At 28.8% G+C, this 107,008-nt stretch overlaps 3 protein-coding genes and 1 long non-coding RNA gene across 6 annotated transcripts; 1 reads left to right on the top strand and 3 right to left on the bottom strand.

The window, feature by feature from the left end:
• Positions 1 to 5,683: 5,683 nt before the first annotated feature.
• On the bottom strand, positions 5,684 to 35,021 carry LOC107442962 (uncharacterized). The gene is made up of 7 exons (XM_016056674.5): positions 34,880 to 35,021; positions 31,424 to 31,548; positions 29,720 to 29,786; positions 26,803 to 27,521; positions 20,962 to 21,078; positions 8,463 to 8,552; positions 5,684 to 5,877 (listed from the first exon to the last, which is right to left on the bottom strand). The coding sequence occupies exons 1-6, from the start codon at positions 34,902 to 34,904 to the stop codon at positions 8,463 to 8,465; spliced, it is 1,143 nt and encodes a 380-aa protein (XP_015912160.3). The 5' UTR covers positions 34,905 to 35,021; the 3' UTR covers positions 5,684 to 5,877.
• A 6,070-nt stretch (positions 35,022 to 41,091) lies between these two features.
• Positions 41,092 to 44,114, bottom strand: LOC147807435 (uncharacterized). The gene is made up of 4 exons (XR_015434485.1): positions 43,856 to 44,114; positions 42,895 to 43,069; positions 42,212 to 42,293; positions 41,092 to 41,377 (listed from the first exon to the last, which is right to left on the bottom strand). It is a non-coding gene; the product is annotated as an uncharacterized LOC147807435 (long non-coding RNA).
• Positions 44,115 to 44,133: 19 nt separating this feature from the next.
• On the top strand, positions 44,134 to 82,833 carry LOC107442960 (aldehyde dehydrogenase, mitochondrial). Its single transcript, XM_016056671.5, has 12 exons — positions 44,134 to 44,613; positions 49,551 to 49,655; positions 54,686 to 54,826; positions 60,701 to 60,780; positions 65,290 to 65,401; positions 65,802 to 66,044; positions 66,811 to 66,913; positions 69,067 to 69,251; positions 72,035 to 72,199; positions 73,318 to 73,475; positions 76,585 to 76,699; positions 82,709 to 82,833. The coding sequence occupies exons 1-12, from the start codon at positions 44,500 to 44,502 to the stop codon at positions 82,739 to 82,741; spliced, it is 1,554 nt and encodes a 517-aa protein (XP_015912157.2). The 5' UTR covers positions 44,134 to 44,499; the 3' UTR covers positions 82,742 to 82,833.
• Positions 82,834 to 88,436: 5,603 nt separating this feature from the next.
• Positions 88,437 to 105,658, bottom strand: LOC107442955 (uncharacterized). Of its 3 annotated transcripts, none has more exons than XM_016056660.5 (2): positions 105,406 to 105,658; positions 88,437 to 94,295 (listed from the first exon to the last, which is right to left on the bottom strand). In XM_016056660.5, exon 2 carries the CDS (start codon positions 94,241 to 94,243, stop codon positions 89,441 to 89,443), a length of 4,803 nt encoding a protein of 1,600 aa, XP_015912146.3. In that variant the 5' UTR covers positions 94,244 to 94,295; positions 105,406 to 105,658; the 3' UTR covers positions 88,437 to 89,440. The 3 variants fall into 3 exon arrangements, with proteins under 3 accessions (XP_015912146.3, XP_015912149.3, XP_087021401.1); XM_016056663.5 differs by having other exon boundaries at positions 104,542 to 105,610; XM_087165275.1 differs by lacking the exon at positions 105,406 to 105,658 and adding an exon at positions 94,436 to 94,611.
• Between the last annotated feature and the right edge of the window lie 1,350 nt (positions 105,659 to 107,008).

The following is a 107,008-nucleotide window of genomic DNA, read 5'->3' as shown; positions in this document are numbered from 1 at the left end:
TTGCCACTTATGATTTCCAAGATCTTTTCAATAGCATTCCCCTTTCTAAACTAAAAGATGTTCTTTTGAATTATTACTATGTTTTGAAAAAATCTTTAATTGCGATTTTGATTATTGGGAAATTCCAATTAATTTTTGTCTTTTCAATAATTATCTTTAAAATGGAAAAGATATTTTTTTTTTCCTAGTTGATGGAATACCGGAAGGACCTAACGTTTCATCTCTCTTAGCTAATTTTTTGTTTGCACTAAAAAAAAAAGAAATTGTACTCTTAATATTAAATTTGTTTTTAGATTTATTGATGATTTAATTATCTTCAATTTTCATGAATATACTCTTTTATTTAATAATATTTACCCCTAGGAATTAACCTCGCTTCGTAATCATAATGATAGCTTTAATTTTTTGGATTTGGGTATTATAAAAGGAGAAAATATCTGCTTTGTTGGTCTATTTTATAAAAGAAATTATTTTTATTTTAAGGCAAATAAATTATTTGGAATTCTAATGTTCTTAAAAATATCTATTTTAATACCATTTTTAATCAAATGTGTAGAATTAAAAGATTATGTAGTAATGTTTAGTTATCCAAAAAACAAATAGACAAAATTTGATAAAAAAAAAACAATGGTTACCCAAATAAAGTAATTAAATTCTATATAAAAACATTAAGTTAATTGTATGTTATTGTGAATAAATTTACTAAAAAACTTCTTCGTTAATTTGTACAATTTTTACCGTGTGCAAATCCATTTCGGGCAAATCCTTGGCTGAAATTATGTGCATAACAGGCAATTCATATTTCCTTCTCTCTCTCTCTTCTGTTTTATTTATTTTTTTCTTAAATAAAAGTTAATTTTCTAAAATTATTAACTGGCAATTTCTTTAAATTATCCGATATAATAACCGATATGCGATTTGTATTTTAATTTCTTCACTAGCAAATGCTAACTATTTCTGAGCATCATATAATGTTACTCAGGTTTTTATGGTCGTAAATATAGATTGCTAGTTTTAAATATGAATATTATATTTTCCCATTTCGTAAATTTAATTTAATTTTCGTAATTAAAGAATTTCTATTTCGACTGCCTGCTGCCAGAAATAATTGATCCTCGTTTTACAAGATCACTTCCTATAAGAAACCCACAGTACATAATTGCAGCTATTAATGAAAAGAATTCAAAAATCGCAGTATAATTTTCGTAATTTTAAATTTATAATTAATAATGCCACCAAATATATATATATATATATATATATATATATATATATATATATATATATATATATATATATATATATATATATATATATATATACATACATATACATGCATATACATACATACATATACATACATTTTAATTTTCCCTTCCCTTTAGCAAGTGCTTCTTATGTCTCAGCATCCAGATTTTTATTTTGTATAGTATTTCCAGATTTTATTAATAATGTTATATTTTCTTCACATTGCTGACAGTGCTAAATGTACATATATATATTATTATTATTATTATTTTCAAATTTAATGTTTGCAACTGTACATCATAGTGTATATTCTTGAAAAGAATTTTTTTTTTCATTATTATTTGTTTTAGTTACTCATATTTTATCTTCAAAATTTCCACATTTATTTAGCACCATGAGTTTGCCCGAAAAAATACTTGTGCTAATTTACAGAATTGCCTAGTATCATGAGTTTTCTCAGTAAAATTTTGCTTTCACAGTGTCAACGATTGTATATTATAATTTTCCTTCTCGCAAATGCTCTATATTTCTCAGCAACACATGTTGTTGCTCAGATTTTTATTTATTTTGTTTTATATACTAATGCTAGATTTAAACATGAATATTATATTTTAACATTTCTTAAAATTTTTATTGCCTGCTCATCATAATGCCTATTTGCTTTATTTATTCTTGCCTGACTTTATATTTTAATTCTATATTTTAGTATTCTTTTCTTTTCTTTTATTTTTTTGTCAGCATTATTTGCAATTATTGAATCAGAATTATTATTCTCTAAAATAAGTAGTTATAGCAATTTGACAGACTTGCTATTAAAAGTCGTTACTTTATATGTATTCAAATAATCATCGCTAAAACTACATTTTGGATAAATCAATTTTTAATTTATGTCACAATTAATTTATTTTAATCCATTAAGACATACCATAAATTTAATAACATACAATGTATTCAGATTAATTTAATCATGAGACAATGGGGATAGGGGAGTATGTAGGTGATATTAGCGAGTTGCATTAAAATTTTTAGAAAAAAAAATATAACACCAATTTTTAGTATTTTATTGCAAAATAGCTTTTATCTTTAAAAACTTTTTTAAAGAAAATTATATTAAAAATCTTTTGTTGAGAAACACGTTTTTATATCTTGCAGGATATTTCGATGGCTATTTAAAATTAACAGAAAAATGTTCACTTTAGGAAAATAAATGTTTACTTCGACTTTTAACTACTACAAAATGCCCATAATTAGCATTGTATTATTTACTTTGCCAATTTTACCTTTAATTAACTTTTTGATATTACATTCCTTTTTTCCATCTGTGATAAAGTAAGAGTTGTGTTCTTGCTTTTAGCCCTCATTTTGTCACCATATGTAAACATAATAAATCTATTGCAATTATACATTTCTTGTGACTCAAGTTATACTGTTTGTAATGCACACATGTAAACTATTTATATTTGCTCTATTTTGTAATTTAAATTTTTTATTTTTTCCTTTTTATGTTTTTATCTTGATTATACGGAAGTAAAAGATCAGGATGGTTATAAATAAAGATTTTTTATGCTTTTAATTAGAGAGTTTTTTTAATTGCATGCTTCGCCCACAAAATTAGAGTTTTTTGTAATATTACAGTCATTTTCTCTATTTTTGATTTATTATTTATTTTTGTGTTTGCGAAGTTCTGACATATGTCTGCAAACTTATCTGCGTTATAAATAAGTTTATATTTCATTACGTAAATAACAACAAAAAAGTAACATATGTTTCAAACATATGTTACAAAACATATGTTTCATACATCAAAAAAGTAGTTCGAGAAAATTTTCTTCACTGAATTTAAACACCCAAAATAACAAAATGACCATTTTTTTTTTTAAATATAGTGTCTCTTAGCTTTTATATGTATCTGTATGAACAGGTGTGTGCTCATAGATACACAATTAAAATGAAAGTAAAGAATTCAAGATGTGATCAAAACAAAATTTTAAAACTTTAGAGAACAAAGTAGAATAACAGAAAAATAAAAATCGAGGGGAAATTTTTTTTTAATTCGTTGATTATCAAACTATACGCTAACAGATGTTTCATCTGAATTCCATCTTTCTGAGGCTGAAGTAATATGGAACATGTGGTGAGAATTCGCTTTAAAAAAGGAGAGTAAATAAATAATACTAAAATACAAAAATAAATAATACTCAAACAGAAATTTTAATAATTCAAATGGAGATTGAAATGTATGAAACAGAAAAGAATATAAAATTATTGAAACGGAAAAAAATAAAAAATTATTTTTGTGTAGAAATATTTATTTTTAAATTTTCTTTTTCCTTTGCACAAACACACACCCATATTCTAATATATGTATGTGTCTTAAACTATTGAAAATGAAAGGAGAAAAATTCTCAGACAAATACAAAACAATGTAATTTGTAATTCAGCAAAATTACAAAGCAATATAAATAAATTAAAAAATTTATTGAGAAATTATTATACTTATTTACAGAAAATAAAATTTTCCCGGATGGTGAATGTAAGTTTGAAAAAGATACATCAAAACAAAAATTTTCTTTGATGCAATTTAAAAAGCGTTTGATTTTTCTTTTATCATATTTTATAATTAATTCTTATTTTTTTATTTTTATAACTTTTTATTATATTAGTATAAGTTTTAATAATTTTTTCAATTCTGTATTATGACTTAATAAATTGCCTACGTTTCAATAAATTATGTATTTTTCAGAATTTTTATAATTATATTTCTTCATATATTTACAACTCAATATAATTAGCAGTTCTAGCTCCGATTATTAAAACTAAGTTACTTTAATTAATTCCATTAATTCCACACGCATTAATAAAAATTTATATTCTTCTTGGTGTTTTAATTTGAAACGAATTAATTGTAAGATATACTAAAAAAAAAAGTAATCCCCATTATCTTGTAAACACCTATTTACATACAAATAAATAGTTAGAATGTCTATTCTGGATATTTCACAACGAAACTAAGAAAGGGTTTAAAAATAAAAGACCGCGTACCCAGAATCACTTTTCGAAACTAATGCTTATATTGTTCAGTTTTGCTAAGGGAAGGATGGGATAGCTTAACTGACCCTCTATCATATATCACTGTCACTGTACCAATTCACTCCTCCCTCAAAGCGACACCCCCAAAGGGTGACTATTACAACTCTGATTTTGCCAATTCCGGTTTCTTATCTGGGTATCGCGTCCTCTTAATTAAAGAGTTTGTTATTTTGAATGCAGACAAAACATTTAAAAAATAATTTCTAAATGATCCCTCAATACAATCACTTTATAAATTCTGTGATTGTTAATTGGTTTAAAATCATATTAAACAGTAAGGAGATCAAAAATTTTGAAATGACATTATCATACAAGATTTGAATTTTGAAAATTTCATTTTCAAAAATAAAAATTTTAATAGTTGGAAAGTTCTAATAGAATTTCAGGATTGTAAATTAAATTCTAGTACTTCCTTTGTATTTAGTCAAAGAACCTAAAATTTCTTAAACAACAAATCAGTTAAATTCCTTTAGTGTAGTTTGTTTACAGCCCCAAGTGAAATAAGTTTCTGAAGATTTAAAAATAGTTGAGTCTTATTTTTAAATAAAATGAGTAGTGCAATACATAATGTTACTGCTTGATATCTTTGAAAAGTAAGATTTTTAAAGGAAGTTTTGTTTATAAAAATAGATTTTGCAATAAAATTACAATTTTATAATGTAATCTAATACACAATTTTAATTTAAAAACTCAAAGGATGGAAGCCTAAAAAAAAAAAAAAAGGAATTCTCTAGAAAAGTATCACATCTGTACTTTCGAAGGAAATAAGATTTTATGGAAAAAATAAAAATGTGTTTTTCTACTAATGCTGTTTTTCTTTGGCCCCAATTTCTCGTCAAAATTGTTTTTTAAGCAATGACTGTTAAATTATATTTCTGATTCGTCATTGCTATCAAAAGGTATTGCATTCCTTTTCTTGCAAAAACTTTTTCAAACATTCCTGTCATGTCATTCCTGACATTTCTGCCTACAATGTAATAATCTGTGTAGATTAAAGTAGTCTACTCTAAATACATACTTTAAAATCAAAATGGTTGTTCATAATAAAAAAAAAAAGTGGTAAATATGTCTATTTCACTTTTTTTAAGCATTGCTATTACGATTTTCATTTTAAATATAGGTATTTGTTAATCTGCTAATTTTACTATATTTCTTCTACTAGAGTTGAATATAGTTTTACAATTTCTAAATAGATCAACTGAATAATAAAAGGCTTTGAAACAATGTCATTATTTCATTTTTCACTTATTAAACAGTTATCATTGTTATAATAAACAGTTTTTTTAAAAATAGTAAATTTTTAAGAACAGCAGCATCTTAAATTCTGAAGAAAAAAAAGAGTAACTTTTTCTTGCTAAATAATTTATTTTATTCTGAATCTAAAAATACATTTGTAAAAGTTTATTTAAAAACTTAAAAATATATAAAAATGCTTTATTAAATGTACATAAAAAATACACATATAAATTTATGTATTTGGGGTAAACAATAAAAATATTCTTCACTTTTCTTCTCAACTCTTCTCAGCAAACAATACTTCTGGAAATCAATATATATTTCAATATACACAATCAATTGTTTAGTACAATAGAGATCTATTAGTAATCAGATAACTATAGCATAGAAAATAATATTGTATTAGAGTTTTTTAAACACATTTAAATATAATGCATCATTTTTTTTCTACTTCATTATTAAAAAAAAATGTTTTTTGTTCCAGTTTTATCAATACTTTTAGGTGTTAGCATACTGGTTAGAATTTGAATTGGTATTTACAAACAATTATTTTTGTCCAAAACCACATTTATGTACAACTACATAAACAGTAGAAAACCGAAATAGTAAAATATTTTGCTTATTGTTGATTCTTAGAAAATATTCTTGTACATGAAATCATTTTGATCTATTTAAATGTGATTTGGTTAAAATTTTTTGCTAAAATGCACATTTTAAGTGCAAAATTAGTTTTTGAGCTGTAAGAATGCAATCAGAATATCAATCATGAATTTTACTAACAAAATATTTTTTCATTTCGTGAAAGGATTACTTTTTAAAGCTTAGTGAAAGATTCAGTTAAGTTATTCAGAATTTTGTGAAGATTCTTCTTCCCCTTTTTTTTCTTCTTAAAATTAAATTTTTTGTGATGCAGTCATATTCTACTTCTAGGTCTTTGTTTCATAATTTGTAAATACCAAATTATGTGTAATTTCTTTTTGAGATTTAAGGAAGGCTACCATCAAATATATTTTGCAGAATGCACCAATTGTTTGTGTGGCAGCATGAAAGAACTTTATATAAGCTAAGACGAAACAATCTGATTTCTAGCCAACAATACTAGAGCACTGTCTCGTATTGTAATAGGTTGCGAAACATTTGTAAAAATGTTCTGGAACCTTTTAAAAACTATAATTTTTGGCACAAGATGGCATTGCATATCCATAGGATTTGAGATACATGTAGATTTGACCTTCTACTTGAAATGAGAGGTACACGATTCTTCACATGCATGTGGTTTATAATTGAATCAATGAATTTGAATACCGGCCATCTCCAACAAAACTAATTTTCAGGAGAGACAAAAAAACTGAATAGTTAAGCACGAGCTAGATATACAGAGAGCTTTTTTTAATTGCAAAAAATATAATATAACAGTGGCAAACGACAAGTATGGCAAATGCCTTGTTTTGTTTCAAAAAGGCTCAAAATTGATCAACATCAACTTTTTTTTCCTTACTTAGAAATGTTAGTTTTTTTTTAAATATTTTTTATTTATTTATTTTCTTAAAGTTAGGGTAGGATTTTTGAAAAAAAAAAGCATACAACGTTTGAAAGAAAGACCAGAATTCAGAGAATCCATGATCCCCAGATACATCTTTATTTTATTTATTTTCCCACAACAAGCAAAGGTACAAGATAAACAATTTGTTCCTTCTCTTCATATCACATTGCGTGGATGTAGTCATTCTAAATGGGCAATTATGCAGTGAGGGAACGGATGGAACCCCTTCAAACAGAGATAACTCTTTGGTAATGACCAGAGGACATAGAAATGTGAAAACCATGGGGTGTCTCAGTTTAGTCAAGACTGATTATTCTGCAGTAAAATGCTTGCAAATCTTCAATTTTATCAGGGGTTCTTAGAAATTCGTTTTTCGAATCTGTTGAATAGATTTCAAATAGAACCCCATTGTAAATTACCTTCCACAACAAAAGATTTTTACCATTTATGGTGGGAGCCTCCTCCACAAAACTGTGAAATAGGAAGAGCCTCTGCCTCACTCGACAACTAATTTGAAGCAATGGCACGATTTAATAATGAATACACCCAACTATATTGAAAAAATAAAAACAGACGTAAGTATGAGTTGTTAGGTGCTCAAGTTCATATAAAAAAAAAATCTGCTCGTTTTAGTCGTTTTTTCAAAATTTAATTCAAAAAATCAAATATTTAAAGTCTATTTCGGAGTTTTATAATCCAGATCAGATTGTTACAGCTTCTGGGCTTTTATAGTTGATTCAACTATTTAAATGAGCAACGTGTACTACAAGAATTTTCTTTGTTGATAGTAAGTAATTATTTCCTAAATATTTTAATAAATGCATTATACTTAATTTATTAGTTCATGTTCTATGCAATCATTATATTTTATAAAAATGGAGTTTATACGCAGGGATGCCATTTGCTCCGCTATCTCCAAAATATTTTATCAAGACTTTCCATAACAACTCGGGCATGAAGTTTTGTAATCTTTCTTCTGTATCTTTTTTTCCCAATTTACTTCAGATTGCAATTTTCTTTCTTCCAAAGGTTAAACTCGGTGATCCCTTCTTGCTTTTTCAAAATCAAGCAGAATAGAACAGATTTTTCTTCCAAAATACAATTTTTTTTCAAAATCAATAAGCTTTTTCAATTAGACACAAGAAACTTTAATTTTCACGAGCAAATATTATTAAAATTATTAGAACAACAGTTGCGATGGGGCTATTAAAACAAAGGAAGAGATACGAGAAAATGAAAGAAGCAAGAATGATGTATTGAGGTCTTAGTGTATTATCATCCTTAAAATAGTCTATCTGCTAACAATTATTTAATTTTAGTTCTTAATATAAATTTAGCAATATACTTAAGTTTTTTGTTGAGCTAGAAGATTCTTTAATCTTCTATTTTCTTCAATTAAGTCCTCAAAAGCTCTCTGTAATTCACTACAGCAAACCTAAAAATAAACAGATAGTTTAAAATTAACTTTTAACATCACATTTTCAGTTAATGATGATCCAGATTGGTTTCACTATTAAAACAAACAGTGAAAGCTAATCTGGATCTAATTACCAGTTTGTACTTTTCCCTTATAGCATATAAATAAAGTGCAATACTAACACAGCTGAAAAACATAAAATAAAAGCATCTTACAGATAATGATGAAACCAAAACATTTTAGTTAGATTTCATAGTCAACAAACAGCTACTGCTAGCATGCCATTTAATATGTGAAAAGTTAGTATATTACAATATGAATTGAAAAAAAAAAATAATAATAATAAATTAATTAATTAATTAAAGACAATAAAAAAAGATAACTACTACAATTAAGGTTGGTAAGTTTTTGACAGTTTTATCTGGTTTTAACCATCATGTTAAAAACAACCCCTTTTGTAAATTGTCCAAAATCATGGTCTAGAATATCATAATCTTTTACAAATATTAAATAATTATAACTAAAAATATGTAAAATTGTAATTAATCCAGTACTTGATTTATATACTTATTGTTAAAAATTCAAAAACAATCTTACATATATATGTAAAAACATATTTAACAATCATCTTGTTCATTATGTGTAAAATTAATTTGAATTTATTATTTTTATAATTCTTCCTGAAACAAGCAATAACAAAACACTAGTTTTGTAAAGATGATTCTTCAGTTTTGAATGAATAAGACTGTAAAGAATATAATTTGTTCAGCCAAATATAAAATTGGTCAAATAGTTTCTGAGTTAAAGTTGTATATTTAAAATTTGATTTCACAAGCACTATTCCATCAATATTGTTGTAGTTTTATATTTTGCCATACATAAAATTACATTCTTTATAGTGATGTAAAGAATTGTATAACCTACTCCATATAATCTTTTGACTAATATTAAATAAAATAATAAATAACTAAAAATTGTTTTTTGCACTGAATAATCTTTGGATAAACGAATTTTATAATTGTGTGCAAAAGCTTTTCAAAACAACACTTAAAAATTTGTTCAGGCATCATGAAATAAGCAATTAATAAAATTAACATTTAAGTTATTAAAGTGTTGACTGCTCTTCTGGCATAACTATTGGGAGCCTATTTCCCAGATTGCGGCTTTGCCCTTCCCACATTTTGTGAGTTAGGAATCATAATTCGTCAAAAAAAAGGGTACAAGGAAAGTACATTTTTGTACATTCAAGGAAAATACATTTTTGTGTCTGATCTCGTAATTTAAAACTGCTCGTCTGCACTAATTAATTAGCATATTTAAAGTGAGTCTTCCCAACCTTTAAGATTGAGTCTTAGTACATGAAAATGCAATCAGATCAAAAGTTATTTAGGGTTGTTCTGTTTTTGTTTTAGTTCACTGTACGTATATAAGCATTAGCAACAAATATGGAGAATCGAAAAGAGTTTAAGATGTTGAAATCATACAAATATTGGCAACCAGCTTAGTTTTACTAAAGCCAAAAAAAAAAAAAAAAAAAACTGCATGAATTGTGGCACAAAAAAATTAATATCAGTATTTAGATTTATAACAATTAACAACTCTTAATCTGTTAAATAAACTGATCAGTTTTAATATATCAAGTAATATTGATCTTAAATTATAAATAGTATAGTATCGTTTGGGGAAAAAAAGCAGTTATTAGTTCATTAAAATTTTGATTACATTTATCGCAGATAATTTAATATTAATCAAAATAGTGTAAATATTGTAAATGGTTTGATTTCTTATTAAAAAAAAACCTTATGACATTAGAGTTCCTAATATCTAACTCTTAGTTAGAGAGTTACGACTACAGCTTCAAAATTGTCTGAAACAGCTGGGTTGCAAAAGAGAAAGATAATGGAATGGTTACCACATTTGGCACCATTTCTCCACAATCTCTTTTTCTTCTTACGAGATTAAACTTTCACAGTAATTTTTATTGATTTTTTTTTTTTTTTAAGAATCATGTGATATTTAGGTCAAAGATATGTTAAAAATGAATAGCATTTTAATTAAAACAGTAAATTCTTGATAACTTTACAAAAATTAAATTGGTATGTTTTTTTTAAATTATTTTTATTCAGGATGGCCACTCAAATCAGATTTCAAATTTCCCTGATTTTTCCAGATAAAAATCTTAAAATTTCCAGGTCTGTATTTTTTTCTCTTTCTTATAAAATGTAGGATGTGTACAAGAAAAGTATCGATATTATAAAATATTTTATTCAAAATGTTACTTTTTTAACATATCTTGAAAAAATAAATTCTTTTGACAATTTGGCAAGATTTTGTTTATTTTTAATTTTATTTTTTAATGTTTGGGTACAACATTCATTTTTAAAAAATTAAGACATGTGGAGAAAATTATATATTTAGCTTGTAGAATATATAGTTTTTATTGATTAAAATTTTTTTAATGTGTTATTTTAAGTAGTTTTTGCTCAAAGTGTACCTATCAAATGGCAAAAACAGAATGACCAATAAAACCGTTGCAAGTGATTATAGATCAATAAATGTTTATAATTACAATGGCTCCCAAAAGTGTTTGTTCACTTATAACTTTTATTGAAATAGGAAATAAAAAGTCATTAATTAAAATGAATATTTCAGAATGGGTATTTGATAATAAGATGTATAATCTATTCTTAGCAAAATTGCATGTAACATTTTAGTTCAATATTTAGTAAATCAAAGAAAAAGTTCATTTTTAAGATATCAATAATCAAATAGTAACAAAAATTTTACCCCATGAAAGACATTCTACACTTAAATGTTTTTGGATTTTAGAATTAGAATTATCGTCAATTGCTTTATTTTTTTTATTTAATTATTTTTCATTAATTTTTTTATTTATTTACATTTGCAATTTAGTAACAAACTTATGATAGCAAAATTATATTTTACCTTTTGCATGCTGATTCCTGTAATATTTTATTTTATCATTTAAAAGCGGCTCGTGGTCGTAATAAAACAATAGACCAGATTTGAAAGTTGATTATTTGTCATCATAAGAGATAAATCAGTAATGAATATTGCTAAATTAGTTTACTGTGTGCTATTGCACTGTAATATGTGATAAAATGCTTAAAAGAAGGACTTCATATCAAAGATTAAAATTATAAAATTTGAGGAAAAACTCATAAACTCACAATTGAGTGTTGTAAAAGTTTCTGTACAATTTAATAAAAAATATTCTGCTCAAGTTTCACCCGACAAAAAAAAAAAGAAAAAAAAAAAAAAAAAAGTTACATTTATTGGCAAACTTTTGAAAGCTATTGTAGATGCGAAAGGAAACTCGACTAAATGTTAATTGAACGAAAATTAGAATATTTACTAATAGGCGGAGAAATTTTTGAAAGTGTACAATGACTTTTGTGGGATAAAGTTTTCTTTACTTTAATAATTTGATGATAGATTTCTTAAAAATAAACTTTTGCTAAGAATCGAATATATTTTTTACTATTAAATATCCATTTTGAAATATTCATTTCAATTAATGGATAGTCTTATTTCATTTTTAAAACACGTATAAGTACGAAAATCAATGTTTGATATTACAACCGCAAAAACGAATCACGACATAGGATTTTAAGCTCGCGCGAATACGAATAGCTATATAGAGTTTTAAAAGCTCGTAAATATAAATCGCTATATTGGAATTTTAAATCTCGTAAATAAGAATCGTAATGTACGATATTTAAATCGCCTGAATAAGAATCGCAACGTTCAACGTTCCTGATTTAAAAATCAGGTAAATACGAGAATCGATGTTTCATAATAAAATCGCGATTTTAAAAATGCATAAATACAAAACGCGATATTGGATTTTTAAATTTCGTAACTAAGAATCATAATATACGATGTTTAAACAGCGTAAATAAGAATCGCATTGCGCAACTTTTAAATCAGGTAAACACGAAAATCGATGATTGATATTAAAATCGTGAGAGACTGGACTTGGGATTTCTAAAAGGCTTGTTTGTATTGTTTTTGTTTAGACATAATAAATAAAAATTTACAAGATTAATTGAATGAGCAAATAAATATTTTCACCGCAAATCCACCTCTATTATTTTATTTATTTATTTATTTTCGCTTGCTTTCACGCCAGACAACAGGGTCACAACGTCTGAATTGCAAAAATACGAACTATCCGGCGGACGAATAAAAATACGGAAAATCTTATTTTCTGTGAAGAGAAAATAGCTAAAATAAGTAAAAATACGGAAAGGGATTTAAAGTATCAGCAGAAAAACCCGTATGACATTTATTCTCTCTGATATTTAATAGACCCTTTAAAAAATCCTTAAAAATATAAGCCAAAAAATTACATAAATAATGACAGCTAGGATGTAGTTTGAATTTTCTGTTTATCTTTGAAAATTGTAAATAAATATGATTATTTTATTTTAACGATTGAATTTTCAAAGAAAAAAAAAAGCGGGATATTTATTTACAAGAACGAAACTTTTAGAGAATCCGAGTTTTTGATAAAAAGGCTGAAATTCGAAAGGCAAAAGCGAAAAAATCTCATTCCTGCATAAAGGTCAACCAGTTTTATCCCAAGGAAATGATTTTTTGAGAAACTTCAGAGGGAGGAATGAGAACTTCAATGCTTTCGCTCCGCGGAAAATTAAATTGCTCATAAAATATTTTAACTTGTTCAAAAAAAATTTCCGCGGAAATTAGCGGGGAAAATCTAAAAAAAAAGCGGAAATCCACGAATCCGCAGAAGAATCTCATCCCTGTAAAGTTAGTTCTTAAAAAAAAAAACTTTTTTTTAAATTAAAATAAGTTATAAACGGTAAAATAAAGTAGAGAAAAATAGTATTAATGCAACAATTGTAACAATTTGTTGAGAAACATTGCTGTTAGTGATTGTAAAAAAATGTGCGATTGGGAAAGAAAAAGAACTGATAAAGAGTACGATATAAAATCTATTATTATTAAATCATAACCAACTAATTTTTGGAGAATTTTATAAAGTTAAAAATACAAAACATTTTGAATCATTTTGTCAAAATAGAAAAAGATTACCACTAAGGCATCGGAAGGGGGGTAATGCCTGCCGCCTCCACGTGGTGCCCCCTGGATACCCCTCACTGGGTAACTAAATGGCAGGCAAACAACATGATGAGCGAAAAGTTAACCTTGGATACGGCATCATCCGTCGCGCCGGTTAACAAGGGATGCGTTCAGGAATTAGGCAGAGGTTCCTGTTCGAAAAGTGTAATACAGTCTCCAGTAGCATATGGTAAGCCCTCGGGTGAGCCCAGTGCTAATACCGCTGCTTTGCAGTCTGCTTCGGATGCTGGTGAGGCGTCCAAAGGTTCAGGCCCTTCCTCTGTAGAAGTCTCTGGTCTCCAGAGGCACTCGGGGGACAGTGTGTCTGGTACCATTGGACTGTCCAAGAGCCGGAAGAAGAAGTTGAGAAAAATGAGGGCCATTGCGGCGAGTGGAGGAGCTAAGAGACCTAGGTCTTCTGATGCAACACCCTCTCCCAATGCGCCAACCCAAACCGGAAAGAAGCCCAGGGAGGATGTTGTTCCTGGGAGGAAAGCTCAATCCAGCGGAGTGGTTCCCCCTAGTGGGGATAGCCGAGCTGGAGAGGGGGATCCAACCGGGGGCCTCCAATCTGGGGTCTCTTTTGCCTGTGCAACTGGGTCTACCAAGATTGCTATAGTCCTGGAGGATTTTCCTCCGGACAAGCTTTCTCTGGAAAACTCAAATAACATCTTGAAGGAAATCTTGGAGCAGACTGACGCCATTCCTGGTGGCGAAAGAATGCCCGAGATCTATAACAACCACCTCCAAAGAGGAGCGCTGGTAATACAGTGTAATGACTTTACTGTTGGGTGGATTAAAGACCACTTTAACAACAAAGCCTTGGGTAACATTAAGCTCAAGGTCATAGGGGCAAACGAGCTTCCCAAGCCCGTGAAGGTTGCCTTTAAAACTAAGGAGCAATTCTCTGACCAGAGCACCTTTTTATGGCGTCTTCAGAGACTAAACCCAGGGTTGAAGTCGATGGGGTGGAGGGTTCTGCAAAGTGCTGTGGGACCTGGCACCTCTAGATGGATCTTTGAGGTGGAGCCTGAAGACGCTGAAGCAATTGCAAGGGCTAACTTTTGCGCACTGACTGGAGTGGATCGTGGAGTTTTTAAAATTATCCACGATCCTAACAGGAAAAAAGCAGTTGAGGCTCCAACAACATCGGACCTCACTGTAGAACCTGATGTCCAAGAGGACATGGAACAGGAGGAGGAACCTTGGCCGGCAACTTCCCCTGATTCCAAGGTAAGTTCAATTGGGGCTCTTGATTTTTCAGAGCTTGGGTTGGACTCTGGGTCAGACGTAACATTACAACCTGACTCACCAGCTTCCATGCTTGGTATTGATGAAGCAATGGAGCTGATAAAGGAAGATCTTTCTTCCAAAAAATAACCAGGATAGGAGCCATTCTGGTTTCATTCATACTGCTAACCAATGGCTACAATCAAGGTTGGTCAAATCAATCTCCATCATAGCATTGCTGCCTCAAGCCTTATGGCCAAAAGGTTGAATGATGGAGAACTTGATATTGCTCTTATACAAGAGCCTTGGACCCGCAAGGGCAAAATAATGGGTCTCAATGTTAAAGGTTTTAATATCTTATATGATACCCATTGCGATCTTCCCAGGACCTGCATAATAGCTAGGTCTAATCTAAATGCCCTTAATCTTGTTAAATTTCTTAACAGGGATTTAGTTGCAGTAAAGCTAAAATTCTATGATAATAAGTCAATCTCTGATTTTGTCATAGTCTCAGCCTATCTCCCCTATGAGGAGAAGGATCCATTAGCTGACATTACTAGGGCCCTAATTGCCCACTGTAGTTCAAGCTGTAGATTCATCTTTGGCTGTGATGCAAATGCTCACCACACAGTGTGGGGTAGCAGTGATTGTAACCAGCGAGGGGATGTACTCATGGAACATATTTTAAATTTTAATTTGTATGTCCTTAATAAAGGCAATGAACCTACCTTTGTTACGTGTAACAGAAGGGAAGTCATTGACCTTACTTTATGTAACTCTAAAACAGTAGATTACGTTAATGATTGGAAGGTATCTGGGGCCGTCACTGCCTCAGATCACCAACTAATTACTTTCTCTATTAAAGGCCTCTCAGGACTGAAGGTCGTAAGGAGGAACCCCAGAACAGCTGATTGGGGTTCCTTTAGAGCAGCTCTGGAGAGGAAGATGGGGAGCTTCTCTGGTAAGTACAATAATGTTAATGATGTGGAGTGGACTGTTGACCAAGTGCAACAGATCATACTCGATTCATATCATATTTCTTGTCAGGTTACGTCTACTAGCTCCCCAAGGAGAGTTCCTTGGTGGTCTTCTGAGCTTAGTAAATTACGTAAGAAATGTAGGAAGTTATTTAACAGAGCAAAGAAATCTGGTGAATGGCAGTCCTACAGAAACGCTCTAACTGCTTATAACAAGGCGATCAGAGCATCTAAACGTCGCTCATGGCAGACTTTCTGCGATGGCATTAATACTAATTCTGCCACCGCAAAGATTGCAAAAATTCTTACTAAAGACTTTAATTGCAGTTTAAATGCTATCCGTCTTGCAAACGGAAGATACAGTGAATCAGGAGAAGAGGCTCTTAGAGAATTACTAGAAGCACACTTCCCTGGATCTCATCCTGTGGAGAATGAAAATCTACATATTACTACCACAACTACTTGTAGTAGGAATGACTGGGAGGCCGCCAAAATGGTGGTCTCCTATGAGAAGGTTGTATGGGCCATAAAGTCTTTTAAGCCCTACAAGTCACCAGGCATGGACAACATCATACCAATGATGCTTATCCAGGGGGTGAATACACTGGCCCCTATTCTATGTAGGATTTTTCGATCCTGCATAGCATTTGGGTATATACCTCTCTCTTGGAGGAATACCAGGGTGATTTTCATACCAAAACCAGGTAAGGAGAATTATTTTGAGGCTAAATCTTTCAGACCAATCAGCCTCACTTCCTGTCTGTTGAAAGCGATAGAAAAACTAATTGACAGACACCTCAGAGACACTGTGCTCATAGAAAGGCCACTGTCCTCCTCACAGCATGCCTATCAACCAGGCAAGTCTACCGACACCGCTCTGTATGAGCTCTCCTACCTGCTTGAGAAATCTATCACAGATAAGGAGATGGCTCTCGCGGTTTTCATTGATATTGAAGGTGCGTTTGATAAAGTCCCTGTTGAGACTATCATCAATGCACTTAGGAACAGAGGCATAAACTCAATAATTACCAGATGGATAGCGAATTTGCTTTCCTCTAGGTATGTTTGTTCCTCTCTATTGGATGCAAGCATGAAAGTGCATGCAACTGCCGGATGCCCCCAGGGAGGGGTTTTGTCCCCTATCCTATGGTGTATGGTAATGGACTCCCTGTTAGTTCGGTTAACTGCTCTTGGCATTCCCTGTATCGGGTACGCTGATGACGGTGTTATTGTTGTCAGAGGCAAACATGGAAAAACTGTCTCTGATATCATGAATAATGCACTCCTAGAAGTAGCTAGGTGGTGTTTTAAATCAGGCTTATCTGTCAATCCATCCAAGATAAGTTATGTAGCCTTTACACGGAAAAGGCAACTTGATCTAGGTAATGTATACTACCTGGACCATAAATTGGAACTCACAGAGAAAGTCAAGTTTCTCGGAGTTTATTTTGACTCCAAACTAAATTGGGGTCTTCAACTTGAATACTGCACCAACAGGGCCAGAAAAATTTTCTGGTCTTGTAGAAATGCTATTGGTAGAACATGGGGATTGTCCCCCAAAATAGTCTACTGGATATACTCAATGATTATTAGTCCTATCATCACTTATGGCGCAATCGTCTGGTGGTCAAGGACTAGATTGAGCTCTGCAAGGTCTAATCTTAACAGACTACAAAGAATGGTCTGTGTAGCCCTGTCAGGCTGTCTCAGGACCACTCCTACAGCTGCTCTAGAGAGCTTACTTGGGCTTCTTCCATTGAACTTACGCATTGAAGTTGAAGCTCAGACAGGCGTAAAGCGTCTTATGTACCTTGGCCTATGGAAAGAGAATTCCAAACACTTATCATGGGGACATCTTGTTTCACAAGTGAAGGATTTATCCTCTTTTATTATGCCTAGTGATTTTATGTCACTAAGATATGCTTTTCACAAGCCCTTCAAGATCCATTTTCCTACTAGAGATGAATGGTTCAATTCTCCTCGGTGGCTTAAAGGCAAATGCCTGATATGGTACACTGATGGGTCAAAGATTGATGCCAAATCAGGAGCAGGAATTTACTGCTCCAATGATGGTACCAAACTTCACTTTCCCCTGGGAAATTATGCCACCGTTTTTCAGGCTGAAGTCTATGCCATTATCTTGTGCTGCAAGTTATGCATAGACAAAGGATATCAAAATACGACTATCCGCATCTGTTCTGACAGTCAGGCTGCTCTCCTATCACTGTCAAGGTGTAAATTCACCTCTTTGTTAGTGTGGGAATGCTTCTCGGTCCTCTGTGACCTGTCCACTCATAACAAGGTATCCCTGCATTGGGTACCAGGTCATATGGGTATCGGTGGAAATGAGCTAGCTGATGAAGCAGCACGGGCTGGCTCTAATGCAATTTTCTGGGGCCCTGAACCTGCGCTGGGAATTTCTCCCTCCTCATTTAGGGCAACCATATTCAAGCTCTACGGCAAGATCGCCCATGAGCAGTGGCGCGCTGCTGACGGTCAAAGACAAGCTAAGGAGCTGAATCGAGACTGTCCTAGTGTACGTCAAAAGGAGCTCTTAAAGCTTAACAGAAACAGTATAAGGAAGATCATTGGTCTTCTTACTGGCCACTGTATCCTCAGAAGACACCTAAACATTATGGGAATAGAATCAAATTCTCTTTGTCGGGGATGTCATCTAGAAGAAGAGACATCACGACACATACTCTGTGATTGTGAGGTCTATTCTGCTCAAAGATTTGAGCATTTAGGACAGCATATTGTCAATGCCTGGGAACTGCAAGATGTTCCTGTAAGGTGCTTGCTGAATTTTATTTCAGCCATAGGGCTTTCATGCTAATCATGATTTTAGGGTCTGGGTACAATAGACCTCTGGTCGATGTGCCCTGCTCGTCAGAGCTGCCCAACCTTTAAGTCTAAGTCTAAGTCTAAGGCATCGGAACAAACTTAAACTATAAATGGATTCAGCCCACGGACAGAAATTAAAAATAGAAGCAAATATCCTAACCCTTTCTTCCACCTCCACCACAATCTTTGCCTTTCCTAAATTCCAGCCCCACAGAGGTCTCCATCTCTACATTCGTTTAGTAATGATGGGAGAATTTTATGTGGCATTCTAGTTTAACAGGGTTATAATGGAGCAAATTTTGATGCAAGGAAAGTATCGTTAAGTTGATGATATTTCAACTGTTTGGTCCAAAAAAAGTGGTCACAATGAATAAAAATATTTTAGTCTAAAAAAAGTGGATATATTAATGAAATAATTTAAATTAAGAAAATTAGTAAATAATTTAAATTAGTGAAATTGAAAAAATATCGAAGAAAAAATTTCCAGCTTTTCTTTAAAATTCCCTGACTCTTACAGGTTTTTATCCAAATTTCAGTTATATTAAAACTAAATTATTAATATACAGAAAAGAAAATCATTGTGCGCATATATATATATATATATATATATATATATAGTGAAACCTCCTGTTATGGACACTCCTGTAAAACGGACGCCTCTCAATACGGACATATTTTTAATTCCCCGGGAATCTTCTACGAATAAACCATTACGTACATTCTCCGCAAAGCGGACACTCCCGTAACCGGACGCGGGCAGTCATTTCGATCCTGAAACGTTGTTTTTTATCTCTACAAACCGGACACTACTTTTTCTAAATAAATTGCAAGCTAAAAAAATGCAACTTTTCACCATTTTTAAAGCATGTAAATAAAACTTTTTGCCTTATCCATAACTAAAAATATTGTTAAGCTATTTCACCACCAAGAAATCAATCTTTCTCCTGTCACCTTGCCTTATCTTTGTAAAGAAAGGAGAGAAAATGGTACTGCACTCCTGAAATAATTTTGACATCAGCATCTTTTCATCTGGACCACACAGGTTATGAGACCCCTCAAGTTGAAATGACTTCTCTCAATGCTTCTTCCCCATTGAAAATTTCTTTAATTTTCTTATCAATTTGAAGACTGTATTTAACACAACTGGGGTGAAAAAAAGAGAACATAAGTATAATCTTTGGGGTGTTTATATAAATGTAACATTTATTCAGACACTTGATAGCTGATCAACTGTGAATAATCATCTCCATAGGTCCTCATGACTTACAGGTATGCATTACTTTTTTTTTCTGTGAATCATGGGAGGTTTATTTTCCAAGAAGGTATTAACCATGTTCCCTATCAAATGATAAGTAGGTGTAAGGGGATGTGAACCTAATAATTGAAACTGACAGAGGACAGTACGCTCCTATTTGGTATCATATGTCTAACTTGAGCATCTGTGCTAATAGGAAAATTATATTTATTTATCTGTAGCTACATCCAGAATTATGTATTTATATCAAACTTCTTTATATATTCTTTTTTATCTTTCTTATTGTTTAAATAAATATTCTTGTAGATATTTACAGTATCCTTGTAGATATTATTTAATTATTTCTACATCTTTGAAAATATTCTAAAAACAATTTACGGTGCCCTTCCCGTAAACGGACAAATTTTTTGGTCCCATGAACGTCCGCTTAAAGGACGTTTCACTGTATATATATATATATATATATGCTTTAACATAAATATGCTTTAACATAAATAACTTTGGTTCAAATCATCCAATCCTGGTTGTGTGTTGTTGAATTACAGTGTTTTTAGAAGGGTGGCCCACCCTCCTTGCTCTTTTTGTAAAAATGTTGTTCCTTCTTTATTCACATAAAAAACGCTTTTATATAATTTTTTTTTATTTTAAGAAAAGAGATTGCAGTTGCAGAAACCAGGAATTTAAGATTACAAAAACTACTAAAATTATTTTTAGACTAAGTTAATATAAAAATTTCATACATTTATTTGAATTTTTTTTTATTTCTCTATAAAACGGCACTAATCTAGCTAAATATAATTAGCAAGCTTTATACTTTAAAACTGAATATATCCTTGTTTTTGAAAAATCAACCTGCATTTTTAGGAAAATCTCTGGAATTATATGGATATTCTTTTAAATGGTGTTTTCAAGAATTGTCACAATATTCATCAAAGAACATTAATGCTTTAAATATTGAAAGTATAATTAACGGAGATTACAAAATATCGGTATACGAATTTAGAAAACAACTTACATTGTGATCCATATGCCTAAGTAATTGCAATTGATGAAGATATAACATTTGGCGAATTCCATCAAATTCAAAGCTCACTGCATCCTTTACTAACTTTTCAATGATATTTGCTTGAATCTGGAGAGAAAAAAATTCAAAATATTATGCAATTAAAATACGCCAATAAATAAGAGGCTAAAACAAATAATTAAGTAGATAATATATGTAATATTCAGAAAATTAACCTTAAATAAAGCAAATTATAAGGACACAAATCATTTTCTTAGACATTTACTCAAAGAAAATGAATCATCACTTAAAAGGTTTTGGAAGTTTTTAACGAATTCTACCTAAATTGCTGCATTAAACCTGAAAATTTTGCATCAAACGTAACCAAACTCATGGCATGAAGCAAATTTGTAAAATTTTATTTTATTTCATTTATTATTATAATTTTTTTTAAGACAAAGTTTAAAGAAAAAAATCTTTAAAATTTTTTTTTTCTTTTAATTTGATGTCTTAAACATTCCACTATTTCATATTGTTCTTTTTCAAAGTTGTAAATTTGGTTATTGCGAATGCATGCATACCTATACATTATATAGATATATTGTTAAATTATGCATAAAAAATTAGATTTAAAATTTATGTTTGCTCATTACAGTTAAAAGCACAAAATATTATAGAAAATATAAATATTTTTTTTCTGTCCCTGAGAGCTCATCTTTTCCACTATTCGAGTTTTAACAATTGGAATGAAATGTCAGAAATCACTGATATGTAATTTTGCTTTCATGTTATCTTTTTTAAATGAGTTAACAGAAAAAACAAAAGCACAATTAAAATATTTGATCAGCGTAATTTCTCAATATAACAAGCATTCATTAAACAATGTACGATCACATTGCAAGCTTACAAATTGCAGTCCTTTGGTTTGCCACCATTTAAATCAACTTGGACTAAAATAAAATTATTAACAGTGACCCACTGGACCATACATTCATTTGGCTTTACTCTTTTTATTTTGGTGTTCCAATGTTTACATAAGATACTAAATACAAATTTTTTATTTTATCATTATTTATTTTTGATGAAGAAAAAGCCTGAAAAAAATTCTTCAATGAATTTCAAAGGCAAAGAGTTTATACCCTCTAAGATTCATTAAGAATATTCTCATACCTGCCAACACTGGAAAAATAAAATAACAGAGATTTTACCAGCAACGTTTTTTAGGCTACGCGTAAAGCTTTGATACATCATGCACAGGGTTGGCAAGTTTTTGACGCATGACGGTTTTTACCATCATGTCAAAAACCCATAGTTTTGGTAAAACTGTATTTTTACTTGAGTTTAACTGCTTATAATTTAAAATTAATTTATTTTTGGACAATAAAATTAGAAAAAAAGCTGTTAAAAGATATTTAAGAACAGATTCTTGCATTTTCCCAATATGATTATATCAAAACATACTATTTGAAATAAAATATTAGGATACTAAACAAAATTTTCAACATTTCCAAGCATCATTTTGTTTGGCATATTACATTACTGAAGAATGTCAAGATTGATTACTTTCATTCATAAAATCTTGCTTTGAGAAACACATGTACACATAAAAAGAAAGCCTCATAAAATAAACTTTTCTTATAAATTTTGCTTTTTCAATATTTTACACAGAAATGAGACATGAAAAAGCCTGGGAAATAATTTTAGAGTTTCCTTGCAACATTGCAATAGCCTTTTGTTATAATTATTCTCAATGACCTCGAATACTCATTATTCTCAAATTTTGGACTCATCCATACTAAACTCAGAAATCGAATGGGCAATGAAAAATGCGCAAAATTAGTCACTTGCTATCGTATGGTTCGGCACAGTGACCCCGACTACTGAACGCGTAATTTTGTTTGTAATTAAGTGTTGTTTAATGTGCTTTTTCAACTGAATAAAAGTTTTTAACTTGACAAAATAGCAGTAATTCTTGACTTAGAGTTTGCTAGTAGTAACAACTTTTGAAAGTTTTGTTCAGCTTATTTCTAATATTTAAGAAATGCCAAATTTTAAATTCTTTTTAGTTTTTGAATTTATTAATAGTTCCAAACTTTTTGTTTGTTTGTTTATTTCTAACAATTAAGAAGTGCAAAATTTTGAATCCTTTGCAAATCAAGCTATAATGGTAAAAGTAAGTATCACTATTTTCAATAAGTATATAACAATATTTCCATATGAATGTATATCCTTCTATAAGAATACATGTATATAGCTGAAAAATCAATAGCAATCATTTACGACATCCATTTATAAAGGCAATTATGTGAAAATAATATATTGTCCGCTATAGGCCATAAATTAAAGAAAACAGTAGGTTTTTGACGGTTTTTACCACTGTCATGTCAAAAACCAGTTTTCGACGGCAAAAACCCAACCCTGATCATGCATAATCATGTAAGTCGAAAAGAGAAATTCAAATTTGGAAATAATATAAGCACTTACATTTAGCAAAGTAAAAAATAGGTATATGAATCTTAATCTAAAGGAGATTTTTTAAAACCATTATTTATAATTACTTAAACTATTAACACTCAACAAGCTGCAGTACTAGCAATAGCACCATCTGTTGAGAAATAAGAGAAGTATTTTTTGCCATCAGTGGATATTTTATCGCCAATTTTTAAAATTTCTTCAACAAATACGGAGAAATGGGAGAATATACAGCTGAACAGAAGATAGTCGTGAAATGCAGGTGTCTTTGGTAAAAAAAAAAAAACTTGGTAGGTATGTATTTTATTCAAAATTTTACAAAATATAAATTTTTGTCGATGGAACGTAACATCGGTCAGTTGAATTTTATCCTAATATTAGATTGCTAGAGCAAAAGTCAAAGCAAGCCAAAACTTACTTACATTTGTAGACTCATGAACAGTATTATTTTAAAATTGTACTTACAGTTGTTACGTTATGCTCAGAAACTTTTTCTTTTTGATAACTGATTACGAATAAACCCCTTTACTTTGTAAGCTCCCAAGTTTCCAAAAATTGAATTTACAAAGTGACATTTCATTCAGCCAAATTTTTGCCCAAGTAAGAGATCACAAATAAAGTGCAAAGCGGATATCCACGATGTGTGCATTATTATTCAAGGTTCCCACTCTTTTAACAAAACAATTAAGCACTTTTTTTGAAAAAATTAAGGACTTTAAAAATAGTATGATTGTTTATCATCGAATATACGTATACTGCCAGTGACAGTGCCAATTATTTACTTTTCTTTAAAAAAAATCAATAAATAAAAACATTTTAATTATAATGGCACTGATATAGTTGCAGGGGTAATTGTGAGCCCAAGTCAAAATTCCGGAAAAAGTTCTTGAGTTTTTTTAAAAAAAAAAAAAAACAGTTTAAATTGAATAATTAGAAAAAAAATTTAAACAAGGTTTTTCTTTCCTTTTTCTCAATATTTCTTAGTTTACTTAAAATATATTCAAAATTTCACATATACCTTACCATTTACACATACCTATGATGACCTGGAGAAGTAATTAAAATTTACAAATATGTCTTTCTTTCTTGTGTTTATGATTATAACAACTATTTGCGGATAAAAAATGAATACTAATCATGAATAGAAGCTTATAAAGTATCTCTCTGGCTCTCCTTTACAAACAAATAAAATAAACTGGGTTTTTAAGTTCCATTTCTATTATTCGCCAAAAAAAATTACTACGCATTTCATTCCGCACTATTAGCATATATATAAGAAAACTCTTCAGCACTCAAACGGTTAAGAAATAAGAATAATAGCGTAACAATCAATTTTCATCAAAAACCCAATAAGCCCCAGGTTTTTGATGAGAAACCTAGATTGGCTGGGATTTTTCAAACCCAGTTTTTAACAGATCTGTTTAATTTTTAGTACAATCATGAATTTTAAGGAATGTTACTGTTTTCTATAAATGTACAGTTACTTACAACACTTTGAAAAATTATACAAATTTATTTAATTCTTCAAGATTTTAGGAAATAGTGATTGTTATGGATTTTAGTTCAAAAATATTTTCTGATACTTCTTTTCTTAGCATTTTACTTAATTTCTATCAGGGTGCGTAGCCAAATTTTTCAACAAAGAATAAGCACTTTTCAAGCACTCAAAAAATATTTTTAAGCACTTTGAAAAATAACATAATTAGGCAGGGTTGGCAAGTTTTTGACAATTGATGGTTTTATTCACAATGACAAAAACGATAGAGTGTCACAAACGATGAAATTAACAAGAGAAATGAAATTTTCTATCGCTAATAGAGAGAAATTCTTTTTTTACAATGTTCAATTGTTCCCCGTAATCAGCAAAAAATTCAAGAGATTTTTCGATTCTATTACAGAGGGCGGAAAATGAAGTCTGAAATTGAGAATCTCTTGCAAAATGCAGCAGGGTTACACATGAGAGACGAAAATCCTTACCACTGAATCCAGCTCAGTATACGCAAGTGCGGACCTGCAAGTATTTCATCAAACATGTAAAACAAATAGTGTTTTCATACACTACAGACCGACGGTACGCCGAAATAGATTGGGGTTGAATTAATTGTGAAAACGTTTTCTTTTTTGCATAATTTGTGGCGAAAATCAACATGGTAAAGAAAAATATCACATTTCGGAAAAGGGAAAATTAAGCACTTTTTTAAAACATCCAATGAAAAAAGCACCTTTAAGGGCTTTTAAAAAACGAAAATCAGAAATAAGTACCTTTAAGCACTTTTTAAAAACGCTACACACCCTGTCTATAAGCATAATTGACTTTCTTAAATTATGTCGATTTTGAAGTGTGGGTCTTCTATTTAGGTACCTTAAAGCTAACTCCCCCCCCCCAAAAAGCACTACCTGTTCCATGTGCAGTATCCCCCTTGTCCACACTATTCTTCTAGAATGCGTCACTCTCCTCATAGAGTATCATTCTAGGCAAAAGGCACAATATATTAATGAAAGAACCAATATATTAATGAAAGGACATCCTAATCTATGCAAGGTCAATTTCTAAGTGATAAGAGAACGACATTTTTAAAAAAATTGAACTGCAAAATTTTTCTTATCAAATATAGTAATGCTGAAAAATTAAGGACTTTTAAAAACCTTGTACCAAAATTAAGTACTTTTAAGGGTATTCAGTTTTTATAGACTTTTAAGGACCGTAGGGACTCTGTTCTTCAACCACAACAAGTTAGTACGCTGAAGCTTACCAGAAGAGTTTACTATTTCATAGGTGGGGAAAGTTAAGGTATGTAAAATACAAGCATATTTCTTTTGACAATAATTTGAACAACCATACAATTTTGATTAGCTGGTTCACAGAGACTTCACCGACGACAGATTATTCGTAGTTTCAAAAAATATTTTCCCCAGCTGTAAGAAGGATAATGTATTTATATTTTAAAGATTTAGAATTAAAAGAATTTTGTCCATTACTAAATGCAAGTAATCTAAACAAATATATAAGAGATCGTACAGCCGAATATTTAAGTTCTAATAAATTTTTTTCAAAGATCTTTTTGATTAAAAAAATTCTACTTTAGTTAGGACTGAAAAAAAAAAAAAGATTTACAGCAACCTCAAATAGTCGGAGTCTTTGGATTTACTATGATAAAAAGCTCTTCAAATAACTTCCGATTTTTAAAAAAAATTTTCTCTATAATATGCCAAATAAGGCATCTATATTCAATTTCTCCTTTTGGTTAGATTTTTTTTACCTTCCTTCCCTGAATCGGTGGATTAAACATGATCGATGCGTTTACTTTGTAATTTGTGATCGAGATCTATATTACTTTTCAAGAAGCATAGAAATCAAAAATGAGGAATTGTATATGCTACCTGTTCAGGTTTCAAAACTGAGCTAGAAGACTCAGCATTACCGTTCTCAGACTTTTGATTATTCTCTTTATCAAGATTCATTTCATTCGGTTTTTCAATTTGCATATACTTCTTAATAGTATCCTTTTCAAGTTTCTTGCTTTTCTTTAACATTGCATTACTCCTTGAGAGCACTTTACATGGTTCATCTGATAAGCCAAGATAATTGAGGTCAGATATTGAGCCACTATGAACATTAAAAGTTGGGTTTTTTTCAGGTTGCTCCTCGACAAGACTGACTAAAGAATCTTTGTTTAGTGTTATCTTACTGGAAAGCAATTCTTTACATGAATTAGTAGGAGCCAAACATGATGCAGAGTTTTTGTTTTTTTTAATCTTCATGGGAGGTAATTCTTTGTTTTGCTTATTCTTGCTGGGAGGTAATTCGTTATTTGAATAGTCAGAAACAGTCACAGATGATGCAGAGTTTTGCTTGATCTTGTTGGAAGTGAGCACTTCATTTGAATCCATTTCAGACCTGACTGTTTCAGAATCCTTTTTTCTTGTTTTTGATACTGTTCCATGGTGAGTTGATCTGCTTTCCTGAATTGCTCCTAATTTTTTCTCACTCTTATAAGAACTTCTACTTCTTGTGGTAACATTAGAAAGTCTAGACAAATCCTTTGACGAAGAAACTTTCTTATTTCCTTTGCGAGTATTGACAGTCGGTTGAAGAATATCTGAAAAGATAAAATACATTATATATAGCAGCATTAATATATTTTCAATAAGAAATCATGTAAAAAATAAGTACTTCTGTTTGACTTAAAAACAAAACTCTATATGAAATCTTATAACTTAGAAATTCTTATTTTTAACTTGTTGTGCGTACATTATTTTGGATAAATAAATAAGAGTGATAAAATAAATTATAAAAATAATATGAGAATTTTTTTCTTCTTTTTAGAGATTAACTGAATTTCAAGTTTCAATTTGCTATTGGGTCAGTTACATGTTTTTTCATTTCTCATTTGACTTTTCATTATCATAAAAAATCTTTAAACATTTTTGGCTGAAGAAACTATTGATATGGATAATAAAAGCAGGCTTCAAAGTGGACGAACATAATTTTTCAAACAAATTAGGACATTTTTTGGACTATTTTTAAAAAGGCAAACAGCTAACTAAAAAGTATAATTTGATCTACATCAGAGTGATAAAAGCAAATTTTACCACAAAAAAATAACAAAATATGAATATTATTTTTAATTTCAGAATTACTTTGATTAGAACAGAAAGTTTTAAAGGTTTTCAGTATAATTTTATCAGCACTGAAAAATTCATAATTTCAAATCAATACATAAAATCTGCCGTGCAATTGAAAAAACAATTTAAGTGCTACACAATACATTTTGAGAAAAGTAGCTTGACAACTGTTCTCTTTCTATTGCTAAAATAGAAAGAGAATCAGATTAGAGATCCAGTTACCAATCAGATTACCAATAAAACAACATTTATTTATGATATATACTTTTTTTACAATTTGTAGCTTATACAAAAATGCCTAAAATATATAAAAATCTCAATTTTGAAATTTCTGTCTCTTATGTTGACTTGTCTATAGCACAGTAGTACTGAGAATTAGTTAATGTTTCCTCTAACCAATATAAAATTAAAATTTGCAATTGAGTTCAAGATTTCCTTAATCAAATAATTTTAAAGTATAGTTTTAAAAATGTCAAAGCAGAAACACAATGAATATGCACCATAACATTTTTGCACAAAAGTAATTTTAGCGGGCAACCCCTCCATTCATCATTTAAAAATTCTGCTATGTATTTTTGAAAGGAATCGATAATTTTTAAAAGGACACCAAGAAGACAATTGCAAATCTACTAAATTATCTTACAAGATTTTTTACTGCATAAGTAAGCATATCCACACCGAAATCCTCATTATAAAAATTTGATAATACAAAATTGTTAATAGTTTCTTTTTCATAGAATTCCCAAAGAGGTTAAAGCAATGAATCCTGTGGGTAATGATAAATATCTGAACCATGTTTAAAATCAGTAGACCAGAGATAGATTTGATATTATAAGAAAAATAGTATTTTCTGAACTCTCAAAAATTAGGGAGATTAAAACTAAAGTTAAAAATCAGCATAAATAAGGACAAAAAAATTTTTTATCAGGGAAATTAACACAACTACAAACTATGTAATAGTGAGGTTATATAGCTTTAGAATTTAAAATATAGTTTCTAATTAAGCTAAGACCTCAGAAATACTTTAAAGTATTATCTGGCATTTGAACAGGTTTTGATGTTCCTGCCTTCTTTAATAGCTATTTCGAAGATTATACACTTTATACAACCTCTTTAATTAGCAGTCTATCATGTGATGAAGTTAAACTATACGTGAAAAATCACAGCAACAGTGATTTGATTTGTTCATTTACGTCGCACTAGAGCTGCACAATGGGCTATTGGGCTGGGAAACATCCCTGAGGATGATCCGAAGACATGCCATCACAATTTTGATCCTCCGCAGAGGGGATGGCACCCCCGCTTCGGTAGCCCGACGACCTGCACGCGAAGTCGAGCACTTTACAGTAGAACAGTGATTAACGAGGCCCAATACCGCACACCCTCGGTCCCTATGCAGACTGATCCAAGTGGTCACCCACCCGCAGTCAGTGATGCTTGACTTCGGTGATCTGTTGGGAACCGTGTCTTAACGATCAGTTCACTGCGGCACCACAGCAACAGTGAAAACATCTATTTAAAATGTATAATATGGAATAGTTTGAGTGTTAATTCAGGTGTCTAGGTGCAGCTATGAAAAAGCTCTAGATGGATTTCACAGAACATACATAATGAATATAGACTTGAAAGAATTTAGACATTTTCAAAAACTAAATAAAAAAATATTTGAGACCTGACACTTTATTTATGGAGGGCGATTCATCTTTACACAATGGAATGGAAGAGTTCTTTTCTTCCACCTAAAATAAAATAAATATAAAGATTATTAGAGTTGCAGGAAAATAAAAAGAACTCATATCCATTAGCTTAATTCAAGATTAATAATATGTTTCTAAAGCCTGGGGAAAACGTTTTAGGTTATTGACAGCTATTGAAAGTGTTACTTCCTTCCAATATGCAATTAAAAGAATATAGGTTGACGTAAAGACTGAAAAATTACAACTTAGTGAACTTATACAAAATTGTTTTCAAAACCCTAAGAACTCAAATAACCTTTTCAGGAACGTGTAATAAATTTGAATCAATTAAACAGAGGCTTAACTTTTTGTACATTTGATTAAAAAAAATTTTAACTAATAGAAAAAACTAATGGAAAGTTAACAAAAGAGGTCAGAATTATTAAATTTACGCGATGAAAGTGAGGATCACTAATAATAGTGTGAGAAGCAATGAAGATTGAATTAGGGTGTGTAGCCAAACCTTTCAACAAAAAAATTAGTATCTTTTAAGTACTTTTTAAGCAATCAAAAAATATTTTTAAGTACTATATGCATTAACAAAATAATTTTCGAAGACTTTACATGATCATGATAAAATGACTAGTTTCTGTCAAAGAACTTATTTTTTGATTATATTAGCAAGCATAAAAAGTCTAGCATAATTTTTCGATTCGATTTCAGAGGGTGGAAGATGTAGCCTAAAATTGAGAATATCTTATAAAATACAGCAGAAGAGTTGCACATGAAAGTGCAAGAATCTCAACGAGCCCAGCTAAGTAGACGCCATTGCAGACTCGCAAAGGCAAATATTTCATCAAACATGTAAAATGACTGCAGTTTTCCAACGCTACGCACTAATGGTATGCCAAAATGGATTGTGAAAACGTTGAATAGAACAAAGAGAAAACCTCACTTTTGCCATGATACGGGGTGGGGTAAAAATCGACATGCTAAAGAGGAAAAAAACTTGTGCTCAAAAAGGGAATATTAAGTACTTTTTTTTAAAAAAAAACTAATGAAAAAAGCACCTTTAAGGACTTCTAAAAAACGAAAATAAGCACTTTTTAAATACGCTACGCACCATGTTGAATGCATTGACATAAAATGTGTGAATTCACTTCTTATATCAAATGCATAGCAGACAACATAGATAGGAAAAATTAAGTAGATATTACAAAAGAATATAAATTTCAGGTTAATTGTTATACTAAATATTTTACATATAGGGAATTTTATGGGTTTTTATTTTCATCAAAGTACAAAAACCTTATTACAGTAATGACTATAAATGGTCTGCAATATTTTCCATTAATGATTGACATTATTAAATTAATTTGGTTTTGAATAGTAATAGACAAGTAATTTGTTATCGATTCTTAGAAGATTTTTGACTATAGTTATTTTAATTAAGAAATTTAATGCATTTATTTATGTTTCTTTTTAGTTTTCATGAACTACACAGCTTTGGAATTAATTATAACTCGATTTATAAAATAAACGAGAGCGCAATTACATCCTGATTTAAAAATTGATTTAACACGTCATTGAAAACGAGTTTCTTCCACTAGAATTGGAAGGAACCAATTTCTTTCTGGGGTGGTTTTTTTTCCAGTGTGGAAGAAAATTGCCATCCCTGAAAATAGAATCCCTGAAATTACCTCAGAATTCAAATTCTTTCCAATTGCATCATAAGGTTCTTGCCACAGACTTAAATAATCAGAGTCTTTTTCATCATTCAAAGCATCATTAAATGAAGAATTACCTCTAATAGGGGAAAACTCATCTGAAAAATATTTAAATTTAAATTAAAAAGACAAAAAAGAAACACATTTAACAAATACATATGATTATGAGAAAAAAAATTATAAAATGGAATTTTCACAAAAAAATGTTTCTTCTTTTTTTTGCATTTCAAATGCATATAAACAATTATAAAATTAAATATTAATAGAAATAGTTGATGTAGTTAACATAGTAAAAATCTGGAAGCTTAGTCTGAGAGATTAAACAATTTCTTATAATTAACTGTCAAGTAAGTATTGAACCATGGGATAAACAAAAAACTTATAACTAATAAAAGTTCCAAAACTGACTAATTTAGAAAAATGGAAGCATATTTAATTAATACAGCAGTGCACAATCAATTTTGTTCTGTAAGAGCAAGAATATTCCTATAAGTGAAGAATTATTACTAGAAAAATTTGAGAATTACTACTAGTTGAAAAAATCACTAATTTTAATTGTACAGCGTATATTTACAACTAGATAAATACTATTCGTGTTTAAGTATTTCCGTAAATCTAATAATTTTAAAAATCCTGAAATTTAAAAAAATTAACTGCCAATAAATTTTTCTTTTTTATTAATGTGGAAAAATTTCAAAATTTTTAAAAGTATTAACAAAAAAAAATTATTGAAAAATATGTTACTGTACATAAATCTTTCGCGCATGGAAAATGATAATTACATCGCCTGCATAAAATTAAATAATTGTTTTGAACAGTTTTTACAACTTATTTTATTTGATACATCAAAGCAGACGCTATTAATTGATATACCTTTTACGTGTATTTAGTTGGCGTAGCTAGTGGGGGCAAAAGAGGACATGCTTCCTCAGGTGCAGTCTTAGAGATGTGGCAAATTTATGAAAAATAAATAAAAATGAATTCCACAATAAAAAAAATTTTCACTTGAAATACCCCTCAGTTTTCTTCCAATAACTACTTCCATTTTTTCCCCATTTGCCTTAAAATTAAATAGGATATACATTATTATTGTAGTTTGCTTTGCATGTACATTTATTATTTTTAAAATAAATTTTTGCAAATAGGTGAAACAATGAGAAACTATAAAGCCACACGATTCAAACAAAAATAATAAACATCTAAGTGTAAAAGAAACAATATTAATAACATTTACTGTTCAATTTTAAAATAAATCGAATGAACATTTTTAGGTGGATTTAAAGATCTGAAATCTTATCCAATGTGAAATTTAGTTAATGAATTTAGTTTTACAAAATCTAAACTTATTACAGTCCTAAAAAGTCTCTGTAAGCCTCACATATCAATATAAAAATATTATGCATGTCAAGAGAAGTAGGAACGCTGTAAGCCCCAACTACTCCTTTGCTTATACAGTCAGACCTTGATATAAGATCATTCGCATATAAGGTCACCCGCATATAAAGTCACTTTTCCAAAGTTAAAAATTATTGACTTAAATATTTAATTTATGGCCAATTGTTTTAGTTTGTATTACCATTTTTAAAAAGTCATAACATGTACTATTTACGTGCTTAGTTACGAACTTCTAATGAATCGGTTAAAAGGTCACCCTGCTTATAAGGTCACTCATCTGAATGTTTATGACAGCCCTTCATCAAGCATTTGTGCTAACCTAAGTATAGGTATGTGCTTAAACTCAAAAACGGCTTTTGAATACAGACCTGAGTTGCTTTCCTCAAAAAACAAAAATAAATAATTATAGAATATTCTGAAGAAGAAAAAAAGTACTTTAAAATAAATACATACACTTTTTAAGCTCTTCTAAGCAAAATGATTGTTTGAAATGATTTAAATGGAGTTAAGTTGTTTCGCCAAAAATCAAAATGCTTTCCTTAAAAAAATAAAATAAAAAACTTATAAGGACAGCACAGTTAGGCAGATTTTATTAGGTTGCTGTAGGGGTGCACAACCTTTTTGAGTGTAGGGCACTTGCATAGCAGATTGACCAACTAATGCATATTTAGTCATGTTAGTGGCAAATATGATAATTTTTATCTTAAAATTGGTGGTCTGAACAATAAATTAAATATTTTAATCAGTAAACTTAGTAACATATTTCCCAAAAATTAAAGACTTTTAATTATTAAAATTCAACTAATATTTTTCTATTTGCCTTTTCTTTTATCAATATATATATATACGAACAATATATATATATATGCACTCTTTTTTGCGGATATAATCGTGTGGGCTGATGAAAAGATTATATCTTTTATTTTCAGTTTTTTTTTTAAAAATTTCATCCTTTTTTTTAATCAGTTTTTTGTTATTTTTTTCATTATTATTTCCCCCCCCCTTTTGCATATGTCTATTATTTTCCTTTGTTTTATCTTCATTTTGAACTTATATATATATATATATATATATAGCCATTAAACATTAATTTAACAAGAAAAAATTAATTTTTTAGCGTTTATTTCTTAAATATAATCGGGACACAATTATTAAAATGCATTTGAAACAATATTTACATGTGTTTTTTAGTAAAATATGTACTACTTTAAGAAGTATACGCACTTTACCTCACTCTGGGAGAAAGTGAGTATATCAAAACATGTTCTTTTGAATGCATTACTGTAAGAAAACAGTTAAACAAAATAAATAAGTTATGCTTCATATTTAATCTATATGAATGTATATAAAATGCATCAAAATTTTCAGTAGAATAAATTAAATTTTTTGGCTTTCCAGCCTTCTTTAACAAGACTTGATTTTATAGCCACCTGATCCTATCACAACCCAGGGGTCTGCCTATTTCTGAAAGGTACCTATTTCGTGAAAATTTTGACCCAATTTGCAAAAATTAAAAATGAGATAAAAAATCAACACAAAAACATGGATTTATCGTTTCTTACAGGATACAAAAATAAAATTGTAAGAAAAAGTATTTTGTGAAGCTACCGTGTTTCCTAAAGTTGAATTTGTGAAGGTACCGCTAAACAGTAGCAAATTTGGCCTGCACAGACCCCTGTGACAACTATTATATATAACAGATTTTATTCCCAATAACAAATTAATTTTCATAATCAAACAACAGCTACTTCAAAGCCACTATCAATTAATTAAAATTAGGCAGGACTTCAATGCACAAATTCAAAAGTTTCTTTCATTTCTTCTAGAAGAAATCCCGTCCCAAATAAAAAACAGTAAAACTTATTTTCATGATAAATAGTAACATGAAAAAATTTGTAAACAACTTTGAAATAAAAACAAAATCTTCACAACACATGAAAGAAATAATTAGAAATGAATTTTGTCCTCCCTTTCAGAAAACAAAAAGCATATCCAAATACTGAACTTTGAACAATAAACAAGTTATAGAATCACCTGCTCCATAGCTGGCCCGCCACATATTTTACAAATTTTTTAAATTACCCGCTTAGATCAAATCTCAGATCGATAGTTAAAAAAACAAACAGTCATATGGCCCTGTAGTGACGTAGATTTTCGCCTAAGATTAGAAGGAAGTGAAGGTCCTATCTTCCCGGTGGCAACAAAATTCCAAGAACTTATCCTCTTTCAGGTTTACCTTAGTCGAGTGGTTTATCCCATTATTGGCGAATCTTCAGTGAGCGCAAAAATCTGAAATTTTTTGCCCTGTCTATGATTGGACAGATTTATTACTGTCTCTAGGCTTTAGAACATCTTACGTCGAAGTATCTTGCACACGTGACTGTAATTAACGATGTACTATTTCTTAACTTGGAACTTTTAAATAGATTCGCAGTTGCACAAAGATATTATTTAGTCTTACTCAATTAAGTCATTTTATTATGATATTGAACACAATAAGATTATATTACTTCACCATTTATGTCTTTTAAAATCACATTAAAAGGTGAATTTTATTAAACATGATTTTAACATTCATATCGCTTGATTGTTATCGTAAAAAAATTTAAAAATGATGTTAAAATAAATTTAGACTATCATTTAACAAACATTGAAGATGTTTGTTAATTAAGCTTTTAGAAAAACAGTTGTTTATTCATTTATTTCTTTTGAAGGGAAAATATTTATTTTCAGGAAATATTTGCTAGGCAAAAGTATTAATGTTTCATTTTGCTATAAAATTTAACTACGTCAACTTCTCTCAATAGAGTAAAAATCTAAAACACATTATAAATTAATGAAGATTTTTAAAAATAATAAGTGAAAGAAATTAAAAAAACAGCATAATTTTTAAAAGATTTAACTCTGTAAAGCGCTGTAGGCAAGAAAACTTGATTGCGCATAGATTTCCAAAGATTTAAAATCCTTCTCCATCGAGTTTAACAACTAAATTGGATTTAAAATGAAATTCTATCAAATAAAATTTCATTCGGAGGAAGAAAATCTACTGGAAAGAGAAATGTTTGCTTCAACTTGTTAATTTTTAAGGTGCTTTTTATTTCCATAAGTACAATTACAGCTGATTTTTTTCTTCTTCTTTTTCCAAAGAGGAAAAAATCATGTTAATTAAAATCGTTAGCTTTTTAGGAAGAAGTTCTATAATACAAATAATTTAAAATGCTGTCTCCAACTTTGCTAAACCCGGATTTAGCATTAATATTAAGAAAATCTCTGATACAAAAATAAATAAATAAATTCCCAAGATTCGATAGTAACTTTTCCTTCGAAAGTGCATCCCATTTTATTATTTTTATTAAAAAAAAAAAAAAGGTGAAATTGTTAAAAAATACTTTATAATATTGCGAAATTTGGTTTTTTATTTCAAGTTTAAAATTATTCTTTTTTCGAAATCATCCTTATAAATTTTACCATGCTTACTTTAAGAAATGTTTTAAAAGAATTGCCTTATAATATGAAGCTTTTTTCAATCATTTAAAAGTTTCAAATTCTGTAAAAATACCCTCTGTTAAAAATGTTACAAACCACTGGAGTGAAATTTCCGAAATTCGTCATATATCCTAGAAGAATTAATACAACTTTTTACAAAAGTAATATTTTAACCTTAAACTGCTCTTTACTATAATTTTCAAAGACCTACCAAAGAAATTACCAAAAGTTTCTCTAGATAACATTAAAAAAGACATTGTCTATTTCTTACTTAGAGACTGTATTTTGTTTTTAAAAAAATCCAAAAGCTTTTCTTTAGCAATTTGATACCATACTTAACTCACTTACTTTGACGAGGAAATAGACTAATCTTGTATTCCTTCACGAAATAGTAAAAAGTATTACCTCGAAAGTTTGTTATAAGTCAGTAAAACTCAATTCTGGGTTCCCATTTTTTTAGCAGAACAAAAATTAAGAACTCTTTAGGACTTTTTTTGAAAAAAATTAAGTAATTGTTTTAAAAAACTAAGGGCATTAAATATAGTATAATTGTTCATCCTAAAATTTACATATGCCCCCAGTGACAATGCCAATTTTTGCATTTAAAAAATAAATAAATACTAAGAGAGCAATTTCATTATAATTCAAGCACTGATACCATTGTATTGATTACCAGGAAAATTTCGCGAACCCGAGCTCGATTTGTTCGAGTGGGCCTATTTAAAGAAAGAAATTCACATTTTTCCAAGGTGGTGTTTTTTGAAAATTAATTAAACGAGATTAAGCATAATAATTGTCCTTAGAACAATACTTTTTAAAAATTAAAGAAAAATTAACTTGATACATAAATTGGTATATATTCAACTCATTCTAAGAGCATACTAATGTGCCGTTAGTTATAATGGAAAAATGATGTAACCGTCCTTTATAAAACATCCAGGATTCTTAAACCTTGAGAATATTTTTTAATTTATATAAAATAATTGTTGTTGTTAATAAAATTTCCATTACAAGTGCTTAACTTTTAATATGATAACTAATATTGCATTTTTTTCAAATATTTAGACGTATTACAGTGATTTAAATTAAAAATTAAACTACTTCATTAATAAAAAATGATCTATTTTTATGAAGTGAAATTATTATGTAAATTAGGGGTGTGCAACCAGCGGCCTGACAAACCTTAATGTGCGAACAGCTGTAGCAACTTAAACAAAATAAAGAGATCAATTCAAAAAATTTTTTTTTGAAAATAAAAAAAAAATAATAATTCGAAAATTTATAATAGCGCATCTAGGTTTTTGACTCACCCTATCTCTCTTAATGTAGTTTTTCGATTGCTTTTTTCCGGTGGTTAATGCTATGAATTTACGCATAATTTTGAAAATCCCAATATTTTTAATACGACTATATATAATTTCGAATTTTATTTGTCACTTTTGACTATCTTCATGTATGCCGATTTTATGATAAATCCAATGACTTTTCGCTAGTTACTACGCTTTTCTCCGTGATTTAAAAAATCTTGACATTTTTAGTACTACATTTTCACAGCACATGGGTTATGAATCACGCATTAAAATAATGATTTTTTACGTGCTCTAATTGTGACATAAATATAAGAGATGAAACGTTATTTTCTTCTTCCTTTTTTGGCAGTTATTGATGTATTGTGATTTTGATTATCCCGATATTTAAACAAAGATTAGAACTCATGAAATTTGATTCTTTTTTTTTTCTTCTTTTTAGTTAATTTAAAAAGTACTTACGCATTTTAGCGAAATCGATTCCTTTCCAAAGAGAATAATAATAATAAAGAAATAAAACGAGATATATAAATTTATACTAAGCGCGAATCTCTTATGCAAGGGAACATTTCAATACACTTTCACAATTCTATAGTTTCATGAACATGTGCATGTTTAGCAACACATATCCAACATATTCTTTTTCGTGATCACATGATTTAAAAATCACATGTCGTGATTCGTGCGTTTTTAAAATTATTTGGTTTGATTCTTCTCGTAATTAAGTCACCCATCGTGTGTCGTATTCTGGCGTTTAAAATATCATACACTGTGAATCTTCTCGCAATTTAAAAATCTCGCATCTCGATTTGTGTTTATGCATCGAGTGTTTTATTCACGCTGTTTAAATATCACACATAACAATTCATAAAGTGATTTAAAAATCACACATCGCTACTCGTATTCACACGATTCAAAAATTAGAAAAGGAAGAGCACCATGTGGGACAAATTCCAAAAACTGATTAAGTTATTTGCCTTAAGTTTAAAGCAGATCACAAGATCAGATTCTGCAGAAAGATTGTTTTCCAGAATGAATTGGGCTTGTTCTAGAGTTTGTGGAGCAGTCTTTAAAAAAAATTATTAAATTTTCATTTAATATCCCAAAAAAGCTATCAGATGATCAAGTAGATGAAATTATCACAATATTTGAAAATTTGCACATCGCAGGTTAAACCGTAAGAAATTTTGTAAGTCATTTGCTATCTACATGGACCATCTTGTATCATTTATCATCATATGCTGGGAAATCTGTATATCCTTAAATTTTAACAGAAAAAAAAGTTTAATCAAGATGAGTAGCGTAATGTTAATTTTAATTAGCTGTTAATATATATGTGTATTAACTGTAAGTAGTAACATGTTAAAAAAGTATTGGTCATAAAGAGTTGTAAACAAGTATCTTAATAGTTTTTTATTATTAAGGAAAATAATTCCTTCAAAATTAATGCTTATTTTCTTTTCTCTTATAATTTATTTAAAATGTTTTAAAGTTGGAGTACTAATTTGCCTACTAAATGTTGAATCTTATTATTCCCTGCAAGGCAAGGGTTTTGTTTCAATTTTACATCACTTTTAGCCCTGCAAACTTTCTTTAAATTATTCAACTTGCATTTAATTTATCAATTAGTATATTTAATTTTTTTAAAATTTTAGTTGTATGAACATTACAAATTTTTAATGTTAAATGAACTTTATTATGCAATGTGATGAAACAAAAAAATATGAATTTTCTCATTATTTTTTACTTTATCTGAATTTTTTTGATTCTGTTCTTTCCCTAAGTTATCAGCTTTTAATTTTAAGCACTTAAAGATATTCAATTTTATGCAAACATATTACATAATTAACATGTCTTTCTAAATACTTGGCATGCGTCACTTCAATGGTCAATTTGCTGTGAATGTGGCCCTTCACTCAAAAGGGTTGTGCATCCCTATGCAAATTACTGTACAACTTTTTTCACATCTTCCAAAAAATTTTTTTTTTCCGTCTGTTTATAAAATGTTTCATTTATAAGGGTATATAATAAAAGAATTCGTGATGTTACGCATGAGAATTTTCTTAATTATGTCATGCTAAATTAAGTTTCATTCCAAGTAAATACAAGACTCTACTAATATCCAAACACCTTAATTTGTTCTACTTCTTTTTTTACCAACAAGCCCTAATTTTACAATTTTTAAATTCATTGCATTAAATATCTTATGAAACTTTATACAGGATAAAAGCACGATTAAGCTTGAGAGGATTTATAATTTTCAAACTAAGATATTTTATCTATTAGTTTTTAATGCTATAGATTAAATAAATAGTCTAAAACGATTTTTCATGGTCAGAAAACTTTTAAGGTTATTTAATTAAAATATAAATTTATTTTTTCATAATTTTCTTGTCACTCTTTTGTAAAATAATTATCTACTATTGTTATGATTCAGTTCATTAAAAATAGTAAGCGATTTAAATATTTTGAAATTATTACTGAATGGCAAATATGCTACATTACTTATTATAATTAGCTATATATAAAATTATTTCCAGCCAAAACTGTTATTAGGAATTATTATCACATATTATAAGTAACATTTTTTACATTTACAAACATTTATCTTTTACTTACAGCTGGTACAATGGTGCACCCTAAGCAAAAGGATTAACTAATTTTAATGCAACCATTTTTTACCATAAAGGGTGCCATCTTAATCAAAAGAAAGAATTTATAAAAAGAACCAATATATTAATGAAATGACATCTCTGCCTGTCTCGCTAAAATGTTTTACTCTTAATGCATGGTCTCATTCCAGGAGATAAAAGAACGAATTGTTGTTTCGAATATTTTTGTAAGACTAAAAAATTGTTTCTATCAACTATAATGATACTGAAATTTGAGGAATTTTTACTAAAATCTTGTACCATAGTAAAATTTAAGCAGTTTTCAAGGACCAAGGGAACCCTGTAAATAACGTTGAATTAGAGCTTCAATAATTAAAAAGAGATTATAGCATAAAACGTTTTTTTTTATTGGTGTTAATTTAAAATTGAAACAGTTTTTAAAATTCAACAGTTTCGTACACTGGAGATTCGATTGCCATTTGAATAATAATAAAAAATGGAATCAATTTGAAATGAATATGAGCTTCTAACAACTTATTTATGTCAAGAAAAAATATTACAGGGGAAAAGTTAATTGATATTCTAAATACATAATTTATTAGGTAATATAAATAGTTTTTTTTTTCAGTTAGAATTCTGTAAAATGAAGCACAAAGATTTGATGAGATAGAATCTTAACTAAACATTCTCTCTTTAAAAAAACAAAAAACTTTTTGTAAAAATTATACACCTCGCAAAAAAAAAGCGGGTGCTGCTTGCAAGATATATTATTAAAAGGTACATTAACTCTGCAGTGTGAGAACAGAAAATTAGTTAAAAAACGTGCATATAAACATAGTAATTGTTGAGCAAAAACCAAACACAATAGTTTTATTATATACAGCTTAAAGATGACATACAAGTACATTCTAAAAATATTGAGTTGCCCTTCAAAAGGTAACACTGAAGTTTCAAACAAGCTCTTCGTTCAAAAATTAAACAAATTTGAATATACAGCTGATTGAACCAATTTTCATCACCTAGGACAGACAAGATGGTTAATAATGACAGGCTGATCCAGCTTCCACCTCTAGGTTAAGTAAATGCTTGTAAATTTAGCTCTCCTCAGAATAATGAAAAGAACAGACCTGAAATTCAAGTTTTAAAACATGCATGATTGCAACCATTTTCCACATCACCTAAGAGCAGGGCTGTAAACTCTCTATGCTTTTTTAAAGTGAAACTTCAAATTTTTATTTTCATTTTATTCTTACAATAATCTTAAATGAAACTCTTAACACTTTACAAATAAGCAAAGTAAATACAGCTCTGCTCAAGAGGTACAGTTGCACAGATGCGTTGACCCCTTTTATTAGGTTGTTCCAAAAACATATTTAAAAACAAATTATTATACTTAAATACCTAAACATGCTATAATTTAGCTCATTTTCTTTTAATTTCAAATGATTAAATATCTAAAAAAATAATAAATTTAAAACATTGCTTAGGGTTTAACATTTTATATAATCTATTATTATATATAGAAAACCAGGAACAAGTAATAAGTACAGAGTACACTATAATCAATACAACCTAACAGCAATATGGAACAACCTAACAGCATATAGCAAGGCGGGTTCCCCAAGAGGCATATATTCCTTTTGTGTCATGACCATTAAATATTTTTAATCACTTAAATCTTTGAATTTTTTTAATCCTTAACTTGAAGGGAAGAAAGGTTTACATTCTATAAATATCTTATGCCTTAGATTACTTGGTTTTATAAAATTCCTAATCATGAATGGCACACTTGTTCAAATTTATTAAAAAAGGTAAAGAATGTTACGGATTTTATAAAATCCTTAGGCACTTATTGTTGGTTAAAATGGCCATGACACTATACAAAAGAACACCATTTATAAATCTTCTAATACAAGAATTAAAATGCAAAAATATTAATGAACATTTTCTTTATACTATACCCTTCTAGGATTGTTCAACAAAATTTCTTAATCTTTCAAACTGTTATATTGGCTCTACCATCCACAGAGCAATCGACAGAACCTGAAATTAATGTTAAACACTTACAAAATATTTAAAACGATTATGAAAAACTGCTTCTACTACAGCAGTTTCGTGTCTTTATAAATATAGGAGGAAAAAAAAACCCCACAGCATTATAAAAATAATATCTAAAGACAATAGGGAGTTTATTAACAAATTAAAGTATATTATATTCTGAAAACATATAATAAAAGGAATAAAATTATTTTGATTCATTAATAATTACAAATCAGATTTGTGTTTGGCAGTTGAATGCACATTCGTGAAGTTTTTGGTATATATACAAAAGCTGAGAATTAAATGAACAGAGAGAAATATGGTTCCCATTGAAACGGGAGCTAAAAAGGTATTAACATTGAAAAGATTGTTAGAAAATCACATTCTTTCTTAACAAATTTAGCTATCCTATTTCAATTTGAAAAGCGTAACAGAAAATACATATATTCTCAAGAACCTTCTCATAATTTATTCAAGATATAACAACTAAAAAACAAAATTCTTTTTATTCATAGAAAACCCTTTTATTAAATAACCACTGAGTTCTATTAACTAGAATTATAACAGCATAGCCAATTTATGTGAAATTAGACAAAGTACTTACCAATATGTAGAACAGTCACACCAAATCTACTAAACTCTTTTATTTTCTCCATTAAACATTTAATTTTAAATCCTGGAAAGTTTTGAAGCTGCACATAGCGACCCATAATTACATCAGGAAGATGGGGTTTCAAATAATTCAACTTTTAATCCTGGATTACTGAAGCCTTAACCACCTAAATGAAAAAAAATTATTTATTAGAAGAAATACTATAACATGCTTAAACAAATACTAGATCACTGAGTGTGATAACCAATTAAATTCTTTCAGTTTATTTGTATTTTTTTACATTCATTAAAATTATTTAAATGTAGTTAATTATAAATCATATTTTTGATTTTCTGCATACAATATTACATGTATTATACAATACTGAGTTATAAATTAGACCACATGTTTTCTGTAAGCGAATGCATGCCTGCAACCTGAACACATTTTATTGTAACAGTCTAAATTGTGATATCCGAAGATACAACACAGGAGATTTATATACTATAATATGTATCAGAATTATACTCATACGTTATTTACTGCACACTTACACGTTTATACATAATGTTAACAATCAAGCGACTACACTATTAAAAACAAAAAAGGTTACACGAGTTAAAATAAATATATGAATTGAATAGTAAAGAATAGAATATTTAAAATCCAAAACTATAAATGAAACTTTTGAAATTAATAAAACCCTACAAATCTGATAACATGCAAATCTGATAACATAACAAATCTGATCACATGCTTACGGAATTAAATATAATCGTAGTAAGTTTCTTTATATTAGCTATACGTTGTTTATTCAGCATTTACACGTGCATAGGAAGAAGAAAAAAACACTTAACTATATCAATAATCGAGCGATTATAATATGTATAAATATAAGATTTAACATGGGATGTAACATACAACAACATAAAAGTTGAATATTTTCAAAACTTATATAAGTAGTTAAACTTACCATAAGAGATTTAATAGATTATCCAAGTCCTAAAATGAAGAATTAAGTACTAAAATTAATAAAATCAATGTTTATCACTAGTGAATCTAACACGTGCTGCACTCAACTGCTACTCTACAATGAAGCCAAAGCACTGGCTGGCGACTAAAACAGCAAATAATGTAGCCACGAGAATTAAAATAGTAACCTTTTAATCGTTGCCAACATATAAAACAGACCTTCACTTCCCATTAATCTTAGGCGAAAATCTACAAAAATCTATGGCCCTGCCGTTATATAAAAAATGTTGCCACCCGAGAAAAAAGCAATGAAATCAAGTAAAAATTTATAAAACATTAATCAGTAATAAATCCTTTGTAAATCTATTTTAAATTATTGAAATTCTTTATTTATTATAATTAGGAAGCTTACTTGAAAGTATTTCCTTCTTACAATAGCTTTTTCTATCGAAATGTGTGTATTTTAGTGGTAAGCGAAAGCATGACTTTGAATCATTCTCTAAGACAAACGAAAATTCCAAACTTTTCTGCTGTTTCCACTGATAAGATTTGAATGTCAGCTTTTTAAAAGAATAAATTTTTCTTGTATTACAAGTGACCGGATTTCATTTTAAATTGAAAGGTGAAATTTTGCCGTAGGTTAATATGTTTAAGTTTATATCAAGAAGCAGAACTGTTTTTCCTCAGCTATATTCAAATTCATACTTTTCTGCACCTGCTGTCACTCCTATAACTTCTCCTGATATTCATTTTACTAAAGTAATTCTTATTATGGTTTTAAAGAAAAATAATAGCAGTTTTGAAAATATTTAATGTGTGTATTAGTTGCTTTTTGTATAAATGTTTTATGAGTTGTAAAAAAAAAAAAAACAGTCAGAATATTCTACAATAAATTCCGAATGGAATAATTACCATGTTAATCTTTTTTTTTCTGTGTTGAAACAAATTAGAAATATAATTGTCTCTAATATCAATATACTTCCTTTATCTGTGAAATTATGACACCCTGTTAATTCCTGGTCAAAAAACTTTGATATTCCAAACTTTACAATATTTTATGGCTGTGTATAAGTAAATATTGTTTAATATCATTTATAGAGTTTTTGAGAATGTTTAGCGAATATGTTCATTACTAATTCATCTTGAAAAATATACTATGTTCGATAAAACTTTACCGAACATATCTTTTATACAACTCTTAGACATTATCAATGGCAGGGCTGTCCAACTGCAAAGAGCAATAACCTCTGAACAATAACCTCTTATACAATAACAATTAATAATTGAATTATTAATTATAAAACAATGGGACAGAAGGATTATAAAACAATTTGCTTACATTTTAACAGGAAAACTGAGGCTGATCAGCCTTCTTTACAAGGGCAGGAATGTCAACATCGATGTTTGTCGTTGCCAGCCGAAGAGAGTCTAACAATGAACTGTCGGAGAGAGAGCTCCTGTGACGATTCTTGATAAACTTCATCGTCGAAAAAGCACTTTCACATAAATATGTGCTCCCAAACATGGAAGATATTTTCGGTCCTAAGTCACGCAGACTTGGAAACTGTTCAGTTGGAAGCAACTTGAAGAACTCTGGGCTGCCTTTCAATTCTTGTTTGAAAGAACTGGTCAGCCTGGAGATCACAGAGCTCTAATTATAGGTTTGCCGGTTGTTCTTCAATGCTTGCTGTGACTGGATTACTGAACAGAGCCACATCATTCTTGATGCTCTCAAAATCTGAAAATCTTGTGCTGAATTCATCAATAATTGTCTGCAACTCAGGGCAAAATTCAGAAAAATCCAGCACTTCCTCAGACTCTGATGCCAAACGACTGCAGCTGGCGAAGTGAGATAAGTTATTTTTTTCCAAAGTTTCATGGAAAATTTTCAGCTTGTGTGCCATTAGGTCAGACACCAGTTGGCCTCTGTGTCTGACCTAATCTCTGTGTCTTTGGTGTCTAGATGCTGAGGAAGGTTGATATTTATAGATTCAAAACTATAGTATGTCCATTTCTGTGCTTTCAATTGTGTTTTATTCACATTTTCTTTGCTTTAATATAAAAAATTGGTTCTTTTGTTTTACTGTTCCCCCACAGCTGACTTATCCTTTTCTTCAGAGCTTCTTATCTGCATTACAAAAACACTTTGGAAGTTCACCTAGATCTTCATTCTCTCTTCTCTTTTATCATCAGTTTTCATGATCAGCTTTGACAGTTATGAAAAATATTTAAGAGCAAAAGTATTACTCTTAAAAGTCCAAGATTTACCCTAGATACGAGGAACGATATTAGATACACTTAGTAAATTATCAGTTTAATTATTTGTACTAGCTTAAGTAGTTGATTATTCAACCAAAGAAGAAATAAAACAGGTTGTGAGAGACATTTGTAACAATGTGTCAATGTTAGTTTGCAGAAATTTAGCAATTAATAGAATTTTTTTTTCAAACTAAATGAGTAGTAATTGCGAAATAAAATAATAAATTTTAAAAAAAAACGTAATATTTCTGATTTTTTTAAAAATCAGTTTTCCAAAAAGGGAAAGGAATAACTCTAAGGAAAGTAGTTAACCGAGGATTTCCTAGCAAAATACTAGTCTTCAAACTTTTGTTCATGTATGGAAAAGTTTGTAAAACTTTATAAAGTTCTTTTTTTTTTTTTAAATTTTTTCGGAAGGAAAATTTGTTAGTTTTAGAAAGACGCTTTTTTAAAGGAATTATTCCTTGATCATGTTTGTTGAATCATTTGCATACAAAGTAAAATTGTTTACTTACTTATTTAATTGCTTATTAAATTATAAACTTTTTTTTTAATTGCATTTTTTTTTTCATTTATTTATCACAACAGTTTTATTAAATTTTTTTTCTAATTATTTAAGCGCTTTTTTTGGAGATCTTCTTTGAGGTAAAAAAAGGACATAGTGCTTCTATCTACTTAGTATTTGAACAATTTTAAAGCTATTTTTATTGGCCCCTTTCAGATATGTATAATATACAAGAACCTGCAAACGCAGTTTGCCAGAGATTTTTTTAGCTATACTAAAAAATTTAACATCGCGATCAGTGTTTGAGAAAATTAAAATTTTTTTGATATATTTAAAGTAACTTGATACTGCATGGAATGATGTTGAAACTTTTGTTTCCTTAAAATTAAATTAACATAATCCCTTTTGATCTTTTGAAAATAGCAGATTTTACCAGATAGAATGATTTTCGCTTTTTAAATGTTCTTCCGAAGCATGAATAATTTTTTTTTAAATCCGTGTTCTATTTGTTGGTCCTCATTAATTTCTAGGTTATTTGTTTTTCAGTTTATTTAACAGTTCAATTCTTTTTTTTTTTTTTTTAATTTGCTTTTTCAAAAGTGCAAAGCATTGCTCAGATAAAGCAATATTGTTTTTATGAAAGATAGTTGCACTCATTATTTGACCTTCTTTTTGACTAAATTGGGTAGTGTATTATCCTGTCTAAGTCATGGATTTGAAAGTTTTTAAGTACAAACACATTATTTATTATGTGAAAAATTATAGTTACTTTTACTACAAAAAAATGGTTACTCCTGTTGCATTCTTTTAGAAGATTTGATGAGAAAGTTACAAAGCACATTCTGAGTGTAAATAAGTTTATATTGGTATATTTAATTTTTTAAAACACAAATGATTTCTAGAATTAATAATCGATGGAGAACTCAATTTTTGCTATTTACAGGGTATCTCCGCACCTGGAAAGTCATGAATTTTGGTATTGAACAAAATTTGTCAAGAAATGTCATGATTTTAACTATTTTTTTTAAATAAATAAAAGAAAGTCATGGATTTAGTCGCCGAAAAATCTAATTTTTAAAATAGAATTTACCCCCCCATTTCATGGTGTTCCGAATATCTAAATTTGTAACAAAATCCCCTCTTACTGTGATTAAAATATAAAAGTTTTTATTGTGTTCTTTAAAGATTATGGTGTTCTTTCAAAAAATAAAAGAAAAAACATTTCTTGAGCGAATTATCTTTTAAACTTCTGCAATATCAGAATTTTTTTTATTTTATCAATTTAATATTCTAGCTGAAGCAAGCCAGTCATTGGTGAATTTTTTTTTCAGAAATGAGAACAGAAAAATAAGGAGTATTTCTTTCCTTTCCGATGAACAGGAAAAGTATCTTTAGAATATAATTTTGCAGAGAAAAAAAAAATATTTGCTTTTGTATTATTTTCCAGCTATTTTATTGTTTCAACTCTTTCTTTACTCTGTTTTTTAAATTTAAAATCTATGCAGATGCAGAGTATAACAGTTTTGGTTATGCCTATCATTTCAATTAATGTTATTATAATGCTTTTTCAAATTAATTGTTGTGTTTTTGTCGGAGAAAATAGTAACTTGGTTAAGTCATGAAAAATTATTGGAATTAGTCATGAATTTGAAAATCTAAAATGTAGCAGTTACCTTGAATTTAATCTTTTTTTTTTTTTTTAGCATATTTCATCTCGATCTTTAAGCCATTTCCAGTTTAACTACGGGAATCATTACATTTCCCCACTTATCAATTTTTAAAAAAGTCTTTTTGACCAGTTTCATTATTTACTCAGGAGTAGCACAACCTTGTATGTTTACTAACATTGTTCTAAACTAATTTGCAATCGCAACACACGAATACGCCATCTACGGAGAAGACAGGCTCTATGTCTTGACCCTTTTCCTCTCCTCCTCTTCTCAGTTGTATAGGAATGTACTACATGGTATTTTCCTTTTCTTTAATTTTTTTCGAATTCAATTGTCACAAATATTTCTTAAACTTTGTGGTTCCACAACGCTTTCTTTTAGAACAATGTTCAATATAGGTTTTAGTTCCATATAGTTTACTAACTTAAAAGTTTTTAATCTATTTGAAAATCAAGACAGAAACTAACTTACTCCATTCTCCTGTGACTCTCCACATGCTAAGGGTGAAAGCATCCATAGAGTTCCCATAGGTAGAGAGTTTTACTTTATGCCACCTACGGTCCATTTTGATTGCCAACAATAAAATCTCATTTTAAATCATTTCAAGAAAGAAAAGAGAAATATGAAAAATCCTTCTAGTTTAATTTTCTTTCTAATTTTAACTAGAAACTGATAATGACTATGTCAATTTAATTTGAAGGGGGGGGGGAGGAATTCATTCTCTTTGTTTTGCTTTCCATGGAATTGCACTATAGGTTAAATTTGAAATAGCATCTATGAAGTTGAATTCTAATGGATGTTGAACTGATGTTCTAATGGAAGTTGAATTCTAATGGGTTCATTCATCTCTCCAAAAGGACAGGAATGGTCCTTGTAAAAACGCATTTCAGTTTCACATTAGAGAATCAGCATCCTTAAATTATCCTTAAGTTTGGCTGCAATATTGTTCTTAATTTTTATATTTTGAACTTCCAGCCCTGAATATTGCTGGTAATGAAAAAGATTAGAATACTTCAGGTATAATAGAGGATTAAAAAATTTGTGTGAAAAAAGAAACTATTTTTGTTAAAATGTTTCTTTTTTAGTAAAAATTCGAAATTAATTTTTATCAGAATTATTCAAGTAGATTACCGACAGAAAAATCTTTGAAAGAAATTGGTTGAGCTACTTTATTGACTATATGCTTCAACTGTAGCCAATAATATTGTATTTTTTAAATTAATGGTTAGTTTTGTATTCCTAAACCTGATCTTGTTTTTCAGCATTTCATCAACAATGAATGGCAGAAGTCTGTTGGTGGAAAGACTTTTCCTACAGTAAATCCATCTACTGGAGAAGTCATTGCTCATGTTGAAGAAGGAAGTCATGTAATAAAATTTTCATTATATTTTTTTTGTAATAGTTATTTCTACTGTACCTTATGTACGGACTTCTTGGTATCTTTTACCGCAGTTTTCACAAAGCTGAGCATTAAACAGTGGTGAACAAAAAGCTTATAGGTATTTTTTATTTATTTTGTTGTTTCGTATCATTAAAACATACTAAATTATAAAATATAAATTGTAATTATATTATAAATGGTAATTCTTTTTCACTGTTAAGCTAAAGATGAACTAAAAAAAATCAACTTTGACCAAATTCAAATTTTTCAGTTCACCTTTATGCATTAAAATATTTGCTCTAACGAACTGATCTCTCAAAAGTGAATTTTTCTGGAGGAAAAAAATTATTCTTTAACTATAATAATTAACCAATTCAATTAAGTGTATCAAGGTTTTATACTTTATGGAATAATTTTTTTAAAAAATAAACTTTTATTGTTTTGCTTAAACACTAGATAGTATTTATGAGCGTACCAAATGTTTAATTTTTGTAATTTTTTAATGGATTGGATGTTAATTATATAATATTTTGACTAAATTTTATTGTTTTAAAGTTAATTTTAAATGTGCAAAAGAAGTAATTATTTAATAAAGGTTAATTTTTAAAACATTTTTAAAGAGGATAAACCTAAATTAATTGCAAATGTATCTTTTAAGTGATTTTATTATTTCTTAAAGTTACAGATTATTTCCATTGTAAAATAACTTCACGTTAATAATCATAAATGTACAGTGAGCAAAAAAAATAATAATTAACGCACCACCCTCAATAACTTTTGATCTAATGATCGGATCTTCACGTTCTAGGACTCAATCTTAATGTTTCGTGGGGGTGACCCTAAATATACTAATTAATTAGTGCAGATGATATTTTCAATTCACCTAAAAAGTTTTTGAGATCTAGGGAAATTCGCAAAAAGTAAAATTAACATTAAGGAATCCAAATTTTGGACCACTGTGACCTTATTTCGGAGGTTATAAATCCAAATTCATCGAAAAAAGAGTATGTTTATTCAGAGAAAGTACGTCTTGTGGTAATACTAGGTACAGTTTAATAGGTTTAGGAGTATTTCCAATTATTATTGTATAAGATATGCTTCTAGGGAATACCCCAGCCTTTTATCTTGGATGATCTGTTTTTGAGTCAACATGTGGTTTTTGTAGTTACGTTATTTATAAAAATTGGTACTGCCAGGATAGCCTGGTTAGCAGGGCGCTGGACTCGCGTACTTACCCGGCAGAAGACTCTCTGTGTCGCAAACGGTGACTGGTGCACGTTAAATCTGTCAAATCACAAAGTCTTCAATGTTCCCATAACAAAATACCTCTGGGGTACTGAATTGGAGATGGATCGTTCTCTGGTTCAGGTCAAAATTATGATCTGTGGATGAATGAATGGATGTGTAAATGGGCTCGCCCTATCAAACGAGTGTGACGTATGCTGGAAAACAGGAACAATCGCACCCCCCCCCCTGCCAACAGCATTAAAATTGACATCTGTTATTTATAGGTGTATGTTATTTATTAAAAAGACTGCTAAAATTCTGCATTTTATTTTTGATGTTTTTTTTATAAGTATAGTTTATTATTTTGAGCGTTGATGGCTTGGGGGATAGAGCATACGCCTTCCAATGAGGTGAACTAGGTTTGAATCCCAACAGGCTAACCGGGAGAAGTGATTGCGATTATCTTCATGTGGCGCAAATGCGGGTTAGTTCCATCACACACCACGGAGGCATATTTTCCCCAATACTTGATCCAGGAGTATCCTTGTCTTCTGGATTAGGTTCAAAATTACAAGGCTACGAAATTGAACATTAGTAGTCGCAATCCCAAGAAATTGGGTCGACTGTTGAAAGACTGTTATAATATAGAATTTATTATTTTGTATTTGTATATTTTTATATTTGTATTGACTATTTTAAGTGGTACTTAAGTGAATCATTAACATAAACCAAATATCTATTGTTCTATTAGTTATCTTATTCTTAATTAAGTATAGCATTGCTTTAGTGAAATAAGTCTAGCAGACGTGCCAACTCTCCCGCATTTTGCGGGAGTCTCCCGAATTTTGAGTTATTCTCCCGAATTTTGAGTTATTCTCCCGCCCTCCGGAATTGATTTGAAAAACTCCCGAATTTTACTGCGATCGACGGCCAAACTCAAAATTACCTAATTTTTCCGCGAGTGCGAAGGTAAGTTTTTCTTTCAGCTTGAATTCCATCCCCTCTTATCAAACTACCATCTGCCTGAAGTGTAGCTGAACATGCTTTATTTTCCCCCCTCTTCAACGTTACCTCTAAAAACACTCCTATTTCACCCGCCCCCTTACACTGGGGGCGGGTGAAATCTTCCTCTTCTTTCGTGTGGAGTTGAATGCAATGACGTCACATGTCGTTATCGAGTGACGTCCGTTCAGGAGTGGGGAAACTCGTACTCTCGATAGTTGGAATTGATATTGTATCTTGCTGTTTTTATAGTTTTTAATGCGTATTTTTCCACGGTTGGCAACAAGCTCGTAAACTAGCAACGTGATATCAATTATTCGTTTAGTCTTCGTATATTTAAGAAAAAATAAAAAATTCAAGGATGTCTTAAGTCGAAACGGAAGTATGGATCAATTTCAACAAATCATGTACCAATGACTTTAGCAAGACTTAATTGCGGAGAGCTAAGTCTGCAACTCTTTTTTTCATGCATACAGTAGAGAACCATTTATCTGGTATCCAGATAATCCGGAAAAAAAATTTGCTCGGTTCTCCCGCCATTTTGAACTAAAACGATATGGAAAAAAAAAAGCGGAAACTGGACTAATCCTTGAAGTTGAGTAGAGGAAAATGTGAGGAAGGGAAGAATTTTTTTCCCCGTTTACCCAGAGAAACGTCATTTCTTCCGCGACCTTGAAGATTTTAGATCTTTATTCTCTTTTAGGTCGTTAAACTCAAAGGAGTGGCATGATGATTTCGTTTGCTAGTTTGATTTACGAGGGGGTGGGGAAAATGCATTGCACATGCATATCAGTGAACAGAAGATGAAAGAGAAAAATATATTTATCTATTTGACATCGATTAATAAAAATAAAATGTTTTTCTTTTGAATAAATTCTGATTCTTTGGAAGTGCGGTGTCATTCGCAAGTTTTTCTTGATGTGGAATCACACCTGCTTTAATTAAAAATCGCGTTTTTATTAAAAAAAAAAGGAATTGTTCATTAATTTAAGCATACAATTATTTTATGAAGCAGATTGCAGTTTCGTTTTTCTGATTCCACTACGTTTTTTTTTTCTTTTTCATGATAAATTTTGCACTCAATAAAATTATTTGTATTACCAAATTTTTTCATTAGTTTTTTTTTTTTTTTTAAAGTCCGTTGATCTTGCCTTGTTCTAGGTTTTAATATTTATGCTAGTGCCGTTTTTTAACTATCGTTTCGGTTCGATAATTTTCAAGTGTTGTTTTTATTTAGATTAATAGGTTTTCCTTTTATTTTCGCCCCCCCCCCCATGAAATATATTGTGTTATTTAATCATTGGTTTTGTTTATTAGTTGATTTAGGAATCGTAATTATTTTTTAAACTTGTTTTTCTTGTCTAAACTTGCAAATTTTTTTATTCTTTTAAATTTTATTTTTCTACAATTTTTTTCCTTTTTAGATTTAGGAGTGCTTTTCTTTTTTCTCTTACTTTAAAATGTGTTTACATTTTTTCCTTGTAATTTGGGTTTGATAAAACATCGATTAACGACACTTTTTTGTCGATCCAGGAAACCGGGAAATTAAGACATCCGGGATAGCGATGGTCCCGAGCATCCCGGATAATTGGTTCTTTATTGTACAGACATTAGTATTGAATTGGTTTTTTAAAATAAAATACTTATTCAATTTGTTTATTTTTTAAAAGTTTTTGTGTATTTTTATTACAGTGTCGGGTTTTTGAATAATGTTTTATTAAGGAAATGGTATTTATTTAAAGAGTATCTACCTAATATAGTTTTGTGTTGCTAAATCTGTGTTTAATTATTTTATTTCCATTTAATATTTTTAAACAATTATTGCTCTATTAGTGTGTAAAATTTCTTGCATTCTTATATTTAATAAATTTTTTACTTAAAATTCCTTAGAAGTGCCAAATGTTGCATACCATGCACCTTTTTTTACCCCTCCTGAAATCTCCTGAATTCTTGTTAGGGAAACTCCTGAATGTTAGTTTTGCTAGGTTGGCACGTCTGGTCTAGGTATGGGTAGTTAAGTTCACATAATATCAGTTTATCTATTTTCATTTCAATAGCAAAGGGCATTAAATAAAGTATCAGTTGTATATTGATGATGCACATATTATACAAATTGTTGTAGTTTTTCAATAATTCTCAAGTTTCTCATGCTATTGAATAATATTTCATTTCCTTCAAAATTGTGGAAATAACAGCTATTAATATCACTTATTAAAAATAAAATGTTTTTATTATTAGATCGAAATTCGACTTTGTCGATTGTAGTTTTATTGTGTGTATATTTTACTGTAAGAAAGGAAAATTATGGTATTTAATTTCAGATATCTCAAATGCAACAAAGCTACATCCATTATTTAAAAGAATCTATTGAATGAAGACAACTTAGCTGTTTAAAAATGTACTAAAAATGATCTGAAAACTTTTCATTTATTTTCATTGTAGAAAAAAAAAATTCAAACCCATGAAACATGTCTGGGAAATGTCTAACCCTTAGAGGCTAGGGTATAATCCCTTAACAGTTTAGAAATTCAAAATATTTTTGATTATCAAGGGTTTTTGATTCTTGATCTTAACCACAAAATTCTTGGTCTTAAACCACTAAATTCACACGACTGCTAAAAACATTTCCAAATACCCAAAACGCTGAGTTTTCTGAAAAAAATTCTTTTAAATAAAATGTTTTAATTGTATCAAAGTTTTTATTGAAAACATAAATTTCGGTTTTCACTTATGCACACAGGATACACTTTTTCCATTTAGGCTAATAAAATCTATCTATTCTTGTAGGAAGATGTGGATAAAGCAGTTAAAGCTGCTCAGCATGCCTTTCGATTCGGATCTCCCTGGAGAAAATTAGACGCATCTGAACGAGGGAGACTTCTTAATAAATTAGCGGATCTAATTGAAAGAGATCGCACTTATTTAGCTGTAAGACTAATTTTTTATAGAATTTTTCTCTCTTTATTGTACATAGGCATCGCATGTGTTAAAAAAAAAAAAAACACTTATGGAGTATGTACATAATTGAAAGGCAGTTACTATAGTTTATAATTCTTTTAAAAGTATTTTTCCGTTTGATTTATGTCTGTAAAATTATGAAGTAATGTATTTTTATCACTTATTTTTAGCTGAATTATAAATTCAAAATTTATGTACATTTAAATGAAAAGTAAATCTATTTAAATAAAAATAAAAAATCAATAATGTAGACTAAAGTCTTTATAGGACTATAAATGTTTTGAATAGTTGCCTTTCTCTATCAAATTCATTTATATAGATATCATTGTGTATAATCTATTTTACAAATACACATAGCCTTCCAAAGTTCTAGTTCAGGAAAAAATTTTATTTCTAAAAGTATGATTTTTTATGCTAAACTTAGTATTACAGTGAAATTTAGTGTGCCTATCATATACTGATTTTTTTTAAAAAGATGACTAATATTTAAATTTTTTTCAAGAAAAGTTCTTCTACATTCCATACTGATGTTTTTATTTTAACCTTCTCCCAAAGGAGAACCGTTCTATGACGTAACTACTGAACGGAAGAATCTTCAAACTATCTGGAAATTAAAGTGCATTGATAAGAATACTTTTTCTCATCAATAATCTTATTACACATTTAAAACAGAGCTACTACTTTTTTCAATGGAATTTATTTCGAGAAAATGTCAATAAATAAATTAAATTTTATTACAAAAAAAAACATTAATAATAAAGGAAAATGTAGATTCACAAAAATAGTTATTACACTCAAACCAATTTTTGTGCAGAGGATGAGGATCGCATAAAAAAAAAAACTCATTAAAAAATTACTCAAAACTTCACGAGTAGCTATAAAAATTAGTTTTTATAATGCAATTAAAAAGTTTTTTTGTGCAGTGAATAGGGACCACATGAAGAAAAAGTCTCACATGGAGTCGCCAAGAGCTGCGGATCCTTCTGCTACTCATTTTAAAATCGTAGTCTTAGTTTCTAAGGAAATTGGCTTCCTCTTCTCTTTGTTTTTGCCTTTATTCATCTTCAGGGATTATGTCTAAAAATAAAATAGAAATTTATATCTAAATAGAAAAAATAAATTTAAATTCAATTTATGCTTTGAAATGAATCTCATCTTAATGGTTGAGGAATGTCAAAACCCTTTAAAGGATGTCAATTAATATTAGATTTAAAAATTAAAATGCACCTAATATTCTTTTTTTATTAAATCACTTTATTTATTTCTCGCTTGCGCATATCTGAGTTGAATAAAAAAATTCAACTCTTTGCTCCCTTCAAATAAACTACTCGTTATGACAAACAAAACAAGAGACTAATTGCCAACTTTCTCATTAGCAATAAACCAACTTAACGAGACACGCAGTCCATTTCAAGAAAACCCCAACTAAAACAATGCATATGTCCTTCAATGTTTATTTGTAATCAATGCATTTTTGCTTTGCTACGCGAAAATTCCATCGCAATATGTTGTTGCACATTTCATTTATTTACATAGAAGTTCTTGTGCATTCAAGAATTAAATTATGCAATCATAGAATTCCATGCATATGCAGTGTAATTGGCTGACACAATACTTATGTAATGTGATAAAAAATGACCGATATGACTAAATGACCCATCAAACATACTTTTTTTCATTGATAACTTGATCAGTTGTGTTCCAATTTGATTGAAATTTTCATAAATCACACAAAAAAGATTGCACAAATAAAAAACATGTTTGAGTGCTTATGAATTTCTTTAAGTGTCTAAAATATTGTGGGAAATTGAGATTTTTTCATTATAAAATTCTAATTATAGACCTATTGACTTCCTTGTCATTATGATAGAGCAGGGTTCGTGATTTTTTTGATTTTTAAAAAAAAAATCAAAAAATCAGATTTTTTTTTTATTTTTATTTAAATAGGATTTTTTTTTATTTGAATCGGATTTTTTTGATTTAAATCGGATTTTTTTTATTTAAATCAGATTTTTTTGATTTTTATTCAAGCACATTATAAGAACTTTAATTTATGATTAAAAATACTTTATAAATGTTTAATCGAAATTAAATTAATATTAAAACAATATTATAACAATATTTTAGAAGCTCTAACTTACTAATATAATTTTTCATTATAATACATAGCTTTGAATGCATAGCAACCATTTTGAGACAAATGCAAAATTGAAATTTGAAGACTGGATGAAATAGAGAATTTAATGAAAGTAATGAATCTAGGTTTTTCTGAAAGGTGTTTATTTTGTGAAAATTTAGACATAATTTGTGAAAATTAAAAAATCAGCACAAAAATGTGGTTTATTCGTTTCTTGTGAAACTATCATTTTTCCTAAAGTTGAATTTGTGAAGGTACCCTAAGCAGTAGCAAATTCGGCTTGGGCAGACTCTTTAACTATTAAATTAAAGTTTTAATTAGCAAACCATAATTTTAATTTAAAATTGTGTTATTTTTTCTCTTGATTTTTAATATGACAAAATAAATGTAACAGATTGTGTTTATAAATGTAGTCATTCATCAAAAAATGAATAAATATTTAATCTAAATATTTTTGTATTGAAATATTCATATTTAATTCTATATCAAAATAGATCAGCTAAAAAAAATTTTTAAAAAATCTATACACTCATTGGAATTTTTTTTTTTACAAAATTTCTTTATAGAAAATCTGATAATGTCAAAGATACTGTTAACATATGAGAAAAAAATACAAGTTACCAGTTAATAACTCTACTGCTTCAAATAGACTTTGAAAGGGAAGAATGACACTATATCAGGAAAAAATATCTGAATTCATTAGCCTTTTTTTTAATTTTATATTAAATTATATTTCTTTTTTTTTTTTTTTTTTCATATTAGGGTAATTTCTTTTTAACATAACCTCAAGCTTCGGAAATATATGTTTTCCACCAATAAAATATAATGTAGATTTTAATTCCATGTTGTTTTAATCAAAAGGTAGAATTTTTCTTAAGATTATTTTCATTTTTTTTTTTTTTTTTTTTTTTTTTTTTTTTTTTGAAATTCATGTCTATTAATTACTTTCTACAGCTATGCAAGTCTATATTAAGACAGCATTAAATGTGCACTTTAATCTGTACTTTCAATCTCAAGAATCAAAAGACTTTTAAAAATGTAATTTCAAATGAGTTGGAATTTAACACACACCATGAAAGAATGTAATTTCGTTAACTAAAATTAATTAACATAGTAATTTATTTAAAATAAATTTTAAAACTAAGAAAATAATAATAATAAAAGTATCAATAATTTAAAACACTGTTTTTTAACTTTTAAAATCAATAGGGTGACCTGGGGTAATTATTGATCAAAAAATGCAAACATCTAATTTGTGAAAAAAATATTCAAGATAGAATTTTAATATTTACTGGAAGTTTGAAGCTATATGAGATGAGTCCTATTCTACCTTCTTTTGTTTGAAAATCTAATTAGAATTTAAAAGATCTTAAATTTTTAGTGATCAGGAATTACCCCCTCTCTTGATCATTTCCGGGGTAATTCTTGATCATTTCTGGGGTAATTACTGATCACCAGTTTTTATAGTAAATGGGCTGTTTAAAAATAATTATACAATGGTAATTAACAAATAAGACATTAAGATCAAACAAATAAACCAAAAAGATATGTTTAAGCTGCAAATAAAACGTTTTATTTAAAAGCAGGAATAAAGATTAATTCTTCAGCTCTGGCAGCAGCTCTCACACTGAAATTTTCATTTTCAATCATTAAAAGAAATTCACTATTTTTGCTTTCTAGAAGCTTAGTATCCTTTTTAGGCTTATAATTTCTCACCATATTTATATTAGGTTAATTTATCAACTTAAAAATTATTCTAACAATGTACACACATAAAATTAAGATAGAAGCAAGGTAAGAAAAGCTAGAAATGGTGCATATCAGAGCACATTTGTCTTGTATACAGCTAAAAACAAATTTTGTGATTATAGTTAAAATATATTTTATAGTTGTTCCACTTAATAAATATGAACTGTTATTTAAGAAAAGAAAATTAACTATTTATTAGCTATTTTTTAAACTATTTATAAGAAGAAACGACAATGATCAGGAATTACCCCAGTGATCAATAATTACCCCATCTGTAGGGGGCAACATTTGATATAGTTTCCTATAATCAATTATAATGTTTACAGTAGATGTGAAACAATTAAACAAAAGCTTACACTATTTTTATATCAAAGAAAAAGAAAGTAACTCAAAATATTTATTATTAAGAGAAGGAGGGGAATCTTTGCAGAAATGTGCACATTTTGATACCCATCTTTGAAATGGAAAATACAGAGAGCAGTTTAAAAGATACTTATTTTGTTAGATTAAACAAAAAAACTATTATTAACTAAATGTAGTTATACTTTAGTAAAGTGTACAAGCATTCTTGTACATGTCTCAAATTTAAAAAAATATAATTTTTTTAAAATAAAACTTAGGTGATCATTATTTACCCCAGAAACAGAGTGATCGTGAATTACCCCGGGTCACCCTATATATATTTAAAAAAATCAATTGATTTAAATCAATGATTTTTTTAAAAAATTCATTTGATTTAAATCAATGATTTTTTTAAAAAACTCATTTGATTTAAATCATGAGTCAAATCAAGTTGATTTAAATTAACGAACCCTGTGATAGAGTATTAAAAATATCCTCCAAGATCTCATCTGTTCATGATTATCTTTCTTTCTCATTTGTTTGCTTTTTTTCCTCTCATTTTAGCTTTTATCTTACCTTTTTTATTTCATTAACTTGATTGAAATATGACTCTTGTTTTACAACTAACAATGCCTTGAATAGTGATTTTGAAATAAGTCATTTTTAACATATAATTTCAGTAAAAAAAAAATTTAAATATTCATTTTTTTGCAGTATGGTGAGAAAGTGAAAAAAATTCCCATTTTAGTTTACACCATAGCAATTAAGTTTTTCTAAGTAGTTCATAATTTGCAATCTTAAGCTGCGCAGCATTGTAAAAATAATTGTATCAATTGACTATTAAAGTGCAAAGGTGAATAATTTCTTTATTGCCTATATCCTATTATCTATTACAGATAGATGAATGTAAACAAAGCAAAAGGAGGACAAATAAAAAGACATACTATAATTTCAGTTCTATGGTTAGGAACCGGTTTCAGTATCAAAATAGAGTGTGTGAAAAGAAGAAAACTACAAATCTAAAAAAAAGGATTAAAAATTATTGATGAATAGGATAGGCTGAACAAGTTTAAGCAAGGTTATCAAATATAGATATAATTACATGTGGTGATGAATATGGGAGAACACCAGATGTTGCAACATTAAATGAAACATTATTTCTAAACATTTGGTAAGAAAGGGATATAGAAATGTCATTAACTAAATTATTCAAATTTTTCAATACAAAATAATTCCTAGTAATGCATTGTTTAATTTTTTTAGCAAAGGAAAATTCAAATCTACGATTAGAAATTATGTTGTGCAACAGAAGATTGTTTAAAATCTTGATATGGATCAGAAAAACAAGGAATTATCCAGTCAGTTAAAAATTGTGTGTTTTTATTTAAACATAGATGTTGAGATAGAGAATGGTTTTGTCTTTTATTTTAAAATCTTTAATAAAAGAAACTAATTTTGCAACAATTTTTTTTATTGTTATAAATAACTGAAATATAAATGGATTCATTTTCTTATGCTTTTAAGATTACTAAACTTACTTCATTATGTTATGAGAAAAACAATTGTTATAAAAAATTTCAAATAAATGCCAGTAATAAAATTTTATTAATTTTTAGAGCTTAGAAACTTTAGATAACGGAAAGCCTTTCTTCGATTCGTATCATGTAGACCTGGATCTTGTGTTAAAAGTTTTCAGGTAACTTTGTTTTGTATATTTAATTCCAATAGAGGGTATTATAAAATGCTTTAAAATTTTAGTTTAATCAATCAATTTTAGTTTAAAAAGTTAACTAAAATTTTCTGTTTATTTTGACTCCTTTGCTCTTACATTGATTGGGCTAATTAATTCGAAATTTATTTTTCCAATAAGTAATAACATTGGGGGAGATAATTGTTTTCTGGGCTAGAAAGCAGTCAGATTCTATTCCGAACTGAATTTGGGGTTGGCAAATAAAGATAGATTATATTTCTTATTTACTTCTTTAATAATAAAAAAGCATTTTAATGTTTTGATTTATTATTTAGGCTTTTTAGTTATTTTTATCATGAAACCTTAATAAAAAATCTCTGTTTGTGAAAGTACTTTTAAGGCTCATAAAAAGTGCCTTTTTAATTTTTCCTTTTTCTTTAAATTACTTATTATGTTCCATTTTTGTAGAAGTGTAGTGGCAAATTTGTCTATGGGAAAAAACTAAAGTTTCATTTTTTTTTTTTTTTTTTTTAGTGTTTTTATTAATTTTTTGATAAAAACGTGTTTTGGAAATGATTTAAAATTCTCTGAATTAAAATCTCTAAAGTAAAGTTTTTCGGATTTTAATTCATAGCATAATATAATACTGAATTAAAAAAAATAAACCGTTGACAAAGTTTATTAAGTAACTCTTTTGAATTTAGCCCATTATGTGATAGAAAAAGGGGATTAAGGATTTGGATCCTCTGCAGCCCTTTAACGATACAGTTACAGCAAAAATGATACTGCATACAGAACTTTTACTTTTTAACTAACTTTTAAAGAATAAAAGAAATTTAAGTTCTTTTAAAATTTACAGAAATAAAAACATTTTATAACAAATAAATTTGCAAAATTGATGAAAAACTGGAATTTTATCAACAACAAAAAAACGTGGTTTTATGTTTTTTAAGCCTTCCCCTACACTTCTGCATTTTTGATTCTTAATTTTTTTTAATACTTTCGAGCTTTTAAAAAGTTATTATTCATGGTGCCCTATTAAAAGAATTAATATCTGCTTTTTAAAAAATGTCAATAACATCATTGTTAAATTTTTTGATTAAGATCTCATTGCCTGTCTCTTCTTTTGTGATAATGTCATCTTATGAGATGATCTTGTCAATGAGTTTAAATACTGTAGAAAATACTAAACTATGTTTAATACAAAATGAACAGTCTGCTAGACATTTCTTTCTTTAGATATTTATTTGAAAATTTGATCACTGTCAATGCCAATCTGCTGATGTTGCTCGTAGGCGTAACTATCAACTAAACAATCCATTTGCTTACACAGTAAGGTGTACCATAACTTTGCATTAGTCTTCTTATTGGTTGTGATGTTTTGGAGGCCATGCACTGTTTCTATCCTAGATCAAAATTATGTGACATTTGTTCCATGGCTATTAAAAAATAAAGCCCAGAAAAAAAGGACATGGTTGGATATTGTGTGTTTACTTTATGAATCTTTCTTTACACCTTGTGGTCAGGTGGTTTGTCACCAGATGGCAGACTTGTCAATTGAAATGTCATCAAATATTATTTGCATGTCTTTTAATTTAGGGGTAACACTTGTTATAGTTTATTTTTATATGATTTATGTTGGCCTCAATTTTATGTTAATTAGACTGGAGTTTAAGTGTACCTCAATGAATTTATTCCATTATCAATTATATAAATTTACCTGTCACTCATACGTCAACTCATTTTGCTCATGTTTTGCTCTAGATATTTTTTTCCTTCATGTTTGACTTATAGGGTGATTAATGTCTTATCAAGTATTATTTCTTATTTGAGTGCAGTTCTCTCTGCTGACAGAGTGCATTCTTTACTGTAGATTTCTTATTCATTGAAAGAGTGGTGAACCAAATCATCACATCTCTCCAGATGTTTTTCATTTAATACAGGCCTAATCTTTATGTCCAAATTAGTCTATGCCGTTCTTATCTTACCTCTCAAGTGATTCATGTCAACCAGAATCTTTATTCATCAGTAATAATAAATTAATACAGTAGAGAACCATTTATCCGGTATCCAGATAACCGGGAAACCGGGTGGAAAATTGGATCGGTTTTCCCGCCATTTTAAACTAGAACGATTATGAAAAAATGCGGGAATTGAAGTTGAGTAGAGGAAAATGTAAGGAAGGGGAGAATTTTTTTCCCCGTTTACCCAGAGAAACGTCATTTCCACCGTGACCTTGAAGGCAGGGAAGGGAGGAATGTTTTATTTTCTTCTTTAGGCCGTCAATCAAGCTCAAGGGTGTGGCATGCTGATTTCGTTTTCTGTTTGATGTACGAGGGGGGTGGGGAAAATGCATTGCATGCATATCAGTGAACAGAAGATGAAAGAGAAAAATATATTTATCTATTTGACATTGATTAATAAAAATAAAATCTTTTTCTTCTGAATAAATTCTCATTCTTTGGAAGTGCGGTATCATTTGCAAGTTTTTATTGATGTGGAATCACATCTGCTATAATTAAATATCGTGCTTTTATCAACAAAAAAATAAAATAAACGAAGAATTGTTTATTAATTTAAACATAGGATTATTTTATGAAGCAGATTGCAGTTTTGTTTTTCTGATTCCACTATGTTTGATTTTTTTTCTTTTCATGATAAATTTCGCACTCAATAAATTACTTCTTTTCATTCATAAATTTTATCTTTAGGTTTTTTTTTTTTTTAAAATTCCGTTGATCTTGCCTTGTTCCGGGTTTTAATATTTATGCTAGTGCCTTTTTTAACTATCGGTTCGATAATTTTCAAGTGTTTTTATTTAGATTAATGTTTTCCTTTTATTTTATCGTTTCCCCCGTATAATTAGGTATGAAATATATTGCGTTATTTAACCATTGGTTTTGTTTATATTAGTTAATTTAGGAATTGTTATTATTTTAAAAAAATAAATACAAGAATTTTGTATTTTTTAAACTTGTTTTTCTTGTCTAAACTTGCAAATTTTTTTATTCTTTTAAATGTTATTTTTCTACCATTTTTTTTTTTCTTTTTAAAGTTAGGAGTACCTTTTTTTTTTCTCTTACTTTATGCATTACACTTTTTCCTTGTAATTCGGGTTCGATAAAACATCGATTAATGACACTTTCTGGTCGATCCAGTAAACCGGGAAATTCAGACATCCGGGATAGCGATGGTCCCGAGCATCCCGGATAATTGGTTCTCTACTGTACAATTTTACGAAAAAAGATGACTAACTTTTTTTTTGGAGAGTCTTTATATGTACAGGGTTCATAGAGTTTTTAAAAAGAGCTTAAAGATGCTTATTTTCGATTTTCAATTTTTAAAAGCCCTTAAAGGCGCCTTTTTCATTGGGTGTTTTTAAAGTGCTTAATTTACCCTTTTTCAAAATGAGATTTTACCATGTTGATTTTTTCTACGAATTATGCAAAAAGACACAGTTCACATTGTTCTCTTCAACGTTTCGTAATTAATTCAACCAAAATATATTTCGGCGTATTGTCAGTCCGTAGCGTATGAAAACGCCATTCGTTTTACACCATTCAAAATTTCATGATTTTTTACAATTGTCAAAAACAATACCAAAAAGTTTTTATTTATTTATTTTTTTTTGACATGGCGGTTAAAACAAAATAAAACTGTCAATTGTCAAAACTTTCATACCCTGCCTAATTATTATTTTTTTTTTACAGTGCTTAAAAATATTTTTTGAGGTCTTGAAAAGTGCTTAACAGGTGCTTTTTTTGTTGAATAATTTGGTTATGCACCCTGATCTAAGATTGTACCAGAAGATTTTTGATAATTACAAATCTTATATGGATATTCGTGAAAAATAAACATTTCCTAATAGTTAAATGAATTTCATTTTTTTTTAAAAATATGAATTACTTAATTCCATTCTAAAATTTCAGAAAAATGCTTAATTAGTTAAATATCAAATTATGTATAAATACCTGTATAATGAACCAATTATTAACAGTATTGTGATTTGAACATAAATTAATCTTCGGCATATGTCACAGTTTTGACCATTCTCTGCATTGGCACTTTTATTTTCACTACCACCACCCTTTTCAACATATCAAATATATCTTATTAATCGGTTCAGTTTCACCCAGTAAGTGCTTCTTTTAACTCGTTACTTTCTACAATAATGTTGTTTTAATTTTGTTACTTTGAATACATAATATTTGTGTTTGGTACATTATATCTAAATTCAGCTTTCAAAATTTACATTCTACCAACTTGTGAATATTTTTACAAGCATTTTTTTTATATCAATTTAAAACCGAAAAAATTGTGATGCTGAACAATTTTCCTTGTCTATAGCACTAAGTATTTAAGTAATGAGTTTAAATACAATTAGAATTTGATGTCTTTAATATCATTTGTATAGATACTCATATTAAATTGTCTATACATAAAGTATTATAACTTGTGATTTAAATCAAAGTAATTATTTGGTTATGAAGATCTGAATAGTTTCAAATATTTTAGGTATTATGCTGGTTTTGCTGATAAGGTTTATGGAAAAACACTGACTGTAGATGGAAACTATTTTTCTTATACAAGGCATGAACCTGTTGGTGTTTGCGGTCAAGTCATACCTGTAAGTTTTACGCGCTCAATTTGCGCCGATATTATCGTAAATCAATGTAATGTTTAATGTAATGTAATGTAAATATGCAATGTAATGTAAATATCCTGATATATTTCGCGCAATATGGAAAATTCGAATCTTGCATTTAAGCATTTGCTTTTTAAAGCAATTATTCTATGGAATTTGGAATATAGATTCACCTTCATTAAGGCATAATTTGTGTGTCCCCCTCCCCCCAACAGAATGCTGGAATATCACCCGTAATATTAGAATAAAAAATTATTACATTCAATTTTTAAAAAATTTATGAAAACACAGCACTTTTGTTATTTTAAATTAGTAACATATATGTTTGTTATTATTACCTTTCAGAAAGATATTAGACCTCAGATCATGTCTTTTCTTTTAGTGGAATTTCCCTCTTCTAATGCAAGCATGGAAGTTAGCCCCTGCACTTGCTACTGGAAACACTGTTGTCCTAAAACCTGCTGAACAAACTCCCCTTACGGCACTCTACGTTGGCCAGTTGATTAAGGAAGCTGGATTCCCACCTGGTGTTGTGAATATCGTACCTGGTTATGGTCCGTCTGCTGGAGGTGCTATAGCTTCTCATAAAGGCATTGACAAGATTGCTTTTACGGGTTCTACCGAGGTATCTCTTTTTTTCGATGGACAGTTTACCGTATAAAGCTGAGCACAAGTGGTTAAAACGTGTGACACGTTTTTTAGTTTAAAGCTTTATATATAATTTTAAGTCCAAGCTTAAAAAAGCAGCCATCTTGTACTGTTTACAATATTACTTGTACTGTTAATCATTTAATTTTAAATCTATTTATCGTTAGCTGAAAACATAAAATAACATTAAAAGCAATCCACATACTTTATTTATGTCATGAATTGCAAGTACTAAAAAATCTATGACTAATAAAACTAATTTAAATGCAACCTCAATTATTAAACTTTGAAACCTGTTCTTTTTGTCAACATAAGTGGAACAATTCTGGTTTTAGAATCTTGCTATTGATTACACTCTCTTAACCATCCATTATTTAACTTGTTGCACTCTACTTTTTCCTTAAGATTGACAAATCAGGAGATGGTTTCCTATCAGGTTTAGTTTGACACTCATAAGTGATGAAGTAAAAATCATAAAAATATCTTCAAAAAAAATAAAAAAAATAAAATACTATCTACATTATAAATCTCAAATTAATATTAATGAAAGAAAAGGCAATTAAAATTTCATGAATCTCTCTTGTGGATGGTCGAGATGTTGAAACAAAATGTCAAAGTTTGTGTTACGGAAAGTATTGTACCTATTAATTTTCCAAACAATTTAATTTAATTTTTAATAGTATGTATTTGTGTGACCATGATTAAGGCGTACTGCTGACTTAGTTCACTTTTTAATATCATAGGTTGGTCAAATAGTTATGGAGGCAGCAGCTAAATCAAACCTTAAAAGAGTTACTCTGGAACTTGGAGGAAAAAGTCCTAATATAGTATTCAAAGATGCTGATAGTAAGTCTAAAAAATGGTCTGAATGATCACCTATGTTTTATTATATGCATTCTACATTTAATCATACGTTACATATAGAATCAAGTGACAGGTTTCAGGGGACACATAATTTTTCACAACAGGAAAAAAATGGAATCAGAACTTCAGATGTGTTTGAATTTAAAGGCCACAATTCTTCAAACGTAACTCTTTTCTTGTTTTCTATATCAATAAATGGATTGCCTATAAATATGCATATTAATTAAATGAATAAAGATGTAGAAAATTTATTGTCCAATCAATATCACAGATAATTTGTAACATTTAAAAAAAAATCATCTAGGAGATTTCCTTTTATTCTTGGTTTTAATGTTTAAAATTGTCAAAATGCAAAATTTATTTACTTTCACCTAAAATTCTGCAATTTATAAAGGTTTAGAAAGTTATAAACCTAACCTTTTAGTAAACGCATCTTTTAAAAATCAAAGCATAAAATATTTATTCTTCATGTATAACTTTAAATGCTAATTTTGTAGAAACTAGAACATCAAACTTACTCATTGCTTTATTTTGTTTAAAATTAAACTTTGTGCAAGTATTTGTTCTGCAAAACCATTATGAAGAACTAGTAAATGAAAACACATCTCTGCTAGACTTCAGAACAGCTTCTACAGGACCACCTAATATCAGACAAGACTTTGTGAGGTCACTCCCGTTAAAAAATCACATTTTGTTTACATTGGGGAAGATGCTTGTTTATACTCTCAAGTATAATATACCAAGTCAGAAATATGTAATTTATAAAAGGTTGAAAAATTATTGTCAAAACAGATTTATGAGAACTGTTTTTTAAGTAAACCAAATGAAGGAAAATTTTCATGAATCAAATTTATTTTTTGATTCTACATATGTTTCTTTCTTTTTTTTTTTTTTTTTTCAAAATAGTAACTTGCCACCTACTCCAATAAACAAGAGGTTAAGACCATTTTCAAATGTTCGTCATCATTGTACTGAAATGATATTCGTTGTGCCAAAATGATATTTGAAACAAGGAAAAGATGAAAATCGCTTAGCTCAAGGTCTGGATTGTATCAAGGGGTGGTCTAAAACTTCCCAGCCAAAAGTGTGCAATAAAGCTCTAGACTGTACTATGGAGAGAGTCATTGTCATGGGTTTCCTGACAGCATGCCAGTAGGAAGCATCGTAAACTTCACAATTCTGCCGGCGAATGTGTCAGGGCTGATTGTGCTCCGGAAAAAATCCGGATTTCCGGACTATTCGCTAACAGTGATCCGGAAGTTTCCGGAGATCGAAGGTCCAGACATTTCAAAAAATTATTGATCACAGAAGTTTCCGGAGATCAAATTTTCAAAAATGGAACTTAAAAACACAGTTTATTTAATTTGTTTGTAAGGGAGAGCCAGAGATATACTTTATAAGCTTATATTCATGATTAATATTCATTTTTTATCAGTAAATAGTTGTTATAATCATAAACTCAAGAAGGAAAGAAATATTTGTAAATTTTAATTACTTCTCCAGGTCATCATAGGTACGTGTAAAAAATTTAAAAATATTTTAAGTAAACTAAGAAATATTGAGAAAAAGGAACAAAAGACTTGCTTAAATTTTTTTCTAATTTTTCAATTTAAACTTTTTTTTTAACTCAAGAAATTTTCCGGAATTTTGACTTGGGCTCGCAATCACCCCTGATGTCTGCAGCAGACAGGTCTTTGCCAACTAAAATCGCATTTCTGACCGTACCTCATATACGGCGGTTGATTTGTTAAACTTGAGCATTTTGAAACTCAGGTTACCTACAAAACTGTAACTGAGCACAGTTGTTCCCAAGCAGTACCAGGGCGCAACGCAGGCAGTTGTAATGTCACCTATTAAGTGTATGCAACAAAATGGCCCTTACTTAAAAAACAGCCCTAGTATATTATTTCCAATTGGAACTCGCTTTTGGTAAAATGAAATACTATACCTTGAAATATGAAAGTCCCTAAGCACTCCCCAGTCTCTAAAATCTAGTGGGATCACTGAACATAAGCGTTTTTTATACTTTAATTATGATTTTTTCTTGCTAATGAACTTATGTACTATAATTGTATTTATTATACATTATCAAATATAATGTACTCTATCATGCTTGATCATAATAAATTTTTCAGTTGACCATGCAATTAATACATCACATTTTGGTCTGTTCTTCAATCAAGGCCAGTGTTGTTGTGCTGGCTCTAGAATCTTTGTAGAAGAAGAAATTTACGATCGTTTTGTTGAAAGAACTGTCGAAATCACAAAGAAGAGAAAAATTGGTAATCCCTTTGATTCCAAGACGGAACAAGGACCACAGGTAATTTAATAATTCATTTTTCTTTGGCTTCTTGTTAGCATCCTATGTCACTCTTAAATGTCATATTTTTAAATACGTAAAAATTATATTGAAATTTAATTATTGACATTTTTAAAATCATTTTGAGATTTTAAAAAAAAATAAATGTTTATCCAATTTCTGCCATTCAAAATTATACTTATTTTGTATATTTATTATTAAATGTTTTATTATACTTATCGTATAAGATTAATCTGAAAAAATGTACCTTTTTTTATTTTTACTGCTTTCAAATGTTCTTTCTACAACTTTAATCCCTCCCTACTATTGTCTATTGTGAAAACTGGGTTTTTTCATGAGTGCAAACCTCTTCAGTCTTGAGGACTGAAATCAGTCTTGAAAAAAAAAATCAATGGCAGAATTCCATACTTCAATTTTAAAAAAAAAATTAGCTTTTTTATGAAAACATTGTTAATTCTCATAATTAATACAAATGATCAAGTAATGATGTCAAAGCACAATGAAAGAGTGGGACTGACTAACTTCATCTGATTACGAATACAAAATTTGTAATGTTAAAACCTAATCTGCATGAGTTTTTCCTGACATTTTGAAATGCTGAATTATCATTATTTTCCTTAAAAAACGAAATTTATAGCTTTAGGGAAAAACTTTATTATGATGAAGTAAGGATATAAATGGCTCCAAAAATAGTGGGTCTTGTAAAAATGTACATCAGGTTAGCTGTTAGTTTTGTTTTGTTTGCTGGAAAAAAGAAACTAATAAAATGAAAAATAAATTTGCTCTTTTAGAAAAAAATAATCCAGGTCATTACTATATTATGTGGAATGGAATATATTATATTTTTTAGGGTTTGCAACGTGAGCTGTAAATGTAAGAAAAATTAAAGCAGATTAATTTTAATTTACTTTTGGAACTTATGAGTGTGGCTCATTTTTTCATGTTATTTTTATCTGATTATCGGCTCTATTTCTTTTCATCATAAGGGGAGAAAAACTTATTTTTATTCATAAATGACTATATTTTATCAGTATTATAAAATCTATTTATTAAATATATTTTATCATACTAATTTTTTATGTCATTTAACCTACAGGAAAACGTATGAAATTGACATTAATTATCATTATCATCTATTAATTATTTATTGAATAATGTGTGTCTTGGAGTTTGTTTACCTTAAAGACCTGTTAAAAGAGAGTTAATTGAAAAATTTTAACATTATAAAGTTTGCTGATTTATTGCTTCTCAAAATGTAAACTTTTTTTAAAATTTTTTTATTAATTATGAAGTGACAACAGATGGTCCGAATGTGTAGGGGTCAGGGAACTGGCATTGCATTAGAAAGGTTCTGGGTTCGAATCCCGTGCAAGGCATGAATCTTCTTTCATTCTCTGTACTATCTGTCCATACTGTGGGAGCAACGTTGACCCACCTATTATGGTGCCCCTGAAAGAGTGGTCAATAAATCTGCCCTATAAATGCCTGAATTGATGGTATGTTAACACAGGTAGGGAGATAAAGTAATAACTCAATATTAATTTGAAACATCTTAAAATTTTTAAGTATCTTGGCATTTCTTTCTTCTAACTTCCATACAATTCTTTCACTATTTCAAATTGCACTAAATTTTAACGTGTTGCAATTAAAACCAATTTTTCCTGAAAGATATTGCAGATGCAATTAGATTTTAATTTCAGGTATTCTTAACCTAATATTCTGCATTATTCGCTTAAGAATTCTATAATATTCACATGAATGGATCTTTGATATTCTTATGAAATTGAAATTAATTCTATTAGACTTCTTTAAAAACATAGAGTCCAATATCACTTAAAGAAATGTTATGCTCTTTGATTAAATTATACTTTTTTTAAAAAAATAAATAAATAAAAATTTAACTTTTAAACAAATTTAAGCTTTGTTCACTCTTTTTTTTTTCGCATTGCACATAGCTTTTAAATTATAACTGTCTGAATTGATTGCTGAAAATGTTTGGCCTAATATTATGTGTACTTACTGGAATCATTGAGAGATCACAGTTTTACCAATTATAGTCATTACTTTTCCCATATCAATAAAAAAACATGTAGAAAGGTGATTCACCAAGTTCATTCCCATGCAAATACTTACAATTTTTACATGACTCTATTAAAAAATTGTTAAATAAAAGTTCAAATATAAATTCATGGCTCAGTAGGAATTTTCAATGAAATAACTATATTATTAAAAGTGCATCATATCAAATTTTTAAATTCTTTAATAAAATTTTGTTAAAAACTTTAATATAGAGGGGTTTGAAAATGACTTGCTTGTTTTTTGACTTGCCAAGTCGGCGGTGATTTAAAAATCTTTGATCTTTGTATATCAGTGGTCTAATCTGGTGGCGCTTCTCCTGGCATGAACTGAATCTTTTGATCTGCATTATTTTGCCTCTTACAGTTTTGCAAGTTCAAACCATTTGTTACTTTCAATAGGATAACATTAGATGTCATGTTGGAAGTTAAAGTGGAAGTTTTTTTTCTTTTTTTAGTTATTGGAAGTTCAAGTGGTGAAATGACCCTATTTTCTTCCAATAAAGTTGAATAAAAATCTAATAACAGTCTTGCAGGTTTCATGCTTTCCACTAAAGACTTGTAGAAAGCATGGAAGCTGGAATTGTCTGTAGAGTCTCTTGTGGTGGCTCTACCTTTTTGTCTGTCTGTACTTATTCATGTGTAGTGTGAATAGGTTTTTCTAAGCCATATTTTATAACATTTTATTTATTAAAAAAATAACTTTAGATAGATGGAACTCAAATGGAAAAGATATTGAATTTGATTAAAAGTGGTAATGAAGAGGGTGCTAAGATGTTATGCGGAGGAGGAAGAGTGGGTGATAAAGGCTTCTTTGTCAGTCCTACAGTATTTGCTGATGTTCAAGATAATATGAGGATTGCAAATGAAGAGGTAAGTCATTTGAATTACTCAATACCTCAGAAACATAACATCCAACCATCTGCCCTATTCTTATTAACTTGAATGCCATCTTTTTGACTTTGATTATTAATTTATTTCAAAATATAAGAGGGAAGATTATACAAACTGTGAAGTTATTTTTATGAATCTCAGAAGAAATTTTTAAAACTTATGATTATTTTGTGTGTAATTGTGCTTAACATGCAACGGAAATACTTAAGTAAGATTAGAAAATGAAGCAACAGCTTGTTTTAATACAAAATATTAAAAGACTTAAAGAGAAACAAAAAAATTTATGTAAATATAACCAATCATGGTTTATCTCTTAACCTTATTATATACATTTTGCATGTATACAACTTTGAATTACGGGTGCTTGTGGCATGGGTCACGCAAGCTTCTGTGGCAATTTCAGCCACAGTTATATTTATTAATCTTTACAAAAGGGATGTTAGACTGCATATCCCTTTTGATGGAATATTTAGACAAATTGGGACTAAACTTGTTTGGAGAAAGACCATTTCCTTGATTTAGTGACACCAAATTGTGAACAATGAGAACTAATGAAAATAATGCAATATTTAACATTTATATATCAATTTTAATATATATGAATATCATATAAATAAAATTATATAAGATCATTTTGAAAATGACTACTTTGGAAATGAGCATCCAACCTGGACATATAAAAGGGAGGAATAATTTCTTCATATTCCTTGGAAATTAAAATTCCAAGCATTATGCTTATGATTCTAAAGTAAAACACATTCATTTATGCATTTACTTTAAAAAACATTTATTTGTATCATAACAATTAATATTGGTTTTCATAAATGTTTTCTACTTTATGTAATGATGAATAATTTAAAAGTTTTTTTAATTTTAAATCAAATCCTTGTTTATTGCAATTATCTTTTTTTCTGTTTTTCCCCACTTATTTTTATAATTTACTGACTATAAAATATTATAATAATATATATGGATGGTAAATCGACCTTTTAAGTAACTTTTTTTCTTTCCATTTTACTTTTTTCGACAATTTTTTTCCTTTTTTTTATCATATTTACATCAAGAGTCTATTAATTTATCATTAATTTTGTCTTTAGATTTTTGGGCCTGTGATGCAAATTCTGAAGTTTAAAACAGCTGAAGAATTGTTAGGAAGAGCTAATAAAACAATGTACGGATTAGCAGCAAGTGTATTCACTAAAGATATTGACAAGGCTATGTACTTCGCTAGTGGTCTTCGAGCTGGTACTGTTTGGTAAGAGTAATTCTAAATTTATATTTACACCACAGAATTCTAAATACCAAAGTATCGACCCTATGCAAATTAAGAATTATAAATATGGAAAGTTTAAAAAATTATATTCATGATAAAAAAAAAATGGTTCCAATAGTTGCCACGGTTCTTCTCCGAAATTAAAGAGTAATGGAACTGAAAAAATATTTATCAACTCTTTTCATGTTTATTCTAAGTATCAATTTTCTTTGATGGTTATTGTTTTACGGTCAAAAGGTTGAGGAGAAATTACTTTACACCAATGATAATCAAATAAGGGCATTAAACCATTCTCTCCAATCCTGATGTGTATGCATTTAATAGGTTCAAAAAGAAGTGTTCTTCATTTTCGTTTCAAAGGTTGCAACAATTTTATTATCTGACCCTTGGGGGCTCATTAGATAGGCTAAATAGAGCATTCACCTTCTCATGAGGGGAACCAGATTCGAATCTCAGCGATGGCTAGTCAATATGAATTCTACAGCTGGCTCGCATAGACCACAGTGGTAGACGAATCATAAGTTACAGTCCCCTTCCCTGCGGGCTAACCATGAGAGGTTTTCCTTTCCATGCAATGCAAATACGGGTTAGTCCCATCAAAAAGTCCTCCACGAAAGCAAATTTCTCCCAATACTTTATCCAGGAATTTCCTTGTCTTCTGGATTGGGTTCAAAATTACAAGGCTATGGAGTTGAAAATTTGTAGTTGTAAATTTAAAAAATTGGGTCGGCTGTTCAACGACAGTTATAAAATAAATTAAGTTTATTAATAATACTTTTCTAAAATTCTATTCTCTTTTTTGATGAAATTGTAATGACTATATTCCATGCAAATAATCACACCAGATTTTCATAATAATAAACTTAACTTTATTAAAAACTAAAAGAAACTAGTCATTATTTTTATACTCGAGCATCCAGCTCTTAAACAACCAAGGGAGAACCTCTCCCAACCAAGATAAACATACATCTACCTCGATTCCTCGCATGCCCCCGAAGGGGTGACACAATGCGCCTGAACGATCGCCAAACAGTTGCCAAACATTACAGAAATGTTAGTTTTTTGCAAGTGTGTAGCGTTCTGTCAATCGACAGTGCCAACTGTGTCTGTGAGTGGAGGTTACATTTCAAAATTCCCTTGGTTTGTTTACATTTAAGCTTTTTATTTACTACTGTTTGGATGAAGGCATGATCTGCCATTAATGAGTGAGGTTATAGAATGTTGCCTCATATTGCGTCTTTTCATGTCAAGGTATGATATTTGCATATATTTTTAAATCAGATGTAATTATAATAATTTAGTTTTGACTAGGTGTGTTCGCATCTATGTTATGTCGTAAATTATGTGAGAGTTTAAATGGAGCGACCACTTGTACTTCGATGATAAAGATAAAATTTGTTGCAAATTGTTTGTTTCTAACTACTGAATTTTGTTATAGTATGCACATCATCATGTTTTGTTTATGTGTTACCCTTTTGATGTCTTCTTCACTCTGTGTGTGGCATTTATCATAAAAAAATAATAATTACATCTTAATGAGTTTTGCTTTGATTACAATTATACCACCCTCCAGTCTAAACCTTGCTCTCTCCTCGCAGTTAGTGCTTTCTACTCAATTTTCATGCTTTTGGATAAAATTAAAACTTGGTACAGCCTCAGAACCCTTAACATTACAGGGCAATTAATGAGTGTCTAATTTTTGAGGGGACTATTGAAATGCACAGTTACAATATAAAAGTTCTCAAAATTTTACTTCTGAAAAAAAAGTCTTCCAACTGTAATTTTTTTTTCTTTTAATTATTGAAATTTAAATTGTAAGTTCGTGAATTTTTATGTTTGAAATATTAAGAGGACTTTTTGAATTTTCTAATTATTGAGGAGTGCAAATACCTGCCACTGCACTAATGACGCTAAAAAAGTTCATCTGCACTAGTGCCACCTAAGGATCTTTAATACTTGTGAAAAAATGTCTGTTCATAATCAATATATTTTCTTAATGTTTCTATCAGCTTTAATCTATTATAATTGTTACATATACTCATAGATTAACATAAAAGAAGAACTTTTCATTCGCCTGAACAATCTAAGCTGTGTCTGTAGCATCATGCACTGTACTGATTTATATTCCTCTTTGTTACTTTAATATTCCCAATGTTAATTAATACTAAAATAATGTAAACTCTAATGATTAGTCTCCTGAACATTAACCAACCATCACAAATGTCTTGAATATCCAATTTTAGGAGTGAATAAGCACATTACGTTGACTTACTTAATTATGAACTTTTTAAATAATCTGTCGAGTTGGGGGAGGAGTTAATTCTGAAAAAGAGCACTTTTGTGTCTGATTTTAAGAACTAAAATATTGTCTTCACTAATTAATTGGCATGTTTATGGATATTCTCACACCATTAAGATTGAGCCTCAAAACCCAAAATTCCTATCATTCGATCCAAAGTTATTCAGGATGGTTGCTTTTTTTTTTGTACCCTGTACATAAAGTATACTAATTAGTCAAACTTGAGCCGTGGGGGCTCAGGGGTAGCGTTCGCCTTCCTATGAGGTAAATGCGAATTCTGTATCTGGCTTTCACCAACCTTAAAATATCGCCAGTGGTAGACAGATCATGGGTTAGAGTCCCCTTCCCATCAGGCTAACCATGGGAGGTTTCGTGGTTTTCCTCTCCATGTAATGCAAATGCAGGTTGGTTCCATCAAAAAGTTCTCCACAAAGACAAATTTCTCCCAATACTTAATTCAGGAGTTTCCTTGTCTTCTGGATTGAATTAAAAATGACAAGGCAAGAATTGAACATTAGTAGCCGTAAACCGGAAAAAATGGGTCGGCTGTTCAATGACGGTTATAAAAGTAGTCAAAATTAGTGTTTTGATTATCAATTGACTGGTACTGATTATAATATTCAATCCACATTATCACACAGTTTTTGGAACTTATGTTTAACTTTTAACACTAAGGTTCGCCTCAACTGATATCTTTTGATGGTTGTCAAACTGATATCTTTTTTTGCTGTAAAAGAAAATAAAAATAATATAACCATTTTTGCATATAATTAATGTGCATCTACTGTTTAGGATTAACTGTTATGACGTGTTTTCGGCTCAAGCACCCTTCGGAGGTTTTAAGATGTCTGGAATCGGAAGAGAACTTGGAGAGTATGGTCTCCAAGCTTATAGTGAAATCAAAACGGTAAGTTACAATGGCAAACTTTTTTAAATAATGTAAATCTAGATTCCCTGTGCATTTTCTATGTTGTTAATGGGGAAAAACACAAAGCTTTTTGAATGAATAAGTTTCTCGTGAACCCTGAATTTCACAAAATATTTTTTCTTAAAAAAACTTCTATAAAAATGAGACATGGAGCTTGGCAATTTTATGCAACACAGAAATGACATACATTGATCTGTTGTTTGTGTAATAGTGCAAATTCTAATTTTTTAACAATTACTTAATGTAGAAAAAAAGTTTTTAAGTAAACACTTGAATTCTAACAAAAATGCAATAAAATATTGTTGTGTTTAAATTTTCTTTTCCTTTTGCTGTTAAACTTTTGCTAAAATTAAATATGGTTAAGTAATTTTTTTATTACTAAATGATAGAATTCAGGCTTATGTGAACTATTGTAAAACAATGATTGTTCACAGAATGTCATCAATATGTTAGTGTCATTAATGGTCAAACACAGTAAACATAAACTTTACTTTTTGAAGATTTAAAAATGGCTTCTTGGAATCATTTACTGTATGTGCAATAAGGGGGAGAAGACGACTGAAGACATAGTTTATTTTCCCTTTTATTTTCTATCATTTGAAAACATTCCAATTATAACAGTGGATTACTTGTTTGAAGAAATAGTTTCTATTTATTTTAAGACTATAGCAGGTAATAGTTGCAGATTAATACATTGACTGCCGCGTTAACCATATTTGGGTTACAGCTAAGTTTCTGATCAGGTCTGTATTGGGGTGAATCTTATTTGACTACTTGAGAAGGATATCCATATGCAGGGTTGCCACAGGTGACTAAAATGCGACTATTTGCAACTATTTTTGACCTGAGGCAACTATTGCTACTTTTTTTGCCTAAAAAGGCTATAAAAGCAACTATTTTCAGGAAAAGGAGACTATTGTGAGATTTTTTTGTGCTCTGCAATGTTTTTTCTAGCATAAATTGGGTTGACAACCTGCGGCCCGATGTAGCTTCTGAACATAATGAATTTTTTTTTCTTCTAAAAATTAAAAAAATATTAAATTGCAAATTTGAGTAATCACTTTTTAATGCACTCAATTCGCACAGATTCCATTGTGAATCTATTTTGTTTCTCAATCGCCTTTTCAACAGTTATTGCTATGAAACTGCATGATTTTAAAGAACCCAATTTTTAATATGACACTATAATGTATGAATTTCGAATTTTAGTAATCACTTTTTCAATATATATATATACAGTAGAGTCCCGATAATCCGAGCCCCGGTTATCCGAGTTTCCGCTTTAACCGAGCTATCAAATATTTTAAGTTTTTTTTTTGTTCTAGTTTATTTTTTATTTTTAAAAATACCGCCGAAAAATAAATCTGAATTTTATCTTCTAAACACTCGGGAAAACAAAATCTAACAACTTGATCCCATGAAATGATCGTTAATATCGTCAATAATGAAAATGAACCTAGCTAAGATGATGGAGACAGTGACGATGAAAATCAACATATAAAAATCTCTCACACAGATGAACTTAAAGCTGTCGAAAATGCTACTGAATACATAGAACAACAAAATGAGGCGACACCAGCCTTCCTGTTATCCCTAAAAAATGCTGACACATTGCTGCAGAAAAGCACCAAAGTTATGTAAAACAAAAAACGATTAAGGACTTTTTTTAAGTAAAAACTCTTTAATTCTCGCAAAGTATACTTTTTAAGTTTTTTCAAGTAAGCTTTTTAATAATAATAGGAATTGTATGTGGTATACTCGTATAAATTTTTTATTTCTTTATTACATTTATACCAACTCTTTTCCTTTCTTTTTTTATACTCTTCGTTTTAACCTAGTTTTTCAGTTACCCGAGTTAGTCGTGGTCCACATTAACTCGGATAATCGGGACTCTACTGTATATATATATTTGCTAAATGAATTATTGATAAAAAGAAAAATTATGTGAAAGGAAAAATTAATAAAAAAGAGTTTTTTTTTTGTTTTTTTTTCCAAAAAAAATAAATATTTTTTTGCATTAATTCTAGCATTTAAAAGTATTTAATGTTCTGAAATTATACAAATTTTTTTTATATAAAACTTTAGTGCTAGAACACTAACGTTTATTTGAAAATTATCATATTGTCCGTCAACTTGACTAAATGGATCGTGGTATATTACAATGGGAGACATTTAAAAAAATTTTAGTCGTAGTATTGAAAATTTTTTGTTCTTATTTAGGCAACTATTTTCATAATTTTAGGCGACTATTTTCTTGCTTTAGGCTACTAGAAGCAACTATTTTGTTCATTTTTTTTCTGTGGCAACCCTGCATATGTATGTGAAAAGATATTTCACAGGAAGTAGCAAAACTATTGGAGTGTTATAAAAGTAATACAAAAGCAAATTATTAAGAAAATTATTGTGAGCCTTGTAAAATCTTTCTTGTTCACTACTATTTAACTCACCAAGAAATATGTTTTCCATTTTTCTTTTCGAAATTTCAACGAATTAGGGTAAAGATTTTAAGTCCTCTTTACTCGACAAAGAGATTCAAACTGATCGTGTAAAGTGGCGAGATGAGAAACAGCAAAAACACGATATCATTAAAACAAATGGAGAGAGATATTCTTGTTACCACCTAGCATTATTAAAATATCGGTGGGAGTACATAGGAGAATACACTTCGTACAGCGGTATTTGTGGCCTGATGGAGATTTCACTGTAAATGCATGCAGCAGGCAACCGGTTAATCGCATAATCATGGAAGGCGCACTTGTCGTATTGGCATACACACCACCTTCTGACTTCGATTGTAACTTACATCTTAACTTTTAATATTTAGGCATTTTTAGATGATTGTATTTAAATTATGCACGTTGCTAAACGACTATGAAGTACACATTTTTTTTTCTAAAAAAATTTTCTGCAAACTTTTTATTTATTTTCCCTTGTCTGTCCCTTAAATATTTGCATATGATATTGTGTTAGATTAAATCAATCAATCTGTACAATTTTCTAAAAGGAGTTTTTAAAAAAGGTTCACCTTTTCCATTTTGAATTTATATTATTCAATTTTCGATCCAACATTTAATTTATATTGCTGGTAAAAATCACAAAATTCCAATTGTTTGAACTTAGGCCTATCCATTAATTAAACGCATCGTAGCTCCCTTTCAGGGAAAACCAGGAATAGTCAGAGAATTTTATTTTTGCTCTAAAAAGCAGGGAATAGTCTGGAAAAGCTTCATTTTTTTTTTTTTTTTTTTTTTGCAAAAACCTGGAAAATATCCAGTCTTAGAATTGTCAATTACAGTAATCAGTTATTGAGATTAGACTTAAATGATTCTAACATCCATTACAAATATTTTTTTTTTTTAATTTCACATTTTAGTGAAGCTTTTCCACCCTTTCATCCTCATTCAATAATATTTTTTTGCTCCCAAATCGAAAATTTTCCTGTTATACCTGGAAAAGTCGGGGAATTTTTTTTTCTTTCTGAAATTGAATGGAAACAGTAATGCATGGTTTATACCAGGGATGGGCAAACTTTTTTAGGCGAGGGCAAAAAATCGGGGGGGGGGGGAGTTTGGCGGGCCGAGTAAAAACTTCTTTAAAAAAAACGATATGCAAGTTTTAATTTAAATATATAATGAAATGAATTTAATATATAACGAAAATGCGATTTCATTTTAAAAAGTTCCTTACATTGAGGTTTGAAGTGAGATGTGCTTATTTTAAGAAACGAAGCATGCTTGTCTGTTAGTCTACTTCTGATTTTTTCTAAGGTTCATAGTTGAAAACTCTTATTCACATATATAAGATTAAGCAAACATAGCACTGATTTCCTGGGCCTGAAATATTTGATTTTGGAAACTAGCTTTTGGTAATGATTTGTAAAACTCAAGCTTTGCCATATTTAGAAACAACTGCTTCAGATGATTGTTAGATTGTCTGCTCGTTGGAGCTTAAAATGCACAGTGTGCCACATGTGAAGTACAATTCACCTATATTAGATTCCATAAGTTTGCTCCTCGAGAAAGACAAACGCTAGTTGGAGCCAATCTACGGCTATTCTATAAAGAACTTCTGCTTTTAGAATTTTACCAATTGAAGCTGTCTGTGCTAGCTATTTCCATCAATTTATGTTTTGTAGAACAAAAATAGAGAAAGTAAAAAAGTCATTAGTACTTTGTTAAAAAAGAAAAAACAAAAATAGCTTTAAACAAAGTAAACAAGAAAATGAATGTATAATGTATATTGTTTATATTCGCCAGGGATCGGCAAGTTAAAATTCTCTCCGCAGGCCAGATAAAACCTTCCGACGGGCCACAGTTTGCCCATCCCTGGTTTATACATAGGCTTACCAACAGGATTTATTAATTTGCATTTTTTGGATTTCAGTTATTTTATGAAAATGAAATTCAATAAAAATTATACATTACCAAATAATGTGATGAATTCAGGGGGGTCATACGTTTATTTATTATAATCAGCAAATGTAACAACAAATTTTGTTTGTAAGAGTTTTGCCCAAGTCACAATTATTGATTCCTCTCTTTCATATGATTTTTAAAAATGATAGATTCCGCTTAACAAAAGTTTTAAATTGAGGGATCAACCACTAAGTTATTTTTTTGCTAAAATGTGAAGTGACAATTTTTTTTTTTTTTTTTTTTTTTTTTTTGAAATAATTGAAGCACCATTTAAGTTATTTGATTTAAGTTGACTTGAAAAAATTACAAATCAACAACAATTACAAATTTAAATATTTTATATAAGGGAATATTAAAAATTGATACTGGCTATATTTTAATGCATGTCTCTCTATATTTAAAAATAGTAAATGTGGCCATTGTTTTAGGTGTTCAAATAAAGGTAAAATTTTGTTTTGTTGCAGAATAATTTAAACTTGAAATTACGAAAGTATGTAAAAAATGTTCAAGAGGTACAATACAATAAATTTTAATGAGCTGTTAAACTAGTAGTAAAAATATCTTGTGAGCCACTGTGAAGTTCGCAGAAATGCAAATACAGAATTGGAATTTGATATGTTGAAAGAGTCATTTGCATTTTTGAATTTAACGCTAGTTAAAGTTATTGAAGTTTTTTTCTTAAACTCTTCACACACCTTTTTGCTTTAAATTAGTCCTATCTAGAAAATTTTATTTTTCTTCAGGAGATCTTCATTTTATGAGAGTGCACTTAACTTGATGTCACAAGTAACAAAAAAATATTAATAAATATAAAAATTACCATTTCGAAATTTTTAAAAATATAAAAAACTCAAGAAAGATTTTAAAAAAAAAAATTTATATGATAGAATGTTATCATTATATATTGTTAACAAGTTAATTTATTACTTCTTTTAGTGACTCACATATTATACTTGCAAGTTTAAATATTTTTTCAAGTTAATTACTTACTCAAGCTTAGGTATCCTTTCTTGTGGTTCCGATTATCATGTTAACAAATGTGCTTACATAAAATTATAATAATTACATATTTTATGAACAAAATATTTATATTGATTTTTAAGAGAAGAAACAATGATGAATGAGAAGTACCTGCGAACAAACGGCTTCATAATACTATCAAAAGTATAAGTCCATTGCTCTATTAATAAAATTATTTTAACGAATATTAATAAAATTCGTTCTGAAGAAAATAATTAAATAAAAAAAGTAGTTTAATTTTTTTTATACTAGTATTACAAAAAAAAAAAAAATTCCAATTTTGAACTGCTACGAAGCGTGATAACTGCTCAGATATGGAATATTTTTTCGATCTTGCAACGAATTCAAAATGTGTTATAATTTGTTGTTTTAAATTAACAACCTTCTTGTAATTTTTTTTTCTTCGATTTTTCTTCCCAACATCAGTTTTACAGTACATAGCTGGAAGAATTTTATATTAGATTTTTACCGTATAATTAAATTATTGCCATATTTTGTTGTTAAGATTTTTACGGTATAATTGAATTTTTGTTAAACATAATTCACTTTTCAGGTAACTATGAAAATTCCTGAAAAGAACAGTTAAGTGCTTAAAGAAAGTGCCAAACAAGTATTGTTATTACATATCTGTTAACTAAAATAGTGTACAAATTTTAAATAAATTTTATTTTTGTATCATTTATTGAAATATTTCTGATAAAATATATTGTTCATACATGTTTATTAGTTTCATCAAGTTAAATGGATATAAACATTTTTTGATGCAGTGAAACAGGTATTGACTAAAAAGTTAAAGGATTGATTATATTAACCTTATCTAAGTTCACTGGAGATGAAGTTCTTATTTTAGAATATTTTTTTGGGCTCTAAAAGTGAAATATCAACAAAATTTAGTTCCACAATTTTAAATTGGCGAATATCTAAAGACATAATTTACTCATGGAAAAATTAAGCAGAGTTATACTACTGAGATAATTTTGGTTTTATAAAGTAATTACTTAATTTTTTTTATAACCGTTGTTAACGCTTATCCTGATTAAGCAAGGCCTTTATGTCCTCCATCCAGGAATGCCAACTGCTTTGGTTTTGGCATGAGATATTTTATAACCGCCGACCCGATTATGGGTTTACGACTACTAAGATTCAACTCAGTAGCCTTGTCATTTTGAACACAATCCAGAAGATAAGTGAACTCCTGGATCAAATATTTGGAAACATTTGCCTTCGTTGACATTTAGATGGAACGCAAATGCAGGTTAGCATTTGTGTGGAAAACCACGAAACCCTTCCACAGTTAGCCTGGCGACAAGAGGACTCTAACCTATGATCCATCTACCACTGAGGATATTTTACGTCAGTACTGTGGTCGGTGCGAGCCGGTTAAGAAATTTGAAACGACCAGCCATCGGTGGGATTTGAAGCCAGTTCACCTCATTAGAAGGCGATCACTCTATCCCCTGAGCCACATAGCTCTACTTAATTTATTTATTAATGCTTTTATATTCTGTAGCAAGAGTTGCATGAACCTGAAAATTACTTTCCCAGAAGCAGAAAGTGCCTAAAACTTTGACGTACGTCGCAGAACAAACAAAGTCCTGCAGAACAATTTGTATCTTGAATAACTGACAGCATTTTCCTGCGAACCCCTCCCCCCGCCCCCACAAAGCAGACCAGCGAATGTTTGTGTTTGCAAATCGTGCACCATCTGAGCACTTGTCCCTTCGAAAGAGTTTTAAGGCAGCCCTTATTTTAATGTTCGGACCTTCATATCATAGGCATTTTATTAATAATTCATCATCGTCATTAACAAAATTTTGTACTTCAAAAGAGATTGAAAAAGTAACAAATCAAGAATGTTTGCCTTGGTTTAAAAAAGAATGTAGTGTATCTGAGTATGATCCTGTTTTTTAATAAGTGAAAATATAGTATTTTAATGTAAAGTTGACTTTTTTTCGCTGTGAAATGCTTGCAGAACATTTGTGTAAATGAATAAGTCCTGTTGCAGAACATTTGAAAATATTCTGCTTATGGGATTACTTTTAACACAAGTCTGGATTTGGGCTCAGTCCATCTAATCTCTTATGTCCACGTGTATCATTACAACCTCTCTCTTCCTTACAATATCATTCACTAAAGCTCTCTCAAGGGCGCGTAGCTAAATGTTTCAACAAATAATAAGCACTTTAACCCCTTGCGCTATTTTCACAAATCTGACTCGTGAAAATTTTAGACCAAACTTGTCTGGCTCATAATCGACATTTCGCATATCACGAGCTGTACTCGTGATCTTAATCTCGAGCTAAACAAGAACGTCTGAATGGAATCTTCTTTATATGAATAGATGTTTTATATCTTGTCTCCTAATCCTCTGTCTGTCTTTCTTGTCTTGGGACATTTGAGTGCACAAGATAGGCACGGCTTATAACGAATTTCAGTGATGTGCACAAGGGGTTAAAAAGATATAATAATTAGGACCTGTACACTAATAAAAATTGTCCTATTGTTGTAAGTTCTTCATATATATATACATAACATAAAAGCTTCAATTAATCTTTTTATATTATTCGTTTTCTGTAAATCCTTTTCTTAATTTATTATTCAAAACTAAACGTTCTCGCACTTGTAAATTCACATCCTGTCCTTTAATCTATTTTTGGCTCAAGTATGCATTCATTACAAGTAAGACATTTTTCCCTTTGCTCTTTGTGGGAATCGCGCGACCTATTTAATAAACCAATTAATATCACTAAGATTTCCCTAAATCGAGACATCTTATGGATTTTCTTTGCAAGATCTTCCCCGACTTTTATTTCATTATGATTTAGTGTCACTCTCTCATTTCCATAATGATTAAATAAAATCAATTTGCTCTTTTTATAAACCTGTATCTGTTTGTTCTGCACACACAACTGCCACCACTAGATATCTATTAACAGAATGCAAAATAATTTTCAGACTTTACTTGATCATCATAAAATAACTAATTTCTGACAAGGAACTCTTTATTATATTAACCACTACAAAAACAAATCATACACAATTTTAAATATTTTCTACAAGTGGTTCATTCAATTTTTAGGTAAAAAGTATTAAATTCAAAATTATAATTTAATTTATTTAAAACGGTTATAGAGTTTAAAGTTCTTTTCATTTAAGTAAAAGTTATTTATAAAAGCATTAAGAAGATTAATATATTGATCATACTGAATTTATAAAGATATCTAAAGAATTAAGAAAAACATATTTTAAATAAAAAAATTAAATTCAATCTAAATATTTTACTTACATGTATTTAAAGAAATTTTTTTTAAAATAAAAAAAAATTAAGTTACTAAAAACGAAAGTAGTTATACATTTAGGTAAATTCTGTTTAAAATTATTTGGGGTGAAATATAATTTAAGAAGCATTGCTAGATCCTTTTTTCATTTGTTCAATAGATATAAATTTCTATTGACTAATTGTTATGTTCTGACATATATAATAAATGTTTTTATTGATTTATCTATTTTTTAAAAAATAATGGACTTGAGGTTTATTAGTTTAAAAATATTTAACTTACATGTATTGAATAAAAATTTTAAATAATAAGATTAATAGTACTACTGTTAGTAAATTATTAAAAAAATTATTTTTAAACATCAAAACTAAATCATTTTAAATCATCTTTATCTTTTATTTAATTTTTAAAAAAAAGTTCAATTTTAACTACAGTTGAATTTTTAAATAAATTAAAGCAAGCTTTGTTTCAATTTTTTCAAAAATGAAAACAGCTTATCTTTAGGATTAAAAAAAAAAAGATGCAAGAAAAAAATATATAATTCTTTAATATTAAGGAAAAAATGGTTAGAAAACTCACTAAAATACACATGAGCATTAAACATTTTGAAGAGAAAAAATATACAGCGACTTTCAAAAATTGAATGAATTTTTTTTATTTCGAATAATAAAGTCTGATTAACTAATGGTCGAATATCAAATTTTGTTGTTTTTAAAAATATAAAAGACGAATGATTTCTGAATTGTTATTAATACAATTGTAAAAAAACATCTGAAGGTTCCTACCTTTACAACTTCTGTTTAAACAGTTCACAACTGCTTAGTACAGCTTAATGTACTAGGTGATATTTTGAAACAAATAATTTTATTTTCAATTAAAGTAATACGATTTCTGACCTCAAATCTGTGGGAGAAGGCGACAGGATTGCTGTATTTTGAAAGAACTTGCTTTTTTTAGCAGTATTACTATTTATTCTTGTTGCAAGCAGTGCATATGTTAGTATTGATATTAGATTTGAGTAGCGAAACAAAGTTTGTTTTCCAAATTATCAATTAGATTTAAATTTTGAAGTATTTAGTATAATAAGTGTTTAATTATGAATTTTATTCTAAAATCTATTTTATTACTTCTCAAGCTACTAGATTATATAAAATATATGTACAGTCCCTAGCCATATTTTTAGACACACTCTAAGATTTTATGTAAAATTATAATTTCCAGGTGATACTTCACAGCTGTATTGTTTTTACTCGTCTGAAACTGGCTTGCATTTGTTTACACTCCTTTATCAATTGGTTAACATTGTAATGCAATACACTAAAAATAAATACGAATAGGAAGTAATAAAAATCGCCAGAATAAAAACCCATTACATGTATGTTTAACTGTTATGTTTACATGTATGATCAACTAAAAAGCAGAAAAACCAATGTTATGTTTCAATATTTCAATAAAGGAAATAGTGACTTTCCGATAGTTTAAAACAATTGTCATGTCACGTCACTTGATAATAAGTTTTTATTTTAATAACCCAAAATGTGTGTTATTTACAATTTGCTAAGATTTTATGATGTAAAAACTTCGCCAATTACAAATGAAAAATTAAATTATGAAGTACACATAAAATGAAATTATTAATGGAATGTGAATGAATATTATAGATATTGGTTGTTCATGATATGATCAATTATTAATTAAATTTAATAAGCCTGCATGCTTATTAAAATCTTAAATTATATACTTAGAATGAACAACAATGTAAACAAATGTTTAAAATTTCTTCATTTTACCTTCATTTCAAATGCAAAAATTATTATTAACATATAAGTGGATAATTTTTTAATAAGAAGATTTTTTTAAAACAAATTATGTGTTTATTTATAATTTTAAAATAATGACATAACATTATGCTTTATATTTTAAAAAAAAAAATTTCAGTAATTTTAAGTTTTATGGAAATTATCTGTGATATATTATTAATGCATTGCTATTTCTTATTTAAATTAATTATTTATTTTTAAAAATCCCTTTTCTTAATGTACCAGTCATTTTCGTTTCGCCTCCTATTATATAGAACGATTGCAAATTATGTTCTCATGTCTATGTAGAGTTAAATAAAATATTATACAATTTCAGAAAAAGCAAATTTTCTTGGTAAGCAGTTAATCTTACTTTTACATGCATGAAAAAAAATGCTTTCTTTTTATATTATGATAAATTTTTGGATACCAATTATTAAAAAATTCATTTTTGTAGAATAATTGATTCCCATAATTGGAAGGAAAAAAACAGTCATATTGTTGTATTTAAATAGTATTAACTTTCATAGTCAAAATTTATTGAAAAAGGAATTTCATTCACATTGTAATACAAAAGACAGAAAAGCTTTTATTTAGTATTACTGCAAAACAAAAAACTGCAGATCACATTTATTCCAAATTCACTGTTAACAACACAATCATGATTTTAAAGTGAAATTTCTATTCTTATATTTTATACAACTTTAAAAGTAAGGGACCAATATTTTTATTACATCACATTGTTAATTCATCAAATCATTCAATTGTTATGATTATAACTATTTAGGCAACACATTTTGCTGGAGGATTCAATTTGCACTCATATTTATAAAGAAGCAGCACATGTTGTTTACAATTAAATAGCAAAATTCAAAAGAAAAAATTGGTAAAAAATGAACACACAATTATTTTGTTCAAACTTTTCTTTCAACCTACAACTTTTTATGTGACAGAGAATATATATTTCAAAGATAAAAACTTATTAAATATTTGTGTTAAAAGCGTAACACAGAGGACCAGTGACCCCTGATACACTCTCGTAACATCTAAAAAATGAGTTGCTTATGAATTTTGTTTCCTTACTAAACTAGCATTCAGAGTAGTTGAAAAAAATTGCTAGAAATAGTTTTTCGATAAGTAGTGCACTACACTTCAAACTGTGAGAAAAGGGGTGACTACAAGTAGTTTCTTTACTTGTAGCAAGTTATTTTTTTTTTTTTACAGCAAGAGAATAGCCACATAAAGTTTTGTTCAATTTCATAAAAGGAATTTGGCATCTTTTTAAGGATCAAAATATAATAAGCTACAGCCCACAGTTGAAAGCTGAAAAATTGAAACTAGATAACTTTACATTGAACCAAGAGTTTTGCAATGCTGATTTTTTTTATTTTCATTATATTCAGGCAAATCAATTGTGTCGTTCTTTCATCACTTCATGTTTAAAAAATTGAGAAATTTTGTTTCTATTTGTTTGTTTTTCTGTTTTAACTAAAGCGAAGCACTTCTAATAGACTTTATTCTTTTAGTGTCACTTATTTTCTTGTATCATAACACAGATAAATGACAACATAGAAAACTTTAATTCTCAACGTTGAAGTTCAGAACTAAGAGCAATTTTCTTCCTGTTTTTCTTTTAATTTTTTTTTTTTATTAAACTTTCTTTTTATCAGGATTTAAAAAAAATTGCGATTTTAGTGATTTTTTTTCTTTTTTTGGCTGAGTATTTAGCATTCTGCCAAATCACTGTTTGTTACATCAGTAGTTATTTTTGTTACCCTTAGAATATATTTATAATTAAATGTCTTTTTTGTCATTTATAAATTATCAAAATTTAAAAAAGAATAATATTAATTACATTCACATTGCAAATTCAAGAGAAAAACTCATGTGTTTTTGTAAGGAAACTGTCATACATTTTTCAAGAATACATATACATATATATGAAAATTTAAAAAAGAAATGCTTTTTAAAACAATGGTTCCAAGCTTTAAATTAAATGCACATAAAAATAAAGTTAAAATCACTTTTAAGTGTCAATTCACTTAAGTTCTGTTACTTATTTTGTTTTAATTTAAGTACTAACACAGCACATATAAGGCTAAGTTGATGAACCAAACAACAATTTTGTTAAAGAGCTGTTGCTAAATCTGTACTCGGCTATTTTTTTTTTTTTTTTTTTTTAGATAACATTTTCCAACTATGTATTAGTTAATTGAACAGAAATTCGTTGTAGTATTTTCCAAGCTCCAATTCAGAAAAGTCCATCTTTTCATCAATGTAACTTCCTTTTCCAATTAGCTCCAAATTAACCTTGTTTTTGTATAGGTCCAATTCTTGAAAGGAATTGTTTCCATCTGACAACAATTCTATTTCCCACATGGCATATGGACTTAGCACTATACCCCCAGATTGAAGCATGATACACATATGGTTGCTATTTATGGATTCTCCATTTCTTGACTTTTCAAAAGACCATTCAAATGTATAGCAGCCGGTGGGAATTACGTAAATTCTGTCACCACACCTGTAGTAAGAATTACCTAGATGTGTTGCTTTCACTTTATATTTTTTTAAGGCTTCATCCAGTGTTGATTGCGTGTCATTATCTCTCGCTCTAAAGTACAAATCTACATGGATCAACTTGATGGCATATTTATTCGATGGAGACATCGCAATATCTGCTTTCACAACAACTTTCTCTCCAGAGAGTAATTTTGATATCATTTTTTTGTATTGCTCATTTTCCCAAACAAAAAATGGCCGAGTCGAAACACAGCCACTCAGAAAATCAGTAATGACTAAATCATGTTTCATGTTTATTTTTTGGTCTGTTATTAAATCTTTTATTTCTTTTAACTTTTTTCTGACTTCAGACACACATTTATACCATTGACCATTTGATGACAATTGAAGATGGTAATGTTCTTCATAAAGGTAACCAAAAGGAAAGATCCATTGCTTCAAAACATCCATCAATACATTATACTGTTTTAAAAGAAAACTATTATCGATTACTTTGCGTAGTTCTTGGAATGCAGTGGCCAATTCTTGATTAGAAAATTTTACATTTTCTGCAATGGCGGCATAATAACTGGCTCTGCTTTTGTTCAAAAGCTGAATTTCTTTGAAACTTAGCAAATGATTATATATATGAATCATTGTAATAGTGGATTCTTCTAGTTTTTCAATGTATTCAGCTACATCTCTACTTATTTTAAACCATTGTTTTAATCTTATTAAGTGAGACTGTATATCCTTTAACACACCTTGTACTTTCCAGTTACCAATATCAAGCGATATCTTTGTCTTTCCGTCCTTGCTATGCATCGAGTTATCAATATCGATTTCTATTTTTTCCAATATTGGTATAACCGATTGACAGATTTTATCCTCCAACAACTTTAGCATTTGCATATTAATTGTAACTTGTTCGAAAGAATTAGCCATTATATCCATTTTTGCTTTATATGTTATTGGATTTCCTTCCAATAATTCTATGATCATTCTTGCATTATTTTGAATTTTAATCTTTTTAATTTCTTCCTTTAAAAGAGCACTACTTTTGCTGGAGGGCAGTTTTGTAGTTTCATTACCTGAAACTGAAGAATCATGTTTTTGTACAATAGTCAAAATTTCAACTGCAATAATTTCTAAGACATCAATAATATGATGAAACTTTTCTACTGTGATTGTCACACAGCGTAACTGTATGAAATCTTGTAGCTCCTCTTTCATGTTAAGAAAATTTTGTTTTTCCATTTCGGATTGCTCTTTCAAGACAAGTATTTCATCAAGCAATTTATTAATTTCATTATCATGCTTTCCTTTGATTGCATTAATTTCAATAAAAAAATTAGTATTAATAGCCCTATTTATTTGTATTTTTTCATCAATATTTTTTCTATTATTATCAGCAATTTTATTTAGAACTAATAATACATCATCAACTGTTTGTGGCTCTTTTCCAATTTTAATACAGTCATTCATGAACTTTAGATGACTGTAAATATCATTTGTTAGATAACTGTCATGCCTATAGTGCAAGCTGTTTATGTTTACTGAACAAGCAGAGTTGATAGCACTAAGCAATATTTTGCTGTCACAAGGATCGTTATCATGATTGAGTTCCGAGTTAAAGTGGCCGATTCTATACAGTAATGATTGATAAAATCCATTGAAGTCTATTTCCTTATGGAGTTTTGGATGTTCCTTCACCAAAAGAAGGAATTCATTGTGAAATTCTAATGCATTGTAAGCATTTGTAATTATTTCGCTGTTATCTAAAAGTTTCAAACACTGAAATACAGAATTTTTTTTAAAACCATCACTTATATTTGATAGCAAAAAATGTCTAAACAAAGTTATGAACCTAACAAAATCTTTACAGATAGGTACAGGTCTTGCTATGTTTATTTCATCGCCATCTCCTGCCTTATGGTCAAAAATTTCAACTGTATATGTTTCTTTTGGTTTGAATAATTTAGCTACGATTCGAGAAAAAGGTGTGGATAGTCTTTCTACTGAAACATTTCCAACAATAAAACCCACATTGGAATCAGTTATAAACGCACCGCTTTGATTGAAGGTTTTATCCATAGTGTCGTTACTCTGCAAGCCTGGAATAATGTTAACTAATAAATTGGATTGTCTTTGAATGACTTCTTGGTTGTTGTGAGTTAAAATTGTCAAGCTTTCATAATTTAAAAACCTGTAGCAAGCGCTAAAAACAAAACCTCCAGATTTATTCCCGTCATTGCTTAGATCTATCTTTCTAGCATCAATAACCTCACATGTTGGTGCAAAGAAAAGAACAGATATACCTTTACCTTTCAAAAGTACATCTTGATCAATAAATATTTTACTTGAAGCGATTAAACAAACTGTTTTCATATCCTTATGCAACCCAAAGAAATTTTCATTTTTATCGGAAAAGGTAACAGCTTCATCACAAGTCACTTCTGGTATGTTTTTTAGGCTTATGTACTGAGCTTTAATCACCATTGCAGTTCCTACAAAAGAAATTTTAGTTTCGTTCTCGAATGCTAGTTTCGAAACTTGGCTCATTTCTTCAACTTTCCCTTCATCTTTACTAAACTGTTTACAATTTTTAATATTTCTGATGCTAAAAGAATTTTTATGTTTTTGTACTTTGTACTCAGAGAGTTCATTGTAGAGTTTAAATAAACGCGTTTTAAATACTTCAGAATCAAGGAGAAACTTATTGACATCTTGCAATGCATCTGACCATGCTGATGATGATGATCCAGAGTTTATCTGTTTTTTGTTTAAGTTTTCAAGAAAATTGATACTTTTTCCTAAATTTAAAAGAATAGATAGATATTTCCAAGGTATACAAATTTCTAAGTCCTTTTCACATGCATAAAATGCTCCTACCAACTCACATATTGCAGTTGTGTTTTTTATTTTATTTATTTTGTCATATAAGGTAGCCTGGTCTTTTTGCAGCTTATGAATTAAGCTTATGACATCTAATGATTTTGTTTTTTTATCATAATCGACTTTCATTGCTTCTGTTAAACTATAAAGACTATTTCTTATTCGATTCCCAATCTTATCATTGGTAGTAAGGATAAAAAGTTGAAGATCCTTTTTAAAAATATCAAAATTGGCTAATGTGACTTGAAATATGTCAGACCATCCCTTTGTATTTAAGTTCTTTTCACAAAGGATTTCCAGAAAAGCCAAGTATTTTCCTTCGTTGATTATTTGTGATTTAATTTCATCAGAAATAGCTATCTTCAGATTAGATAATTCTTTACTGATTGTCCGTATCACTTCTTCCACTTCGTTTAAATTGTTTATCCTTTCTGCTATGTCAGCAATAATAAAAGAGCTACTTCTATATCTTAATAACAAAGTACGAGTTTCCTTTATGGCAGTTTCTACATTCTCCGGGGCTGTTGCAAACGAGTCTAACTTAATATGAATATCTTTTTCTAAAGAGAGAAAATATTTCTGTACGTAATCTGCTATCTCCTCAAACTTCATCCGCAATGTTGTACTCATTTCTTCCACTGAATCATAAATATCATTCTTCAATTTTTCAGACAAGCCATACCCAAAGCTATCTTTGTTCTTATATGTAAAATCAAGTTCTTCAAAGATTATCTTTTTTATAGGATTTTTTGCAATCTGGCACGTGTTAATTTTGCTCAAAGGTCCTTTTTCATCAGGACGTCTGAATAATCCAATTTTTGTATATTGGTTTCCATTTTTGAACAGCATTATATCAATGATCTTGATCGCAGCTTCATGGTATTTTTTCTCTGTGCTTGTCTCTGATTTTAATCTATTTTTCAAGTCTTCTTTAACATGCATTAAAAAATCAGCCACGTACTTGATTATTGACTCATCGCTTACTGGCTTGTAGTTTCCCCCTTCCTTCACAGCTATATTATCAACTTTTGTTACAATGAGAGCGATACTTAGTCGAAATTGGTCAATGTCTTTTATAAAATCAAAAGCATTTCTCATCAGTGACATGAAATCTTTTCTGTTTTCTCCTTCCTTGACCGATGAATAACTTACAGTGAATATCATTTTAATGCATTCGGCATGATCTGCTGCTACTTTTATGAAATGTGTTGTAGCCAAATCGTAACCCGTGCTTCTCGTGTCCCCGAATCCAGGGCAGTCGTAAAAAACATTGTTGGTGATTGGATCTACTACAAGCTCAGGAAATATTGTTTTTGAGTTGATTGTTGATCTACCAATTCTTTCATCAACGTCATAAATTAAAAACTCTCCTGATCCCATGTCTTTTGCTATCAACATGGAATTGTCACCCACTATCCATTGAGTGAATGTACTCTTTCCTGTACCTGTAACACCTAAAACTAAAATCACCTTCTTGCAGTTATCCAACAGCTTAATCTCCTGCTTGCTTCTTTCAACAAGATCGAAAGCATGCTTCATGTGAATGTGGACATCTTTTTCAGCATTCTGCAAACTGTCTGTGTCTCCTGTTTCCATGATGGCTTTATTAAACATAACCCATTGATATAGAATAACTGCTGCTTGCTGGCTTATTCATTCCACGAGTCTGCAAAATAAGATTTATTTAATAAATACACACAGCAAGAACATTCATTTTAATTAGAGGAACAGAGTTTTTTTTAAAAAAAAAAAATATGTAACTTGTTATTTTACAAAACATAAAAAGAAACAAGCCAGTCAGTGTACCTAATGAGGCTACATAAAGCAACAGTCCTTATGAGTCTTATGTTATGGATGGTAATAGTGTGCCCACAGCAGATTTTTAACAGTAGTTAATGGAAACTTATTGATTAGGGCGGTTTGGTTGGTAGGTAACATTGCAAGTTCTGATCAGCCTTGGGAAGAAAAGAAAAACAAAAAACATGAGTTTTTTTTATTTAAACCAGTTTTTTTTATTTATTTTAATCAGGTTTTTTTTTTTTTTTAACATCGAAAAATATTTTATGTCCTTAACTGAAATCAATTAAGCTATTCCTAAGTATTTCAGAGTATTTAACTATTAATTAATGTTTTCAATTAACTATTGAAAAATATCCATTTTTGTTTCGTAAATATGTTAAAATAATTAAAAAAAATACTTTAAATATGCTTTTATATTTTTTCTACGACTCCATTAAATATTCAAATAAACAATTAACATTTACATTTTATTTTTATAATATATATGCTAGGCGATTTTCCACCCTTGATTATCTATAACAGTGGTTTCCAACTGGCGGCCCGGGAAGCCCTTTTTGTGGCCCGCGAACTAAAATATATTAGTTGTCATTTTTTTGCGGAAAATTTTCGTAAAAAATCTATATGGGTTTGAAATACTTTTCTCGTTAATAAAAACCTAATTTCTTCGTTTCTTTGAAATTTATCATACCAACGGTGCAAAAAAATTATTTCTCAGGTTTTGCATCCAAGAAAATATTTATTCAAATAAAGAAAATAATCGTGTATGTTGCTCTTTTTTATTTCATTTTTTTTTTGTATTTTGTGAATATAATTTAGCATGTATCAGAAATTTTCTCGAAGAAATTCTCCGATTTAACTTTTTGAAACTACTCATTTTAGACGAAATTATTTACACACACATTTGTAAATTTTAAATTTAAAATGCAAATATCTATTCTCTGGTGGTTGCAGCAGACAAACCTCAATTTCGTCATTGAACATTTTGTGTGTTAGTACTATGTAAGTTTTAATGCCAACCTTTCTAAAGTTTTATATCTTAACAATTAGATATCTGTTGCACATTAATTGTTTAATACATGGGTGCACATTTAAGTTATTGTAGCCTGATTTTTTTAATATGCAATTAAATATTTTTAAAAATCAACTTCTTGTTTTAATTTGTAATTCAATACTTTTGTTTTGTACAACTTGGTAAAAATCTGACAGTAATATTTAATGTTCCTTCAAACTTTAAAGAGTCCTACATGAAAATTTGACAAAGTTGCGGCCTGCCATTTGAATTTTGTTTTTGATTGTGGCCCCCGGCCTTGTGTTAGTTGGAAACCCCTGATCTATAATATTGAAATGCGATGCTAAATATTAAATGCTTCAATATTATTTAATTAATATCATTTGTATGCAATTTATTATATTAGAATTAAGTTTTATAAAATTAAATTTTTTTTTAAATCCATTGAATTTATAGGTACAAATTTTAATTTCTGGCCATGTATCTTATACATTTTATTTTATTATAATTAAAAAATACTTCAAAATAATAGAATAACAAAAAATTACATGGTACAAAAGTAACATGGGTTGCATATAAAACTAAGAAAGTAAATTTTAGTAGAAATGGTTTAATAATAAACTAGTTTTTTTTCATTTATTTTAATATAATAGAACTTTAAAAATAACAGTGTAATTGTCCTGATATTTTTTATTTTCCTGATAAAAAAATATTTTGTCATTATTTGTCCCTTGTTTTTAGCTTTTGTCCTGATATTTCTGATTTATGTGAGTTTAGCACATCCCATTTTCTACAAATACTAATGCAATTCTTAAAATAAATGGTTTGAATAATCGAAAGATTTGGATTATCCATCAAATATCTTTTTCTTCTAATTTATAGTTCATTGAACTAATTTATTTTTAAACACAAATGTTAAGACCCAGATTCACTATATTCTCATTTCAAAATTATTGAAACCCCACTTCATAATATTTGATTAAAGAAGTTGTGAACTTGATTGAAAATTTTAAGTATTGATATGTAGGAATGTTAACTATTTGATATTTATTATTTTTTTTCATGCAAAGTGACATTAAAATTTCCTATATAATTATCTCAAACTATTTTGAGTGGCTCAGTGCTTCATTAATTAAATTCAGGGGTCTGTCTAGGTTTTACTGAGAGGTATCTATTTTGTGAAAATTGATACATAATTTGTGAAAAATTAAAAATTATATTAAAGAATTCAACACAAAAATATGGATTTATCGTTTCTTAAGGGACAAAAAAATAAAATTTTAAGAAAAAGTATTTTGTGAAACTACCATTTTTCCTAAAATTGAATTTGTGAAACTACCGTTTTTCCTAAAGTTGAATTTGTGAAGGTACCCCTGAAATTATACAATAAAACATTTTAAAACTTATTTTTTTGAATAACTCTGGCATTAAAAATAGTATAATTTTTATTTTTTTGCGTTAAAATTTGCCCCTATTGTACTTAAGTAGAGAAAATTATGCTTTTTTTTTATTTGTTGTTTGCCCTTTTTCAAAAATAGTTTAGTCTGCTGCATCAAAAAATATCCTGATTTTTTCTTTAACCCACTTCAAGGTCGTCAATTCACTTATTAAAAAAAAGCAGCAATGAATAAAGAGAAATGCAATAAAAATTTTGTAAATTAATCTGAATATTTTATTTATTTATTTTTTTAACACAAAAAATACATTTTGAAAATAGTATTACAAAATATGAATAAAATCAAAATACAATAAAAATTTGTTTACTTTGATAACAGAAAAATGTTTTTAAGCATTAACTGATAAGTAACTTATAAAATTTAAACAAGTTTCCATTAATGCTTTTGATCGTAGCAAGCTTTAACAAAATAAAAATTGCTCTCATTTTTTTAATTTTACTTGTCCAATAATAACATTATTTAACTAATAAATTTAAAAATTTTTAGAAAATGGAATTCATGATGCTGTACAATATTTTAAACATTTTTAGAACATTTTCAGGGTCTGTCCAGACCAAATTTACTACCGTTAAGCGGTACCTTCACAAATTCAACTGAATCAAAAACGGCAGTTTCACAAAATACTTTTTCTTAAAATTTTATCTTTGTATCCCTTAAGAAACGATAAATCCATATTTTTACTATATTTTTGTGTTGATTTTTTAATATCATTTTTAATTTTTCACAAATTATGTCTGAATTTTCACAAAATAGGTACCTCTCAGAAAAGCCTGGACTGACCCCTGATTTTGTTCACAATGTATTTTTATAGATACTTTTGCACGAAAGCTCTGAAGTCAGAACATTTAAAAATTATAAATCTATGTTTATTTAAAGAAAGGCAGATTCCCACTAAACGTAAAAATAGAAACTCTCTGTAAGAAAATTTGAAGAAAAAAACATTCATTTGGTTCTAGTTAAAAGAAAACTCTTAAATAATTTTAAAAAAACTTTCCTTTTAAAAAGATTATTCAAAAAAAAAAAATAAATAAAAAAGTTTAAAAATACCTTAATTATGATTTTGGTTCTAAATTGTCATAAAAATAAATTTCTTTTAGTTAAAAGTAGTCAGTAAAAAGTTAAGGTAGTTTATATGGGTCATTCTCACAAAAACAGTCATTTTCATGTCCCCAGTATATTTTATGTTTGTTTTACAGCTTACGAAAAAAAAAAAATTCAGGGAAAGTGTCCTTCAGAATGCAAGCTCACAAAGGAATAAAAATAAAATTATCAATTTTCATTTTTTATTTATTTTAGGTAGTTAAAATATACCAATATGTCATTCCCTCACTTGTCCCCACTGCTGATTTAAAAAAAGAAAAAAATTGTTTCTGAAATAAAAATTTTTTACAAATTCATGTTTTTTATTTCAGAATACTGAAATATAGAATTCAGAAAATCAATTTTAAATTTAATTTTTGATAAAAATATTAACACAGCACTATTTTAAACTTTGTCCCCAGTGTTTTGCGTCATTCCCTCACAACAATGTTCTTATCACCAGCAATCTTCTTAGAATAAAAATATTTTAATAAAAACTTCAGAAGTTAACAACTGGCATCATAGAACAAAATTGCAGTATGTTTCCATCTTCAACTTAAAGAAGCTTTGCTGTGGAATAAATTTGAATGAATCAAATCAGGTAAAATTTTTTACATTTGTCATTCCCTCATATCATTTTTTAGAGTAAAATAAAATACAACTTCATCGAGAAAGTGGATAATTATATGTTGCTTTCTTGTATGAATATAATTGTATGTGATTGACTTCAGAAATTAATTAGGCCTAATTGTTATTTTTAAATTTTATTGAATTCGCCATTCCCTCACTAGTGTATAAAGTGAGGGAATGATGCTGAAGTGAGGGAATGATTCAAGATGAGTATATTATTAAATTTTTTTTTTGTTCAATCGTGCCAGCCAATTTTATTTCCCAAACCTGTAAAAACTATTAAATATATAAGACTAAATTATAATAAATATTAGATATACTTAGTATGTTATCATTTTCAAACTTTAGGTAGATGTAACTTAGATAAAAAACATGTATTAAAATAAAATATCATTCCCTCACTATTAGTGTCATTCCTCACTTTTTAAATAGTGAAAATAATTAATTTACTTATTAATTAATTTGAAAAATAAATTAAAAAATTAATAAATTAATTTATTAAATTGATTAATTAATTATTATAAATTAATTATAAATTACTTATTTAAAAAATTAATTAATTTAAATATTAAGTATAATTTATAGGATATATACTTTCTTTATAATGCCATTACATATTTCTATTAATATAAAAAGTTTCAGAGCTTTTTATTCACTTTACTTTTTTGGGATTTTATGAACTGAAAAATGACAGTTTTCGTGCAATGACCCATATATATACACATACAGTGTTCTCCCAAATCGTTTTTTGAAGGGCGGCCTGCCCTTTGATCCCTATAAATGTCCTGTTTCCCTCTTTGTCAATTTTGAAAAAATTAGCTGCCCATCCCTTAAAAACACTGCCTTTTAATTCATATTTCCTTTTTAAAATAATTCACTGTATAAATAACAATTACACACTGGTAAAATCATTTGTGTTTATAGGTTTAATTCTGATTACTATTATAAATATTTACTTTGTTAGGATTATTATCAACTCGTTAAATTTTTATGACCTCGTTAAGTATCTCTTTTTTTCTCAGGGGATATTAAAAAGTTTTTTAATAAATAGCTTTTTTTTAAAAAATGCAACTTGAACTGTTTATTTTCTCATAATTTTCAGTTTAAATTATATAAAAATCTTTCAAGTTGTTTATCAATTAATAATTTTTTCGATTTAATTGTTTTTTGAAAAAAATTTATGCTCAGAGATTGTCCATTAGCATGCCTTTATTTTTTTATAAACTCTCTTGTTCTGATAACGAGAGAGAATCATTTTTTGAAATATACACATATAATAGTACAAGAGGTATCTAAAATTATCGGAAACGAATTCAGTTATTACATGATATGACACATTTTGGTAAATTTTTACAATGCTAAGTGAGCACCCTTTAGGGTGAGGAAACACCCTGCCCTTCTTTGTTCCTAGGGAGAACTCTGTACATCTATAAATATACCCATAGCAGAATTTACACAGTGAATCTGCAGTACTATCTTCACAAATCCAAATTTGTCTGCAACCACTGTGCAGTCAGAGATTGTTATTCTAACATGCATGTGCAAATATGAAGTCCTTAAAAATTATACATAACTTTGTGCTGTTTTAATTTAGGTTGAGATACAAGGATGCTAAAATAAAGTAACAAAAAAGAAATTCCTATACAGTCAAACCTGTAATCAAGTAACGGAAGAAGAAAAAATATTCTTTTGTTCTTCAATTCTACTTTTTAATTTCTGTTAGATCTCATTGGTTTGTTTTCTTTTTAGAAATTATTTTTTAGTTTAAATTTAGATATAGGCAAAACAGCAACATGTGCGAATGTTGTAATAATCTGTCCTCTTGGAGGGGTTTCTGCTACTGGATATCCTTTTTAGATAAAACAGTTATTTAAAAAGGACCCCCTAAAAAAAACAGAATTGTTATTAAACTTACTCAGAGTGGGAAAACTTGGAAAATACAAGGAATTTAAAAGGCAACTAAATAAACAGGGAAAATGAATGGAATTTTGAGTTTTTCTTTACTAATTGGGAAAATACAAGGAACTTCATCTCTTATTTTCGTCTTTTGAAAGTGGTGACCACTCAAAGCACAATTTAAGCAGGGGTCTGTTAAGAAGAAAATTGGGTCCGTTAACAGACCCTTCACAAAATATCTTTTCATAAAATATCTTTTCATAAAAAGGGACCTTTCACAAAATAATTTTTCTTTTAATCGGACCCTTCACAAATTGGTTTATCTTCATTATTGTTTTGTTAATCAAATAAACCGTTCTCGTGGGGGAGGGAAGAAAGACGATTCGAGACAAACTAAATTTCCTTAAGTTTAAATTTCAAATGTAGTATTCTAAGAAAATATTTCTACTTTTATAAACATCTTGCGCATATTCTTATTAATATTAAAATCATATATTTTTTTGTAAATAAAAATTAATTTCGACAATTTTTTAAATAAAATATTATAAATTTAAGAATTGTTTAAGTTTACTTAATGTGTAACACATTAGAAGTGATACATTACTAAGTTGTGATATTTAAAATAAGTCCGCTGAAATTATTAAAAATTTAAGTGATTTTCGTGCTAAATTAATTATTCGTTCGAAATAAATATTCTGCGTTGAGCAGTATATGCTAAATACTAAATATTTGTATGCTGCATCTCTAATTAAAAAAGTAGCAGCAATTGTTGAGCAGAATCTCATATCTATTTGCAATTTAAAAACTTCTTGAAAAGGTTTTTAGCAATTTTTGCTATAACAGGACCCTATTTGCACTAATTCACAATAGCAGGACCCTGATTGAAAGAATGTGACTTAACGCTTATTTTATATTCACAAATTATGAATAGTTTTTTCACAATTTTACAAAAACGGACCTTTCACAAACCAGGGTGGCCACTCAAATCAGATTTCAAATTTCCCTGATTTTTCCAGGTTTTAGTTTCTTTATTCTAATAAAGTGTAGGATGTGGGTACAAGAAAAGTGTCTATATTATAAAATATTTTGTTCAAAATGTTATTTTTTTAACATATCTTGAAAAAAATAATTTATTTTGATAATTTGGCAAGATTTTTTTATTCATTTTTTAATGTTTTGGTACAAAATTTTGAATCAAAAATCATATATTGACAAACAAAAGAGTAAAATTAAATATTAGTACATAGTCAGTTCTTAAAAAAAAAAAAAACCTTTTTTTAAAATTAAAATATGTTATAAAAGGGGTTAAAATGAAATAGAAAAATTAGCATTAATGCAAGAATTGTAACAATTTGTCGATAAACATTGCTGTTAGCGATTGTAAAAAAAAAATTTGTGATTGGTTGGTTTGCTGAGAAAAAATAATTCTCAGATGTCTTTTGATGGGAATACAAAAGCTTTCAGAAAAAGAGTGCAATATAAAATCTATTATTATTATTAAATTATAACCAACTAATTTTTGGAGAATTTTATAAAGTTAAAAATACAAAAAAATTTTGTCAAAATGGAAAAAAAATTACCACGAAAGCATTGGAACAAACTTAAGCCATAAATGGATTCAGCCCAAGGACAGAGTTTAAAAACAGAAGCTAATATAATCCCTTCTTCCACCTCCCCCACAATCTTTCCTAAATTGCACAGTCCATAGCTGTCAAAGGTTTCCACATTTGTTTAGCAACGGTGGGGGAATTTTATGTGGCATTCTAGTTTAACAGAGCTGTAATGGAGCAAATTTTGATGCAAGCAAAATATTGCTAAATTGATGATATTTCAACTGCTTGGAGAAAGTGGGGGGAAAAAAGTGGATATAATGGATGAAATAATTTAAATTAAGAAAATTATTAAATAATTTAAATTAGTGAAATTAAAAAAATTTCCAGCTTTTCTTTAAAATTCCCTGATTTTTCCTGGTTTTTATCCAAATTTCCCTGATTTTTTCCAGTATAAATAAATTCCTTGATAATTCCAGGTTTTCCAGGTGGGTGGCCACCCTGAAAACGTTTGGACAGAAGACCCTGCTATGAGATATTTAAGGCAGTGTTCTCCTTAAGCGTTTTTAGAAGGGCTGCCTGCCTTATTTGCCCTCTGATCCCTGTAAATTTGCCCTTCTAGTAAAAATTAGCTGCCATCCCTTAAAAACACTGCCTTTTTACTCAGATTCCATTTTTAAAAAAATAAATAACTCACTGTTTAAATAATAATTACTGGTAAAATGATTTATTTATAGGTCTAATTCTGATTACTAACAAATATTTTCTTTTTGAGAATTATTTTCAACTGGTTAAATTTTAATAAGTTTCCCTTTTTTCAGGGGGTGTATTAATGACTCTAAGTGATTTTAAAATAATTTTTTTAAATAAATACCTTTTTTCTTAAAAATGCACATTAAAATGTTCATTTTTAATAGTAATTGGTTTTATAAAAAAAACTTCAAGTTTATCAATTTGTCATACTTTTTTTGAAAAATATTTATCCTCATAGATTTGCCTTTTAGCATGCCCTTTAAATTACAAATCTTTCTCTTGTATTGATAATGTGGGATAATTACTTTCGGAAATATATACAGGGTGTACCAAAATTCTCTTTACAATTTCAAAAATTCATAACTTCGAAAATAAACAAGGTATTTATATTCTGTCTTTTGCATGTATTACTGCAACTAATAAAGTTTTGTTTAGTACACTTCAACATGCGCACCATTGGTGGCCCTAAGCACTTCCAGTCTGTAATCAATTACAAGCCAGGTGATGTAAAGATAATTTTGGAACATCCTGTATATAAGATAGTATAAGAAGGTTTATAGTTTAAAAATGATCAAATTCAGTAATTATCCAATTTTTGCGATGTTAAGTGAGTGCTCTTTTTTAACCCTAGGAAGATCTCTGTTTTAAGGATGATTAATTCAGTACATTTGTTGTTTAATCCTTTTTTGTACACGTAATGGAAATGTGGGAATCGTTTCATACCTTGACGGTCAGACAGCTAGTTTAGGTATAACAATGCCAAAACATGCTATAGAATGTTGGCTTTCAAACTATGTCTATACATATCAAGATGGAAGAGCTGTTCGAGGGCGCTCACCTCCCATTGAGGTGATTGTGGGAGGGGTAAGATGCTTTCTCTCTATCTAACGCAAATACACATTAGTTCCATCAAAAAGGTGAACCAATGTTCTCCCAATACTCGATCAAACTACAGTATGATATGTTTTAAGTATGTTAAACAGTTGCTAAGTTTTATCCACAATTAATACTGTCATAGTTAGCCTGATATAGCCCACTCAAGAGCACTGTGATTGTGTGTTTCCTCTTAATAGATTGTGTATGATATGTACAGATAAAACACAGGGAATTTTTTTTTCCAGATTTGATCAGCAACCCTGTTATTTAAAAACATAATCTGCAAAACCACAGTTTAATATATGATACTATTAATTTAGTATTAATTTAGTTCTCAGGTAATGTAAGTGCCTGGAAACAAATTCAGTTTTTGCATTTCTTGGCATCTAAAATAATAATAAAGACAACAATACTTAAATTTAAATATAAGATGTATGTAAAGAGGTAATTATGCATACAAAAGTATATGCTTTAAAATTATTTTATAGTAAAATATGAAAATAAATGAACATTAAACAATTAAAATTTAAACTTTGTAAAATAAGCTTCCTATCTAAATGTAGGTAAGTTTCAAGCTATTTTTATAAATTTTAAGAACTTTCTTAAAATAAAGAAATAGCAAATCTTTAAGTAATAAAATTTTAAGATGCAATTCAAATTCATAAACTTAATACATAAATTTAAATAATCCTTATATAATTAAAATTTATAATAAATTTAATTTATCTTTTCAAATGTAAAAAATATGGCAAAAATGATAGAAGAGGTACTCCGAATGGAGTAAAGAAATGGCATAGAAATAAATTTAGATGATACATTTTATTCTAAAATTCATTAGAAATTCACAAGAATTTTGCTTACTTCAGGTGCGGTGGTGCTCAGGGAGTGCTGTTCCACTCTTCACTTAGAATTATCAATGAAAAACATACTTTTTAAGTGTATTATGGTTTTTTTAGTGCATTCTTGCTGTGTTTCAAAAATATGAATGCTTCACTTGCCAGATCAATTAACTCTGTTTTCTGAATTTTATTAAATTTCAATATTAAAAGCATTCCATTGGCTCCTAACTGAATTTGTTCAAAACAATTTTCTCTTATAATAAGTATTAGCACCACTAAATGACAGATTTTTTTTTAGTCATGGAATAATTAATTTAAAAAAGCCAATCTGATCGGTAAAGAAGAAAGCACTATTTCATATAATTCAAATGAACCATCCAGTGCTTAGAAAATACTATCATCAATAGAAAGGTAACAATTGGCTGCAAATGCATTGGATGAAATTAGAAACCTCACCTCATACAATTCAAGTATGACTTAGACACAAAATTTAATGCGATTAATATTAAAAAATGTGTAGTGGGTAAACGTCTGCATTCAACTGGGACAATTATATGATTTAAATTCATTTCTCCTATTAAACACGAGTATTATGGATAAATCGACATATAGCTAATGAAAAATACATTGATGATGAATCCATTTAAACAAAATAATACTCGTAATATTATGTATCAGTAACAAAACAGTTATTATTCACTTTCGCTAAAATCTTTATTAAAACATATTTTATACAATTTAGTTTTTCCAGAATAAAATAAAAATATTCCATGAATTAATAATTTTCTTCCACTTGCCAAAGCGATTAACTCCTTTAATCAAGAAAAAAATTTTAGTAATAATGACAATTACTCTTAGGATATTAAATAAAGAAAAATATCTTTACCTGCTATCTAATATGGTATTATTTTCAATACAAATATTGAAGCATAACCAGTTTATCGGAAAATCTTACACGTAAAACCTTATAACTTAAATATTTTTAAAAATAAGAACGATCACTGAAGGTTATTATCAGTTATTCCGTTATTGGTTTAAAGTAAGGGGAATTCCCTTTTACACTCGAGAACTTCAGACTTTACATCTGCTTTAGAGCGCATGCGCTGAAAAACTTTCTACCTTGCGGTCCTCGTTGCTGTCTCGCAGTTTTTGACAGTCAATGAATTGGGGCCTGATCGTTTCTTAAATTTTTTTTTTTACATCTGGAATATTTTACTTTACGAATCAAAGTCGTAGCGTCGAGGGGGCGCCCCTTAATTTTAAAAACATCAGAATTTTTTAAATTTTTTCCTTTTTTTAAAAAATTACTTTTTAATAAAAGATTAATTTAGATGATTTATCAATAATTTATTCTATGTTATCTCACTTTTATGTAAATGGTATCTTAGAAATCATATAATGTCTTCTTTTTTAAATATTTCGATTATTACTTAATGATTTCAGCATTAGTTTATAATAGTGGTTTTTATTTAGTTAGTTTCATTTATGCTCGATATAATTTTTTAAGCATATTCTATTCACTCAACATAGTGTCATAATTTCTAGACATGCTATTTACTTTTTGTAACTTATTTTTGTCTTAAACAACTTGTTTGGAACTGATTTGCTCCCTTCTCATATTAAGATTATATAATGCATAGATATATTCACTAGATTTTATGTAGGTATAATTTGATAGAATTTTTCGTTTCATTTCAGACAAGATATTCATTGCTTCAAAGCTTTCAATAGAATGTGTTTTATATTATTTTATTTGATTAGTAAATAACTTTTAAAAACTTAGCACTGGACTTGCACTAAATGCATTGTATATTATTGCACGTAGGGAAAATGCTATTCTTTTAGAATATAAGCGAATCTCATATCTAGGAATAACGCTGTTAAATAAAGTACACTATGATGGATTTGATTTTCTCATAATTATCCGGATAACAGTTAAAAACGAACTAAATCTGTAAAAAATTCTTTACATGGGTATAGCGACCACTCATTACAATTATTTATGCTTCTCTCTTAAAGATATATTTTGTGATTGTTTTAGATTTTATACTATTACATTACAACTATATGTTCCACAATTAAATTCTTATAAGAACAATTTCCTAATATTTGCTTAAAAGAGTAAATATAAAAAAATCTGAGAATAAAAAGCTAAAATAACTAATATATCAACAAAAAATTTATACTTATTTAAAAGTATACGTTGAAATCGAGAAAAATTGAATTTTTATGTTATGATCCTTAAGGTGAGGGGAAAATAACGGACTACCTTGAGTAATTTTTGATCCTAAGATCCGATCTTCACATTCTAGTATGCATTGTACCTAAACAAGTAAAATTAACATGAAGTGATCCAAACTTCAGATCGTTCTCTTGATAAAACTATGGGGACCCTATTTCACTGATTGATCATTAGATCCTGATAATTAGATTAAAAATAATTCAGGGTGGTCCGATTTTATTTATTTTTTTTCGCCCTGTACTGTAAA

The sequence above is a fragment of the Parasteatoda tepidariorum genome, chromosome 6, assembly GCF_982258835.1.
Source record: "Parasteatoda tepidariorum strain Cologne lab strain chromosome 6, Ptep-v5.0, whole genome shotgun sequence".
In the NCBI taxonomy this organism is placed as follows: domain Eukaryota; kingdom Metazoa; phylum Arthropoda; class Arachnida; order Araneae; family Theridiidae; genus Parasteatoda; species Parasteatoda tepidariorum.
The sequence above is the reverse complement of the archived record's forward strand: the minus strand, read 5'-3'. Positions and strand labels throughout refer to the sequence as shown.

What these genes read in the sequence shown, in the direction of transcription:
- LOC107442962 (XM_016056674.5), bottom strand. Translation starts at nt 34,904, where the DNA reads ATGTGGCGGGCCAGCTATGGAGCAG. An exon ending in GCGGGCCAGCTATGGAGCAG is followed by an intron (nt 31,549 to 34,879) that starts GTGATTCTATAA and finishes AATATTTTTCAG; the next exon opens with ATGAGTTTTCCCCTATTAGA. An exon ending in CTCCATAAATAAAGTGTCAG is followed by an intron (nt 27,522 to 29,719) that starts GTCTCAAATATT and finishes TTATCTTTTCAG; the next exon opens with ATATTCTTCAACCGACTGTC.
- LOC107442955 (XM_016056660.5), bottom strand. Translation starts at nt 94,243, where the DNA reads ATGTTTAATAAAGCCATCATGGAAACAGGAGACACAGACAGTTTGCAG.
- LOC107442960 (XM_016056671.5), top strand. Translation starts at nt 44,500, where the DNA reads ATGTTTAAGTTTATATCAAGAAGCAGAACTGTTTTTCCTCAGCTATAT. An exon ending in CTTTTACGGGTTCTACCGAG is followed by an intron (nt 66,045 to 66,810) that starts GTATCTCTTTTT and finishes TTAATATCATAG; the next exon opens with GTTGGTCAAATAGTTATGGA. An exon ending in CTTATAGTGAAATCAAAACG is followed by an intron (nt 76,700 to 82,708) that starts GTAAGTTACAAT and finishes TTCACTTTTCAG; the next exon opens with GTAACTATGAAAATTCCTGA.